Source organism: Schistocerca gregaria, chromosome 4 (genome assembly GCF_023897955.1).
Source record: "Schistocerca gregaria isolate iqSchGreg1 chromosome 4, iqSchGreg1.2, whole genome shotgun sequence".
NCBI classification, from domain to species: domain Eukaryota; kingdom Metazoa; phylum Arthropoda; class Insecta; order Orthoptera; family Acrididae; genus Schistocerca; species Schistocerca gregaria.
In genome coordinates, this window is record NC_064923.1 from 694,414,824 (window position 1) to 694,559,002 (window position 144,179).

Consider the following 144,179-nt stretch of genomic DNA (forward strand, 5'->3'; position numbering starts at 1 on the left):
GAATACCGGGCGTGAGTCGTGCTTCGGTAGCTCAGATGGTAGAACACTTGCCCGTGAAAGGCATAGGTCCTGAGTTCGAGTCTCGGTCGGGCACACAGTTTTAATCTGCCAGGAAGTTTCATGTTCATATTTTTTCGGAACCATTGTGATACTATGAGAGCTTTGAATGATGTATTTGGTAAGGAATCATGATATTTTAAATTACGTTTGAAGTAGATGACTGTATTGTAATGAACAGAGAAATTTTTTTAGGTTTTGAAATTATTGGAGGAAGCTACGACGATTTTGAAATTTGACAGAGGTTTTATGATGTTATTATTACGATGACGATGTGTATTATGCTGTTGAGGTATGTTTATGATCAATAAGCTGATGCTATATGAGGAATGTGATTATGCTATGTATTTATTATGTAGTAATATTGAAGAAGTGTCGACGGATATGTTCATGTGTAATAAGGTAAGGACTAATGAGTAGTTGTTAGGAACTCTGATTTGTGAAAAAGGATGTTGGAAACCAAGAATCGTACTTTAAGAGTTATGAAATGTGTGTAAATGCGTGAATGTATCACAATGCCGGCGAAAATATTTTGGACACTGTCATATTTACAGGATTTTGTTTCTACACATTTGTAACTCAAATTCTCTTCTTGTAAAATTTTTATATGTGGCTGCCACTGTAGTGGAAACTGCTGCCGTAAATGTTAAGGAAGGTATGTGACCTTGACGTAATGCGTAATGGGCGCCCAGCTGAGTGACAGTCACCTGAAAAAAAAGCCATTAGGTGAAAAAAAAGAGGCCCTTATCCTCGCTACTGACATTTCTTTTTAGAAAGCATTGCAAATACGACACGCTCAAACTCGGAAACATATGATTATACTGTGGAGCACGTACTTTGTGCTTCTTACTGAAATGCTTATGAACTGATGGGAAATATTATTACGTCTTCACACCTAATTATGACTAGCGTCTTTCTACGAGAGTTGAGAGAACTTCTACTAACTTATGAAATGCCTCATGACTACTGAATGATATTTTTATGCTTTACTTTGTACATAGTTGCTTATTTTATTTGATATCTGTTTTCCAGGTGTGTTGCATCATTGGTTTTATAAAATAAAATTAAATGCATTTGCTAACGTGAAGACATTCTGTCAACAGATCTGTTAGATAATAATTTTATGATCCACATTCTTCAAAAAAAGGAGCACTTGGAAAGGAAAGAACAATAAGAATGGACTACTAACAGTAACTGTATACATAATTTTCTTTTCAAGTACTTGGTAATTTTTTGTAGAATACGTTCTTGTGGTGCACCACTTTAATTACATAGACATTAAGATGTGAATAAACATTTTCCTTATCTGAATTGTTGTCTTTAGTGTAATATTTTTTCTGCTTGAGCTTTGCCATGTTTAGGTATCAGTTATAGCTTTTGCTGCTGCTGTTTGCCATGCACAGTGCTACTGAATGTCAGTTTGTATTACTCTGTTAAGCCAGTTTTACTACAGATTTATTTTTCTTGTTGCTGCACATTGGCTCATATTAGTTGTAATGTTGCATTTGCTCTGCTAATTTAGATTTGCTGCTGCTTGCTTTGACAATTTCCATTTTTTTCATTGCTGTTTGTATTAATTGTTTTGTGCTGCTGCATTGCCTCGTCCTTTAGTTTACCATCTGAGCTCAGTACATTTAAGTTAGCTTGAGAGGGGGTAGACTATATAAAAAAATGAATTCGATGAATTGGAAGAAATGCACTGAGAAGTTGTACAAAAAAAGTACAGAAAGCAGGTATGGTAGGAATATCTTGGAAATAAGTGATGAGGTAAGATAATGAATAATAAATAATGAGGTAAGAAATATGTGAACATATAAATACAGAAAACATGCTTGGACAGGATTTTTTTGGTGGAAACTAATGTTGAAATAAGACGAATGATCTATGGAATGAAGTTTTGGGTTCGACTGCAGTACCAAATGTTACACTGAAAACAAACCCTGTCCTTTCCTCCTGTGTTATTCTGCTATGTATTTGTGTACTCTTGTGTATTTGTGTTTTTCCTGTCTTTATGTGTTTAGCTACTAAGATTTATGTTGTAGAATTTTTCTAATACTAAGTTACATTCACTATGATGAGTAATACTGTTATCCTCAAATATAGTTTGCATTAATAATATGTTATTTACTTTGTAAAGATGTTTAGACATTATTAATTTTGTTCTGTTTCCATGCTCATATGTTAAATTAATGTTTCGAAAACTGTTTTCATTATTTTATATATTTACTTATGTCATAATTCCTGTAACATTGATGTATATGTTTATTTCTATTCTTTTGTAACGCCTGTATTACTACAAATTTTATCTGTATTATTATGTTTTAAAGATGTTTTCTGTGTCTCTGTAGTTGTATTCTCATGTTATAAAATTGTAATTGACACTAGTTTATAAAAATTAAGTGACTTGTAAGCGTTCATTTCACTGCACACATTTCTGTTGGTCGTAGTATATGCACAATATGTGAAAAAAGAGGACTGTTAGTGTTTGCGCATGTGTTAATAATTCAGCAAGGGACTGGATAAAAGCATTGCTGGTTCTAAGGATATTTCAAAAAATGTTTTGTGAGTGCACAAGTGGTGGTTCATGGACTTGCTGTATTCTCCGCAAGACTCTTCAATGGTGATTGTGCACCTGCACAGTCACAGCAGATGGCTGCTAGCCATCTCTACAAGGACTGCAATGGGTCTGCAACTCTGGTGGCCCACCAATACCATGTTCTGTACCAAGACTATAGTGGATCTGCTCTGTGATGACCTACCTACCAATATTCTTCAAAACTTCGAATTACTCTGCTGTGGGTTTTCTCTGTTGTGGCCCATTACCTGTCTGCATGTCAAGAGTCAACACTGTCTTTCCGTTGGAAGGACAACACAACTTCTTCAAGACTCCATGGAAATCCACTACTTCGGTGTGCATTTTTTTTACTGCTCAGACTTTGAGAAAAACACAGCTACCTTACTGTGATGAACGATCAGGACTGTCTCTATGGACTGTGAGAAAATTTTAGCTTTTGACCAACATTGTATCAATAAGTGTGAGCATTTGATTTCTTTGTTATTGAAATGGTGAAATTTTTTTTAACAAATATGTATTGGCCAGTGCCCAAAACAATTTGTAAAATATTTTGTGGGGAGCATGGGGGCTAAGTAAGTAGGCTGTTTAGGTTTCCTTATTGGTAACGCCACGTAGCGCTCTGTATGAATATCACTGGCTGTGCTGTGTGCAGTCTGTGGCTAGTTTGCATTGTTGTCTGCCATTGTAGTGTTGGGCAGCTGGATGTTAACAGTGCGTAGCGCTGCGCAGTTGGAGGTGAGCCGCCAGCAGTGGTGGATGTGGAGAGAGAGATGGTGGAATTTTGTGAGTGGACGATCTGGTCGTGTCTCATTAAGAAAGAGTAAATTTGTAAGACTGGATGTCATGAACAATATATATATATATATATATATATAACTTTTGAACAGGTAAATACATTGTTTGTTCTCTATCAAAATCTTTCTTTTGCTAACTGTGCCTATCAGTAGTTAGTGCCTTCAGTAGTTTGAATCTTTTATTTAGCTGGCAGTAGTGAAGCTCACTGTATTGCAGTAGTTCGAGTAACGAAGATTTTTCTGTGGTAAGTGATTTGTGAAACGTGTAGGTTAATGTTAGTCAGGGCCATTCTTTTGTAGGGATTTTTGCAGGTCAGATTGCGTTGCGCTAAAAGTATTGTGTGTCACTTTAAGCACAGTCATTTATAATTGTGGAAAGGGGACGTTTAACTGTTAACTCATAAAAAATTCATTTTAGCCGCCTGAAAGTGGCTACAATACTTTCTGTCCTCAACAAACGTTACAGTGTCATGTGGTAGAACAGATACAGCCTTATAGCATTTTATTTCTGTATCTTTTCGTCTAGCTTTTCATGGAAGCCAGGTCATGATATGAAAAGCCACCAAAACGTCACAGAAAAACTCCCAGTGGGAAGTGCCATCTGTAAGCACTGTAGATCAAACTTGTCATTTGGCAGTCGTTGCCCTTGCATATCTTGCACCGTTTGAAAAGAGATAAAGTCTTGTCTCGCTCGGGCCACACAACACACCTACTTACTTGTCTCGCTTCTATACTGCTTGACCCACTGAAGATGCATTATGCAAGATGCCATCGTTTTGTTTTGTACACATGATTTTTCTTAACTAAATCTTTAAACTGCTGTATATTTAGTATGTCCTCCATCCTCAGGAAATGTAGTCGTATAAAAAGAAAAATGGGCAACCAGTTGCATAAAACAAATTTCTTCATCGATTTCGGGCACTTCTGAAGAGGTAATTGCTTCAGAATGTTATACGTATCGAATTTTAGCCGCGCGAGATTAGCCGAGCGGTCTTAGGCGCTGCCGACATGGACTGTGCGGCTGATCCCGGCAGAGGTTCGAGTCCTCTCTCGGACATGGCTGTGTGTGTTTGTCCTTAGAATAATTTAGGTTAAGTAGTGTGTAAGCTTAGAGACTGATGACCTTAGCAGTTAAGTCCCATACGATTTCACACACATTTGAACATTTTTGAACTTATCGAATTTTGTACAGACACTATGAACCACATGACCACGGCATTTTGCTGTATTCACCTTATTATTCACAATCGCAAATAATGCGATAGGTATCATCATCTAAAGAACGGCACCAAGTGCCCGAAACCGATAACGAAATTAAATTTCTTTTTGCAACTAGTTGCTTATTATTTCGTTATACTGGTGAAAATTGTGTACTTTTGGTAAGGGAATTAAGAATTTCCTTAAGAGTAATGAAAAGAGGTTTACCATACTTTCACCCTGTTATCATCTCGTCAACTATCAGAAAAATACGTATCCAGTTAGTATGTGACTAGTGCAAGAGTTTCCCTTTGTAATGAATATAGATGTTGCTTAAAACCTGACGCAGCAATAAAATCAAGCAGTCTAGGTAGGCCGGAAAAAGGAAGAGTGTCAGGGGAATTGAAACTGGGAAGAAGGGGGAGATAATAAAATGGAAATTGCAGATAAAATGTTTTTTTTTCTGTAAGTTCGGAGAAGAGAGAGACAGAAAAAGAGAGAGAGGGAGAGAGAAATAAACGGAGAGCGAAGCTTTTACAATTATGTGTTCTCTTTCTGGGGTAAGCATTTAATTTTACGATATATTCTACAATAGTATCATAACATTTTATAGTATCGGCTGTTAAATACGTTTGAAGGTTAGTGTATGAAGATGTGCTCCAGAGATAAGCGTAACTGCAGTGTTCCGGGAACAACGTGTTGTTCATTTACAGAAAACTGTCCGTAGTGAAACGTTGTTAGTCGCTATTTGCGTGTACTGACGACAGAAACATAGTGAACACCTCCTGTATCCAAGTCCCGTGGTGTGCCTAACGTTCGGTACTCATTTAATTTCCAAGATGGCTCCCTAAACTTCAGTCCATAGAAATCATAACTCTTTGGACAAACGGCAAATCAGTATCAATTAATTTATCCGTCTATGTCATCATGAACAGCAAGAGTACAGACAGCCTGCAGTGCTATGGCAGAAGCGTTCTAATTTTAATTCAGGTGTTTAGTGAAAGCTGACATGTGAAACACAGCAATATATTCATTTATGAGCCCGATGCACCACCTCGTAGTCTGTACGGACCATTTTCTTGAGCTGTTAGCGGAAAATGCGGTCGATGTAACACCAGCCTTATGTTTGGTTTCCCGACGCTGCCACAGTCAAGGAGACAAGAAGATCCGTCAGCTAAGTGTTATTTATTTGGAGGTAACGGGAGGAAGTCACAATTAGAGGAGCATGTCCGAGAGCACCACCAACATTAGTCCACCAGTCTGCCAGGCCGTGAGTAAATATTTTAATTCTTGACTGCGTGTTTAAATGCATGCAAGTTACAATAGCACACGACATAATTACGACCTTTAGTGGGTACCTCTTCAATTAAATATCAACTTCCTGTGTGGACAGATCCGAGCGTTTGCGAAGTGTCGCGGACAAACCGACTAGTGTGACGTCACACGTTCGCTACAGAGCCCATATAGCCCATATACTTCTTGGACTCGATATGAATTCTCTATGATTTTTCGCCAAGTACAGAGTTTTCGCCGCCATTACGTGTTGTTATGTCCGTGTAGAACTCATTGTTTCCTAGCACATTTGTTTGTAATGTGGGACCTGTTGTGAACACCCCCCCCCCCCCCCCCCCACACACACACACACCAAAAACAAAACTCCACAAACGTCAACAATACTTCAAATCCGCGAGGCACACCAAAAACAAACATGCCCCGAAACAATTGAATGCACACAGCAACAACAACGGCGACCAAATCGTAGAAAAGCCATATGTAACGACAAAAAGGAAGGAAATAATCGCGGTAACAAAATAAAAGCACAACAACACGAAAAACTAAGTAACACCCTAAATAACAAGATAAATAGCGATTCTCAGACGGAAATGCATAGTAAACGGAAAAATAGAATAATATTTTTCTCTTTTGCAGATGATAAGCTGTATAATGCGTAGTAGGCCTAAAGGTGCTACCAAAAACATCCACTAGCTTTATGTGAGCTAATTAAATAAAAGCATACACCCACTTCATTTGGCCGGGCAGGGTGGCCGAGCGTTTGTAAGCGCTACAGTCTAGAGTCGCGCGACCGCTACAGTCGCAGGTTCGAATCCTGCCTCGGGCATGGATGTGTGTGATGTCCTAAGGTTAGTTAGGTTTAAGTAGTTCTAAGTTTTAGGAGACTGATGACCTCAGAAGTTAAGTCCCATAGTGCTCAGTGCCATTTTTGAACCACTTCATTTCCAAACGTACTACAAAACTAGAACCTAAGACACATCGTAAGTAAACAACATAGAGTCCCTTAACTTAGTGATACATGTCTCAGCTCCGTACCGAATGTTAACCAGGGTAAAATTTTTTACAAAAATCACTCGTTTTATAAATGAAAATATTCGTTTTGTGAAAAATTAACGGTAAAATGACGATGTGAGTAACAAAATGAATGGCCAAAGACTTGATAAGTGATGTCCCATTCTACAATGTGGCGTACAAGATGCACGAATATTGGGGATAGATGTGGCGTTTTAGATGCATGTGGGCACTTAAATGAGAAGTAAACTACAGACAAGACGTCTTGAATTAGCCGATGTTCAACACTGGACGATAGTCGTCCGATCTATTCGTATTTCTAATGTCCGCGCTGTCCAGAGTGGATCTGTAATAACGCAGAGATTTCATTTACAGTAGCGGAAACCTCATTTAAAGATGATGATAAGTTTGGACGAACATAAGACACATGTACTATAACGGCTGACCGATGGCCTAATGTCAGTGTGACCTGGGCTTCAGAAACCAATTTTCACCGGGACTGTAAGTCTTAGACTGCAGACGAGGGACTCTTTATCTTCTGCCCTCCCATGACTTCAACCCAATGCACTATCTGATCAAAAGTATACAGACACCCCTATGTGATGCGCTAGTTGTCGCGAGAGTCCAACTCGACAATGAAGGCTGGGAGTATTATGTCGTCATAGAAGAAGCAGTAACAGAAGAGTGTGTCTAGCAGGAGAGCTTAATGACTTGGGTCGAGACCAGCCATCGGATGTCATCTGAGCAACAGATTTATCGGAAACATTTCAAATCTTCTGAAGTTGCACAAATAAACTGTTGGTTACGTGACTGAAGTGCCAGCATCCTCTAATGATTTAAAGCAGTACTAGTGTTACGAACCTTGACCGGGCATATCCCATTCACTCTAGGACAACGACCCTGGAGCACTTCGGAGGGTGATAGTAATATATATATATATATATATATATATATATATATATATATATATATATATATATATATATCTGCAGGAAAGCGGTGGAAGGAATCCGGAGTTCTGAAGTGCTACCAGCAGTCTTCCTAGCACAATGACCGGTGCATGGCGTTAAAAATTATGAAACATAATCTTCGAGGAGCTCCTCTGAAACCCGACATTTTGATTAGATTAGATTAATACTTGTTTTATAGATCATGAATACGACACTTCGTAATGATGTGGAACGTGTTATTTGATCGAAAAGTTCTTTTAAATGCAATAAATCAAGGTTTGATTAACTTGAAGATTAGTATTTGTATCTAAAAAATTATCTATTGAGTAGTTGAGTTATTATTCAGAAACGCTTTTAATTATTTTTTTTGGCTGTTGCTTGTCTGTCTGTCCGACTTTTGATGCTATATGGTAAGCGACGAAAGATTTTTGAGGGGTGTGCAATTCACCTCCTCCTGTGCCAAAGTTAGATTTAACCCAAAGCAATGAAGGAGATCAGTCTTTCTCCTGGCATTGTAGCTATGCACATTGCTATTTCATTAGAACTATGATGGTTTATTAATAACAAATTTCATAGGTGAATATATACATATTGCGAAGCTACTGTGGATATCCCTAGATCCTTAAATGTCGGCTAGGTGATTTTGACTGAACTTCAGCTATTGTTCTGATTACACGCTCTCGTGCAATGAATAATTTTTTCCTAAATTATGAATATGATCTCGTACGAAAGCAGCGAATGAAAATATATGTAGTAAGCTAATTCACTTACATGTTTATCGCCGTAATTTACAACAACCCTAATAGCACAAGTACGCCGGCCGCTGTGGCCTTGCGGTTCTAGGCGCTGCAGTCCGGAACCGCGGGACTGCTACGGTCGCAGGTTCGAATCCAGCCTCGGGCATGGATGTGTGTGATGTCCTTAGGTTAGTTAGGTTTAAGTAGTTCTAAGTTCTAGGGGACTGATGACCTAAGATGTTAAGTCCCATAGTGCTCAGAGCCATTTTTTTAGCACAAGTACCCGAAATCAAACGTTTCGCTAGATCATCAATGTGTTCCTTCCAAATAAATCTCTCATGAAGGCACATATCAAAATAGTTTGGATGCTCTGCCTTAGCTACAGGCATCTGTTCAAACTCTATATTTATTAAAATTGTTGTCCGATTTACTGTACAGAACTGTACATACTGTATTTTATCAAAATTTAATGAGAGACCAGTTGTAGAGACACACTAATAATTTTCCGAAAAACATTATTTACTGTTTGCTCGGGTAATTCTTCTTTGTTTGGTGTGATGACTACACTTGTATAGTAGACTTCTGTTGTCATTGCTAAGCGACACTTTAAGTGGTGTAGGAAGTAACGTCATTGAACAGTGGATAACTGGAAGTGGGAGACTAGGAGTGAAGTATCACGGCACACTCTGCGACAATCCGATGGAAGGGATTCTGTTTGGTAATCGCTTGGAAAATATTACCTGCCATCTCGTGTAGTGCCAACAGAGAAATATGAAGAATGCGGAATTACGGTATGGGAGAGAGTTTCATGGTCAGTATATGTTCCTCTTATTACGCTGAAAAAACATTAAGTGAATAAAGACTGGAGTACATTTTATGGGATTGTGTACTGTGTACAAAAGAGATAATGATTATAAGAGGGTTGTCCAGAAAGTAAGTTCCGATCGATTAATAAACGGAAACCACAGTGAAAACCAGAAATGTTTTATTGACAACAGCTAGGTACACCTTCCACCTACTTCTATACATAGTCGCCGCTCCAACTTTGAGTTTCGTAGTAGTGTTGCATCAACTTTTCAATATCCTCGTCACAGAAAACAGCCGCCTGTGCTTTCGGTCAGTTATCTGCACTGGTCTGCAGTTTGTTGTCTGTGGAAAAAGTTTGTCTTCATAGCCAGCGGTTCTCGTGAGCAGAGATGAGATTTAGGGAGTGTCCAGTTACGGACACTGTTGTGGGTGATCAAATACTTCTCATCGGAAACGCTGAAGGAGCGTTTTCATTACCTGTGCAGTGTGCGGCCGAGAATTGGCATGAAGAAGGAACTGTTCGACAGATGTGTTATGTGGGCTGCATGACACAGGCGAAATCTCTAACCAGGCCCTCATACTTGGCGGAAGACGCTATTATCTACGCATCTTTACGTGCTAACGATTCACTCAAAACTGAAAAGATCGACGCGACATCTGTACAAAGCTTTACCGGATTTCCCTAGTGGTTTCCATTTCACGACCGATCGGCACTTACTTTCTGGACGACCCTCGTATTTGCGTGACAGTGTACCCTATTATAAAACAGCTTGTATGAGGCTGTGATCTGTCGGCCATAGCATTCTTGAAATGGACTGGCCTGCCCTTAGTAGTAACCTGAAATGAACCTGAAACTCTTGGGATCTATTTGATCGTCGATTTCGCTCCAGACTGTACTTTTCGACATCACCACCTTCTGTGCTTTTTTCTCTTAAAGAGGAACGGGCTACCACTCTTCCGCAGACATTGAGATGTCTCACTGCCAAACCCCCTAGCACTTTTTTTTACTTGGTATGGTTGGAGGGTGGACACAACGCACATCAGTGTCCACTAATAGGTGTCTGGATACTTTTAAGCAGATAATGTTCATCGAAAATTCATGTTAGAGAACTGAATCTTGGAATGAAGTGGCACATTAGGAGAACAAGGTGGCGATAAAAAGGGCTACAAGAAATGTAGTTTACGTTAAAAAGGTGTGCTCTTTAAAGAAAAGAAATTTGTGATAATTTTCTTTTGCTTTTTCTGAGCGTATTTAAAGGAACAAGTAAGTAATGAGTCAACCTGATCTGTGACTTTAGTTTGCAGTGTATTCTGAAGAAAAGTGTTTTTTGTTTGGTTAAGATTTGAAAGAATTATTAAACATTAGTTAAATTATTCATTGTAGACCATTATTTCATCGGAAAAATCGGAAGATTTTTAGCTTACGTCTTTGAAATGATGAAAATTGCTGTTGTTCGACACTTTCACGGCATACGTGTCGGATATCCACCTAAAATTGGCGTACGTTAGCGTAGGACACATGAGGAATTTATACGTGATTGTAAAACAGGACTAAAACCACTAATCACTCTTGATAGTAGTTTCAGTAGTCTTAAGAGGATTTGTACTTTGTGATAAGTGGTTAAGATGCCTAAATTTCGAGTCCATTTTCTATGAGACGTTTACTGTGTTAGTTAGAGCAACTGATTGACTCAAGATCGAGAAGTGATGAACGGGTTGGTGATTAGTGCGGCTGAATTAAGAATTTACTAGGAGTTTGAGTTTGCTGCAGTGCAGGAATGGGCAACTGGAGCTGATGAAGTATTAATTTAGTTGGAGTTTCAACTTGCTCAGCTACTCATATGGGAGATTCTGGTGGCATGGGAGATTAGGACATGGTGCGTAGCAGATAAGCAGTGTGGTCAGTTCACTGAAAGATACTGCGAAAGCGTTGGGTCTTAAGAATGTCTGAGGTTGATCAGACATAAAGGATAGTGTACAACGTATATCCATGAGTCGCGTGCGGTAGCACATTTAAATACTCGTTTCATTGCTACATACGTAGGGCAGTGATGCAGAATTATGACTAGGCATGGTTAACTGGGACTACGTAGGGGTAGTTTTAAGAGCAGACCTGAACGCCATAAATGAACAAAGTTTTTTTTTAATATCACGGAGAACAATTTTTTTATTTAGCTGCTGGGGAATGACCTACCAGTAATCTATGAAACAGTTAGAACGGAGAAAACATTCAGAGTTGATAATAGGTAGATGTGAGAACGGATGTACGTGTACTCATTGAATGAGGGTAGTCTCAACGACTTTGGTCAAAATTCACCTTAGGGAGATGTGACTGTAGGATGACACAAGAGAGGGCGGTTTATAAGCTTTTAAGAAATAAGGACACGGAAATTTTACTTTGTTCTTGGTTGTGACTTGTGCTGGGGATAGTGTGGTGAACGATGGCAGGGATTTCGTAGTAGCCTGTGGAACAATACTTCAAGGCGACTGTACTTCGCAGACTGAGTGACCCTATGTGATCATTAAATTATTTTAACTTTTACATATTTTGATGCTCTTTGCGGTTATTTTGTGTCTGTCCCTTTGGTTCTCATATGTCTTTGTTAACATGCGTTTATCTTTTGTTCTTAGTTCCCGACTAAGGTCACTTGGTCTGCATAATCAATACGGAAATGTTTCTTCAAATTCTGAGTTGTCCTTCTTTGCAAGTCTCACACTTTACTGGTGGACGCTGACCCTTTCTCCTGGGTTTCACGTCACACCAAACCTGTTAGCACATGCGTCTCATGCATTGTTCTATTTGTGTAGTAGTATGGTTTGTTTGAGGGATTATTTCTAGTAAGCTTGACATCTTTAATCCTTTGAGTACCAGTCCTTTCTGCGTTTGTTTCATTTTTCATCTTTTTAAGTACCAAGGACTTAAGTATGAAACCACCAGCTGTTACAAGACAGAGACTTCCAGTGGTATAACGAGGTACTTGTACGAAAGTAGCAGCCCCTTACAACTTTCAAAACGACAGTCAGCGCGGAAATTCTGCTACGTGCTTGTAGGAGGGTGTGACATGCGTTTTCTTCTTTTTTTGTATTGGCCTTATTGAAGAGATCATTGACAGTGAAAATAAGTATATCTAAAGTTATTGTCATGTAAATTTCAGTTTGTAGTGCTGTTTAACGAGCGGTTTCTAAATGAAGACGTTGCAGCATATGTACTTTTGATAAAATTTATTACATTTCAGGCTCATTTTGCTTGTTACTTATGACTATATTTTTTGTCATTTTGAATTCATGGATGTATGAAGATGTGGGTTTATGTTAGTGAAAATGCGAAATTGTTTTCAATTATTGAAAATCACATGAAATAGTTGGTGATTTGCAACTGTATGCCTCACCTGCTCCAAAGTGAAATCACGCCCATAAATCAATGGATTGTTTACTTTTTGCCTATTTCTCCTTGTATTCATTGCTTACCTTGGTAATAATGGTTGACGGTTTGTGAAAAAACTGAAAATTGCATTCCAAAGTAAAACAACCGCCATGAAGCAATTTATTGTTTACTTCATGCCCATTTCTTTCTTGTAATACTTGCCTATATGGTAATAAAGGTCAATAATGGGAAAAAATTTTAAAATTATATTTTTTAGTATTGTTGAGACTCGAACACTTAAGTCTTTTCTCAGACAGACTTGGCTGCTGAATCTATTTTCCACCGTGAAAACAGTCAACTTTCAAGATTTTTGTTTCTCTCTTAAGTACCTTGAACAGATGTGTTATTTCAACATGCAGTAGTTTTTCATCATAGTGAATGTGCTGTAACGCGTGGTGGGAACGTATTGTTTGTGTAATCATATAAGAGCTGAAGAGTGCCGTCGCTGGTGTGTATAAAAAGTTTATGTTTATGTCAATAAAGAAATTGAATATTCACTACCAACTCCTTATTTCAATATAGTTTACCGTCCTCTAGCATCCGTATATTTTAACCCTATAGTTTCGGGTAAATGTACATATTGTCAGCCTTTATGATGTCAGATTTGTTGGTAAGTTTCTAATTCGAGTCCAGTTATGTATTTATCTTACTGCCTACACAGTAATCACCTTGCGATTGGACATTTTCAGTTACTTCCTCGGTGCCCTTGTACGTTACTTACGTGTGTGCCCGTCATTACCCAGCTAAGTATGCAGTATCACGTCACAGTGTGCATTTTATTTGCTTGTTCGACCTACCTCTGCCGTGTTAGCTCCACTAGCAGTTTCCGCTTTCTCCTCTGGCGAGCAGAATTCCGCCGCGTTCACGAACAGGCGTACGGCGGGACCCTCATCCAGTTATATATGAATTCCGGATCGAGATGAGATGGCTCGATTGAAATTGCCGCTATCGGCGGCTGAAATATTGCTCGGAGACGGGGCGTGATACGCGACGATGCTGCTCGAACGATCTGCGCCGGAGAGAGTCCCTCAAGACGTTTCGCGCCAGCCGCTTTTCACCGCTTCCCACCGAGGAGGCAATTTCCCTGATGGAAGTGACGAAGTCATTGTTATAAACGGGACGGCCGCTGCTCTTCCGCCGGCAAGGGCGCGTGACGAAAAACAAAAATCTGCTGTGGATCTCCACCTCAGTGCTGTCCTTTGTGAAACGGGTTCGTGACCAGCCACGAAGTGAGCGAATTACTGCTGTGCCTGAACGCACTCATCCATGTGATACTATGGCCTTTCATCCGCATGTTGCATCATTCTAAAACAACGTATATTAGCGCACAATAAAATAGCTACGAGAAATGAGTCCGACAAAAACCTGTTGCGTTGTTTTCAGATACAAAAATACTAAGAGATCAACGTTTGTACCAGGATGTTGACTACAGTGAGAAAGTTTGTTGCATCGTTTTCAAATACAGAAATTGTTAAAGAACAATATTTAGACCAGGATGCTTATTATAATGAGCACATTATTGAGCTAGTTACTCCCTATTGTGTGATCAGCAAGTGGACACAAGGATGTTGACACATCACCCTTGTAAATATATAACAAGAATAGCACGACCTTTACAGATACTCTCGGCGTGGTCTTCGATGGACAGTCGTGAACTTGATAACGAGCACTTATTACAAATTAGATAGCAGTTGTGAATAAACATTTTAAACTAACAGTCTGGTGGAAATGGTTTCGCAATTTAAATCTTCGAGCCAATGAGAGCTACTCAAGGTAGTTGAGAGAAAATCAACTAACATAATTAATCGTACCATCAGTTAAAACACAGACATTCGCTGATGCATGATATTTGTTGAAAATAGAGTGAAGTGATTGAATTCAAAGATTTTTTCCCGTTTCGCAATACTCCACTTGACTTTCGCAAGGCTTTTGACACAGTTCCACACAGTCGTTTAATGAACAAAGTAAGAGCATACGGACTATCAGATCAATTGTGTGATTGGATTGAGGAGTTCCTAGATAACAGAACGCAGCATGTCATTCTCAATGGAGAGAAGTCTTCCGAAGTAAGAGTGATTTCAGGTGTGCCGCAGGGGAGTGTCATAGGACCGTTGCTATTCACAATATACATAAATGATTTGGTGGATGACATCGGAAGCTCACTGAGGCTTTTTGCAGATGATGCTGTGGTGTATCGAGAAGTTGCAACACTGGAAAATTGTACTGAAATGCAGGAGGATCTGCAGCGAATTGACGCATGGTGCACGGAATGGCAATTGAATCTCAATGTAGAGAAGTGTAATGTGATGCGAATACATAGAAAGATAGGTCCCTTATCATTTAGCTACAATATAGCAGGTCAGCAACTGGGAGCAGTTAATTCCATAAATTATCTGGGAGTACGCATTAGGAGTGATTTAAAATGGAATGATCATATAAAGTTGATCGTCGGTAAAGCAGATGCCAGACTGAGATTCATTGGAAGAATCCTAAGGAAATGCAATCCGAAAAAAAAGGAAGTAGGTTACAGTACGCTTGTTCGCCCACTGCTTGAATACTGCTCAGCAGTGTGGGATCCGCACCAGATAGGGTTGATAGAAGAGATAGAGAAGATCCAACGGAGAGCAGCGCGCTTCGTTACTGGATCATTTAGTAATCGCGAAAGCGTTACGGAGATGATAGATAAACTCCAGTGGAAGACTCTGCAGGAGAGACGCTCAGTAGCCCGGTACGGGCTTTTGTTAAAGTTTCGAGAACATACCTTCACCGAAGAGTCAAGCAGTATATTGCTCCCTCCTACGTATATCTCGCGAAGAGACCATGAGGATAAAATCAGAGAGATTAGAGCCCACACAGAGGCATACCGACAATCCTTCTTTCCACGTACAATACGAGACTGGAATAGAAGGGAGAACCGATAGAGGTACTCAGGGTACCCTCCGCCACACATCGTCAGGTGGCTTGCGGAGTATGGATGTAGATGTAGATAATGGCTAAAGGGACAACGTCGTAATAATCGATTTCACGAATAAACACTTTTAACAGTTGTAAGTTTAACTGAAAATGGCCTCTCATGAACAGTGTTCAGCCCCATAAATTAACTAGTAGCCCGATCTGAATGCAAAATTTATGGATGATGTCATAGACAGGACGGACCTACTTCGCACAACGATTTACTGAGGACACAACCAAAGAGAACCGGACTTAGGTGGACACGAACAGCCGTAACAAACGTATGACCTCATGTGAAAGGTGTGTGAGCAACGGGCCGTGTAGCACCATGGCGAACAATGAACCACGTGTACGCAACCTCATCTAGGCACACAAATACAAGTCATCAAATAGTCGCACTTCATATCGAATGAAGATACTGCAAGTCTCCCTCCTGCCTCATAGGCCGTCACCTACGTTTCGTGCTCGAAAGAGTGAGGTGTAATGTTATCAGTGCTTGCTTCTAATGTTGACATCTGCCGTCGTAAGGATTCTAGAAAGTTGTCAAATATCGTATTGAAAGCGAATCTGCTCACAAAGAGAATGTCACCCCTTGAAAGGAAATTGTAGTACTGAAAATTTCAGTGAATTTCTCAGACTTTCACTTCTTAATGAACTACACGATCTCTGTAAATGTTTAACATACTTCTGTTGAAAACGTGCGTACATTGACACACAGTGAGGTTTCGCCGTACCACACAGTTGTGCCGCAACCAGTAAACCGCTCCATCACACTGTCAGTACCAGAACTCACACCAGACTCGTCTGAACTATTGTCTCTCACGTAAGATATAAGGGATGTAGCAACAAGAGTGAGAGGTCAAAATGCCACAGACCAAGGATCATATTATTTGCGCGACTCACTCCGTCAGAGGTTCGAGTCCTCCCGCGGGCATGGGTGTGTGTGTCGTCCATAGCGTAAGTTAGATTAAGTAATGTGTTAGCTTAGGGACCGATGACCTGAGCAATTTCGTCTCATAAGATCTTACCACAAATTTACAATTTCCAATAATTATTTATTGACATCAGAAGGCTATAAATGGTTGGTCACAGGTAGCAGATACGTTAAATAATTATTTCCTGACCGGATTAGAAAATATAAGGATAAACAGGATAAGAGAAATATCAGACGAGTATGTTAAACAAGCAACTTATATAAAATCGAATAATACGGATGTCTTACCTACTTCTCCTTCGGAAAATAAGAGAATGATATATTCTCTAAAGAACAGAAGTTCCTCTCGATTTTATGCCAACTGAGTACTTAGGGCTTGTTCCCCTATAGTAACGCACTGTCTTTTCTGAAATATGCAAAGCATGTAACTCTTGGAATTCTCCCGCAGGAAGTGAAATATACCGTTTTCAAACCCCACATAAGAGAAATAATACGACACATATCAATAAGTATCACCTCATTTCACTACTGATATCATTTCCAAAATATTTGGGAAGTCGATTTATTCCAGAACAGGTTCCCATTTGAGCAAGAATATCGTCCTCGGCAAATAACAGTTTAGATTTCAGAATAGTTGCTCAACTAAGACTGCCATTTACAAACTACCTCACCAAATTTACAATCATAAGAACACAGGCTGGTACTTTCTGCGACTTGTCTAAGGCATATGGCAGCGTGAATCACAATATTCTCCCGGATAAACTGAGATTTTATGGAATAAATTACATTGTAAACGAATGGATAATGTAATACTTAAATAAGTAAATACAAAACGTTCTTCATCTTATTTTCCCATCATACATTGGGTGATTTCATCTGTTCGAGTCGTCAACATCTAGTCTTCCCCTCTCTCCTTTTCCTCGTCATATATAGTCAAGAATTAGTTTTGAAAGTCTACTTTCAGCCATACTAGCTATATGTTCTCACCATTTGTTTTTATTTGGATCTGTTTTCTTGTGCACTGAATCAACATGTTATCTATAGCTAATGTCTTCATTTCAGAAGCGACCTTATCTAGAGTACCCTTTAATATTTCAAAGAAATCTCATTTCCGCACCGTCACTCCTTACATTTTTGCATCTGAGATCCCGGGTTTCAGAACCGTAGAGCGTAGCTGGTACTGACTTGACTTAGTAAAACTTCATCTACGTTTCTTTACCATGACTTTTAAGTCGTTTTTATGACTCATCTACTGATTGTCTTAAATTTTGGGCTCTTCCTATCAATTTCATTCCTGAAATTTCGTCCTATGTAACAGACTATGTAACAGTAGGTCATCGGTGTAGACATGGAAATGAATTCGAGGCTCGCCCCATCTTTGTCTAACTCTCTGTGTCGTTGTTAACGGTTCAGATAAGTTATCTTCGTTTTCCATTGTAGTTTTAGTGTCTTTTGTGAAGAGTTTTAAAAGAGCTAACTAGAGGCGTTTGGAAGCCTCTTCCACAGTAGCTGTCTGCTGACATTGTCAAAAGTTTTATCATATGTGCAATTATTTTGGAGTTAAATTCTTTCTTTTCCTCTACACGTCGGCTTATACTACAAGTAATACCACTGCAGTTTTCTAAATGCCTTATGTTACTCTACTAAAATTGTATCACAGACTTACAGCGGTGTAGATTTTATAGCTTGTTTTAACAGTGCTAATTTCTAATTACTTGGGCACTTCTGCCGACTTTCTTGAATATGGAAACTTTAGACCATATTAATACTTAATAAATAGAAAATGTGAGCAGAGTAAATTCTTCGGACTGAGGAGAAATCTCTTATCGGGTTCTACATGGGTCAGTATCAGCCACACTATTGTTTCTGATAATTGTAAATGACCTTCCGTTCAACATAAAACAAGCGGAATTAGTTCTGTTCGCTGACGACTCCAGAATTATATTCGGTACGAACACTTAGCAAGAGCAAAAATGCCAAGTAATGATCTCACTCTCAATATCAAAAAGACCTAACAGATTCACTTCGGCACATCTAGAGCAACATGGCAAAACTTTAGCGAACTCAAATACTTCTTTTGATGATGAGGCGAGATTAAAAATGTTAAATTCCGCCCAGTCAGACAGAATCACCACACAGACATAAATTTTCTTCGGAAAATGCAGGAGCAGCAATGAAAACACAGACAAACAATAACCCCACCACGCAACTATTAGTACGAATTCTTTGTAGAAAACGAACTTGTACTTATGCTTCAACACTTACTGGAAGAAAATAACAAAACACTAGAAAATGTATTATGAAGTAGATTTTAAAGAATATTAGAGGAAGACAACAAAACCTTTAAAAAACACGAAGAGAAAGCAATGATTCCATCGTAAAGACTGTAACGACGGGCATGAAAGCAGAAGTACGCAAAATGTCTGAAAGAATATAAGAAATTGCAAAAACACACGGACATTTACAACGTCATGTCACAGGGAATGGCTGAGGTTGACACAAAATTGAAGTAAATTACAGGTACATAACAAAAAGAGAAATCTTCAGTTATTTAAAGAATTAGCAAAGTAGTTCCTAACGCCGTGGTCGCAAAAATACAGCACAAGTCACAAAAGCAGTCGGAACAGATCCAGAATTGGGAAAAAGAAGCAAATAAATTTGACACCAGCCTAAAAGAACAATTTGAAACACCGAACGCACACATCTATGAAATTTCAAACAAAGTTGAGCAAATCGAAGTAAATACAAACGACCACTCAGCGGATATGCTACCAACACAGTTCAAAGACAAGGAAGATTTCTAATCTTTACAACGTTTTAAGGACGGAAAGATGACGGTACACAAACAGCACAAACAAGAAATCAATATGTTACCCATTCATATAGCTGTCATAGAAAATCATTTGACACAAGAACAAGAAAAATGTGTTTGTAGCGAGAATTATCAACGACGAGAAAAATATTTCGGACAAGAATAACATTCTGGCCAACCTAGATGTGAAATAAACTTTGACAATGATTGAGAATATTCAAATACATATTTCAATCGACACAACTTTAATCACCTAACAAGACATGATGGATTTAAATATAAAATTATTTATTCAGTTAGGAAGTTTCAAGTTTTTGGCAAACGGCGTCATGATTCACGTCCCTTGGACTACATCCAAGAGTTTAGCTTTTCTTTACTGCTAGCTTGGTCAGTGACACACAAGTTAGAATTTATTTGCAGTATTTTGGAACTTGAACCAGCTATGCGGATGCGACCCATAGCAAGACAACGTTTATCTTTGGAGGAATTTCAAATCGTATTTCTTGCAACGTACTGGTCATAGTGGGATTTAAGGACAAACTCAACAATATACCAAATTTTGAAACTTCACAACTAGCAACTTTAATGCAGTTCTGTGGTACAACAGAACCAACATTTAATAGAACCGCCTAGCCAATCTATTTTAATCCAGCTTTGTATTACTAAACTTCCAAGATATTTAAGTGTTCCTTTGTTAACATGACATCAGAAGGAAAACATCAGTGCATTCCGCAACGTTTTACAGTTGCATGAAGTTCAAGAATACGAATATGTATACAAAAATCGACACTTTTGTCTGAATAAACGCAGTTACAGTGATAATACGAATAGAGGAGTTTTCAGACGGTTCTATGACAACATAGACTGAAGATACTGGAATAAACACCAGTACCAAAAACAATATCAGGGACATAACAAGTTCAATGGACCATCTCTGAATGACTCGCAACCACATCCGAACTTTCATCACAACAACGAGCACTTCCGTAACTCTAGGGAAAGTTTGAAAAATCTTCCGCAGTAACTTAGAAACTTTGCACACAATTACCTTGAGCCGCGCTGCGGCTTGCGTTAGTGATGTTTATAGGTTTCTGCCCTCTGTTGGAGGCCAGACGGTATCGTTTAGTTGGCATGGTTGCAGTTGTTTGTCTTCTTCTAGTGCTGACTGGCGCCACTCGATTTCGCAAGCGTTGCCTGTCTGCTAGTGGCAGCAGCGGCGTTTATCCATATGTAGTAACTATTCCCCTATCTTTGGGCCGACGTTGTTGGTTTTCCGGGTCGTGTGAGTGGGCCAGTTCTTTTGGGGACTCAGGAAGAGCCAGGTCCGCGCAGTGCCAGAACATGTCGGGACCGCTGGCGGCACCCATGGGCTGCCGAATGGAAGGGCTGTGGTTACAAGGGTGCACGACCGCGTCGTAAACCGGATCCAGCAAGCCTTAAGATGAGTGCACTTCAATCGAAGTAGAGAAACCTCCACCACTGTGATATGTCGGGATTCGCCAGTGACTTGGGTTCGAGTTGCTGCTTGTAGTGTCGCCGAGGCGAAGAGCAGCGAGTGGAGTGCTTGGGGACGGTGGATCTGATTAGCTTTCCTCGACTTCTTACTACTATTTCCTGCCTTAAACTTGTTGCAATTTGTTCAACCAGCTGTAGTTTTTCTTGCCTGGTGGCCGCTGCCGCCCCAGTTATCTGCCTGGGGCTAGTGTATGTAACAGCAGTATACGTTTCCTCGCCTTGTCACTGCTGCCCGGTAAAGCATCTAGTTTTGACAGCTTTCTTGATTGTAGGCTGCTTGGTGATTCTTCTACTCTGGTGGTAGTGATTCCTTTCTCGTTGCAGGAAAACACAGAATTCTGGTGATATAGTGCAGACCGCCGGTTCCGGCTTAAGCGTATTGTTCCATCGTTGCATTTGGTTTATCGGACGTTAGGTAGCTTCAGCAAGATTATCATTAGTCATTCGTTAGACTTCCACTAGCCTGAGTTACCATCTCGTGAAGTGAATGCAACTCTTGGCTGCCTATCTCATCGCTCGTGGAAGTGTTTGTGGCCGGACCTTCTCAGAGGTGGATTCCTGGAGCACCATCTGTGGCCCCTTGGTTCTTGTAAGACACGTGTGCTTTAAAAGGAGGTCTGATTTCCAGTAGTTCAGGGTAACGGTCCTTCAGTTCACGCCTTCAGCGGATGTAATCTACCTCAGTACCCTTCAAGAAACTTACGTACTGGTCCTTGTGTTTTATTATTGTATTATTTATTACAATACCTTGTAATACCGACATTATAGTTTATATACGTCTAGTTAACAGTTCTGGTCGCCTTCTGGTATAAATCTAGCAGTGTAGTGTTCAGTGGATGTTAAGGGTTGCGTTACAAAGCTTACCATCATCTTATTTCACCCGTTTGGTGATCAGTTGCTTGTTCCTTTCTTTCTATTTTTTTTAATTAACCTTTTCTATTGTATTTGCTGTTTTACAGCAGGTTTCTAAATTTTTTACATCTGTTTCTGGCGTGTAAGGCCATCAGCCGTGACTGTGGCCATTTGCCTTGAAATTCAGTTTTTTATTTTTTTTATTTTAGCAGCAAGCCTTAAAACTTTATTTACTTCCATTCCTGGCGTCTGACGCTGTCTGCTGTGTTTGTGGCTACTTGCCTTTAATATTTCAGTTCCTGTAATTTGTAAGAGGCACCGAGTTTTAAACCATTCTTAATTTACTACCATTCCTGGCGTGTAAGACCTTCTGCCCGGATCACAGTGGCTAGCTTTTAAAACATTATCTGATGTATCTGCATTTATGGATGTTTTGCTAAATTGTAACTCACTGAAAACACTATTATTTACACTTTTGTTTAATGCTGCGTTAGTAACGTGTGGTATTTTTTATTTGTTGTCGAGTCTGGAATAACTGGTGTAAAATAAATTGCTTGTAACTGTAAAAGGCAATCAATAGTAACTGATTACGGACCCGTCCAGAACCGTAACCGAATCCTGCCTTCCCTTGACTACCAGGTTTCATACGTAAGAAGGTATAATAATTTTCATATGCATAGGCTGCTACCATACAGTCACAAATGTCATGACAACAGACAGTAAAACCACGACCCATAAGAAAATGACATATATGGGGATAAGAAAAATGAAAATGGCAGAGAACAGCTTTCACGCACTACAAGCTAATTCTAATAGAAGCAGTACCATCTGTACAAATAGCTGGAGTTTCGCAACCTGTTTCACAGCGACGTGACAGTGGTGGCCAACAATGGCTAGAGGAGAGAACTACAGAATACACACACAGAGAGATAGCACTGTGTATTACCAACCCCTATTGACATTACTAAAAGTATCATTTGTGTAGAAGCCATCAGGGACACGTTGTTACAAGAAAAGAGGAACCTCAAGAACAAATTTACGATCCAGTCATCAGTATACAATACCGAATGCAGTTTTAAATTAACGCTTATTAGTTTCAGTAAATACTGATGCTGCAATCAATAAATGTAATACAAGTGAAACTTGCCCTACTTTACGACTACATAGCAAAACAGTTAGAGAAGCTTTTTGAAGGAAAGATGTCGATGTAACATCGGAAACTCTTTTACGATTCGCTGTACAACGTCAGACATTCTGCTACCTTCCACTGTTAACAGCAGAAATTATGCTTACCATGGATTTCTTAAGCAGACAAAAAGCAGTACTGGATTTTGAGAATTCATGTATTTCACTACAATTCAATGATACGCAGGTTACATTGCATTTTGAAAAAGGTTTTGAACGAGGAGCTGGAAATTTACAGGCTAAAGTTTTCCACGTCAAACAAAAACAAGAACTGGTACACGTCATTATTTACTGATGCAGAGATTCCTATTATTATTGAGTTCAGAAGTTCCTCAAACAAAACAGGCAAAAATAGACAGTGGAGTTTCTGTAGAAACTGATAGGCAACAATTACATGTACTCCTAAAGACTCATTCTCATGTTTGTGACAAACCTCACAACAATTTTGTTTCTAGACATTACAACATTCCACTCATTTGTAGAGACAAAGTAAAACAGGAAATTTAATATATGCTCCAAGAAGGCGTAATTGAAACAGCTGCTAGTCCTTACAACAGCCCGTCACACGTTGTTGCAGAGAAGGATCGTTCACTCAGACTAGTCAATGACATCACAGTTATAGGAACACATACACCGCAAGCATTAGATTAGTTGCTCCACGGTATGTTCCACACTCGATTTAAAAACGGGATTTGGGAAGATCGAATTACACCCCAACTGTCGCTACTATACAGCCATATGTTGTGTTTCGAAATTTGTAATCAGTTTTGCAAGATACATTTCGGTATTAATATTCCATATGCAGCTTTCATCAGAGGCTTGAAGTCCGCTCTTTCAACCTATTTAAAGGACAGGATCACTACTTAAGCCGATAACATACTTGTTGCTGAGGAAACATGTCATGACCATAGCAGCCTCTCAAATTCATTATTTTAAACATATTAAAATCATTGAATTACGCTCAGTTTAAGCAAATCTGAATTTGGAAAATCTTCTATTGATATTTTAGGCCGTATCATTTCAACTTCTGGTATTGAACCCGATCTAGACAGAATTCAGCCCAATCGTACCGTTGCAGTTCCTAATACTAAACGCCAAGTTAGAAGTTTACTAGACCTCGTCAACTTTTTTCACTGTTTCAGCCACTACAAAGGTCTGGACACGAAAATATTATGTCAGTTAGGTGGTAAACATTCAAATTAGCTTATGAACGAATAAGCACAAAAGGAGTTCGATAAATTGAAACAAGCTTGAATAAATGCATCCTTACTTTCTCATCAAGATCGTTCGCAGTTCTCGGCTTTCACGTATTTCAAGAGATACAGAAATATGGTGTTATTGTTACTAAGAGCACTTTTTTTGTCAGCCGTGTTCTTTCCACCTCTAAACGAAAATATTAAACCACCGAACTTGATTCGTTACGTATCGTTTGGGTCTTTTCAAAAATTCTATATTTTTGATTTGGTAAACATACGAAAGTATACACAGACCACTGTGCGTTACAATTTCTTATGACCGCCAACTTTTTCATCAGCGCTTTATATTTAGAGAAATTTTACTTCACTCTTATACACGTTCCAGGAAAAGAGAATATTGTTGTCATTCCTTTTCAGGATCTCTTGGCGACTCACAATTTGCTTCATCAGTTGAATTCTGTCTGTCTCATTTCAGTGTTATGTACATGCAACAGGTTGCTTTCGAAAATTAAGTTTCTTCGGTTTCAAAGCACATTGCGAACGAACAAAATAAAGAACGTATATGGAAGAATGTCAAGCACCTGTGGCGAAACACAAACAACTCGACTGTTAGACATTACCGTTTGGTTAGCGATACGTGTTTTCCTTCCATTCCACATGATTATTTTGGTACATTTACACTGAAGAGCCAAAGAAATTTGTATAGACATACGTATTGAAGTGCAGGCAGAATACGGTGCTGCGGTCGGCAACGCCTATATACGACAACGAGTGTCTAGCCCAGTTGTTAGGTCTTTTACTGCTGTTACAATGGCAGGTTATCAAGATTTAAGTGACTTTGAACGTGTTGTTGTAGTCGGCGCATGGGCGATGGGACACAGCATCGCCGAGGTGCGTTGAAATGGGGATTTTCCAGTATGACCATTTCACGAGTGTACCGTGGATATCAGGAAACCGGTAAAACATCAAATCTCCGACATCGCGGCGGCCGGACAAAGATCCTGCAAGAACGGGACCAACGATGTAAAAAACTGTGACTTCACAGCATTCGTTTCTTAATGATGCTCTGAGCACGCTGATGTTGATGAACTGTTGTTGCACATGTGCACAATAATTTAAAACAAATTATCAAGGATTGAAAGCACACATGCGCATGGCAGATGAAAACAATTTGTAAATTATTAGTCCTATTATTTTTTTAATATTCTTCACCGTTATAATTTCTTTATGTTAACCAATACGTTTGGTTGTTTAACTTTGTTAGACAATTCTCTACTTCAATATTTGTTAATTACAAACTCTGTCCTGTGAAATCCTGGCCGAAGTGGTCGAGGGATCGTGAAAGGCGCGTCGTTAATTTTTTTAGGAATTTTTCTTGTTTTGAATACCTGAAATCTTTCTCATAAATTTTTAATAGCTTAGACGTGTGCACACAGCCTCGGCAGACACGCTGCACAACACAAAAATGATTCAGAGGTGACCTTCGCTCTGTGAAGGTGTCACCAGATTTATGTGTTGATCGCGAGGAGAGGAGAGAAGGTGGTCAGTTGAGCTTTGGTGTTAGAATAGAAAATCTTGTTTTGGTTTCGTTACTGCAAGTGGAATTATATTATGAGTAAGTAAAAGATTTATTCCAGAAAGAAACAGATTTGATTTTTAAATTGGTACGATAATATTTGTGAAGAATGGATTACAGGTAATGAAGTTTGCTTTGTTTTCGGCAGTGGTTTGATAATGCAGCTTTGTTGGTTAGTCAGACATTCTGATCAAGAATATCTCAGCTTCTCATATGTCTGTTAGGATATCGACTTAAGAACTTGATTTTTGATTTTGTTTAACAAGAGATTATACGTCTGAAGTAAAATTTTTGTAAGGTCAGTTCTTGTAATTCTTGAGTTATTGTCACGTGACTTCAGTGAAATCTTAAGTACTTCTGATGTTTCATTAAATGTTATTAAGTTTACGAAAATTAAACTGGAATTGAGTTCTTTAAACTAGAGTCATAGTCCACATCCTAAGAGTCAATTAATTTTCAATTACTTGAAAATAGTTATCAAAAAATTCTGAACCGAGAATAAGAGCAATGTTTTTAGAGTACACATTGCACCCCTGCGTAGCTCTGTTATTAGGATGTCCTGCAGCTATGAGAACAGTTTGAACCCATGTAGGAAAAAAAGTCTGCACAGAACAGATTCTTTCTCCAACCCTTGAACAGAATTATAGGTAGATAGTAAGTAATTAAAGACAACCGGTCTGAGAGATCTGATTTTTCTCCATCTTATTATTTCAGACATATATCAACTATATTAATTTTTGTGTTTCAGGTTAATAGTTTTGTTCATTTTGTATGAAACACCGAATTGAGTATTACTCTTTATTTATTCAAAATTAACTGCAGTTATTTCATCTTCTTCCCATGTTTAGGGATTCTAACTTGACCATCTTCTCCAGCAATAGAGCGAATTTCATAGATGTCTTACAGTATGAGGTCCTTGATATCACGGGGCAGATTAGGATTGCTGAATGATTGTCTGATGTGTGGTTCTATCAGAGAGAGGACCAATGATTTGATGAACCTCATCCTTTTGACAACAGGATTTTGTCGATAGCACAAGAGGTGTATGATACTGTTCACATAACTGGTGTTTCTAAGTGAGTGAAACAGAGCTAATGGCCATCTCTAAATCTCTTAATTCGAGATTAAATAAAAATGAATTACATGTAATATGAAATATCCTGTCTAAAATCCATTTCATGCTTAATACGGAACACCCATTCGGACACAAGTGTACGTTTCATGAGATTCACACATACCTGACAACGACGAATCAGAAACTGAGCGGCAACACTTCTGTTTCGGAAATGATTTGATAGTGAGAAGGTACTGTGGAGAGGGTGGGGGCTAACAGGACAGTGTTGTCACGTGACATTTTAAAATCCCTACAAGTTTCTGAGACAAGTGTTACGGTTTAGAGGTTAATTAAATTTCACAGGGATCAGCTTTATTTTCAAAATAGTTTCCTTTTATTCAAAGTCCATAGTTGGATTTTGTGAGTACAGTAAGTTGCAGATACGACATGATTTTCTTAAGATTCTCGAAGATACGCAGATATATCTATGCATTCTCGCAGTTGTCTTTTGTCATAAGCAACAAGCGTTAAGCTATCTACTTATACAGGCTCACCTTCACCCCCTAAAACAAATCGAACCTGGGAACTTTGACGTTCATTGATGGGGTTGTTTTACATCTACATCTAAATCCATACTCGGCAACTCACCTGACGGTGTGTGGCGGAGAGTACCTTGAGTACCTCTATCGGTTCTCCCTTATATTCCAGTCTCGTATTGTTCGTGGAAAGAAGGATTGTCGGTATGCCTCTGTGTGGGCTCTAATCTCTCTGATTTTATCCTCATGGTCTCTTCGCGAGATATAGGTAGGAGATACCAATATACTGCTTGACTCCTCGGTGAAGGTATGTTCTCTAAACTTCAACAAAAGCCCGTACCGAGCTACTGAGCATCTCTCCTGCAGAGTCCTCCACTGGAGTTTATCTATAATCTCCGTAACGCTTTCGCGATTACTAATCCTGTAACGAAGCACGCTGCTCTCCGTTGGGTCTTCTCTATCTCTCCTATCAACCCTATCTGGTACGGATCCCACACTGCTGAGCAGTATTCAAGCAGTGGGCGAACAAACGTACTATAACCAACTTCCTTTGTTTTCGGATTGCATTTCCTTGGGATTCTTCCAATGAATCTGTCTGGCATCTGCTTTACCGACGATCAACATTTTATGGTCATTCCATTTTAAATCACTCCTAATGCGTACTCCCAGATAATTTATGGAATTAACTGCTTCCAGTTGCTGACCTGCTATATTGTAGCTAAATGATAAGGGATCTTTCTTTCTACGTGTTCGCAGCACATTACACTTGTCTACATTGAGATTCAATTGCCATTCCTTGCACCATGTGTCAATTCGCTGCAGATCCTCCAGCATTTCAGTACAATTCTCATCATAATCGAAACTTAACCATCACCGACAACACATGCCGACGTCTGAAGTTTAAATGAAGAGACAGTGAAAGTATATAAGGGTACTGAAAAGGTACTTCAGTATGTAGAGGAAGATAAGATCTTGTAATCATGAGGGATAGGTAACTGGTTGCTGGGATTGAGTACCAGAAACGATCACGGGAGAATACGAGGATAGTATTAGGAATGAGAGAGGAGAAAGCCTAATTGAGTTCTGCAATAAATTTAGTTTAGTAATTGCGAATACTCAGTTCAAGAACCATATTACTAGGAGGTGCACCAGGAAACGACCGAGACATAAGAGAAGATTTCAGTTCGATTGCATCATGATATGGCAGAGATTCCAAAATCTGATACTGGCTTGTAAAGCGTACTCAGCACCATATATAGACTCAGGTCACAACTTACTAGTCGGGAAAAATGAATACAGAAAGAACTGGGATACGGAACTATTAAGGAAAGAAGAAATACCCTTGAGAATCTCCGACATTAAAGATACTGTGATAAGGATTAGTTCAGTAGGTAGTTTAGTTGAAGACTAAAAGATATCTCTAAACAGGGCTGTCACAAATTGGTAAGAGAAGCGTAGGTGCACGATGCAAATTACCAAGAAACCCCGTGTAACAGAAGAAATGCTGCAGCTGGGTGATTTCGTTTCAAATCACACAGATCATGTCAACTCTTGCACATGAAATTCTCTGGAAAATATATGTATTAGACCTCTATATCACCAGTATTAAGAAATGAAGTATTTTCGTTTTATCTTCATTTTTTGAAAATGGTATGGCCATTTGAAAAATTTGTATTTTCAGAATTACTCACTACGCCTTAGTGTGCAGAAATTTACTAGCACGCTTATCGGCCTCCTTTAACTTGAAATTTAAGACGAAAACAAGAAATTTAAGTTAATTATTTTCTTTAATGTTTTTTTTTTTTTTTTATTTGGCAAGTCACAGTAAGCTGTCCTTTCTGTCATATTAGAAGATACATCTGATGTAATTATAAACAAAATCTTCTATGCTCCAGCTATCTGCATTATGTAAATATTTATTACTAAAAATGAAAATAAAAGCATTTTTATGAGTTTTTCCGAATTATTTACTAGAAAACTTACATCCGAAATTTTTTTAGAATTACCCAAATTATCGTTTGGTTAATATGATAGTAGTCAGTGCAAACATAGTGGACATTATCTCTCTGTGTAAACTGCCACAATTTTATCAACATTCTGCATATTTCGCATCACTGAATTTCTAGTGTAAAATATGCATGATGGCAGTACGGTTTCCAGCGATCTTCTGTTTACGACAAACGAGTGAGAACTTGCACATTAACCGTCCTCCATCGAGTCTTGTGTTTGGTTACAACTTTTTGTTAGATACAATGTCAGTGAGCAAACACACTAGTGAAAGAGTGAGGTGTGTGGACTGTGACGTAAGACACAAAAAGGTGGTATTTAAGAAAAATGAAAAATACACTTCACAGTTGTTAGAAATCTGTCTAAGGTAATGCAGAAATATCTTGGTCCTCAAGTAACGGTATCAGCATCACATCCATTGTGCATGCATGCATCTACAAGAAGAAAGTTAGTTACAAACCACTTGGACGATCACCGTCACCCGAATGTGAAACTTAAGAAGACAGAGCAAATGTTTATATTCCTTTGCGTGAAGTTGTTGATGCGTTGAATGTTGGCATTTCAGCTACAGCCCCTATTATCTCACACCATAAACGTCCAGGAGAGGCAAGGAGCACTAGAATAAAACAGTATGTAAAAAGAAAAGTGGAAGAAATCCAAACAACTTTTACTCAAACAACATCTTCAAAACTTACATGTGTGTACACTTTGTGAAGTCTGTAATGTAGATGAAGTTGGTGCAGACCCTGAAGATACCGATATGTGCACGAAATGTGACGTGCGGTGTCAGAACTTAAATAATGTTATCTCAGCAGTGTGACGTCCCGTCCCTCCTTCTTCACTCGCCGTGTGGAGGCGCGACTCGTAACGACGTTCGTCGCCGCCAGTATGACGTTGAACAGCAGCTGTGACTCTCGTAAGAACACAACTCATCGAGTTGTTTAGAAACGGTCTGTTATCTGTCCTCAACAGTCTTCTCAGCTTGTGCGAACTGGTAAACTGCAATCGTTTATCTTTATTTTTATGCTCGTTTAGTTCAGTGATGAAATAAAATCTTGATTCTTGGTTTCATCATTACTGTCGTTTTTCACATCATACTTAGCGAGGATGAAATTTTGCTGCCTACTATTCCTTTGATATGCCGTTGCTTCGTCAGTTATTAACAACGGTCCGAGGTAACTCCAGAGATAACTTATGTTGGAGTAATTTTTTTAATACGCCATAATACTGGTTTAAACTAATCACCCTTCACTGTCCATTATTCATGTAATTACTTAGTCACTTAAAATGTTTAAAGAGTCAATCAACTTGCCTTAATACACATTGTATTGTCCGTTAGGCGACACGAACGATTTATCTTTTGACTCGGATTTTATTGTTCTTTCTGTAATTAATTGTCTGTCCCTACAACACGCGCACACCGATATGTCATTCAAGATTAATTTCTGTACAGTCCAGTAATCGTGACTCTGACGACAACTTTTGACTAATCGGCGTACTTGTGTTTCTTCGTGTCTTCATTTTATTGTGTCGTATTCATGACTATGCATTGTTTTTCTGCCGTTGATCCATTGCTCTCAACGTTCGTAACTGTTCATCAATACGAAGGCTAAGTCCGATGAACCATTATCACTCTATTGAAGTCTAACACTCTTACTATACCGTCGCTTTGAGAACGGTGATGACTAACTTTCTTCAGTCGAATGACTGAGCAATACTTCAATCTCTATCTCGCGAATTACCAAGCTTCCAAAACTGAAACAATGTAATAGCGTTTGCATCCGGACAACTATCGCAAAAGTACTCTAGAGCGACTCAAGAGCAACTAACTAACTGAACATATCCATATCCGAGTGGCATTGTAGTCACATTGGATTTCGTTTTCGATGCTGCTACAACTCTCTTTAATGCTAAATGTTATCTTTGGCTGAATTATTTTCTTGGATTTAACCTTCGTTAATATAATTTGGAATTTATTCTATAGATGTTTGATAAGGAATCTATGATATTCCTTTCCATTTATCTCCCATTTTGTATGCTATTCTCAGTATTTGAATGATATAGGTGTTAATAAAAATATTACCAGTGTAGATTTTATCGTCAGTAGTTGCCGTCAGTGTCGAGATGACTTACTGCCCTACTTTTAGTTCCACAAAGTTTGTTAAGTGGGGTTTTCTGTCCTTGGGGCGCTACAGCAACCACCTGTACTGGAAATGTACAGTTTACAGATAACTACTCAAGCAACAGTTACAGAGATACACATTTCCTCACATTTCTTTTTTTGATTTCGAAAGCTTGTAAAATAATTACAGAGGCATTTTGGCATGCCCAGATTATTAATGTGGACATCCACTGCACGATGATACGCTTACTGTTGCTCTGGAATATTATCTAAGTGATGAAAAAGATTGCAGCAAGCAAGGTCCTAACAAGGCTGATCGTATCTCTGTTAGTGAAAATAGTGAATGAGTTAAAAATATACGACAAAATTAATAAGCGATGCGTATCTCCTAATGGAAAAGTAGAACCCGAATTTAAAAACTGGTCTCACTAAATCCTACTGCTTACGACCAAAATGGGTAAAATGCGAGCCAGTGAAGTATGTATGCACATTTAGTTACTCCACTAATTTGAAACGTCCAGAATGAGATTTTCACTCTGCAGCGGAGTGTGCGCTGATATGAAACTTCCTGGCAGATTAAAACTGTGTGCCCCATCGAGACACGAAATCGGGACCTTTGCCTTTCGCGGGCAATTGCTCTACCATCTGAGCTACCGAAGCACGACTCACGCCCGGTACTCACAGCTTTACTTCTGCCAGTATCCGTCTCCTACCTTCCAAACTTTACAGAAGCTCTCCTGCGACCCTTGCAGAACTAGCACTCCTGAAAGAAAGGATATTGCGGAGACATGGCTTAGCCACAGCCTGGGGGATGTTTCCAGAATGAGATTTTCACTCTGCAGCGGAGTGTGCGCTGATATGAAACTTCCTGGCAGATTAAAACTGTATGCCCGACCGAGACTCGAACTCGGGACCTTTGCCTTTCGCGGGCAAGTGGTCTACCATCTGAGCTACCGAAGCACGACTCATGCCCGGTACTCACAGGAAACGGATACTGGCAGAAGTAAAGCTGTGAGTACCGGGCGTGAGTCGTGCTTCGGTAGCTCAGATGGTAGAGCACTTGCCCGCGAAAGGCAAAGGTCCCGAGTTCGAGTCTCGGTCGGGCACACAGTTTTAATCTGCCAGGAAGTTTCATATCAGCGCACACTCCGCTGCAGAGTGAAAATCTCATTCTGGAAACATCCCCCAGGCTGTGGCTAAGCCATGTCTCCGCAATATCCTTTCTTTCAGGAGTGCTAGTTCTGCAAGCTTCGCAGGAGATCTTCTGTAAAGTTTGGAAGGTAGGAGACGGATACTGGCAGAAGTAAAGCTGTGAGTACCGGGCCTGAGTCGTGCTTCGGTAGCTCAGATGGTAGAGCACTTGCCCGCGAAAGGCAAAGGTCCCGAGTTCGAGTCTCGGTCGGGCACACAGTTTTAATCTGCCAGGAAGTTTCAATTTGAAACGTGTTTGTTTCACCATGAACAGTGTCACAGGAAGAAAGTGCACCTAGATGGAACTGATGCTTTTGTGTAAATGTAAAGAGCAACTAGGTAAATGTTGACTGCAGGTGTGTGCAATGTACCCTGGTGCTGAAGTGATGACTGTTGAAGCATTACACTTTCAGGATACTGACAATGACGTAGTCTATGTATTATGGGAGAGAGGATAGTTAGTGAAGGAGACAGTAGAGCCAGAGAGGTTTATTCAGACATTGACATGACATTGGGTCATGAAAGGATTATCTCACAATCAAATCCAGTGGATTCAGGAAGTCATAGCAGAAGCAAAATCGCCCACATCTCAGAATACTGACACATTAGTTCTTCATTTCGACTTTGCTGAGAACTGGGTGTTGCTTTGCAGAAAGAAAATCAAAGATACCACTGGCACACATCACACATATTGATGTTCAGATGTGTTTCTCACTTTCTTGGAACACCACTCTGTTTTTTTATTGTCAGTGACGATCTCGTTCATGACAGTGCACATGTATGCTACGCTGTCAGCATGATAATTGATGACATAGCATCTGGAGGACATGCATTTCTTAAACATGTGTACGAGACTGATGATGCAACACCTCCGTTTAAAAACTGCTTTCATGTTTTTGAACTTGGTCAACACCGCAGTACAGGAACTGAAACAAAAATGGATATTTTCAGCAACAAAATTGGCTCTGAGCACTATGCAACTTAACTTCTGAGGTCATCAGTCGTCTAGAACATAGAACTAATTAAACCTAATTTATCTAAGGACATCACACACATACATGCTCGAGGCAGGATTTGAGCCTGCGACCGTAGCGGTTGCTCGGCTCCAGACTGTAGCCACTCCGGCCGGCTTTCAGCAACAGGTCGTCATGGAAAAAGTCCATGTGATGGAGTAGGAGGTCCCTAAAACGGTTGGCTACAAGATTTATCTCCACATCTACATTTACATACATACTCCGCAAGCCACGTTACGGTGTGTGGCGGAGGGTACCTTTGAGTACCTCTATCGGTTCTCCCTTCTATTCCAGTCTCGTACTGTTCGTGGAAAGAAAGATTGTCGGTATGCCTCTGTGTGGGCTCTAGTCTCTCTGATTTTAATTTATCCTCATGGTCTCTTCGCGATATATACGTAGGTGGGAGCGATATACTGCTTGACCCCTCAGTGAATGTATGTTCTCGAAACTTCAACACAAGCCCGTACCGAGCTACTGAGAGCCTCTCCTGCAGAGTCTTCCACTGGAGTTTATCTATCATCTCCGTAACGATTTCGTTATTATTAAATGATCCTGAAACGGAGTGCGCTGCTCTCCGTTGGATCTTCTCTATCACTTCTATCAACCCTATGTGATACGGATCCCATAGTGGTGAGCAATATTCAAGCAGTGGGCGAACAGGGGTAGTGTAACCTACTTCCTTTGTTTACGGATTCCATTTCCTTGGGATTCTACCAATGAATCGCAGTCTGGCTTCTGCTTTACCGACGATCAAAATGTTTCAAATGGCTCTGAGCACTATGGGACTTAACATCTGTGGTCATCAGTCCCCTAGAACTTAGAACTACTCAAACCTTAGTGACCTAAGGACATCACACACATCCATGCCCGAGGCAGGATTCGAACCTGCGACCGTAGCAGTCGCGCGGTTCCGGACTGAGTACTTAGAACCGCTAGACCACCGCGGCCGGCTACCGACGATCAACTTTATATGATCATTCGATTTTAAATCACTCCTAAAGCTTACTCCCCGATAATTTATGGAATTAACTGTTTCCACTTGCTGACCTGCTGTAGTGTAGCAAAATGATAATGGATCTTTCTTTCTATGTATTCGCAGCACATTACACTCGTCTACACTGGGACTCTATTGCCATTCCCTGCACCATGAGTCAATTCTTTGCCGATCCTCCTGTGTTTAAGTTCCATTTTCCATTGTTACAACCTCTCGTTATACTACAGCATCATCCGCAAAAGGCTCAGCGAACTTCTGAAGTTATCCACAAGGTCATTTACGTATATTATGAATAGCAACGGTCCTACGACACTCCCGTACCGCACATCTGAAATCACTCTTACTTCGGAAGACTTCTCTCCATTGAGAGTGACATGCTGCGTTCTCTTATATAGGAACTCTTCTTTCCAATCACATAATTTTTTCTGATAGCCCCTATGTTCTTACTTAGTTCATCAATCGACTGTGGGGAACTGTATCAAACGCCTTGCGGATGTCAAGATACATAACATCCACCTGGGAAACCGTGTCTATGGCCCTCTGAGTCTCGTGGACGAATAGCGCGAGCTGGGTTTCACACGTTCGCCTTTTTCTAAACCCACGCTGATTCCTACAGGGTAGATTTCTAGTCTCCAGAAAAATCATTATACTCGAACATATACGTCTTCCAATGTTCTACAACTGAACAACGTTTGAGATATAGGTCTGTAGTTCTGCACGTCTGTTCGACGTCCCTTCTTGTAAAGGGGGATGACCTGTGCCCTTTTCCATACCTCTGGAACGCTACGTTCTTTTTGAGACCTATGGTAGGCCGCATGAAGTTGTTGATGCTATAAGAGATTCTACTAGATTTTTACACATCACATCAACATGAGCACCAAACATGAAACTATTAATTATAAATGAAAGCACATTAGGAAAATTCGTTTCAAAAAGAGGCCTGTGGTAAGAATTCAATGAAGTCACTAATGGGCTAAACAGAAAGTTGTAAATGCATTGCAAGGACGTTTGGAAGATGACGTTGCCTTCCGGGCACGCCACTGCCGCGATAATACCCGTGAGGCATCTCCCTTTTCATTTTGTTTTGGTGATTATCATACAATTTCATTCACCTTTGGTGTATCGAAATTTTCCCTGATAGATATTTACCTGGTGGAGTATCATGGTTAATGTAAACCACTGATTGATCTCATAGTACTTGCATGACTTGAGTAGCAGTACCAGAATTCAACTTGGGTACGGAGACAGATTTTTTTACTCTGGAGGTGGCCATTGCATTAGGGGCAACTTTAGAACTTTACACGAGTAGCATACAGTTCGTGGATTCTTTTGGAGTCACCGAAATGATACATGGGCCTAGCAGGGCAGTGGTTTATGGGCCATCATTCTGGCGGCTTTAGCATGTGTTATGTAGTGTCGTGTGTAAAGCAATTTTGTGCAACGCAAGGACGCTACCACCCACGTGTTAAACGTATTTAATTTTTGTTGTATGCACAAATGCTCAGTGACACTTAGTTTGTTGTCGTCATCTATTAACTGATGAACATTGCGCACTATAATGTTCTGTTTGCTTCCTTGCCATGGATTTAAGTAGGTCTCGTTTTTGTTTTGGCAACCACTGAACCACAACTGGCCACTGGTGGTCAGTCCCTGCTACAAACATTCCTAACCTTGTGTTTTCATGTAACGTTACTATCATACGTGATTCCTTTCTTTTTGTTGTACCCTGGTTAATTTGCTTTCGTATGTATCTCTATCGGTATTCCTCTTATTGTTAGTCTTGTAATGCAACATATTTTTCATGACAAATTGTGACACGTACACTACTGGCTATTACAATTGCTACACCACGAAGATGATGTGCTACATACGTGAAATTTAACCGACAGGAAGAAGATACTGTGATAAGCAAATGATTAGTTTTTCAGAGCATTCACACAAGATTGGCACCGGTGGTGACACCTACAACGTACTGAGATGAGGAAAGTTTCCAACCGATTTCTCATACACAAACAGCAGTTTACCGGCGTTGCCTGGTGAAATGTTGTTGTGATGCCTCGTGTAAGGAGCAAAAATGCGTACCATCACGTTTCCGACTTTGATAAAGGTCGGATTGTAGCCTATCGCAATTTCGGTTTATCGTATCGCTACATTGCTGCCCGCCTTGGTCGAGATCCAATGACTATTAGCAAAAATGGAATCGGTGTGTTCAGGAGGGTAACACGGAACGCCGTGCTGGATCCCAACGGCGACGTATTACTAACAGTCGAGATGACAGGCATCTTATACGCATGGCTGCAGTGGATCGTGCAGCTACGACTCGATCCCTGAGTCAACAGATGGGGACGTATGCAAGACAAGAACCATCTGCACGAACAGTTCGACGACGTTTGCAGCAGCATGGACTATCAGCTCGGACACCATGGCTGCGGTTACCCTTGACGCTGAATCACAGACAGGAGCGCCTGTGATGTGGCCAACGACGAACCTGTGTGCCCGAATGGGACAACGTCTGTTTTCCGGATGAATCCAGGTTCTGTTTACAGCATCATGATGGTCGCATCCGTGTTTGGCGACATCGCGGTGAACGCACATTGGAAACGTGTATTCGTCATCGCCATACTGGCTTATAACCCAGCGTAATGGTATGGGGTGCCATTGGTTACACGTACCGGTCACCTCTTGTTCGCGCTGATGGCACTTTGAACGGTGAGCGTTGCATTTCAGATGTGTAACGGCCCATGCCTCTACCCTTTATTCAACCCCTGCGAAACCGTACATTTCAGCAGGTTAATTAACGACCGCATGTTTCAGGTCCTGTACGGGCCTTTCTGATTACAGAAAATGTTCGACTGCTGCCTTGGCCAGCACCTTCTCCAGATCTCTCACCAACTGAAAACGTCTGGTCAATGATGACGGTTCAAATGGCTCGACACTATACGCCAGTCACTACTCTTGATGAACTGTGGTATCGTGTTGAAGCTGCATGGGCAGCTGTACCTGTACATGCCATTCAGGCTCTGTTTTACTGAATGCCAGGTGTATCAAGGCCTTATTACGGCCAGAGGTGGTTGTTCTGGGTACTGATTCCTCAGGATCTATGAAAATGTAATCACATGTCAGTTCTAGTATAATATATTTGTCCAATGAATACCCGTTATCATCTGCATTTCTTCTAGGTGTAGCAATTTTAATGGCCAGTAGTGTATTTCGTAAATCCTGCTGCACATGTGTGTCCTCCATGTGTTAATGAAAAGTGAATTCAAGTTGCGTAATAGTCATGAGTCATGAATGAATCAGTGCGAAAGGTCATTAGATCCCGTCACTACGGTTGTCTCTTTTCTTTGCTCGGGGATACTGAATGTATGTGATCAATTTTCACATAGGGAGCAATATCCATTGTAAGGCTTTCCGATTTCCTTCTTCTCGTGAATGTGGGTGTTTGCTCTGGGCACAATAATACTATGCATTGTTAACAAACAAGTCTGGATGCTTGCCACAGAATGTTGTCCATGGAACGGACAATGATAACACCCAGCAGTGCTCAACGTTCTTGCAACAGGAGGAGAGGATTTGTGTGTTTGCACATGGGTATCCCTGTGAATGAATGAGCCTCACATTAGGTATGAGAGTAAAATTGGCTGTAAGGTTGGCCTCAGTGACCTCTGCCCTACTTGCTTCACCCGGACTAGTGGCTGTCATGACTTTTTCATTGAAGACACTTCCTTTGTATTATGTCACGCTATCCCTGGCCTTAAGTGAACCACAAACGACGAAAAAATTTCTGTTGTCATTAGGGGTTAATGAAAGATGACGGTGCCTTCTGGGCATGCCACTGCCATGTTAGTACCAGTCATGCACTTCTCTTTCATTTTCTATTGGTGATTATCATACAATTTGACTCGCCTTTGGTGTATCGAAATTTTAGCTGATTGATGTTAATCTGATGGACTATTAGGGTTAGTGTAAACCACTGATTGATCTCACAGTACTTGCATGACTTGAGTAGTTGAATTAAACTCGGCTATAGAAACAGATTTTAGGATGCTGGAGGTGACCTTTGCAATAGGGGCAGATTTAGAAATTTTCCTGAGCAGCAAGACAGTTCGCAGATTCCTGTAGAGTCACGGAAAAGGGCCATGCACATGGCAGGGCTGTGGTTTATGGGGTGCCATTGTGGTGGCCGCCTTGTTCCACTAGTGACCAAGCAAGAGGGTGGGATCGCTGTGGCTAAGTGTAATATGACACGTCTTTAGAAACTGGCAGTGCAAGGCATTCGGGCGCCGGCCTATTATCGTTATTAGTGGGTGGCTGTTGTGTGGGAGTCTAGTCTCCGTATTTTGTGTGCGGCTGCAGGTAAAGCGGCGTTGGGATGGCGCCCAGCTTATGTGTTTGTTACAAGAACAGCGTACCTTGGGGCGACGAATGTCTCTGGATGTTGCGCTTCTTAGATGCCGGCGCACCCCGCGGGAACGGTGCCCACTACATCGTTTTATGGGTGAGATGAAGCTTACTTTCACTATGAACCTTCCCTCACCTTGTGAAATATACCGGACGTTGGATGCAGGACCTCCTGGCATTGTGTGCTGTTTTGACGGAGAATGGAATGTGTACTGTACTGCGGTGACTGGTTGAGGATGATCAGGTCTCCTTGCTAGAAAATATGATAACCTTATTCAAGAACATTGGGGGGAAACTGCTGTTTTTTGGTAAAGTTTTAAGAAAACAGGAGAGGGGGACTTGCTTCACGACCATTGTAGAGTACATTTATATGGAGAGAGCAGATATTTGTAAAGCCCGGGCAAAAATTTGTGTTTTCACGAACGCGACAAAATCACCGGTGGACGTTGGGTCATCTCCTGCAGTACAACTCTTCAGCAGCACCTTGACGCAGACGACAGAGACTCGTCTTTCACCAGCTGTATTGGTAATGTTGCGCAGCTTCGGCAAATTCAGAAGCCTATCAATCTTTTCACGATCATCTGTTTTCGTAGCAGCCTTGTACTCACAGTAGTCACTCCCAGGGTCCATAGCATACTTAATGGTACCGTGTCAAGAGAGAACAATCAGTGGAACGATACAGCAGAATGTACTTGCCTAGATTGGGATTCTTCCACTCATACTAGCCTGTCTCCTTTACATGTAAGTTCCAATTAGGTTCCTCCAATCTATTGCCAACGAACCTGAGTTCATGCTAACGCTATGGTATACAGTTGAAGCTTCTGTTTGTATGTATGTTCTCTTTTGACCTTGATATTAGTTAATAAATCTCTTTGTGATACCATTGGTCCTTATTAATTTTTCAATGACACCATTCTAGTTCCCTATAATCTCATAGATTTTGTTGTGAGTTTGAAGTAATTAAACTAATTTTATGTCTAGTTACCCAACTCAGGGATGATTCACACGGGGGCAACATTTAACGTCAAGTTTCCTTGGGCTATGGATAAATGTGGCACCTGTTGGGTATGGTGGTTACAATTTTTTAGTCGTTTGGCAGACGGAGAAATGCCACCACCATAGGCTAACTGGCACGGTTATCCACGAAATGCTGCCAGCTATTGTCTGCAAAATGCCGAGGCCACAGTATACATTAGAAGACTTTGTAGTAAGACGTTTCATTTCTCGTGCGTGTGAGAATCAGTGACGCGGGGGGCAGATAATAAGTGTAATTCATGAATTGCCAGATACACCCATCTCCGTTTTCACACCTCATGATCCTGCTAATGCTTTCAAATGGCCGTTATAAGAAGATCAGTGTGCAGTTCCCATTTCCCAAGTACTGCTGCTGTTGGATCATCGTTGTCGGTGTGGTTGTATACCGAGAATCAGACGAAAAAAAACAAATGTATTGTTTTCAATAGTGCAGTGTTGATTGTTACATTGCAGGCAATTCTAATTAATTGAATTGTCATGAAGAAGTAAAATCATGACAGAAGCCAATAAAAGTTTATGGATAATGTCATAAAAATAAAAATGGGTATAAAATTCTGTATCCCACTTTCGTTGTAAAATGCTGTGGGACAAAATTATGAATTGTTTTCTCAATCACATATAATATTGTAAAGTATTTATTTTGATTCAGAAGAGCTAGTTTTCGATGATATTTACTTAAAATCAAGGATGACTTTAAATATTTAAGTGTTTATGATTTTTTGGCCTTGAGAATAGACCTACGTTTACCTAAAAATTTCTCACATTTTGTAGAGACATCTATTGCCCTCTCTGACCGTACATTCCCTAAGTACAATGACCATCTAATGTACAATCAAATGTTTAGAAAATTAAGGATTCGTTTTGGAGAAAATAATTTCTAAGTAACCACAAAGATTCACATTCTTTCATCATTATGTAAAATGTTTTGACAGTTTAAGAATTTCATCCCTTGAAGATACAAATGACGTTAGCAGTCGTTCCACTTTATCATTTCTCTAGACAGTTAAAATCCTGTGACTACTCATATTTTCAGAACGTAATTTAGAAATTTGCCAAAATTTACAGATTCACAAGGTATACTGTTCCAAGAAAAATAATTAAAAAACTCTGAAGTGTGTATGTATTAACCATTGTCTCATAGTATTGGGAACAATATATTTATTGAATATAAATTCAGATGGTTATTTTTTTGTTTGTTTCTTAATTAGAATATTTAAGTTTTCCCTTTCGTTACAACATTTTTACAAACACTCTCAGAGAGGTCGCTAGCGTTTTAACAAATCACCACAAAATCATAATACTGAAGTTTTGGAGAGATATCACGTGGAACTTCAACATCTACTTTTTTTATTCAGCAAACCTTGATATAGTGATTTGAGATGAAATCATCCAGCCGATCGATGAGGGGAAGAAGTACATAAATGTTCAGGGAAATTTGGGGATACGGAAGTGAAAGTGATTTTTAAATGAAGTAAATAGTAAGTAAAGGGGAAACTAAGGTGAAATGGTTGCATGAAGGATGTGAGGAAATCGAAAAAGAAACGATTGTCAGGATGGCAGAACAGCATATAGGAAATTCAAAACAACCTTCGTTGACATTAAGAGCGAGGGTGGTAACGTTAAGAGTACAGCGGGAATTAAACTGTCATATACTGAGGAGAGAGCGGATAGGTCGAAAGAGTATACGGAAAGCCTCTATGCCGGAGACTTGTCTAATCACGTGACAGAAGAACGAACAGGAGTCGAAATAGAAAAAATAGGTGATCCAGTATTAGAATCAGAATTTAAAAGAAGTTTCGGCTACTTAACATAAAATAAGGCGGAGGGGATCGATAACATTCTATCGGAATTTCTGAAATCATTTGATCAGACTTTCCAAAAAACATCACGCGCACAATTCCGAAGTGCAACGGCTAACATGTGCGAGATTTATCGCACAATCAGCTTAAAGGTTCATGCATAGGAGCTACTGACAAGAATAAGATAAAGAAGAATGAAAAAGAAATTTAGGAATCTGTTAGATAACGATCAATTTGGCTTTACAAAAGAAAAAGGTAGTCGTAGCGTTGATGATGGAGGCAAAGTCGCAGAATAATGAAGAGACATTCATGAGATTTTTCGACCTGGATGAAATATTCGACAATGTGAAATGGTGCAAGACTTTCGAAATTCTGAGAAAAACTGGGTAAAATATAGGAAAAGGCGTGTAATATACAATACGTACAAAAACCAAGACGTGAAGGGTAGAGGGCCAAGAACGAAGTGCTCGGATTAAAAAGGGTGTAAAACTGGGATGCACTCTTTAGCCGCTGTTGTACAGTGTATACATCGGATGATCAATGGCAGAAATGAAAGAAAGATTTAGGATTGTATTTAAAATTCACGATGAAAGGATAACAATGGTTAGAGTCTCTGATGACCTTGCCATTCTCAGTTACATTAAAGCAGAATTACATGATTTACTGAATGGAATGAACTGTCTAATGAATACCGAAATAAATCGAGAGTGAATCGGAAATTGACGAAGTTAATGACAAGCAGCAGAACTGTGAAGCGAGAAGCTTGATATCAGGGTTGGTGGTCATGAAGGAGGTGAAGTGAAGTAATTCTGCTACCTTGGCAGCAAAATAGCCCACGATGGGCGGAGTAAGGAGGACATAAAAAGCAGCCTAGCACTGGCAAAAAGGGCGTTCCTGGCCAAGAGAAGTCTACTAGTATCGCAGACAGGCCTTAATTTGCATAAGAAATTTCTGAAAATATGCATTTACAACACTGCATTGTGTGGTAGTGAGACATGGACGGTGGGAAAACCAAAACGAAAGAAATTCCAAACATTTGGCTTGTGATGGTATAGAACAATATCGAAAATTAGGTGAAGTGATAAGGCATTCCACGATATTTGTGAAGCTTCTGTTGGGTTCAATTCAATAGAAATCTGTATTTAACTAGATGAGCGCCATTAAACCAGCAAGAAGAGTGGTGCCATTGACGATACCGTAAATAGGGACCTAGCTCATGTGTGAGTCATACTGAAAATGGTCACATTCCAAGAAGCACTAACAGGATTCCTAGCAGGTGCTCAGATGTATTACGCAAATCACGACGATAATAATCGACGATTATTTAGAATACGGCAGCAGACTACTGTCATGTCAATCCTAATATGATTATTTACTCCCCGTACATATGCAGTTCCCGCAGTTGGTTGACGGGACACAGCTATTAACATTAATTTATTGTGTAACTTTTCATTGTTATTGACTTCCATACAAGTAGTATCAAAATTAAAACATAGAATTCTGAAAAAATGGCCTCATTTTTCTAAGGGTCATTTCATTACAAAACATAACAAGAGGACGAAGGGAGTGATGAAGACGAAGATGAATTACTTGAAAGAAAAAAAATTAGAATAGAAAAGTAACAGATTTCTCCAAAATGAACTTGCAAAGTTTAATGACGTTAAAATATTTGAAATTCTTTCATTTCAGTTCACCACGAAGGATTTCGTAACGACATCATGATAGGATATTGATACACCCACAGGAACGGTATTCGATAGAATATCAATATGCTGGAAGGAGAAAAATCATCGCTTTCATTCCCAACTCAACTATAATTCTGGATTGTTACACGAGATTAAACTAACCAACGCCAAGTTTGTTGATTGATTCGGAATTACCGTGACCCAATGTATTGAAACTTCCTGTTACATTAAAACTGAGTGCCTAATTAGAGCTCAAAAGTGGGACCTTTGCATTCGCGGGAAAATTTTCTACCGTCTGAGCTATGCGAGCACGACTCATGACCCTACCTCACAAATTTACTTCCGCCGGTTTCTTATTTTCCACTTCAGAACTTCCATAAGTTCTTCCTCATACACTGAGGGGTCCACCACTACTGGAAGAATTTTGTGAAAGGAGTAATAATTCATTCTGGAGATAATCCCCTAGGCCATGCATGTGCAAAATACTTTCTTCCAGCAGTGCTAGACTTGCAGGATATGTAGGAGACCTTCTGTAAATTTTGGAAAATAAGGGATAACATATTAAGAGGAAAGACATTTTAACAACCAAGACAGGATTGCTCAATAGGTGCCGGCGTGGTGGCTCTGCGTATTCTCCGGTTCCGGCCATACTCTGTAATCGAAAATTGAGTATAATTCTCATCGTAGTCCTCATCATGGTAAAGTTCTCAGTACGGAAATGCAGAGGACAAACGACGAAGAAACTGATTGCAAGAAAAGAGAAAGAGGAAGAAAACGCAAAAGAATAATATCAGTACGGGGGAATCACAGTGGTCCCAGGTTCGAGTCCCAGGGGGCCGGCACACATATTCAGTCTGCCGGGAAGTATCAAATCTGCGCACAGACCGCTGCAGGGTGGAAGTTAATTCTGGACCGCATGTTACATCTACAAAGGGATATTCCCAGCTTCGATGATCAAGTGTACAACGAACATCATAACAGCGCTATGAAGCAAAAACATTGAGATGAAACGGGCCTTAATACATAAAATGCATTGCTTAGTCTAAAATAAAGTGTGAGGCAAACTAAAGTGGGCCACCCCAAATATATCCAGAGCGAATAAGTATATCGACGTGTGGTTTTCGTCAAAGTATAGCGGACAGTTTGGTGAATTCCGTGATATTCGCAAGTAATTTTTATCGTTTTAAGCAGGCAAATTACGACATAGAATTTGGTTTTTTCTAGAGGCACTATATACTTTCTTTCGTGGAATTTGAGAGAAGCTGCTAAGAAAACTTCAACGACATAACATGTATGCTACTTGATCAAATAGTATCAAGCTAACAGCCCGGAAAACCTCTGTCCCTGCATCAGAAGAAGAAGTCGCACAAATACCGGTCCTGTTGTACTAAATGTAAGCACGTACGTAACTCAAAATTCTTCGCTTGCGTGTTATCACTGCTGCCATAGCACGTGCTCAGAAAGTTGGTCTACAATAATGCTACTGACTACACTGATTCTGTAGAAACAGTACCCACTTTGAATGTCAGCTGGAGTTAAGGGTGTAATATGACATCTTTTGCTTTCGGGAGTCGTCGGTGTTTCCTAACAGACATCTTGTTTTAATTTTCGCAGCAGATAAAAATACAGGCTAGTTATGTTTGGTAAGTGTGCATATTATTTTCCATTTCCGGACGGCCTCTCCAGTAGCCTGCAGATGTTCCCTTAAGAGGTTCTGACATCAAATGTAGGTATGGTAGGGGCACATGCCACATTAGTACCAAAAGTACTAACTTTGTTCAGTGGGGATATTGACAAATAACTGTGACAGCAGCATCTCTTAGGAGCTCGATATATGTGAGTGCAGTTAAATTCCGAATAATAAAACAGGGAATAACGGTACGGGCAGTGAAAAACACGTACCAAACTTTGATAGAAATAGAGCGTTGACTTTGTCCAGTTATTTCAGACAGTGTGGACTTCCAGCTAACGATCAGTGCATACAGCGAAACTCACTTGCCATGGTTTGAAAGTGATATTACCTACTTAAACAAAATTTTGTGTAGATATGTCACATCACTTTCGACTACCTGTAGATAAAATTCGGAGAACTACAACCATTACTAAAGTCGTTGTCATGAAGTGGTAGATGCAGCGAAGTGTGACAAGGATGAAATGTAGTGTTACTAGAATATCGTCTGGTTGATCCCTATCGTACTGCGAGATGCCTCTTGGTGACATTTGAATTGTGTGTTATTCCTGCTAAAGTGTTAATTTTTTTTTCCTCAGTTGCTCTTCGTTTTCTTTGGCGTGTTTAATTCTCCATATTTCCAGTGTGCAGAACTTGTTTTTTAATGTTTGCAAAGGCAGAGTGTGAGTGCTTTACGAGCCAGTTACCTGATTGCTACAACAGGAGAACACACACCCACGTCCTTCAAGCACACAGGGAAACGAAAGAATCGTATATGAGTTGCTTACGTGTGGTATAGCAGGGCATACGTTTATTGGTATGAAGTTCCTATGGGAGCAAACTGCTGAGGAGGTCATCGGACCCTATGCTTACACACACACCTGTACCCGGGGAAGCGAGGGAGGACTCGAACCTCCGACGGAGGGGGAGAGGGGGGGAGGGGGTATGAGCCGCGCGAACCCGGCAAGGCACCCGAAACCACGCGGCTGCCTTCGTTTGTGTAACCTCGGCCTCTAACGACGAGGCACTAGTGTGTTACGTATCTTGGTAATTATTGATGAAGTACTATATATCGTACGTTGTTGAGGTTCTTTTAGAAAAAATCTTTCAAATGCTACACAATGAAGTATATAGCTACGCTGCAAAAAAAGCAAAATCTTTGTCGTAATTCGGCAACTATAAACGGTAAACAATATTTGTGAACGTCAGAAAATTCGCAATGTCGTACTCTGTAACTTGGCGAAAACCCCGTCTCGTTGTATTTCATCACTTTGGATACGGATGTGGTAGACTCTCTTAGCTGCCTCAGCCTGTTTCCTATTAGACGCCACTTCAGTGATAGATGTATAACTAAAATTGTTTGCTCTAAATTGTCACGCAGATGACTACAACAAAACTAGAAACGTTGTAATTCTGCATTTACCAGACGTTGAAAATAGCGCTATAGTTGCAAGGTTCCTTTGTTTAGAACACGACCGGTCTGGGACTGTTATACGCAGATCATCAGTTGCTACGAAGTTATAACACCCGATGATGGGCTTAGCCCAAACGGGTCGAGTTCTAAATAAAAGAACCTTACAACTGTAGTGGTATTTTCAACGTCTGATATAATGCTCAATTGCGGATGTATTAAGTTTTGAAATGCCTTCATGTTGGCCGCTCTTAGCCTTAGGCCGCTTGAGAGGTTAATGTAAAACTGTTGTAGACGATGTGGTTTCTATGACTAAATTAAAAATAAAGTTATAAATATGACTTCCAGATACTGCAGCATTCGAGTACTGTACGAAAAATAGGACTTGAATAAGCATTACTTCTTGCTGTGTTCAATTTCCTTCTTGGAATATAATGAAACACAAAACACGTAAAGAGACAAAGCACGAAATGTATATTAATGTGCTCCCCTCTGTGGTTCTGTTCCCCTGAGAATAGTAAGAAATTTCTATCGGCAACTATTCCCGTTACAATATATGTATCTACTACACAAAAATTACAGGAAGAATAATGATCTGAAACTCATTTGTCGATGCATAACAAACTGTAATAAATTCCTAGAAATGCGTAGGTGTAAAGTTTTCTCACTTCACTGAATAATATTTTCAAATGTTCGTTGGTTGTAGTTTTTTCCAGAATTGTTGAACAAACAAGTAGTCTTCCGCTAGCGAAAGAAAAATCAGGCAAATAAAAAGTAACTTTGCATCCCAGAGTGATATATCGCATCAGTATTTCAGACACTGCTGATTTATCGAAAGGTGCATTGTTTTCAAAGCGCGGAAAAACACAGATTTATTTATCAACAGACGCGCAGTTTATTTATTGTCGTTTGGAAGTCGCACGTGCCCGGAATGACATACCGGCAAACCTGCGGTGCCAATCATTGCTGCACCTGCGTAGGCGATAAATCATTAGGCCAAATAGAAAACGCATTGTTCACAAACGTATGTGCGTAACTCGATCAATATTCTGGGGTAAAGGACTGTATGTTTGCTGGTGCGGGGGAACAATATGGTGATAGCTATAGAACTTTTACATTAATGGAAAAAGACAACATCTGTCATATACGTACACCCTTGAAGTTATTTTTACTAGGGGAACTTGCTATCAGAGGGATGTTATCAATACTGACAAAATGAATGAGATCTGACTGATCGGTTGCGTCAAACGAAAGGAAAACTTGCAGTGTTTTGACGATAGAAGACTACCTAATGTCTTACGGGAACGACAGTGTTTGCGTGAACTTTCAGTAAAAATTATGCTTCATATCAAATCATGTTGAGAAGGAAAAAATAACAAAGGGCAGCGGATACCTGACGCATTAGTACCGTCAAGAGCCTACGATCCCTTGCGCGCAAACGAAATTTAAGGAATATTACATCCTTGTGGAGAGAAACTATTACGAGCATTGGTCAAAATGAATGAACAAGGTACAATATTGACTCTGCGGTACAGCAGTATCACGAATTCCGATACATAAACGAACTCAACAGCCAACATGTAATGGCCAAATATCATAATCTGTCTTGTATTGTAAACAATCAGCAAATGAAAATGTATCTCTCTTTTCTGATTGCTCTAAGCCGGCTGGCCTAGTGGCGGATTCTATATAATACGTACATTTCAACGAGATATCCACGATATTCTACAAATATTCTAAACATTCATGGTGGTGTCTGTTTGTTCTATATCGTGTCTTCTTACCACTTTCGCGCAACGACGCTCTGAGCGTGTTTTTTTAGGGAATTGACTAGTTTGAACCTGGGACCTGTTGCTGGTAAGGAGACGCCAGACCACACATGACATGTAGAATTCAGAAGAGTTCAGTGAGACTAGCGATGATATAACCAAATACTAAATGATCTCAGCGTCAGATCCACTGCACTCCCTGTAAAAGAATTCTTAATACTAACTAAATTTAGTGGAAAGGGTTCAAGGCTTTCCTATTTTTAGTTAGCTGGTAAAATAACGTCGAAAAAGCAGTTAAGTTTACCGTGGGAAATTTTATTCTACTCACAAAACATCATTTATAAGTTGCACTATTGATAAAAGGAAATGTTTTAATAAAGGATGGTAAAAACCAACTGCGTCCAACAAAAATGTGAATGGATATTCCCTGAATGGGTTTCCAAGTTCTACGATCGATCGAAGGATGTCCTATGCCATATCACATCTATAATCTAGGTTTAATTTAAGTATAACAAAAGACAAAACTATTAAAATGGTCTACAGTGACCCTCAATTATCTTTAATTACTTATCTAACTTGTCGTAAATTACAGTGGCTGATGTGGCTTCTCAATAACTATATAAAAGAAAAATCATCGCGTTTCAGATCTGTTCTTCAAGTGGCAAGTGTGAACACCATGAGTTTTAATTAACGATCGACACTAGTATTACGCAAAAAAGGGGTGTAACAGATTATTACGCAAAAAAGGGGTGTAACAGATGAGACTTCTGCAGTTCTGAGTGAAGCCTTATGCGCCCAAAAATGCGGCATCGCGTGCGTTCATTACATCGTCGGTGTTTAAGCAGCGTCAGGGCGGCAGCAGCCGGCGCAGCAGCCATCCAGATCGCCGTATCGGAACCAACTCTCCTAACTTCTCCTTACTACAATTTACCGAAGTTGGTTTAAAAAACTATCTGGCTGTGTTTTCATCTGACCAATCAGGGTCTCAAAATTAACCTTAAGCTCCGCCTACAAGAATTCTGTCTATCCAATGAGAAACGTTATACTTTTCGTGGTGGGGCAATGTTTTTAAAGTTTGCAACGTAACAGAGACGCTAAAAGTGTCACGCTAAAACGTGCAGCTGGTGTGGTTCTTTTAGCGTTATCGTAAGATCTATGAAACGTCCCCTTAGAAAAATTTATACAAGGCTGTGCTTAAACTGATACACAATAGTTTTAGCGCAACGCAATCTGACTTCCAAAAATCCCTACGAAAGAATGGCCCTGACTAGCATTAACCTATACGTTTCACAAATCACTTACCTCACAAAAATCTTCGTTACTCAAGCTACAGCAATACAGCGAGCGCCACTACTGCCAGCTAAATAAAAGATTCAAACTACTGAAGGCACTAACTACTGATAGGCATAGTTAGCAAATGAAAGATTTTAATAGAGAACAAACAATGTATTTACCTCACTAGTCATAATATATATAGTAGTTCATGACACCAATTCTTACAAATTACAAAACTCCATCTGTCTCCCCACGTCCACCACTGCTGGCGGCTCACCTCCAACTGCGCAACGCTACGCGCTGTTAGCATCCAGCTGCCTCTGCTCAACACTACAATGGCAGACAAGAATGCAAACTAAACACACACTGCGCACAGCACAGCCAGTGATTTTTCATACCGAGCGCTAAGCGGCGTTACCAATAAAAAATCCTTAACAGCCTACTTACAAGTATTACGCAAAAAAGGGGTGTAACAGATGAGACTTCTGCAGTTCTGAGTGAAGCCTTATGCGCCCAAAAATGCGGCATCGCGTGCGTTCATTACATCGTCGGTGTTTAAGCAGCGTCAGGGCGGCAGCAGCCGGCGCAGCAGCCATCCAGATCGCCGTTTCGGAACCAACTCTCCTAACTTCTCCTTACTACAATTTACCGAAGTTGGTTTAAAAAACTATCTGGCTGTGTTTTCATCTGACCAATCAGGGTCTCAAAATTAACCTTAAGCTCCGCCTACAAGAATTCTGTCTATCCAATGAGAAACGTTATACTTTTCGTGGTGGGGCAATGTTTTTAAAGTTTGCAACGTAACAGAGACGCTAAAAAGTGTCACGCTAAAACGTGCAGCTGGTGTGGTCCTTTTAGCGTTATCGTAAGATCTATACTGTTCTTCTGGAGGGCTCTATCTTTTAACATGGGCTGGGGAGTGATCCTAATGTAACAGACACGCAAGAAGTCTCACGCTAAAACTTGCGGGTGGTAGTGGCCCTTTTTGTGTTATCGTAAGATCTGTACTGTTTTTCTGGAGGGCTCTAGCTTTTAACATGGGCTGGGGGGTGTTCCTTGACGTAACAGGGACGCGAAAAAGTCTCACGCTAAAACGTGCGGATGGTAGTCTTAGAGGTAGGCCAGCGACGTGGGTGTCCAGTACCTCCCTTATCGTAGGGCCTTCTAGCTTAACACGGTTCTGCTCTCGGCTTCTGTTCTCGTTTCTCCCCTCGGAACTGCGTCGGTCTCTCGGTGGGAAGGTACGACATGCATTTAGGTATTCTTGTGTTAGTCTGTGGTATTCCATTTGCTCACTCGTTACTCGTATTACTTTGGTTAATTTAATGTCACGATTTGTTCGGAGCTATGTGACACACTACTAGATTTGCTTATTATGTCAGGGTTTTCATGGAAGGTGTTGGATTTGCCTGACGCCTTACAATATCGCTTCTACAAATATTGCGGTGAACGAGGTACAGGCAAAATAAAAGGAGTGATACCGATAAACTTCGTAAATAAATATTTTCATCTATGAAAAGGTGACGATAACATGAAATGGAATCGTACTTATCAGTGCGTAAGGTATGAAGAATGTGTAACACATATAGTGTGTGCCAAATGACTGAAAATACTGTTAAAGAGAAATCTACGTACTCTTACGCCACAATAGTTAAACCGAGACACCTTCTGTGGCTTGCGGCTGCTACAAAAGGCTCCGGAAGCGGGTCAGTTTGGAGCGGCCTGGCGAAATTACAGTAGAGGGTATTTGCCGATATGACAAGCACTGTGTCTGAAGAAGTCTACAACATTACCATATGTTACCGCCAGGCACAGGAACCAGACGCAGCAGACAGGCAAGGCCGATGCCTCGATTGTGACCTGATTGCTTCAAGTGCAAGCAACATGCGGTTCTGGCGTTCTTAACAAACTGGTGCTTTATTAAAACAAGAAAGTCCCAAGCCCATTTAAATGTTCTTCATTTCCAGTCAGAGTTACTGTAGTCTGCACCGTGACCCGCCACCCACTTCTGGGTTCAGCAGTTTTGCTGACTTACTGCCATCAAGTCTAAGCCATTCTACGCTGCATGCCACTGGGCCACCTGTTAGGGGCCGCTCCCCTTCACCAGCCTCCTACAGCATACGTAGAGGGGATGTCGACATTTCGAGTGTTATAAATGGTATCAGTAGTTGTCAGTGTCATTTGCAGGTGAAGCCAGGTCTACTCATCGCGCCACGGTTTGTGCTTCAACGCTACGGGTTTGGTGAGTGAGTTTTTTGTGCCTTTTTAGTTCTGCATAGAGTTTAAATGGTTCAAATGGCTCTGAGCGCTATGGGACTCAACATCTATGGTCATCAGTCCACTAGAACTTAGAACTACTTAAACCTAACTAACCTAAGGACATCACACACATCCATGCCCGAGGCAGGATTCGAACCTGCGACCGTAGCGGCCACGCGGTTCTAGACCGAACCGCACGGCCACAACGTCCGGCCTACATACAGTCAAGCTATATATAACTTATGTGCATAGGAACATGAAGGTACAATTTGTAAATCCTGAGGAAAAGATTGGTTTATCACACTTTATAAGAAATCGTAAGGAGAAGGAATTATGACCAGAAAGGTGCTAATATTGCACACTAATGGCCATTAAAATTGCTACACCAAGAAGAAATCCAGATGATAAACGGATTTTCGTTCGACATATACAGGGTGAGTCACCTAACATTAACGCTGGATATATTTCCTAAACCACATCAAATGCTGACGAATTGATTTCACAAACCGAACGTGAGGAGAGGGGCTAGTGTAATTGGTTAATACAAACAATAAAAAATGCACGGAAGTATTTTTTTAACACAAACCTACGTGTTTTTAAATGGAATCCAATTAGTTTTGCTAGCACATCTGAACATATAAACAAATACGTAATCAGTGCCGTTTGTTGCATTGTAAAATGTTAATTACATCCGGAGGTATTGTAACCTAAAGTTCACGCTTGAGTAAATTAACATTTCACAATGCAACAAACGGCACGTATTACGTATTTGTTTATATGTTCAGATGTGTTAACAAAACTAACGTGGTTCCATTTAAAAAATAACCTAGGTTAGTGTTAAAAAACATACTTCCGTACATTTTTGTACGGTTTGTATTAAACAATTACACTAGCCCCTCGCCTCACTTTCGGTCTGTGGAATCGATTCGTCAATATTTGATGTGGTTTACGAAATATATCCAGCGGTAACGTTAGGTGACTCACCCTGTATATCATACTAGAACTGTCATGTGATTACATTTTCAGGCAATTTGTGTGCATAGGTCTTGCGAAATCAGAACCCAGAACAACCACCTCTGGCCGTAATAACGGCCTTGATACGCCTGGGCATTGAGTCAAACAGAGCTTGGATGGTGTGTAGGGGTACAGCTGCCCATAGAGCTTCAACATGATACCACAGTTCATGAACGGTAGTGACTGGCGTATTGCGATGAGCCAGTTGGTCGCCTAGAGTAGTGACTGGCGTATTGCGACGAGCCAGTTGCTCACCTATATATACCTTATAGGACTTAACTGCTAAGGTCATCAGTCCCTAAGCTTACACACTACTTAACCTAAAATGTCTTACGGACATACACACACACCCATGCCTGCGGGAGGACTCGAACCTCCGCCGGGACCAGCCGCACAGTCAATGACTGCAGCATCTTATACCGCTCGGCTAACACCGAGCCGCTCGGCCAGCTTTGACCAGACGTTTTCAGCTGCTGAGAAATCTGGAGAATGTGCTAGCCAGGCAGCAGTCAAACATTTTCTGTATCCAGAAAGGCCCGTGCCGAACCTGCAACGTGCGATCGTGCATTATCCTGCTGAAATGTAGGGTTCCGCAGCGATGAATGTAGAGCCACGGGTCGTAACACATCTGAAATGTAACGTCCACTGTTGAAAGTGCCGTCAATTCGAACAAGATGTGACCGAGACGTGTAAGCAATGGCACCCCGTACCATCACGCCGGGTGATACGCCAGTATGGCGATGACGAATACACGCTTCCAGTGGGCGTTTACAGAGACGTCGCGAAACACGGATGCGACCAACATGATGTTGTAAACAGAACCTGGATTCATCCGAAAAAATGACGTTTTGCTATTCGTGTACCCAGGTTCGTCGTTGAGTACACCATCGCAGGCGCGCTTGTCTGTGATGCAGCGTCAAGGGTAACCGCAGCCATGGTTGCAAACGTCCTCATCTGTTGACTCAGGGATCGAGACGTGGCTGCAGGATCCGTTACAGCCAAGCGGATAAGATGCCTCTCATCTCGACTGCTAGTGATAGGAGGATGTTGGGATCCAGCATGGCGTTCCGTATTACCTTCCTGAACCCATCGATTCCATATTCTGCTAACAGTAATTGGATCTCGACCAACGCGAGTAGCAATGTCTCGATACGATAAACAGCAATCACGATAGGCCACAATCCGACCTTTATCAAAGTCGGAAATGTGATGGTACGCATTTCTCCTCTTTACACGAGGCATCACAACAACGTTTCACCAGGCAACGCCGGCAACTACTGTTTGTGTATGAGAAATCGGTTGTAGGTGTTGCCACCGGCGCCAACCTTTTGTGAATGCTCTTAAAAGCTAATCATTTGCATATCACAGCATCTTCTTCCTTTCGGTTAAATTTCGTGTCTGTAGCACGTCATTTTCGTGGTGTAGCAATTTTAATGGCCACTATTGTAATATGGCTGGTCATAAGTTGTTGAGTACGCAGGTAGTTACAGATATAAGTAGTACTCCCGAAGTTATGGGTATGAGGCACATCAGTTCTTACAGTCTCGATGGGCTATGATCCATCACAAAGACTGATATTTTTTTAAATATTATTATACCCAAGTGTTTGTGACAGACGTCCTTCCTACGTTAACGTGTGGTGTACTTTAGGAATATATTTTGTATTATTGGTTGCTCGAGGCTGTATAAATGTCAGAAACATGAATAACGGTGATGCAGGATGTTGTTACAACATTGGGAAAGCAGATGGCCGAACTATCGCAGAAGAATGCCACACTACAAAAGCAAGTAGGCACACTTCAACAAAGATCTTGTGCATGAACAGGTTTAACCAGCTGGGACCTCATTGGTCGAGATTGCGGTCAGTTTACTTGCTCCTGCTGTGGACCCATTACAGCTAGTCTAGTGATTTTTCTTGGGTAAAGGTGAGGCATGCTGCGGCTCGCATTGGTGCCGTTGGTAGATTCGCATCGATTGATAGGTATAGTGTCGTCTCGTTTTCTTCTTGTGTTTACCGGCGCCACTACGTTTGCTTGCGTTGTCTGTGTGTGAGTGGAAGCAGCAGCAGTTATCGATATCTGATATGGTGGTACTATCTTTGGAGGGACGTCAAGTGTTTTCCGTATCGGAATGTGTCGGGAAGTTCGGTTGGGATGAGCAGCAGTGAGGTCTGGCAGCTGTGAGGACATACTGGGACCAGTGGTAGCACGTAGACACTGACGGACCGAAGGGCTGTAGTTGCGAGGGCCACAACCTCGTTCTCCACCGGAACCAGGACGTTTGAGTTGAGTGAACGTTAACCCAGTAGCGAAACCTCCACTATTTTGAGATCACGCTGTATGTTCACGCGTTGCTGCTAGCAGGATCACTGAGACAAAGAGCAAAGAGTTGAGTGTTTGGAGTTGGCGAATTGATTATCCGTCCTCCACTGCTTATTATTAAACATTGAGTTGTTTGTGTTATTATTGGTGAAATTCAACAAGCGGTATTTTTCTGCCTAGTGGCCCCTAACGCCGCAGTTACCTGTCCCGGAGATCTCTATGTTCTAAACACCAGATTCTGGAGAAGCAGTGCTGTCCGCTGGTTCTGGCTTGCCTGGGTTATTCCATCGTTGTATTGGTTATCAAACTTTAGGTAGATTTTGCAAGAGCGTTGGTCTCCGTTCAAACTGTAGGTAGTTTCAGTTGCCATCCAGTTAAGTGAATACAACTGTTTGCTGCCTATCTCATCGTTTACAAAGTTGAGTGACTTCCCCAGGTCGATTCTTGGAGCGCTGACTGAGGCGCACTACTCTCGTGATATGGTCAGATTGTGTAGACTGTTTTTCTTTTTTTAAAGTTTTATTTTCAATTATTACTATTTGGGCCTTCAGACGAGAAAGAGTTGAATTTCTTGTAAATAAGGCCTTCAGTTGTGGGTGTAAGTTGTCTTAAGAAATTTTAGTTAAAATATCTTAACATTGAAATGTTTATTACTGTTCTTTAAATATTTCTCTAAGAAGTTTAATTGCTTCTCAAAAATTTGCTATCCAGGCCTTCAGCCATCCAAGTGCTTTTTTTAGTTATTACTATTGGGGCCTTCAGCCGACAACTAATTTGAATTTCTTGTCACTAAGGCATTCAGCCTTGAATGCAATTGGTCTTAAGAATTTTTGATTAGTTATTGTTTATTATTAGTGAAATTGTATGATTGTCTTTTCCTTAAAATATTTTAGTATCACTTGGAGAAGTTTAATGGTCCTTCAGAATTTGCTATTCTGGCCTTAAGCCGTCAAATTGTTTTTGCGTTATTACTATTGGGGCCTTCACCCATGAATTAATTTATATTTTTTGTCAATAAGCCTTCAGCTGTGAATGAAAATGGACTTAAGAATTTTAATTAGATTTTTCCTTTTAATATTTAAATTTTGATGATTTTCTTTTCTTAAAATATCTTAGCATCTCTTGGAGAAGTTTAACTGCTTCCTAAGAATTTGTTATCCAGGCCTTCAGCTATCCAACCGTTTTTATGAGTTATTACTATTGTTGCCTTCAGGTGACAAATAATTTGAATTTTTGGTCAGTAAGGCCTTCAGCCATGAGTGCAACTTTCTTAAGAATTATTTTAATTTGTCATTGTGGTTAGGAGTCATATTTGATTTCATCCTCATCTACGCGCAGGGAGCCAAAGTAGCGTCAAATCGAAAGACCTGCACCAGGCGAACGGTCTACCAGACGGGAGGCCCTAGCCACACGACATTTCATTTCATTGTTCCATATTGTGAACTTCATTTGCAATTGTTTCCAAATAAAGTGTATATGATTTTAAAAAAAACTGATCACGGCCCCATCCACAGCGAATCCTGCCTTTCCCTAAGTACCCACTCTCAAAAGGGTCTGAGAATATGTCAATTATTATTGATCATCTGGAAGCTCCTGCTAGTCCGCCAATAGGTTAGATGAAGTACATTTGTGACCAATTTACTACTGATGCCAAAGAAATTTGTCGTGTGTAATGAGGGGCTGAATAATATGCTCGTATCTGAATAGCTCAAGAAGAGGCTCGTTCAGCACCATCACCAGCAGAGCAGTGTCACAGACTTGAGGGAAAAACTGAGTGAAGTGTCCCAAAATCAATACATGTCAGTGCAAACATTCTTAGTCAGAGCGAGGAAATCAATGAACAAGTGTAAGAGTAACAGACAAGGAGAGGGCAGATCAAACTGTTCTGCAACAGGGAAAGAAAGGAAAGCTAGATGTGTTTATAAGAATACTTCCACTTCATATGCTAGGGAGGGTACGGTTTGATATTCCAAATAATTTGGCTGCTATCACAAAGGATGCTATGTAAGTGGAGGAAGTAAACATTGTGACTCAGGTGAAGAGTAAGAGGAGTGTTTTTCCTCAGAAGTGAAATGCTTTAAGTGTCACCTTGTCATCCACATTTATAAAATGTGCCAACAACTGCAGTGTTATAGTGTGGTGTGGTGAGATATAGGGTCCCAGAGTGTCAGAACAAGAAGCAAAGTGGATGACTTCAGCGTAAGGGATCGTTGAATGCCAAAGGAATTCCTCAAGCAGTGCACAGCATTCCTAATAACGTATAATGCTACAAATTTGCATGAAGAGGTGGAGTGTAGCTTGGTACGCATGTTTCGGTGGCATGGGGGATCATGTCAGTTTCTAGTCAGCACATGGTGAATTCAGTTTCTAAAGGAGAGGGGGGATAATGCTGTGGCAGCATTGGGTGACATTGGTCAATTTATGTATTGGATCAAGGAATTTTTCGGAAATATATGGACGTTTTATCCCATGTCAATAAGCAGTAATGCACAGTTACAGGGTAGGGTTTCCTGAGGAAGGGTCACACAAAAATTAATATTTTGCAGCACACTTTAGAGCTTAATGGGTCGTTGTTACGAATGTGAATGATCACAAGATATGATACATTATCACATGGTTTGACACTCATGATGAAGTTGGAGAAGATTAAACTGCAGACACATTCAGCTTGGTTCAGTTCACATGATGAAGTAACAAGTGGCACAGGAAAACTAGTATAGGTGAGTGTGGTTACTGACATGCTCAATAATAACTTATATGTGACAGAGCCATAGAAAAATATATGACAAATTGGACACTTTCCAGGTTATTGTGTGTAGAAGCAAGGCACTCATGCAGGAAGTAAGTTGGGATTTTATGGTTCCAGTTAGTGTTGATAATTCTGACTCAGATGAAATTGAGGTGGCTTAGGGGCTATTGATTGTCAGTTTGGATGTGCTAACGAACGACAGCAAAAAAGAATAAGTGGGGACACTTGCCTCAAGCTACAGGTCCATCTGAATTATGTGAAACAGTATACCACATAGAAGGAAAGGGCCGGAAAGTTACGGAAACTGTTAATACCATTTGTGGATTAGTTCAGTCCCAGTCGACCTCTACTAAAGACTCTTATGATCCAGCATAAAATCGCGATCGAGGAGCCATACAGAATACTTCGTCACTTGCAGCCGATAGTGGAGGAGTTCATCAACCAACAGCTGAAGAATGACATTACATAGAAGCATAATTGTGTATGGTGCACACCCATTGTAATCATGCCAAAGAAATCACAAGATGTGGTGAAGCCATAACGGTGTTTTACTGTTATTACTGACTTCAGAAATCAAGAACATTTATGGATACATATAGTATAACAAGTACAACAGAAATGAGGGACAACCTACGTCAATGTAATGATGGATTTAAAGAATGGTTATCACCAGCTGCAAGTGGTTCCAGACGACTGGCCAGAGACTGGATTCACCATTCCATTGGGGCACTACTGATATCAGTAGATAATGTTTGGGCTTCAGAGTGTGCCATCCACATTCCATGGGGTTATTGGACGCAGTGCTGAGGGGGTTAAACTACCTCAGTCAGTGGTCTATACAGATGATACTATTGTGTTTGCTAAAGATCTGGAGCTACACATGCACTGACTGTTGGAAGTGTTTAAGAAATTGCCTGTGATCTCTACAACATTAAGTGCTGAAAACTGTTATTTCGTTCCACAGAGGTAAATAGTCTAGGCGATGTGATTAGGCAAGACAGAGTGGAGAGTGACCAACGATTGGTGAGTGCTGTCGATGATCTCTTACTGCCTGAAACAATGAAGAAACTTAAATAATTTTTCGTCTTGTCCAATTATTACAGAAAATTTGCCCTGGGTTTGTTGAAAACACTAAACAATTTACTCATATGTAAAAAAAGTGTTAAAGTCTAGTGGACAACTGATAAATGCTACTAGCTAGTTTGTAATATTTTGAAATCTTAAAAAGAAATTCATCCTAAGCTGTGATGTAAGTTACCAGGCAAATACATGTGTTCAGATTCAAAACACAAACGGCAAGCAACATCAAGAAGCATAAGCATAGAGTTAGTTGCACGAAGCTCAACAGAATTACTTGACCACTGAGAAAGCAATGTTCAGTTTCGTATATGGTATTACCTACCTCCTTAGTTACCTTTATGGTAATAAATTGATCGCTGTAACTGGGCATGAGGCATTAAAGTGGTAACAAGAATTTAAGGTCTCTTCAAGCCGATTTACTCCTTGGGTATTATGGTTGAGTTAATTTGTCTAGTAGGCGGTAAATGAACATGACAGGATAGAGTGTAGAAGGATGTGCATGGTCTACGTTTAAACACCTACTCCTTAAGCCACTGCATGGTGGATGGTGGCAGGTATCCTGTACCTATTTTAGTCATTTCCTTCCCTGAAGAAAGGGAAAAATGACTGTCTGTTAGGCTCCACAGGAGCATTAATTCTCAGTACAGAAAATGTAGTTGGTATCAGTAGAATGATGTTTTATATGTTCATGGATGGCCCAGGAAAACACATTGTCAAACAACTGAGCAATATTGGTGGAGGATGAGGAGACAGGACGTTTTGTGTGTCCATCCTTGTGCCAGGTTGCCTGGGGTACTATGGCTTTTCACTATTGTAAGAAAGTAGGACACGTAAAGCCGCCCTTATGATGTCATTTACTGAGTAGCTACTAGTTTCAACGCTTTGATGCAACATCTTCAGGACCATGTACATAAACAGTAATCATATTATTATCAAATTTTGTCATGCAGCTGGCCAGTGTGGCCAAGCGGTTCTAGGCGCTTCAGTCTGGAACCGCGCGACCAATACGGTCGCTGGTTCGAATCCTGCCTCAAGCATGGATAAGTGTGATATCCTTACGTTAGTTAGATTTAAGTAGTTCTAAGTTCCAGGGTACTGCTGACCTCAGATGTTAATTCCCATAGTGGTCAACCCCGAGCCTTCAACCATGCAACACTCTACAAGTGAATATACACTAATCATTTAACAGAACGGACAGATACATCTATTGTGTCATACCTAAAGTACGTCATAATGCGTTTTCACTCAATAGATGATGTAGTATCTGTTCATAACTTCATAAAATAAATATTCCGGATTTTTATTGGCCAGTCAGATTATACGTTACATGTGCACCCTGAAATAATCTACTGAAAGGGAAAATAACTGTAGAAAATGATAAATGTTGAAAAGAGACTGAAACCTCAGAAATAGAAGAACAAAGAAAAATGATGTGAGTATTCTGACAAAGTATAAAATGCTCAAGTGTAATCAGTTGAGGGGCATACTTACATCAACATAAAATAAATGTTCAAGGCATGTCAGACTTCCAGAAACAGAATATCAAATGGTTCAAATGGCTCTGAGCACTATGGGACTTAACATCTGAGGTCATCAGTCCCTTAGAACTTAGAACCACTTAAACCTAACTAACCTAAGAACATCACACATCCATGCCTGAGGCAGGATTCGAACCTGCGACAGAAGCGGTCACGCATTTTTAGACTGAAGAGCCTACAACTACTTGGTCATAACAGCTGGCATACAGAACATCACCTACAATCATAACAAATGTAGAAAATACGAAGAAAACGACAAGAAACCCTTCATGGTGAATAATGTTCGTGTGTGAATGTATCCATATATGATGTACTGCCATGAAACAATAAAACCAAGGGATACAAACTAGCTTGTGGGGATGCCTCCACAGTATCCATGCATCTAGTAACAGGAAAACCTTCAGACTAGCAAACAACGCATGAAGTACTCATATCCATCAAACATAAGTGAACACAAAAAATTAAATAAAATCCAAACTTATGTAGACATATAAATAATTTTACTGTAACCAGTACACACCTTGCTTTCTTCACTACATTAGATCAAAAGCCATTACATCAATGCATCAAATTTCAAAAGAACTGTACTGACCATACATATCGTCTAATAGACAAACTACATTATTAATAGACCAGTAAGGAGGCCAAACAATGTGCCAACTATTAAATCGTAAGTAAATCCAATGCTTCTGGTTAATAAAGGACTATGAACATTTAACAGTAATCTATGAGTTGACAACACATTCACTATTACAGCCAAAACCCTGGAAATACCACAATTCATGTCCAGCGGAACCTGAGTGAGGCTAACCCATGTAAATCTGAAGATGAGTGCATAACCATTAAATGTGCCACATACCACTAATATAATTGCATGTTAAAGAGAAGGAGATATTTGCCGACATCAAATTATAATCCTGGGGCTAACACACAGAATTGTACCAGCAAGCACCAAACTAGAGGCTAACGACAGCAACGTACACGTCAGTATAGACCTTACCCGAAAAATCCTCTAAGGTACACTACAAAATATTTAACATGTACGAAACCAAGCGTGATCAGATAAACCAAACTAAGTGCAGTACCAATTCTGTCATTAATCAACCAACTACCAATGAGATTGGGTAAGGAGCACGTACATATTCAATGGTATAACAATTATAAAAAATAGGAAAGGTGACCTGTAGTAGGTAGTAGGCGGAAGGGGATGGAGAAGGAGGGAAAGACAGAGTTATCGTAATCCCACAGCTACAATACAGACTGTAACAGACAGCTGGATTAAGCAGACGACCTTTAGGACGACATGAAAATAACGAATACCCAAAGGTACAACTCATATAACCGCCATTAAATGAATGCCAGAAGTACCTGTGATGCCGTGTCTCTAAGCATTAACTGTCACTGACTGGAGAACCATTCAGAACTTTTTGATAAGAGGATGAAAGCCAATACTTGGACATGTCCAAACAAATAATAACATGTGGTATCTGTAAATTCGTAATGGTTCACGTAAAAGACATGTGGGTCAATTACAGTGTCTATATAATATTAATAACTTTATCTTCTGATTACAGTGTCAAGGAAATTATAACATTCAGGGCACAACAATGGTCTACGTGCATAAGAAATTACGGAAATAATCTAAGAATAGTTTCTTCTTCGACTCAGATTGTTCATTCAGCAAACAATTAGGTTCTTTATGGGAATGGATACGAATTTCCAGATCTTATATTATGTACCCCCTTTTACGAAGCACCAATATTTTAGATTCTCTTCTAAGCACGTGATAGCACGTTTCATTGTCTTTAAATGTTCTTTGGAAGTCGAATATTTAATAGTGTGCAGGGAAATACAGTCCCCATATCTTTCTATGAAAGTTCTAACATTTTGGCCTGCATAGATTATTTCCTATGTGCCTGACTTCTGTAACGGATCCTGTTGTTCCTCTAAATATTTCAGTGACTATGATAACGTGTAGCTAAATCTGAATCCTACATTAACATCAACATTAAGCTGACGAAAAATATCTGATATATCATGTGACAATGAGCCATTAAAACTCATAATTGTAAAAATTAAAAATGGTCTCTTTCTATATCGCTGTAAAGAATCTCATGTAGTAAATCGGAACCCTTCTTCGTGGTCTTTGAATATATTTGGACCATTAATTCAGGATGAAACCCTTTATTGTACGCTACAATCTTTAAAACATGTTTCTCCCATTATGTTTCATCAACTTCTAAGGGAATCTTTATCAGTCTGCTTATTGAATTGTAAAAGACAGAAATCTTATATGTTTCATGATGAGCAGAATGGTGTGGGATAATAGCATCTGTAGCTCTTAGCCTCCTATAAATTGGCAAATCTGTGACTTCCATTACTATTCATCAACATAATATGCCGGAAATTAATCTTCTTGTTTACTTCACTTTCATACGAATACAGTATTTGGGATGTAGAGTGTTGAAAGCCTCAAAAATTCTCTTTAACCCCATATTCTCTTCATTAAGTAATAACAGTGTATCATCAACATATCGATAATACTACATAATTATACCGCTTAACTCCTGCTGCAGTGTAAAAAAATTTCCTCCAAATGATTGATGAAAATATTAGCTCGTGTTCCCGACAGAGAGCATTGAACACTTGGGCAGTGTATGTATACTCTGTCCTATGTAGCATACATTGTCTACTTTTTTAATTTACACTTCTTCCTTTCGTGACTGCTAACAACAGCTCGCAACTTATTATCTACTATATTACTAATGTAAAACATTGTCCTATCAAGGGGACTTAACATCTTAACAAGATGTATGTGATCTTAATAAACCTATTTTGAAAGGCGATCATACTTGTGACATAAGTTCCTAAGCTGAAGTCCTATCCATAACCTGTCATGACTACGCACTACTTCTGTCCGATTTTGCTACCTCCTCTTATTCTCGCAGTGAGTGACTTCACCAAAGACATATCTCTTGTTCAAGTTGATGGCTGTTGCTATCTTCATTAGCTTGATTCTGTTACTAATAAATTTGCAGGATATCTCGTTATCTGGTAAGGTATATCACGTTGTAGTACGTCCATTCTTGTGATATTCGCTATTGTAAGAAAATGAAGCACCTACAGCCGTCCTTATGATGTCATTTATTGTGTGGCTGCCAGTTTCTGCAGTATGGTGCACCCTCTTCAGGCCTGTATATGTAAACAGTAATGATGTTATTATGAACTTGCAATACAAAGGAAGAATAAAAACAGAATGAGAATCAAGGACAAGACTCTACAAGTGAATGTACTGTAAACATTTGATAGAACGAACAGATATATCTATTGTCACATACCTAAAGTATATGACAACGAATTTCCACTTGGATGATACTTTATCTGCATAGCCTGAAATAACGTACAGACTGATAAAATAGCTATAGAAAATCAAAAATGTAGGAAAGACACTACTAGTTCAGAAACAAATAAAACGAAGAAACATGATCTGTATGTCATCTCAAAGTATAAAATACTCTGGTGTAAATCGTTGAGGGGCACTGGTATGTCATAAACACAAAAAGAATGTCCAAGACCCATTTGACGACGAAATACAGGACACCACCTACGATCATAACATATGTAAAACATAAAAACATATGAAAAACCCCAATAAGAAAATATTAATGTTGAACATCATTCATGTGCAAATGCATCCATAATTCATATACTGCCATGAAACGCTTCTTTATAAGGACACTAACTAGCCAGCGAGGATACAGTGCACTATAATGGATACCTCCACAGTATCTGTTTATGAAGAAACAGAAAACCTTTCTGACAAGCAACCACTCAAAAACTACTTATATCTATTAAACGTAAGCGAACTGAGAAAATAAAATAAAATAAAATCTAAAATTATATACACTTATGAACAAATGTACTGTGCCCAGTAGACACCATGGTCTTTCCCTAGCACTGAAACGAAAAGCTATTACATTCAAGCAATAAAAATTTCAAAAGAAAGAAATTTACAGACCATACACAACGCCTAAAGAACAAACAACGTTTTTAATTTACCAGTGAGGAGGCCACATTACATGTCAGTAATTAAATTATAAGTAAATCTATTATTTCTGTTAAATGTAAGACTACGAACACATGATGGCAACCTACAAGTTGACAACAAATGCACTATTACAACAAAAACACTGGAAACGCCACAAGTCATGTCCAGCAGAACTTAAGTGAGGGTAATGCAAATGAAAGAAAAATGTAAGACAGATTCATAAACATTAAATGTGTCACATATCACTAAAATAACTTAATATTAAAGAGAAGGAGACATACTAAGACATCTAGTTATAATTCCATGGTTAACATACAGAGTTCTACGACCAAGCACCCAACAGGTTGTAGACAAGTATGTGATGAATTGTGTATAATTAACAATGTGTGAATATCAGTCATGACACATCATTGGAAAGTTTACTGGAGGCATCCAAGTGATATGTAATGTTGGCAGTGGACATTTTTTGTCCTTTCAACCTAACACTTGCACATAGCCATTACATGTTAACCGTCATTCACTACCTGTCGTGTTGAACTACAATGACTATAATCTAGAGTAAGAAAGCTATTAGGGTAGCGCTGGTAATGGGAAGAAGTTGGTTATTAAAGTTGAGTGTTCCTGACACATCAATTACAGATCAGGGCATCAATTTCAGGGCCAAGCTGATTAAACAGCTGCGTAATCCATTGATAATCCGAAAGCTAAAAACTAGTTCCTTTACACTCAGTCAGACTGAAGAATGGATCGTGTGCATCACAGTATTGGTATAACACTATACTAAATGTCAAGTTATTTAGTGAACGCAAATCACAACGACTGGGACGTTTACCTGCCCTACATCATAGCTGCATGCAATTCTAAAGTGCATAGCAGTGTTAGCTCACCATAAGAGGTGGTGCGTGGTAGAAAGGTACCGTCGCCATTTGAAGCAATTAAAGGTAAACTAGGTATAAATGGGGTGTTTGCGAAGTGGTCTTTTGGAAATACTGCTAGATGTGTGGAAACAGGTAAGGTAAGGGAACACAAAAGCACTTGTGTGTGAAAAACATATGGGACGACATGTTATTAAGCTATCTGAATATAAAATCGGGCAATACGTTACGCTGGCGGATCCCTACACAACATACGGCAAAACAAAAGTATTCCTTACATGGTTTCAAAGGCCGTGTCAGGTGATAGAACTAATATTACCCATGAACGTTGCAAATACCGACTTCAACTACGGCTTTACCTGCACAGAAAGTTATAACGAAGACGAGGAGGAAGTGAGTTATGATGAGCGGAAAGCGTGTAGAGGGCATGATGCACTTACACCATGACATTAGATATAAAGTTACGTGAGATGTAAAATGGTTTTGTGGTAGCTTACATGACCATTGTCTCATTGTAGCAGGGTAATTTAGGATGTAGGGCTACCGTTTTATTCAGTTTTGTGATAGTTCTTTTATATGTTGATAGGAGAATGGTGCTGAAATTCGGTGGTTGACGTTGTAATTAACAATATGTGACCAGAAGGAAGAGTGATTACAGCTCCTTTCCCCCAAGTATTGTACCAGTGAGAACCTCCTGTACAGATACTACACACATCAAAACAATTTATATTACCCCAGTTCCCAGAACTTCATAACATAGACGATAATTGTGGATATTGTGTCACAGACACAGTCCGTTTGACTGTTCACAGATGTCATTAAATCCGCCCAGAGATGTAAAAATCCATGAATGAGCAGCCCCTGTTAGACGGAGGGGGTCCGACATTGAATCAGTTCCAGTCATTCCACCTGGAAGGAGGTACACGGCTCGTGTGGTCTGTAGTTCAACCATGCCTAGACGGTCAATACCGCGGTTCGATCGCGTCCGCGTTGTTACTTTGTGCCAGGAAGGGATCTCAACAAGGAAAGTGTCCAGGCGTGTCGGAGTGAACCAAAGCGATGTTCTAAGGATATGGAAGAGATACAGAGGGACAGAACTGTCGATTACCTGCCTCGCTCAGGCCGCTACTGCAATGGATGACCGCTACCTATGGATTATGGCTCGGAGGAACCCTGACAGCAACGCCACCATGTTGAATAATGCAGCCACAGGAAGTCGTGTTACGACTCAAATTGTGCGCAATAGGCTGCATGAAGCGCAACTTTACTCCCGACCTCCATGGTGAGGTCCATCTTTGCAACCTCGACACCATGCAGAGCGGTACAGATAGACCCAGGGCCGCTCAGGATTGGCATCACGTTCTCTTCACCGATGAGTGTCGCATATGCCTTCTACCAGACAATCGTCGTGTTTGGAGGCAACCCTGTCAGGGTGAAAGCTTTAGACACACGGTCCAGCGAGTGCAGCAAGGTGGATGGTTCAAATGGCTCTCAACACTATGGGACTTAACATCTGTGGTCATCAGTCCCCTAGAACTCAGAGCTAATTAAACCTAACTAACCTAAGGACATCATACACATCCATGCCCGAGGCAGGGTTCGAATCCGCGACCGTAGCAGTCGCGCGGTTCCGGACTGAGCGCCTAGAACCGCAAGACCACCGCGGCGGACGCAGCAAGGTGGAGATTCCCTGTTGTTTTGGGGTGGCATTATGTGAGGCCAACGTACACCGCTGGTGGTCATGGAAGGCGCCGTAGCGGCTGTACGATACGTCAATGCCATCTCCCGACCGATAGTGCAACCATATCGGCAGTATATTGGCGAGACATTCGTCTTCATGGACGACAATTAGCGCCCACTTCGTGCACATATTGTGAATGACTTCCTTCAAGATAACGACATCGCTCGACTAGAATAGCCAGTATGTTCTCCAGATTTGAACCTTATCTAACGTGCCACAGATAGATTGAAAAGGGCTTTTTATGGACGAAGTGACCCATCAACCAATCTGAGGGATCTACGCCGAATCAGAGTTGAGGAGTGGGACAGTCTGGATCAACAGTCGCCTTGATGAACTTGTGAATAGAATACCACGACGAATACAGGCTTGCATCAATGCAGGAGGACGTGCTACTGGATATCAGAGGTACCGATGTGTACAGAAATCTCGACCACCACCTCAGAATGTATCGCCTTATGGTAGTATAACTTGCATTGTGGGGTTTTCATGAGCAATAAAAAAGGTGGAAATAATGTTTGCGTTGATCTCTATTGCAATTATCTGTACAGGAACCCTCGGAACCGAGGTGGTCCTAAACTTTTTTTAATGTATGTATAATTCCATGATACTGCTCTTCTTCAGGGTAGAAGCAGTGGACAGAATATGGAACCAATGACTCGAAGAAGAAATGTTGTTTTCTAGGTAGGAGGACGCCACGTTAGCTAGCCATCAGTGGTCGTTAAGACTGCCCAACAGCATATATGAAGCAACAAACGAGGTACAGAGATTAGAAGAGACATTCGTTGGGCTGCATCTCGAAGCTGAGAGGGAAGGAATATTAGTTTTTGAATGGTCGGTAGAGATATAGTTTCAAGAATGGGGAGAAATAGTTTCAAGAATGGTCGGCTGGGTCTATGAGACACAATAAATAAAAAATTTATAACAAGTGACAAACAGTACATTAGCATCAAGCGACGAATTTTTATTTTGCACAGGTACTACTGAATGCAATATTGACATTATTTTAACTTTCTAAATATACAGTGATTGTAGAAAATAAACCGAATAACATACTTCTTTGTAGTACTAAATGCAAGTAAACTGGAAATACAAGTAAATTTCATTGAAATAAAAAAATAAAATAGATTAAGTTTGAGAAGTAAGAAGAAAAAATATTCAATTTTCATTATATAAATAGAAATTGTGAATATAATGAATAGTTTGTGAGATATGGTCCTCTAAACTATCATTTTCCCAAACAATCGCCGTAAACCATTTCAGCATGCTCCATGCATAACCACATCTTGAAAACTTTGCTAAAGTATTTAGTTTTGCTGTCCTAGCAGTCTTCTTTTCCTTTTCTCTTGCTGTAGATCTTCAACTTTTGCTCTTTGGTGACGGAGAGGTCAGGGGCAAGCCTGCATATTTCGCGTGGGCTGTTTGCCTGGATTGCACATGTTGTCAAATAGGGCGTTATGAGGGACTTTCCTAGCTTTCTGATATATTGTCTTTTAACTGAAACGTTTTTGTTTGCTTTTAAGACAGTTTACCATTGAGAGTTGCAACGTTCAGAAACTGAAAAAGGAGAGGCCACCGTCTTGTCCCTCTAGCAAACTACGTTCACCCCACTAGCATCAACGACATTTATGGCGCTTATTGTTTTGTTGTAGTACGTTAATATACAGTTTTTTTTCCTTTTCGCCTCTGTCACTGTCAATTTCATCATCACGATGCCTTGAAGAAATAAGCATTAGTGATTTGTTTCGTTTTGGCACATAGGAAAATAATGAGACATCTTCCTGATATCCATATTTAATTGTGTACTCCATGAGACGCTCTGATAAAGCCGCAAGACAAGACCGGTAGTTTAAATTGTGGAAAGGGGCCAAAATAAGCGGCTGTTAGTTACACTCCAACATACGACTTTATTTATTTGACCAAACATTACAAGAGCCTAGAAAAGAAAAGAAAACCACAGCATTAATTTACTGGCTGAATCCGCCATACAATCTTATGCCTTAAGGGCAAGACGACTTTAATTTAAACTCGGCTGAAAGTCAATAACTTAAGACTCAAACCAAAATCAGAAATTTAAAAGGCAGAAGGCCTCATCTTAAATCAGTTCTTTCAATTGGCTGACGGTCCAAACAATCTTATGCCTTAAGTGCAAAACGACCTTAATTTAAAAATCGGCTAGAAGCCATACAAATACAAACAAAAATGCAGTACACCCAATGGCTCTCAGAAGTTTCCAATGGTCGGACTGCAATTCAAACTTTAACGCTCACTTAGGTGAGACAGGTAGTCGGCACTACCATTCTCGATCCTCAGCAACCCAATCGACAGACAGTCAACGCACCCACCGACAAGATAACTTCCGCTCCACCTGACAAGCACACAACAGGGGGTTCAAAGAAACGAAGTAGAAGGTATTGGCGCCCACAACGTATTATACATTGAGCTGTCAAACTACACACCATGCCGGACAGCGACAACATGATCAGGAAAATGCACTGCCTGAATTTAAGTCAACGGCCAGGGCAGGTAACCGGACTGTGAACGGCAACAATGCAGAAGATTCCCCTGGTGCACTTTAATTCAAACTAACCAAGTACAGTTAAACTTCACCGGAAGGTGGCAAACTTTGCCAAATTGTAAACGCACGTTGATGCTCGCGGTAAGGTCCCTACAGCCGACAATGAAATCCAAACGACAGAACGTGAACAGGTGTGACTTGCTGGTAGATTAAGTGAAAACTCAACTTTCGTGTCCAGGATCGGTGAGCCACGGACCTCGTAGCAATGGGAACAGCACAACACAGTCCGATCGCGCGTGGACGCGGCCAGCGACATCGGCCAAACTACGCTCCGCGGGGATTTCCTCGCTGCTCGACGCGAACCGGTCAGCTCCCAGACCCGGGAACGGTGAAATGACCAAATCTACGTCGGCCGATGAGACGACCAACCGAACCACCACACAACGCTCATCCCGCTCCAACCTCCCTCCGTCGCCATCGGTCGGCTAGCACTGGCTGTCCGCACCTCACCGGCACTCCGTCCCCGACTTCACTGCTGCTGCATACCGACTGTACTGCAGGTCCATCTCCAACTGTCAGACACACGACGTCCCGGAAGTACTGTCGGTCGCTCCGGAGATGGTACGGCAGTGCACTTACCGATACGCCATGCTGCTGCCGCTCACGGGCAAGTAAGGCAGGAAGCTAGTGATGCTAGTAAATGTCTTAAGAAAACGAGGCGGCAGTACCGTAATAGAAGATGACAAACAATAAATGGGATAAACGCGAGCCTTGCGCGGCTCACTCCACAATGAAATTTTAACTCTGCAGCCGAGTGTGCGCTGGTATGAAACTTCCTGGCAGATTACATCTGTATGCCGGACCGAGAGTCAAACTCGGGACTTCTAGTTTTCGAGGGCATTTGCTCTACCGACTGAGTACCCAAGCACGACTCACGACCCATCCTCACAGTTGAACTACCGGAATTAAATATATGAAGACGGTTTGTGAGTCATGCTCAGTCGGTCGCCGCCACAGTAGCTCATCGTGTTCGTTTAGAGGGTTAGATACCCTCCGTAATAAAAAGAACTGAGTTAATGTATTAACGATAACTTCGACAAGTGTCATACGACGTCCGTCCCGAACGAATGCTACGATCAATTACGAACAAAATGAGATTAACAGAAAAAAGGAGTTTATAGAACACTTAGTGGCGAAAGGCAAAGGTTCCGAGTTCGAGGCTCGGTCCAGCACATCGTTTTAATCTGCCAGGAAGTTCATGCTTGAGCACTCTTTTTCGAATTTTTTGGGCAAAAACTCGGATGTAATGTTAGGCTTAGTTTTTTAACATACCAATGACAGGAATATTCTTCTCCTGTCGTACTTTTATGACGATTAGGTAAGAGGTAACCGAATTATCTATTTCCAGGTTTCTTCCAAAACCTTTTTATTGAGTCTACAAGAAGTAATGCAGCGTAGTGTGCCTAATTACTTTGTATGATCCTTGAGGTTGTGCACCTGTATAGACTTCCAAATTTTTTACTTAGCGCGTTTTAGAACAAGCTAGGATGACAGCCTTGATCCCATACTTGGCAGGTTTATTTAGGATGTACATCCTAAACCTGCACCTGTCTTTGTATGGAACGAGCATGTCGTCCAAAGTAACGTTTAATGACGGATCAAAATATGCATTGGAGGTGAAGACAATCATATCAATAATGGATCTTATGGGCAGAAAGATTATCTTCTGCTTTTCCTTATTACTCCCGTATGAATGTTGTTAAAACCTGATACACCGAACCTAAAATCTGAACCTTTTCAGTGACATACTTGCTCCAAAGATTACTACTCCGATCCTGTCTGTATGCCAAAAATCTTCAATATTAATTTTATCGCCATGCAATGTTCCAGCTAAGTAAAGTAGGCCAACATATGCCTCCAGTTCATCAAAACTTGTAGGCCATGTGTTTGTTTCGAACTAAATCAACATAGATATTAGCTGAATGAGGAACTAGATCAATCAATAGATTGCTAAAAGATAACTGAAATGATTCGGAAGGTGAATGTCCATCCATCTCAGCTCGAATGCGTCCAGGCAAATGGATGACAACTATACTGTGACGTCTTGTTCGAAGCTTTTGTGGGGAACAAGTATGTCTAAATTTAATTGCTCCCTTCCTTCCATTATAAAAGCGCATATCTGAGTCAGTTAGAGGCGTTGTACTTGCATCATCATTAGTAGATACATCAATGATGGCAGAAGGCTGAGCATCTTCCCCTTTCACCACTTATTTCACTATTATTGTCATGATCATGTTTATTTCGAAGTCTGGATCCGCATCAGACTCCTCTACTTCACTCTCATCATTGTATAAAATTCTGTAGATTTCACACTATGAAAGATATTCTCTTTCCATTTTGTATTTTAACTATTGACAATGATAATTTGGTTTCAGGACATCACAAACAGTTCGCTAAGTTGCGCAGTGATAGACCAACATCACAGTAATAATGGGATGTCACTGACAGAAATTAGCTACATAAACAGTCGGGCTGGGTCTGAAGAACCCACGCGCGTTTTGGAAGACTGCCTAAGCATGACTAAACAAAGCAAAACTTCATTCACTACGTGAATTCTTACACTCTAATGTTGATAACACCCTTGGTCTAGGGGAGCCGGCACGGTTGCTCAGCGTGTTCGGTCAGAGGGTTAGCTGCCCTCTGTAATAAAAAAACTGAGTTAATCGAGCAACAACGAACATAAACGGATGTCTCGCGACGTCCGCAACGAGCAAATACAACGAACGAAAACGATCAAAATTAGATTTAAAAAAAATGGGGTAGCGCCTTGAATTCATAATAAAAACGTCTTCGGTCGCAGGTTCGATCCTCGCCACTGCCTAAATTTTGATAAATAATCAGCATTGGCGGCCGAAGACTTCCGGCATTAGAAGTCAGCCTAATTCTGCCAACGGCCTTGTCAAAGAGGGCGGAGGAGTGGATAGAGGTTCAGGGCACTCTCTTGTCCTAGGGGTGGGAGATTGCCCGTGATCAACGACATGAGGATGCACAAGGCAATGGAAACCATTGCATTAAAGACACGTAACGTGTATCCACAGGACATGTGGCCTGTAGTTGAAGAAGTGTCATGATGATCTATCCATTGACAAAAGATTCCGGAATAGTCCCCCGACCATTCGGATCCCTGGGAGGGGACTGCCAAGGGGGAGGTTACCATGAGAAAAAGATTGAATAATCAACGAAAGGATAACGTTCTACAAGTCGGAGCGTGGAATGTCAAAAGCTTGAACGTGGTAGGGAAACTAGAAAAGCTGAAAAGGGAAATGCAAAGGCTCAATCTAGATATAGTACGGGTCAGTGAAGTGAAGGGGAAGGAAGACAAGGATTTCTGGTCAGATGAATATCAGGTAATATCAACAGCAGCAGAAAATGGTATAACAGGTGTAGGATTAGTTATGAATAGGAAGGTAGGGCAGAGGGTGTGTTACTGTGAACAGTTCAGTGACCGGGTTGTTCTAATTAGAATCGACAGCGGACCAACACCGACAATGATAGTTCAGGTCGCAAGCTGAAGATGAATAGATAGAGAAAGTGTATGACGATATTGAAAGGGTAACGCAGTATGTAAAGGGGGACGAAAATGTAATAGTCCTGGGCGACTGGAATGCAGTTGCAGGGGAAGGAGTAGAAGAAAAGGTTACAGGAGAATATGGGCTTGGGACAAGGAATGAAAGAGGAGAAAGACTAATTGAGTTCTGTAGGAAGTTTCAGCTAGTAATAGCGAATACCCTGTTCAAGAGTCACAAGAGGAGGAGGTATACTGGGAAAAGGCCGGGAGATACGGGAAGATTTCATTTATATTACATCATGGTCAGACAGAGATTCCGAAATCAGATACGGGATTGTAAGGCGTACCCAGGAGCAGATATAGACTCAGATCACAATACAGTAGGCTGAAGTTCAAGCCATTAGTCAGGAAGAATCAATACGCTAAGAAGTGGGATACGGAAGTTCTAAGGAATGACGAGATACGTTTGAAGTTCTCTAATGCTATAGATACAGCAATAAGGAATAGCGCAGTAGGCAACACAGTTGAAGAGGAATGGACGTCTCTAAAAAGGGCCATCACAGAAGTTGGGAAGGAAAACGTAAGTACAAAAAAGGTAGCTGCGAAGAAACCATGGGTAACAGAAGAAATACTTCAGTTGATTGATGAAAGGGGTAAGTACAAACATGTTCCGGGAAAATCAGGAATACAGAAATACAGGTCGCTGAGGAATGAAATAAATAGGACGTGCAGGGAAGCTAAGACGAAATGGCTGCAGGAAAAATGTGAAGACATCGAAAAAGATATGATTGTGGGAAGGACAGACTCATCATACAGGAAAGTCAAAACAACCTTTGGTGACATTAAAAGCAACGGTGGTAACATTAAGAGTGCAACGGGAATTCCACTGTTAAATGCAGAGGAGAGAGCAGATAGGTGGAAAGAATACATTGAAAGCCTCTACGAGGGATAAGATTTGTCTGATGTGATAGAAGAAGAAACAGGGGTCGATTTAGAAGAGATAGGGGATCCAGTATTAGAATCGGAATTGAAAAGAGCTTTGGAGGACTTACGGTCAAATAAGGCAGAAGCGATAGATAACATTCCATCAGAATTTCTAAAATCATTAGGGGAAGTGGCAACAAAACGACTATTCACGTTGGTGTGTAGAATAAATGAGTGTGGCGACATACCATGTGACTTTCGGAAAAGCATCATCCACACAATTCCGAAGACGGCAAGAGCTGACAAGTGCGATAATTATCGCACAATCAGCTTAACAGCGCATTAATCGAAGCTGCTTACAAGAATAATATACAGAAGAATTGAAAAGAAAATTGAGAATGCGCTAGGTGTCGACCTGGAAAAAGCGTTCGACAATATAAAATGGTGCAAGCTGTTCGAGATACTGAAAAAGTAGGGGTAAGCTATAGGGAGAGATGGGTCATATACAATATGTACAACAACCAAGAGGGAATAATAAGAGTAGACGATCAAGAAAGAAGTGCTCGTATTAAGAAGGGTGTAAGACAAGGCTGTAGCCTTTCGCCCCTACTCTTCAATCTGTACATCGAGGAAGCAATTGTGGAAATAAAAGAAAGGTTCAGGAGTGGAATTAAAATACAAGGTGAAAGGATATCAATGATACGATTCGCTGATGACATTGCTATCCTGAGTGAAAGTGAAGAAGAATTAAATTATCTGCCGAACGGAATGAACAGTCTAATGAGTACACAGTATGGTTAAAGGAGTAAGGTAAAGAAGTAGTAGAAATGAGTACAGCGAGAAACTTAACATCAGGATTGATGGTCACGAAGTCAATGAAGTTAAGGAATTCTGCTGCCTAGGCAGTAAAATAACCAATGACGGACGGAGCAAAGAAGACATCAAAAGCAGACTCGCTATGGCAAAAAAGGCATTTCTGGCCAATAGAAGTCTACTAATATCAAATACCGGTCTTAATTTGAGGAAGAAATTTCTGAGGATGTGCGTATGGAGTACAGCATTCTATGGTAGTGAAACATGGACTGTGGGAAAACCGGAACAGATGAGAATCGAAGCATTTGAGATGTGGTGCTATAGACGAAGGTAAGGAATGAGGAGGTTCTACGCAGAATCGGAGAAGAAAGGAATATGTGGAAAACACTGATAAGGAGAAGGGGCAGGATGAAATGACATCTGCTAAGACATGAGGGAATGACTTCCATGGTACTAGAGGGAACTGTAGAGGGCAAAAACTGTAGAGGTAGGCAGAGACTGGAATACGTCAAGCAATTAATTGAGGACGTAGGTTGCAAGTGCTACTCTGAGATGAAGAGGTTAGCACAGGAAAGGAATTCGTGGCGGGCCGTATCAAACCAGTCAGTAGACTGTGAATTCAGTGAAACAAAAACTACTGAACCTCACAGAACCAGCCCACACCGTTCTAAGATTAAGTGAAATACAGGGAGAGAGATTCTCGATTCGCAGTTAAGAGATCAACGGCACCAGCTGATGGATTTAGCGACATGTACGGTGTTACTATAGGAAACAGTTTTGTTCGATGCAGGTACAAAATTATTAAAACAATGCTTGGTACAGCAGATAGTGACGAGATCTGTGGATAAATGAAATGTTGAAACGAGTTAAAGAAATAGCTGATGGCAACAGGGAAACTGTGGAGGTTCAAATGGCTCTGAGCACTATGGGACTTAACATCTGTTGTCATCAGTCCCCTAGAACTTAGAACTACTTAAACCTAACTAACCTAAGGACATCACACACATCCATGCCCGAGGCAGGATTCGAACCTGCTACCGTTGCAGTCGCGCGGCTCCGGACTGAACGCCTTAATAGCGAGACCACAGCGGCCGGCAAAAACTGAGGAGTGTTAGAAAATCTGGAGAAGGATGCATTTAATAACATCAAGTTGATACAAAAATTAACTGCAGAGTTACAAAGATACGCGAAGGGTAACACTGAAAAAATTAATCATTACTTGGACTTCTTACAGCTCGATTTAAATTATTGAATTGGAGAGCAGCTATAGCAAGGGTGCTTCGATACCAGGCAGGCAGCCCCGGGTGATGCAAAAGTGGAGCTAATAGCATTGCCGGAAGAGCTACATCGTACAGTTATGTCTTAAGTTACTACATCCATGACAATTCCTGGTTGGCATACGGATGGTGCAGCAACAATTAATGGCAGATCTGTAGCATACAGTTGAATCGGTGGAACAGTGTTTGCCTTTATTTTATCATACGGCAACAGACGAGATATGTACCAACAGTGTTAGGCTGTATATGTGTCAAATGTGCTGGCGCATTACCAGTGTTTATCGATCCACGCCAACTCGTTCAATGGGAAACAATGGGCAAGTTTGTACAGGTTAGAAGTGCGTCCGAGGAGACGGGAACTATACACATAAGTCTAGGATGGACTTAGTTTGCACCAAAAAGAGATGACTACGATCTGTACAACCAGGATAGTTCAGACATACGAGCGTGCCAAATGCAATTATCCTGGATAAAGAGGAACCGATAGGATGCCAGAGGGATGCTACGACGCTGTACACATACTTTCAGAAGGTAGGTCTGCAATGGGTTTACTCTGCATTCCCTCCTGATATAGTGACAATGAAACTTTACGAACAAGAACTGACCAAGGAAATGACGAGATTGGAATGTTAGTCAATGGTACGACCTGTGGTATTTGTCTCCCAAAGACCACAATTGGAATAATCGAAATAAATCTAACAACTTTCGCTGTATTAGCCGGCAGAAGAGATGTGTTTCACAATTATAAAGACGAACAAGTGGTCACAGCTTTTAAGGTATGCAACTGAGAGCACATGTTTACTTCCAAATTTGTTCTTTTCTTACCTTGGTCCAAACTACCTCTCCCCAAAACATGGAAAACAAAAAGCTTGACAGAAAAGGAATTCATTGTCAGAGGTATCAGAACAATTTTCGCAGGGTCCCTTCCATCAGACTGAAACCATTACCTTTCACAATCATCCTTGAAAGTTCGTAACATCCTCACACCGTCTAAAAAGTTTCATAGAAGTGAAGAATATATTGCTAAATCAGGGAACACACAGTAGAACAAACTGATCCACATATTACCCTCATATTGGTGTCATCACAAATATTGGCACGTTCAGTGTATTCTCTGTCTCTGAAGAAAGTTAATCGAAATTAATTTTACCCAACGAGTTTTAAAAAGTCAAGTCAGAACAAAAAAACATAGAAAAAAGCGTCATATGAAACCTATTTTCAGAACTACAAGCGAAAACCTAGATTTTAAAATGTGCTTTTACAAAAGTTACTCCCAAATAAGTAACCAGATTCTTAACATTGGCACCGTAACGCACATCGCTTAACCTTTCCAAATCAAGCAGTAAATGGTAGAGCAATGGGTTACCGCAAAAGTTTCAGAATACTTACGTGGCCACTGACAGCTCAATGATGTTGGTTCAAATGGCTCTGAGCGCTAAGGGACTTTACTTCTGAGGTCATCAGTCCCTTAGAACTTAGAACTACTTAAATCTAACCAAACTAAGGACATTACACACATCCATGCCTGAGGCAGGATTCGAACCTGCGACAGAAGCGGTCACGCAGTTCCAGACAGTAGCGCCTAGAACAGCTCAGCCACCCCGGCCGGCCTCCTGGTGTTGCTTTGAAATAACACACCGACGGGTTCTCCCATGTGATATATGGAGATAACACCACTAGGGGGACCAAACCAATTGGAGGATGTTAGCCTACTGCAGAGTAGGAATAGAAATCTTCTGTTGAATTAAATTAAGAGGAGTGAAATAAAAATTTCAAGGAGTGTGAAATGACCGAAAATGCAGTTATATGATTTGGAATCAGAGAAATCCATTCACAGCTGCTAAACCATGAGTGAAGTAGTACCCAGTGACAGATGGTAATGTGAGCCAAATTTGGATCCACACCTTGGAAGCCTCGTTGTTCCATTAACCATTTCTTCAATCACAGTACCTTTCCAGAGCTGAGTAAAGCCACAAATACTTTTCTCTTATGTGACTGGAAAACTTTTCTTCGAACCGAAGAAAGCCTCGCATAAGACGATCTTCTCGATTGTTGTAAAAATATCTTACTACCCACTTTGGTGGATTACATATTTATATCAAACACTGGATTTCAGCTCTTACTTTCTGCCACCCATAACAATAGGGTTGGCCCTGTGTGAGTTATTTTCGATTGTTTTTGCACAGCATTTCTTTTCCACAGCTACTCGAAAAGTGCTAGTGTAATTTGTCAACACGCTATTTTTCCCTGCACAGTAAGTCATTTGTGCACTAAGTTCGGTTTCTTTAGTCGTTCCCGAGTTTCACGTCGCGCTAGAGCCAATGCCAACACATTAGGTTGAATACAATGAAGGCTGTCACCAGTCAGTATTAAGATCCCAACAAGTATGGTTTGATACGCTTTGGAGACGAATATCATTCGTTTTTTGCCAGGAGTTGTTGTTGTTGTCGTCTTCAGTCCTGAGACTGGTTTGATGCAGCTCTCCATGCTACTCTATCCTGTGCAAACTGCTTCATCTCCCAGTACCTACTGCAACCTACATCCTTCTGAATCTGCTTAGTGTACTCATCTCTCGGTCTCCCTCTACGATTTTTACCCTCCACGCTGCCCTCCAATGCTAAATTTGTGATCCCTTGATGCCTCAAAACATGTCCTACCAACCGATCCCTTCTTCAAGTCAAATTGTGCCACGAACTTCTCTTCTCCCCAATCCTATTCAATACCTCCTCATTAGTTACGTGATCCATCCACCTTATCTTCAATATTTTCTGTAGCACCACATTTCGAAAGCTTCTACTCTCTTCTTGTCCAAACTAGTTATCGTCCATGTTTCACTTCCATACATGGCTACACTCCAAACAAATACTTTCAGAAACGACTTCCTGATACATAAATCTATATTCGATGTTAACAAATTTCTCTTCTTCAGAAACGCTTTCCTTGCCATTGCCAGTCTACATTTTATATCCTCTCTACATCGACCATCATCAGTTATTTTACTTCCTAAATAGCAAAACTCCTTTACTACTTTAAGTGTCTCATTTCCTAATCTAATTCCCTCAGCATCACCCGATTTCATTTGACTACAATCCATTATCCTCGTTTTGCTTTTGTTGATGTTCATCTTATATCCTCCTTTCAAGACACTGTCCATTCCATTCAACGGCTCTTCCAAGTCCTTTGCCGTTTCTGACAGAATTACAATGTCATCGGCGAACCTCAAAGTTTTTATTTCTTCTTCATGGATTTTAATACCTACTCCGAATTTTTCTTTTGTTTACTGCTTGTTCAATATACAGATTGAATAACATCGGGGAGAGGCTACAACCCTGTCTTACTCCCTTCCCAACCACTGCTTCCCTTTCATGTCCGTCGACACTTATAACTGCCATCTGGTTTCTGTAAAAATTGTAAATAGCCTTTCGCTCCCTGTATTTTATGATCAGTCAATCATCCAGACTGTTACCCTTGTAACTACTGAAAAGGCTGCTGCCCCTCTTCAGGAACCATACGTTTGTCTGGCCTCTCAACAGATACCCCTCCGTTGTGGTTGCACCTACGGTACCGCTATCTGTATCGCTGAGGCACGGAAGCCTCCCCACCAACGGCAAGGTCCATGGTTCATGGGGGGGGGGGGGGGGGGGGGGGAGGATAACAACACATATTTAAACTAGTAATTTCTGTCCAAGATTTTACTCTCAAAAGTATCTCAGTGTGTAATCAACACTGTTAACTTACGAACTGAATTCACTTAAAATGTATCAGCATTGTGTATTTGTAGGGAGAATTAGCAATATATATCTGCGCATTTTCTCAAAAGTAAAAATTTAATAGGTCCGATTTCTTTCAGTTACGTTACTAAGATTTGCAGTACCAGTTTCTACAGTAATGAAGTGTCAAAACAACAAAATTTAGCCGGCCGTTATGGCCGTGCGGTTCTAGGCGCTTCAGTCTTCAACCGCGTGACCGCTACGGTCGCAGGTTCGAATCCTCCCTCGGGCGTGGATGTGTGATGTCCTTAGGTTACTTATGTTTAAGTAGTTCTACGTTCTAGGCGACTGATGATCACAGATATTAAGTCCCATAGTGCTCAAAGCTATTAGAACCATTTGAATCAAAATTAACCCATGAGTCAGCACAATATAATATTATTTTTATCGTTTCCTTACAACAGCACGTACATAACTTTAATGATGGTCATTAACGCTATAACCATCACTCCATCACGTAAATTTGTCTGAACTATTGTGAGCGACATAGGGTAACATCGTTTCCTTGCTTTAGTAGTTATTCCCAGTTACCTGGTCACCGACAATTTTTGAAGCTCATTTACATTCAGGATGATACTCAGGATCTTTATCAGGGACGTGATAGTCCACATAATCCTCGTATTTTCACAGTTCGTCCATGAAAAGCATTTTCCTGACACGTACACCGCACGCGTTATTACAATGGCAGCCACGTTTTTGGCATTTGATCACAGTTAACAAACACAAATACAGACGAAGCTGATATTACTGAGAATACCAAATCAGAGACAAGCTGCTGGTAAACCTTGCGGCATGTGAGATTGTGGTCCAAGAAACTCTTCTGTTCCTGACGTTTCGTTCAGGACTGAATTGGACATCCTCAGAGGAGCTCCTCCGCTGTGTCTTGCCGACTGACCGGTCAGACGTCCAAGAGCGACATAAATGCTGTCGGAAAGGGAGTGTGGTCAAAGGAATGCCTGATGGGTAGAGATAATCCTTGTCAGCGATAAAACTTAACTATCGATTGTCGTCTTGAGAAAGATGAAACTGTCTGGCGACTCTACAGGGCTACTGTCCATATGTCGCTAAGTTTCATTGCCTCATCTATCCTATTAAAATTATCCTGATGCCTATAATTTTGAATGGCTTGTCTACATGGACTTGGTAATAATTTGCCGTTGTACATAAAATTTCTGTTTCAGAAAACTTCACTTCGTGGTTTCCTGACTGAAGAGCATACTCTGCTGCAGTTGATTTCTCTATTTTCCCTAGTCGGCGAAGACTTCTGTGCTCTTTTTAGGCGTGCGTTTGCGCTCCTCTTGGTAGTTCCAATATAAACTTCATAAGAGCACAGATTAGGAAAATATAGAAATCAGCTGTAGCTCTTCAGTCAGGAAACCACGAAGTGAAGTTTTATGAAACCGAAATTGTATTTAGAACGTCAAATTATTACGCACGGCCATGTAGATAAGGCATTCAAATTTATAGGCCTCATGATAATTTTAATAGAAAAGAGGGGGCAATGAAACATAGCGACATATGGACTTGCTCTAAAGAATCGCTAGACAGCTTTATCTTTGACAAGACGAAAATCTATAGTTTAGTTTTACCGCTGACAAGAATTATCTCTGCCGGTCACGTGTTCCTTTGAGCACGACACCTTCCCTACACTGTTTATGTCGCTCTCGGAAGTCCGATCGGTCAGTCGGCAACACTCAGCGGAGGAGCGCATCTGAGGATGTCCAGCGCACTCCAGGACGAAACGTCAAGAACAGAAGAGTTTCTTTGACCGCGAGTTCACATCCTGAAAGACTTAACAACAGCTATGTCATCTGTTCGTGAAAGTCTTCATTGTGAGAGACACAGCTGCTATCCTTAGGTTTCTCGGGGAACTATTAACTAATCTGAATAAAGCACGTCACGTACCACGTTCTGCACGCATTTGGTTCCTGTAATTGAAAGAATATGCAGCTGGTCCATGAATGTTGACTCTCGTAACAAAACATATAACTCTTCATTGGTGACAATAAATGAAATATGCGTTAAACTACATATGGCTCTGCTCATTAACTTTTGAACTTTACGTAAACAATCACTACAAGTAATCCACTTCAACATTTATATCGCATCAACACAAGTAACGTTTGTTACACGCAAAATATCAAGCCACACATCAATCGTTTGCCCACATTTTGCATCAAGCCTGGTGTTATTGTGTCAATGGTGTTCTGGTGCGTTGTTGTAATATTTCAATCACAGGAACTTACGTTTTGTACACAACATCTTCGTCATACACCAAAAGAAATAAATTTAATGTCGTATTGTCAGGTGATCTCAGGCGTCATTAAATTTGGCCGTTCATCTCGTTCTAACGCCTGAACAATTTTGAACTCCCATGAACTCAGTTGAAGACGTCTGCGAACGACTTTATGCACTGTATTCTTTGGCACTTGAAGCTCCCGCGAACCGTGTCCAATCGATTTCTGTGGCAATCTCTTCAATGTGGTCGAACTGCCTGCGCAGCCACATCGGAGCCAGACCGTATGCCGCTGCTTGTACGTTCCTGAAACGACCCGTTGCTTAAAAAAAAAAAAAAAAAAAAAAAAAAAAAAAAAAAAAAAAAAAAAACTTTGCATTTAGGCTCTGAATAACTTGAAATCAGGTGCTTTATCTACGTAACCGGACACAAACTTTCGCTGCGCAGTAATCAGTGATTTGATTTCTGCTAGCCACACAAAACATTCAGCTTCCTCCTAGGGGGGAAGCCATTTTATACACTCCTGGAAATTGAAATACGAACACCGTGAATTCATTGTCCCAGAAAGGGGAAACTTTATTGACACATTCCTGGGGTCAGATACATCACATGATCACACTGACAGAACCACAGGCACATAGACACAGGCAACAGAGCATGCACAATGTCGGCACTAGTACAGTGTATATCCACCTTTCGCAGCAATGCAGGCTGCTATTCTCCCATGGAGACGATCGTAGAGATGCTGGATGTAGTCCTGTGGAACGGCTTGCCATGCCATTTCCACCTGGCGTCTCAGATGGACCAGCGTTCGTGCTGGACGTGCAGACCGCGTGAGACGACGCTTCATCCAGTCCCAAACATGCTCAATGGAGGACAGATCCGGAGATCTTGCTGGCCAGGGTAGTTGACTTACACGTTCTAGAGCACGTTGGGTGGCACGGGATACATGAGGACGTGCATTGTCCTGTTGGAACAGCAAGTTCCCTTGCCGGTCTAGGAATGGTAGAACGATGGGTTCGATGACGGTTTGGATGTACCGTGCACTATTCAATGTCCCCTCGACGATCACCAGAGGTGTACGGCCAGTGTAGGAGATCGCTCTCCACACCATGATGCCGGGTGTTGGCCCTGTGTGCCTCGGACGTATGCAGTCCTGATTGTGGCGCTCACTTGCACGGCGCCAAACACGCATACGACCATCATTGGCACCAAGGCAGAAGCGACTCTCATCGCTGAAGACGACACGTCTCCATTCGTCCCTCCATTCACGCCTGTCGCGACACCACTGGAGGCGGGCTGCACGATGTTGGGGCGTGAGCGGAAAACGGCCTAACGGAGTGCGGGACCGTAGCCCAGCTTCATGGAGACGGTTGCGAATGGTCCTTGCCGATACCCCAGGAGCAACAGTGTCCCTAATTTGCTGGGAAGTGGCAGTGCGGTCCCCTACGGCACTGCGTAGGATCCTACGGTCTTGGCGTGCATCCGTGCGTCGCTGCGGTCCGGTTCCAGGTCGACGGGCACGTGCACCTTCCGCCGACCACTGGCGACAACATCGATGTACTGTGGAGACCTCACGCCCCACGTGTTGAGCAATTCGGCGGTACGTCCACCTGGCCTTCTGCATGCCCACTATACGCCCTCGCTCAAAGTCCGTCAACTGCACATACGGTTCACGTCCACGCTGTCGCGGCATGCTGCCAGTGTTAAAGACTGCGATGGAGCTCCGTATGCCACGGCAAAATGGCTGACACTGACGGCGGCGGTGCACAAATGCTGCGCAGCTAGCACCATTCGACGGCCAACACCGCGGTTCCTGGTGTGTCCGCTGTGCCATGCATGTGATCATTGCTTGTACAGCCCTCTCGCAGTGTCCGGAGCAAGTATGGTGGGTCTGACACACCGGTGTCAATGTGTTCTTTTTTCCATTTCCAGGAGTGTATTATAGCGCAAACAGCGCTCCTTGTGGCAAAACTGTTGAAAAAGACAAAGCTGTACAGCCACTTCGTTAGTTCCCTAGTAGATCTGTAACCAAAAACTGTCATACAGGGTGACAGTTATTGAACTAAATGAAAAAAAGAACGTAAATTAGTTACAAATTAATGCATGCAAACACGTTATTCAACATGTAAACGTCACTACAGGTATTAGGCTCTAGGTTATGACATGCTCCATATGCCTGCCATCATTGCGATGACGTGGCGCAGACAAATAGGGAAATTCTGCAGACCCCGCTGAAGTGTCGGAGCATCGATGGCGTCGATAACCTCCTGAATAGCTGTTTTCAGCTCATCAACATTTTGGGGTTATTGCTTTACACCTTGCCTTTAATATGGCTCCACAAAAAGGGTGAGTTCAGAACCGGAGAACTGGCGGCCAATCGAGGGCCATGCCAGTGGCCTCTGGGTACTCCAGAGCCAAAGTGCTGTCCCCAAAGTGCTTCTCCAGAACATCAAACACTCTACTGCCTCGGTGGGGTCGAGCTCCGTCTTGCATTAACCACATCTTGTCGAAATCAGGGTCACTTTGCATAAGGGGGATAAAATCCCAAAACCTTCACGTTTCGTTCGGTGCTCACCACATCATACAGGAATATCGCACCGATTGTTCCGTGACTGGACACTGCACACCACACAGTCACCAGTTGAGGATGAAGAGTCTTCTCGATCTCGAAATGCTGTTTCTCAGTCCATCAAATGAGCGAATTGTGCGTATTGACGAACCCATCGAAATTAAAGTGGTACAATCCTGGAAATGGAAAAAAGAACACATTGACACCGGTGTGTCAGACCCACCATACTTGCTCCGGACACTGCGAGAGGGCTGTACAAGCAATGGTCACACGCACGGCACAGCGGACATACCAGGAACCGCGGTGTTGGCCGTCGAATGGCGCTAGCTGTGCAGTATTTGTGCACCGCCGCCGTCAGTGTCAGCCAGTTTGCCGTGGCATAGGGAGCTCCATCGCAGTCTTTAACACTGGTAGCATGCCGCGACAGCGTGGACGTGAACCGTATGTGCAGTTGACGGACTTTGAGCGAGGGCGTATAGTGGGCATGCGGAAGGCCGGGTGGACGTAACGCCGAATTGCTCAACACGTGGATCGTGAGGTCTCCACAGTACATCGATGTTGTCGCCAGTGGTCGGCGGAAGGTGCACGTGCCCGTCGACCTGGAACCGGACCGCAGCGACGCACGGATGCACGCAAAGACCGTAGGATCCTACACAGTGCCGTAGGGGACCGCACCGCCACTTCCCAGCAAATTAGGGACACTGTTGCTCCTGGGGTATCGGCGAGGACCATTCGCAACCGTCTCCATGAAGCTGGGCTACGGTCCCGCACACCGTTAGGCCGTCTTCCGCTCACCCCCCAACATCGTGCAGCCCGCCTCCAGTGGGGTCGCGACAGGCGTGAATGGAGGGACGAATGGAGACGTGTCGTCTTCAGTGATGACAGTTGCTTCTGCCTTGGTGCCAATGATGGTCGTATGCGTGTTTGGCGCCGTGCAGCTGAGCGCCACAATCAGGACTGCATACGACCGAGGCACACAGGCCCAACACCTGTCATCATGGTGTGGGGAGCGATCTCCTACACTGGCCGTACACCTCTGGTGATCGTCGAGGGGACACTGAATAGTGCACGGTACATCCAAACCGTCATCGAACCCATCGTTCTACCATTCCTGGACCGGCAAGGGAACTTGCTGTTCCAACAGGACAATGCACGTCCGCATGTCTCCCGTGCCACCCAACGTGCTCTAGAAGGTGTAAGTCAACTACCCTGGCCAGCAAGGTCTCCGGATCTGTCCTCCATTGAGCATGTTTGCGACTGGATGAAGCGTCGTCTCACGCGGTCTGCACGTCCAGCACCAACGCTGGTCCAACTGAGGCGCCAGGTGGAAATTGCATGGCAAACCGTTCCACAGGACTACATCCAGCATCTCTATGATCGTCTGCATGGGAGAATAGCAGCCTGCATTGCTGCGAAAGGTGGATATACACTGTACTAGTGCCGACATTGTGCATGCTCTGTTGCCTGTGTCTATGTGCCTGTGGTTCTGTCAGTGTGATCATGTGATGTATCTGACCCCAGGAATGTGTCAATAAAGTTTCCCCTTCCTGGGACAATGAATTCACGGTGTTCTTATTTCAATTTCCAGGAGTGTATTTGCAACGAAACCAAACCACACTAATTACCATCATGTTGCGCGGCAAACCGTACCCTTTAACGTCCTAACGCAAACCGTTCAGAAGTTATGACGAATTTACCTCATGCTGTTAAATAATTTTCACCTTGTGTGTAGAATTGGTATTTAACCTGGATATCAGGTTAAGCATTTATGGACACACGGAGCTTACACTATTGGCCATTAAAATTGCTACACCAACTAGAAATGCAGATGATAAACGGGTATTCATTGCACAGATCTATTATACTAGAACTGACATGTTCACGCAATTTGGTTGCATAGATCCTGAGAAATCAGTACCCGGAACAAACACCTCTGGCCGTAATGACGGGCTTGATACGCTTGAGCATTGAGTCACACAGAGCTTGGATGGCGTATAGAGGTACAGCTGCCTATGCAGCTTCAACACGATATCACAGTTCATCAAGAGTATTGACTGGCGTATTGGGACAAGCCAGTTGCTCGGCCACCATTGACCAGACGTTTACAATTGGCTAGAGATCTGGAGAATGTGCTGGCCAGGGCAGCAGTCCTACATTTTCTGTATCCAGAAAGGCCGGTACAGGACCTGCAATATACGGTCGCGCGGTAACCTGCTGAAGTGTAGGGTTTCGTAAGGATCGAATGAAGGGTAGAGCCACGGGTCGTAACATATTTGAAATGTAAATGCTGTTTAAAGTGCCGTCAGTGCGAACAATAGGTGATCAAGACGTGTAACCAAGTCACCCCATACCATCATGCTGGGTGATACGCCAGTATGGCGATGAAGAATACACGCTTCCAATGTGTGTTCATGATGTCGCAAACAAGGATTGGACCATCATAATGGTGTAAACAGAACCAGGATTCATCCAAAAAGTGACGTTTTTCCATTCGTGCATACAGGTTCGTCGTTGAGTTCACCATCGCAGGCTCTCCTGTTTGTGATGCAGCGTCAAGGGTAACCGCCGCCATGGTCTCCGAGCTGACAGTCCATGCTGCTGCAAACGTCGTCGAACTGTTCGTGCAGATGGTTGCTGTATTGCAAACGTCCCCGTCCGTGCGTGGCTGCACGATCCGTTACATCCATGCAAATATGATGCCTTTCCTCTCGAGTGCTAGTGATACGAGGCCTTTGGGATCCAGCATTATTGTATCTCGACCAGAGGGAGCAGCAGTGTCGCGATACGATAAACCGAAATCACGATAGGTTACAATCCGACCTTTATCAAAATGGGAAACGTCATGGTATGCATTTCTCCTCTTTACACGAGGCATCACAACAACCGTTTCACCAGGCAACGCCGATCAACTGCTGTTTGTGTATGAGAAATCGGTTGGAAACTTTCCTCACGTCTGACGTTGTAGGTATCTCCAAACTTGTGTGAATGCTCTGGAAAGCTAATAATTTGTATATCACAGCATATTCTTCTTGTCGGTTACATTTCGCGTCTATAGCACGTCATCCTCGTGGTGTATGCTATTTGATTGGCCTGTAGTGGATTTTTAATCTGTGACACCACCCTTGACGGCACGAGTACAGTATATAAAGGTTGTTAATGCAGGAGATGAGACTTTACATATATGTGAGCGAGACATGTGCTAAAATTGAAGTGCGGAGGTAATCGTATTAGACACCGCCGTTGTGTCACGCCATTCAGCCGTTCATATGTTTCAAAAAAATATGTTCCCTTTAACCTGAGGGGTTACACCCAGTGCAGTTGTAAGGTATTACAGTAGTACTAAGTAGCTCTAAAGGCATAATCCATTTTATTGTTAGCAGCATGGTCCAATCTACTTGCTGCGAGAGCCGCGCTTGTTGGTGTTTGCACAGCAGTAGTCGATACCGGCAGCGTTTCCTATCGGTGTTCCCACATTTCTCGAGTGCGGTATTAAATTTCTTCAATGCCGTCATTAACGAGCGTTAACAAGGATTATATCATTCTACTCATACGTTCAAAACCTTCCAAATACTGCTAAATACAGTACATTTTTTAATTAGTAAAAAGATATTTTCTTTCTTATTTCGATTGATACAACAGCTGAGAATATTAACTGGGTACAACATTACATCCTCTCTGTGCACTATCATATGCTGGAAGCATTGGTCTTACAACCTGAATCGATTTAAAAAAAAAGTGTAACGTTTTACACGCTCACCGTAGATGTGCATGTAGATTAAGGAACGTAATTAAAAAATCGTTAAAGGCAACAGTAAAAGAATGGTTACTCGTTAGGGACTCTGAGATCTCAAATTACCACCTGCAGTTAGTAGCACCCTTGCCATGATAAATGTAGCAGATCGTAATAGAAGTATTACTTTACGCCACGCAAAGCCCAAGTCTCTTTTGTAGCCCTTCGCTAGGCCTAGGTCTAGCAAGGCCTTTCTGTAAAGTGTACAGCAGCTGTCTTCTGTCTAGATTTGCGATAACTCGTTGTTGTCGGGAGGCGTAGAACATCGTAAGGCATGCGGCATTTCATTAACGTAATTGCTACTACTGCATGAATCATGAACGCTGGCCTACACTCGTACATCGTAATTAATGGGGCTTCTTCGTTAACGAGAAGCGAGTAGTTAGCAGAGAAACGCAGAGCGCTCGAGTAATTATTGAAATGTGCTTACATGAATAAAATTAATGACTCCCGTTACTCGTAATTCCACAACAGGGCCCAAGCTGTTCACGCCTTCTCGTGTACTTCCAAGTCCGTGTAGGCTCTTAGAAACATGGTTCTTCACGCATTCATGAAATGAAATGTGAATGTCGTATCATTGACCGGGTTATTTTTACAACGGTTATTTTTATAAATGTTGAATTTCCTACTCAGTTACTTGATACACACAAAAATATGTACGTGTAGTAATATAAGGTCACTTCGAGTACACCTTCCTGCTTGCTAACTTCATTGAATAATAGCTTTGTTTGGTGGAAACGCACTAATTCTTCGAGTTAGTGTCTGTTCTATTCGCATAATTCGCTTACAAATATTTACGATTCGTTATTTAAGCTTAGCAATTGCTGAGAATATAACGTAATTCCATGTGCTGTTCAACTTGTCCTCACTGAGGAATAAAAAATTGAACGAAACTATTTCTTGGTGTCCGTGTACGCACCTGCGTAAAATAGTTATGTCTTTGCTAATGACCGTCGTAACGTGTCTGAGAAGCTTGAAGATAGATTTCGTAAAGTGTTACGAATTCCATACTGTCTGGTGAAATTAGCTTTCAGAATAATTTACAACTGTTATTCTCTTTCAAAAAACCGAGCCTGCACTTAGGTGAAAGAGTCTATTTCAAAGGTTAACTTCAGTAGCTACAATGGAATAAATCATTATTTATTCAGTGGATTATCACCAGACAGTCAGGGGAGCGTGGTCCATTATAAGTGGGGCACCACCTCAAGAACGAGATGAAAAAAAAGGGAGAGGGGCTGATTTGCAACCCATATAATGTACGGATACTAACATTTCTGGGACATTTTTGTTCATGTACTGATATAACTGTGGCTGGAGGGAAAAATCTATACGAGGGAAACTTAATTTGTAGTGCGCTTAGTAAACAAGACCGCAATCGCGGGAGCACCAGCAAGGGCAAGTTAACATTTATACTAAATATCACTATCTGTGTTATTAACAGGAATGATGCAATGTTCCTTCGGGCGTGCATGCAGCGTCTTCAGCCATCAAGTAATACAGGAAATTTATTCGCAATTGCGAATATGAACCACCATTGGCTGTTGGGTGTATATTGGAATGATGACAAAGAGAATTTGCGCCAGACCGGGACTCGAACCCGAATTTCCCGCTTTACGCCAGTGTTCCAATTTACAACATCATTCATCCGTTCACTAATCGCGGCCAGACGCGAACTTCCATATGTGGTCATCTATGAGTGTCGCAACCTGCACTCGTAGTAGACGGGGGCCTGATAAAGGCGAATAAATAAGAAGTAGCAACTTCTGTGCTATTAAGATCACGTCTGCTCGGCCCTCGGCTATTCATAAATATGTCCTTCCTGAATGGAAATTTATGTAAATTTGTGTAATGTATGAGTGGAGGTTGTGACACACGGGCGACGACATGTGGAAGTTTGGGTGCGGCGACGATTCGTGCACAGATAGCCGAAGCAGTTAAGGCTCGCATAAGGCGGGAATTCCGGGTCTGAGTCCCTGTCTGGGAAAAGTTTTCATTGGTATCGTTACATTGCAGAGGCGATGGTGATTCATGTTCGCAGTTGCGAATACATTTCGTTAAAATCTACACATTTCTTAGACTAGACTCCGAGTTCAAATCAGAATTCCGATCAACTGCAATAGTTTAAATGAGGTATGAAGCAAATTTTGACCAGAGTGAATATTTTTTCTTAAATTTTTGATTCAGATTAGACTACATGAAATGTTATCAACCACCACAGACATTGCGAGACTCTTTCTTGTTGAACATAAGTTTCTAGCTTAATCAGTGTTTTTAGACATTACTACTTAAAGTTACAAGGGGTAGTATTAACTTTAAAGAGTGACGGAAACAAATCAATTCCAGAGAATTTTTATTTTTTTCTAATGATACGGACATGTCCTCACAAGAACAATCTGGACATAAGCGCAGATATGAATGAATTCATTAGTGAAGGGACAGGTAGTGTGCTGCAAAGAGTGTAGCGTATTTAAGCATTATTTAAGAAACTGGAATGGAAACCATTTACCACGTTCATAGTGTTAGAAGACGTACTTGACTTTACAGCTAAACAGGATCCCATGGGCCACTAAAAGGATGTAATGGCACCCTAATCAACGAGAAAAACAGGTGGCAATGGCATCCGAAATATCGAAAAAACAGAATGAAATGCAAGCTAACAGTTCAGAATTGTCAACAAAACATAGTCTAACGCATTTTATAAAGAGCTAGCTGATCAAACAGCTGCGTTGATGATAGCACTTACAGGCACACCTGAAAGGGTACAGAAGTTATCAGATGGCGTAGGCCAAGTACTACAAACTCAGAATTACCAATAGGACACTTTATGGATCACTTGGTGAGTGGGGGAGCCACAGCTGTAGAAATCCATTTGAATAAATAAATAACCACAACAACTGCCGTTATTCATTTATTCAAATTATTGAAATCCGCATTCAGAAGCTATCGAAAGAGTAGAGAAACATAGGGTACAGAATGAGCAGATACAACTCAGTAAAAAATGGTTCAAATGGCTCTGAGCACTATGGGACTTAACATCTATGGTCATCAGTGCCCTAGAACTTAGAAATACTTAAACCTACCTAACCTAAGGACACCACACAACACCCAGCCATCACGAGGCAGAGAAAATCCATGACCCCGCCGGGAATCGAACCCGGGAACCCGGGCGTGGGAAGCGAGAACGCTACCGTACGACCACGAGATGCGGGCACAACTCAGTAGGACATAATTATATGAGGGATGTATTTCTTCGGTTCCACGTAAAGAGGAACAGCATTCTCATTTGGTAAACATGAAGATCCAAGAAATAATGAAACACATTTCTGCAGTGGTAGAAAGTCACTGTCAAGAGACAAAAAAGTGAAAACGTCATTTGTTGCCCTGGTATAATGCTGTAGATGTGCTATTATCTGAAACAAAATAGGAATTAAATACCAATGAATTGAATATACCTAGCTGCATACAGGCGTTGATGTAAGTCAACGGGCAGAGTTGAAAATGTGTGCCCGGACTCGGACTTGAACCCGGGGTCTCCCGCTTTTATGGCAGACGATGTATCCACCTGAGACAGGACCCAGAGGATAGTGCAATGCACGGACGTATCTCTGACAGGCCTCCTGAGAGACCCACTTATTGTCCCGCGCTATATTCACAGAGCCCCTGCCCATTTTACTCATTACTCGCGGCTTTACTCCAGATTCCGTAAGAGTTCGGACTCTGTTTGTACATCCGCACAGAAGAAGATGGTCACTGGCCCGTGAGCCTTAACTATATATGAAGATGGTATCTGTTCTTTCGGACACGTCGGAAAGAACATATGGGTGATGAGGGATGCATGGAGAGAGTTGTATTGGCGCACGACGGCAAGGTCTTCAGCGCCCGCTCAGTAACATATTGAGATGGCTGTCAAGAAAGACTCGAACAGTAAGATAAAATAGAACGTAAAACACAGGTAAAAAGCTTGGAAAAATATGGGCCTACCCACACCGAAGCGTGCGACGAAGCGAGTCGCCAGCAGGAAAACATGGACAACACTGGAAGAAAGTGGAACAGGGAGCTAAAACAATATAGCAGATGGAAGTGGCTGGATGACCTAAAAGTTTAGGCCAGAGTCCAGACACATCACAAAACCTTATATCCCTTGACACACACGTCTCATCATTAACTAAAACACAGGGCAGATAGCCATCAACTTGTGCTTCTGCCCTTGCATCACGGTATAAAATGAGGTCTGTTAAAATGTGGCGGACAGAGTTGTGCACACCACAAGCATCACAGAACTGGGGATCCTCCCGCCGTAACAGAAAGCTATGTGTGAGAGGATAGTGCCCAATCCGAAGACGCGTGAGTGTCACTTCTTCCTGCCTGAGAAACTGGCAGGAAGAAAGCCACGGCCGAGTTGTTGTCTTAACCAACAGCAGGTTAATTGGCCGTCACCGCCAGCCATTCTTCCGCCCACAACTCCACGCACTTCTTGTGGAGTGCAGAAATGACAGACTGCAAGGTAATAGGACACTGGACCACAACCTGCTCTCTGCAGGCTTCCTTGGCAACCCGATCGGCCTGTTCATTGCCCCATATTCCTACATGACCAGGCATACACCAGAAGGACACCTCCTTACCCCGCCGTTGTAGCAAGTACAGTTGGTAATACATCAGCTGGACCATCTCCTTAGTTGGGTACAGATTCTAAAATGATTGTAAGGCACTAAGAGAATCGGAGCAGAGGAGAAATCGATTGCCCGGCACACGACTCATCTGCTCCAGTGTCCTCAGGATCGCGTGGAGCCCCGCTGCGAAAACGGTATATTTATCAGGGTGAAGAATCCGAGAAACACAATCAGGGAACACTACAGAACAGCCAAGGGAATACTCCTGTTTGGAGCCATCAGTGTAAACGACGGTAAAAACGTGATGGGCATCTAAAATGTTAAAAATCTGCGATTGGGATGTAAAAGCTGGTGTACTAACTTTCTTAAAATTAGTCAAACCTAAAACAAGTCTTGATCTCCGGAGGAGCCAAGGTGAAAATCTGCTACAACCGCGACGGAAAACATGAAAACCAGCCGTATCCATCCCAGAGATGCAATCCTGTGCGCGAATCCCATACGGCTGCGTCGCTTGTTGCCCGTTATGAAATAGCCGTGCCAGAGGAGGCTGAGCAACGGTATGGCATGCAGGTGTGTATGGTGTGGACAAAGGTTTATACGCCTGCCGCACCGTAAGTGGCCGCCATCGCACATGAAGTGGCGGTTCACCAGCCTCTGCACAGAGGCTTGGTATGGGGCTAGTTCTGTATGCCCCAGTGGCCAGCCGAAGCCCTTCATGGTGCACAAAATCCAACATCTTTAAGTATGAAGGCCTCGCAGACCCATACACCGTGCACCCATAATCGAGCCGAGATCAAACAAACGCTATGTAAAACTGGAGCAGACAAGTCCTGTCGGCTCCCCATGTACAGTGGCTACGACTTTTCAAAATTCTTCAAGCCTTAACTGACCATGGTTTCAGGTCTTTAAGATGAGGTAACCACGTAAGCTTCGCATCGAAAATTATCCCTAGAAATCTCACCGTGTCTTTAAAAGTAAGGACTGTGTCCCTCATCCTCAAGTCAGGAAAAGTTAAAATCGAACGAGAACGGTGAAAAAGAACACATATGGACTTCTCAGAGTATAACTTAAAACCACGTCCAATCATCCAACAGTCTAAGAGTAAGTTGCAACTGTCGCGTTGTCGTACCAAGGCTTGAAGACGAGCAAAACGAAGAGAAACCATCCACAAACAAGAGACACTGGGCAAGACTCTTCACTATGGAGGTAATGCTATTAATAGTGATAGCAAAGACAGTCACACTTTAAACGCTACCATGAGGGACACGGTCCTCCAGGTCAAAGTGGTCAGACACGACGTCACCAATTCGGTATAATATCGTGGCGAGAGGAATGACTGAATAAAATGAAGAAGACAACCACGAAAACCCCATCCGTGAAGCTGCTCCAGGATGAGACGCCTCTAAATAGTATTGTAGGCCTTCTCGATGTCGAAAAATACACCTAGACGGTGATGACAGCGTAGGAAAGCCTCCAGGAGGGCAGGGTTATCGAAGGTGGAAGGAAACCTCCTGAACATACATTGAAAGTGACGAAGGGGTTGCCGGGATTCTAACATCCAGACAAGGAAGTGGATGACCATCCGCTCCAAGGTCTTTCGCATGCAACTAGTGAGGGCAACACTACGGTAGCTACTTGGGCTCGTGCGGTCTTTCTCAGGTTTTAGAAAAGGAATTGAAATTGCCTCACGCCACGAGTCAGGAAAGTGACCTGACGCCCAAATGGCATTAAAAAGTGAGAGGAGGATTTCTTTGTTGCGCCTTGTGAGGTGGGCAGTTGTAAACTTCATGAGAGGCAGACTGGAGGTCCAGACTACACCTCTCAGCAATCGCTCTATGGCACTGGAAACCCAGATTCTGACTAGTTGTAGCAGTAACCATGGCAAAATACGCTGCCAATATTCTGGCCAATGTCTCGCGGATCCTTGTGGAGAGTGCCATTATTCAATACAGAAGCCATGGGGCACCTCCTTCCTCTCCAAGAAATTCTCCTGATGATCTCCCACACAATGGAACTTTTGGTGGAACGAGTAATGGTTTTTAGGAACTATTGCCAAGATGTCTTCTTGCTCTCTCGTATAATGTGGCGACATTTTGCCCTCGCTACCCGAAAGGCTGCTACATTCTCAGCAGTCGGCCGACACTGGAACAGACATAGAGCCGCACGGCTGTACCATCTTTATATTAACTGATTCGAAGGTTGCAGTGACAGACAGTTAATCAGTGACAAGGAAGTCTCAATGGGAGTTTCTTCAGGATCCAATATGAAGCAAAATAGTGTGCAACATGAAGCGCCGGCTTCTGAACAGCATAATATGCTTTGCGATCTGAAGGCTGTGTCACGTTTGATGACTTTAATGATGGAAGAAAACCTTATTACCCAAAGATAATTTCAAATAGTTACACTCGAGATAAAAAGCTGTTCACCTAGTTGTCTTTGTAAAGAAAGTTCAGGGTATTACGCCTACGTCATGTTCTGAGGCTCAAAACATACCACTTACTACTGGCATTACACCGCGTGATGCAGCTTTATGGACAAATGAAACAGATGAGCGCTGTCGGCCTTACGATGATTTCAAAAATATATTTGTAGCAAAATTTTTTTCGATTGGTATGCAAGAAATACAAAGAAAGGATTTGTTCAATCCAGAATTATTCTAGTCACATGAAGGAAATCGAAGGAAATTCTTTTGCAACGTATCTGAACAAACCCCTCTATATCATAGGGTAATGTGCTAAAGTTGAAGGCTGAATTGTGTATATCAATTAGGAAAAATTTAATAAATGTGTCAGAATCCTACATCAAAGCACTTCCATCGGTTTTAGATTCAAGAGTCTTGATACAAGATGCCAAGGGGTGAGAAGTACCGAAAGGAAAAACGGGAACAACCATAATGTGGATGAAGGTCAATCTAGTTGCAATACTCTACTGGACGAGTGACTAAATGTGGGCACTAACAGTAATGTTAACTATAAAAATAGGAATAACAACAAAAATCCGTTTTTCATGAGAAAGTAAAGAAAACAATGCATTGGGTCAAGGGTATACAAACCATGACAACAATAAACAAGTGGAAACATGCATCAGGGGTTTACAATGCGAATAAAAATTGGACTTCAACAAATGTTGAGAGAATGGGGGCACACAATGTTAACCGACCATCAACATCACAGCAGGAAAACTAATCCTCGCTGTGGTGAGCCCTGGCCATGAATGGAATGGGATTGAGTCAAAATACAAGAAATCCTGCTTGCCTGGTATGATAAAGACTTAAACAGAAGAACTAGACGCTAACACCAGTCATGTAAGAATGTACATAAGACATTGTGGAAATCAGCATTCATTGCTTATGCAGGGAATAATCTTGTTATAATTACAGTACTTATAATTGGAGCAACATTAGGCACAATGAATTTTTTGGTGGTGGACTGCAAATGGAAACTGATTTTATATATCAGATGTACATTGTGATATACCATTCTACAGGTGTTCCTGCAAAATTAACCGATGGCAAGGTGGTGGTTGTAGAACTGATCAAAACTCGAGTTGGCCATAGCTAATTTTGACAGCATGGAGATACTAAAAGGTATCAGATGGATTATGTAATGGTAACACAGAGGTTTAGGAACCAGGTTTTAAATTGTAAGACATTTCCAGGGTCAGATGTAGACTCTGACCACAAACTTTTGGTTATGACCTGTAGATTAAAACTGAAGAAACTGCAAAAAGGTGGAAATTTAAGGAGATGGGACATGGAGAAACTGACTAAACCAGAGGTTGTACAGAGTTTCAGGAAGAGCATAAGGGAACAATTGACATGAATGGGGGAAAGAAATACAGTAGAAGAAGAATGGGTAGCTTTGAGGGATGAAGTAGTGAAGGCCGCAGAGGAACAAGTAGGTAAAAAGACGAGGGCTAGTAGAAATCCTTGGGTAAAAGAAGAAATATTGAACTTAACTGACGAAAGGAGAAAATATAAAAATGCAGTAAATGAAGCAGGCAAAAAAGAATACAAACGTCTCAAAAATCAGATCGACAGGAAATGCAAAATGGCTAAGCAGGTTTGGCTAGAGGACAAATGTAAGGATGTAGAGGCTTATCTCACTAGGGGTAAGATAGATACTGCCTACAGGAAAATTAAAGAGACCTTTAGAGAAAAGAGAACCACTAGTATGAATATCAAGAGCTCAAATGGAAACCTAGTTCTAAGCAAAGAAGGGAATGCAGAAAGGTGGTAGGAGTATATACTGGGTCTATACAAGGGCGATGTACTTGAGGACAATATTATGGAAATGGAAGAGGATGTAGATGATGATATATTGGGAGATACGATACTGCGTGAAGAATTTGACAGAGCACTGAAAGACCTGAGTCGAAAGAAGGCCCCAGGAGTAGACACCTTTCCATTCGAACTACTGACGGCCTTGGGAGAGCCAGTCTTGACAAAACTCTACCATCTGGTGAGCAAAATGTATGAAACAGGTGAAATACCCTCAGACTTCAAGAAGAATATAATAATTCCAATCCCAAAGAAAGCAGGTGCTGACAAATGTGAAAATTACGGAACTATCAGTTTAATAAGCCTCAGCTGCAAAATACTAACATGAATTCTTTACAGACGAATGGAAAAACCAGTAGAAGCCGACCTCGGGGTAGATCAGTTTGGATTCCTTAGAAATACTGGAACACGCGAGGCAACACTGACCTTACGCCTTATCTTAGAAGAAAGATTAAGAAAAGGCAAACCTACGTTTGTAGCATTTGTAGACTTAGACAAAGCTTTTGACAATGTTGACTGGAATACTCTGTTTCAAATTCTAAAGGTGGCGGGGGTAAAATACAGGGAGCGAAAGGCTATTTACAATTTGTGCAGAAACCAGATGGTAGTTATAAGAGTCGAGGAGCATGAAAGGGAGGCAGTGGTTGGGAAGGGAGTGAGACAGGGTTGTAGCCTATCCGCGATCTTATTCAATCTGTATATTGAGCAAGCAGTGAAGGAAACAAAACAAAATTTCAGAGTAGGTATTAAAGTCCATGGAGGAGAAATAAAAACTTTTAGGTTCGCTGATGACATTTTAATTCTGTCAGAGACGGCAAAGGACTTGGAAGAGTATTTGAATGGAATGGACAGTGTCTTGAAAGGGGGATATAAGATGAACATCAACAAAACGAGGATAATGGAATGTAGTCGAATCAAGTAGGGTGATGCTGAGGGAATTAGATTAGGAAATGAGACACTTAAAGTAGTAAAGGAGTTTTGCTATTTGGGGAGCAAAATAACTGATAATGGTCGAAGTAGAGAGGATATAAAATGTAGACTGGCAATGGCAAGGAAAGCGTTTCTGAAGAAGAGAAATTTGTTAACATCGAGTATTGATTTAAGTGCCAGGAAGTCATTTCTGGAAGTATTTGTGTGGAGTGTAGCCATGTATGGAAGTGGAACATGGACGATAAATAGTTTGGACAAGAAGAGTATAGAAGCTTTCGATATGTCGTGCTTCAGAGGGATGCTGAAGATTAGATGGGTAGATCACATAATTAATGAGGAAGTATTGGATTGGGGAGAAGAGAAATTTGTGGCACAACTTGACCAAAAGAAAGGATCGGTTGGTAGAACATGTTCTGAGGCATCAAGGGATCACCAATTTAATATTGGAGGGCAGCGTGGAGGGTAAAAATCGTAGAGGGAGACCAAGAGATGAATACACTAAGGAGATTGAGAAGGATGTAGTTTGCAGTAGGTACTGTGAGGTGAAGAAGCTTGCACAAGATATAGTAGCATGAAGAGCTACATCAAACCAGTCGCAGGACTGAAGACAACAACAACAACAACAACAACAGTCAGGGGTGCGTGGTCCATTATAAGTGGGGCACCACCTCAAGAACGAGATGAAAAAAAGAGAGACCACAACAACAACAACGGAGAAACAGAATACAAAGCTAGAGAGACTTGTGAACTATGAGCGCTGCGACCAGAGGTCGACAGTATCACTAAGAGCAAATACTACCAAAGATGTTGGATAACACGTATTTAAGTCAAGTGCAGCTACCAGACGTGATAATTATTTTGTTAGACTATATCTGAAACTGTGGGTAAGACATGGATATAAATGTCATCTATATGTAAATTAGCTTGAACTGTTGATTCTCATTTCTTTGAATAAAAGCCAAAGGTAACTAATGATGTGTTAGGAGATATTCTTTAGTTCTCAGACTTGATATAGTAGTAGCTAAATTGGTGTTTGTTATTTTCTGTAACTATGTAAGGTAAGATTCTTTAAAGAGACTTTACATTTTCGGAATGATTAGAGAAAAATTGTATGTTTATCCCAATAACGGAAGAGGTGATATGAATGCGTAATTCTTAGATATGCTTCCATTGTAACGGAGGAGTGGATTTTATAGAAAAATACCCATATTGATAATGTCAGGACAGTAGAAAAAAGCGATATTGTAACTAACTCACAGTATCTTACAAACGGTGGGAATCTAACAAGGAATTGTGTGAAAACAACAAACTGTGTGAAAACAATCATACCAAGGATCTTCGCCAAAGGATAATTTCAGTTGAATGTATAGGCGAAGATTACTGATGATTACGTACATTACTATTAGTGGTACGCTATGTTTTTGTACACGGAAGTTATTCCAGGTTTTTTTTTTTTTTTTTTTTTTTTTTTTTTTTTTTTTTTTTTTTTTTTTGGATGAACTAATAATGAACTCCGGCTCCTATCTAGAAGGTGTGGTAAGACACCGAGAAGTTCGTGCTCAGTGCTAAACAGAAGCAACGATGTATACAAATGGTTAGAAGAATAAACAATTTATTACCACACATTAAACGTAAAACGAAACACAAAATTGCTGAGGACTTCTAAGTATAAAAAAAATTGCTTAGATCAGACCTTAAAACGAAGTGTACTTTCTCCAGTTTAAATTTTACGTAATTGTTTGGGAGCTTTCATGATCAGTAAATGAACCTTAGTATAATGGGGCCTGCTGTGGGAAAAAAAATGTTAATGATAGTAAATACCCTCTAAATTATGAAACGTCTACATAAACTGTTTATCAGACATTGATGTTAATTCTGATCATATGACGCGAGGTACACCGTAGGTTTAAGGAAATTTGCAACTGATGTCTTGAATTTGTATAGAAGAGATTTTTGTCACAAATTTACACTGATCAGCGATCACGATAGTGACAAGAATGTGGTCTAAGAAGATCATATTACGTTCTGGTGATAGAAACCAATTAGACTAATACAAGATGAACGTTAACGCGGATATTTAATTACTGTTGTATAAAAGAATGGGACATAAATTAAGCACTGAGCAAATGATTAAATATTCTCGTATTTTTGGTAGAGGAAATGGATTGTTTTTCAGTGTTACTGATTGTTGTTTGCTTGATTATTTTATCTGATGAGTGAGGGTGACATATGTAGTACAAGTAGTAGTAGTAGTAGTATTAGTATTAGTAGTAGTAGCTTCCTTTTTTCTGAGTATGGCTGATGTACCATCCAGAGACTACAGGCAATTCTAATTCATCTGTCGACCCAAATGTCTATTGATCAAGATTATTTGTGGATCACAAAACTCACATGTGAATGAATTCAAAATTTCATAACTACAAACTAATTGCTCAAACTTCGGTAATGTAAGCCCATATGAAGATAATACCAACTTAACTGTGAATATCAGTCTCCACTCAACCTATAACGTATAACAGAGAAATATTAAATATTTTCCAGTTCCGTGCAGAGATTATGTTATCTTATATTTACTTACGACTAGTCTCGTTTCGGATGTTGGCCATCTTCAAGAAATTCATTACTGTTTTTCCCTATAAAATTTTAAAATATATCTTAGGTAGCTGACTCCTAGTTTTGTAAATAGTCACATTGTTAAATGACACAAAAATTGGCTTGAAGTGCCCGCTGAGCTACCTTCCCACTTTCTGTGCTGCTGAAACTTGTCCACAATTATGTATTGTGTATTTATTTGCATCTAAGATACTTATGGGTTAGGATGTCTTTCCTGAAGTTATGGGACTGGAGTGTAACAGTGTGCCGAAATGAAACGTGGAAGATAAACAGTTCAGACACGAAGAGAATAGAGGCTTCTGAAATTAGGTGCTACAGATGAGTGCTGAAAATTAGGTGGGCTGATCGCATAAATAATGAGGATGCACTGTATAGAAGAAATGAAATCTGTGGCCAACTTGACGATATTAAGGTATTGGTTGATAGGAGAAATTCTGAGGCTTTAAGGGACCATCAGTTTCTAGTTACAGAGATGTGCTGGGTGAAAAATGTTTTTTAGAGGGCGACTAAGAGACGAATACAGTAAGCAGATTCAGAAAGATGTGGGTTGCAGTAGTCATTCGGAGATAAGGACGCTTGCACAGAATAGAGTAAAATTGACAGCTTTATCAAATAGATCTTCTGACTGAAGACAACTACAAAATGTAGCTATGAAAGCATAATTCACACCATTCGGCTGACATGTGTATCTTCCTAATGAGTTAGAAAGTAGTATTGGCGTTATTGCAGTATATACAAAGATCGTATTCATCTATGCTTTGATGTACTGCGCCAAGATATAATTTGTCTTTAGACCACTACAGTTTTTTATTTATTTCGTTGAATTAAGAAGCGCTGAAATGTAATGCTAGTCTTTTAGGGAGACGATAAAGCTTTCTAAATATTTGTTGTGCTTTATTTCTGTTTCTTCATGTAGAATCTTTACTTAAAGTGTGTCTGTAAATAAATTTCGTTTTTTTTTTTTCGAAACATTCATTGTAGGTTTTTATGTAGACGACGTGGAATTTACATTGAATTTATTATCTATTTCGCTTGTATTTACGGTCGTATAAGCAGAACAAATTGAAAATGAAATGAGATTTCTACATCGTGTATCTAGAGGACTGATTATGAATTTTTGGAAAAACGCTTAATTCATATCCACACAGACGCATTTCCAGACAAAATTGTTAATGAACAGAGAGAACAAAAACACAACCACTATGTAGAAGTAGTAGCTTCCTAAAAAGAAAGAGTAATTGTCGGACCTCACGATACCACGAAATAAAGAAAAAATCGTAGAACTAGCATCAAATATAACTTAGTACAGTACATATAATCGACATGAATGCATTAAATAATACGACAAAAGTCGTATGTGGATACTGTTGTTGTTGTTGTGGTCTTCAGTCCTGAGACTGGTTTGATGCAACACTCCATGCTATTCAATCCTGTGCAAGCTTCTTCATCTCCCAGTAACTACTGCAAACTACATCCTTCTGAATCTGCTTAGTGTATTCATCTCTTGGCCTCCCTCTATGATTTTTACCCTCCACACTGCCCTCCAATACTAAATTGGTGATCCCTTGGTGCCTCAGAACATGTCCTACCAAGCGACCCCTTCTTCTGGTCCAGTTGTGCCACAAACTTCTCTTCTCCCCAATCCTATTCAATAATTCATCATTACTTATGTGATCTACCCATCTAATCTTCAACGTTCTTCTGTAGCACCACATTTCGAAAGCTTCTGTTCTCTTCATGTCCAAACTATTTATCGTCCATGTTTCACTTCCATACATGGCTACACTCCATACAAATACTTTCAGAAATGACTTCCTGACACTTAAATCTACACTCGATGTTAACAAACTTCTCTTCTTCAGAAACGCTTTCCTTGCTCTTGCCAGTCTACATTTTATATCCTCTCTACTTCGACCATCATCAGTTATTTTTCTCCCCAAATAGCAAAGGTCCTTTACTATTTTAAGTGTTTAATACCTACTCCGAATGTTTCTTTTGTTTCCTTTAGTGCTTGCTCAATGTACAGATTGAATAACATCGGGGACAGGCTACAACCCTGTCTCACTCCCTTCCCAACAACTGCTTCCCTTTCATATCCCTCGACTCTTATAACTGCCATCTGGTTTCTGTACAAATTGTAAATAGCCTTTCGCTCCCTGTATTTTACCCCTGCTATTTGAAAGAAAGTATTCCAGTCAACATTGTCAAAAGCTTTCTCTAAGTCTACAAATGCTAGAAACGTAGGTCTGCCTTTCCTTATTCTTTATTCTAAGGTAAGACAGTATTGCCTCACGCGTTCCAGTATTTCTACGGAATCCAAACTGATCTCCCCCGAGGTCGGCTTTTACTAGTTTTTCCATTCGTCTGTAAAGAATTGGCGATAGTATTTTGCAGCTGTGGCTTATGAAGCTGATTGGTCGGTAATTTTCACATCTGGCAACACCTGCTTTCTTTGGGATGGGAATTATTATATTCTTTTTGAAGTATGAGGGTATTTCACCTGTTTCATACATCTTTCTCACCAGATGGTAGAGTTTTGTCAGGACTAGCTCTCCCAAGGCCGTCAGTAGTTCCAATGGAATGTTGTCTACTCCTGGGGCCTTGTTTCGACTCAGGTCTTTCAGTGCCCTGTCAAACTCTTCACGCAGTATCGTATGTCCCATTTCATGTGGATACTATAAATGAGTTTTTCATAGTATGATTTTTAAGTTTATTTGGAACATGTATGTGTGAATGGAGTTGAGTGTTCTGTCAAACGAACATAAGTGAATATAGGAAAGTGTACAAAATAAATAAAGTTCCAACAAGCCTCAACAGCACAGTGCTCCAAGATACAGCATTGTGACACATGAAAACGTAAATGGTTATTGGAACAGACCTAATCCCTCGAAATTATTATGAAGAAACTGTATACGAATCCCATACTTGTGAAAGGAAAAATATCGTAAAAGTTATGTTTTGGGAAATGAAACAAATCATTCAAGTTCTTAGTGAGCCAGACTTCATATTCATTAATTTATTTATTCATATATGTGGGATTGTTTAGGGGGAAGGTTTCGTATATGAGCATCGCAGCATAATTAGAAAAACGTATGTATATTTTCTTGACCTACACCTTTACATAAATACACGCAAATGTTTTTAAAGAAGATTTGTTGAATAATATTGGATAACAATTAATGACGCCTAATTATTACTTCATTTAGAATAAATGTATGGCATAAGGTAAACATAACATCATTAAAGGAATTCTAGTAAACTAAAACACATAATTTTTGAGAAGATTTGTTTGTGGTTGGCTGGAAGAGATACCTACAACATTCTTCATATTCGTCTGGTACGTATTTCATCCTTTTAGGTAAGTCTTTCTTTTTATCATGATTGATACGCAGGTTTTCGTCATTACATTCTTTTTCAGTTGACATTACGCATGCGACATTTATATGAAACTTGTATCTTAGAACAAAAGTGAGCTCTATTAAACCCCTTGTGTGCTCTGAAGCAATAACCTAGCCCTTAGTGGCTTAACTGTACCCAAACGGCACGAAACTAGCAATTGTGAAATCTGTTTTTTGGCGTGTTGCAACTGCATTAGATGTAGATTCTTCTAATAAGGACGTTTCCAGAGTTTTTCACTCTGCGGCGGAGTGTTGGCTGATATGAAACTTCCTGGCAGATAAAAACTGTGTGCCCGATCGAGACTCGAACTCGGGACCTTTGCCTTTCGCGGGCAAGTGATTGTAAATATATGGCCACCATATTTTCAAATTTAGTACATCCTCCGATGTAGCCACGTCAAAATCGAATTTACCAGGAATTGTGGCAGAGTAGATAATTTCGCAATCTTCTAAATGTTTGTAGTATCTGTCTCTCTTTATGAAAACTCGGTTTACAAAACCAAAATCACTGTCACTCGCTAAGAGTTACCGCGCATTGGGAAGCAATAAACAAGTTCGTCAAATTTTACACTGGCTGTGAGGGTTAGTAAGAATCTTATCATACCATGGTTCTTGTTTCTCCAATCACATGTATCTCTAAAAGAATGAAGTTCTCTGATTTTGCTCATTCAGCTACCTAAACAGGAACAAACATATTTCATTAGGGCCTTGGTCTCCATGGTGCAAAACAGAAATAAGTCCTTCCAGTGTTGAGACTGTATACTGCAAATGGGTGAACAGAAAGCTACCTGTAATACTACAGCTCTTGAACAGGAATACATGGCTGGGGTATCTCTTTACACAATCAGACCTGAGACTCATAACGCTGTTCTTGGTTTTGCGTAGTTCTCAAATTCCTCGTACCCTACTGTGAAACACTTTAGCTTTTCTTTCCAGTACAGCTAATTCGGCAACTATCATATGTTCTGCAGTGCTGTTTAAAGCAGGATTTTTAATTTAACTTCGAGCTTTTCACAAATAGAACAAGTAACAACTTATGTTTTGCTAAAACGTAAATGAAAGTAATCTTTGTACGTCTTGTAATAGAACGAAAACTTCACTTGTGAATCAGCAAAATTTTCGTGGAAAAGACAATACGTCTTTGTATTATCCTCCTGTTTTCTTGCTGCCCCCGTCAGTCCGTTGGCAATTTTTCTGCTAATAATGTCTGTAGTCTCTTCACCCTTTTTGTTTTAGTTACAGCGCACAAGCGAAGAAACGCATTTCTGCACTGTTTAAGCCCGAAGCCTTCATTCATTACATTGCACCTCAAAGGTGAACTGTTTTGTTTATTTATGAAGGAACGTAAGTCGGCAGACTTCAGATATTACATAAATAAATGAGAAAAGACCCGGCCATAAGAAGCTGAAAGAAAAACAGATAATGCCAAATATCACTGCCAAGCAGATAACATTTCAAGATATCAAATGATTAGAAAAATACTGTCAAGAAAATGTAATCAGAGAATTTATCAACCAACTTATAGATACGCGGAAAATTATCTATCTCTAAAGAAAGTAATACGGCGTTTCGACATATTTATCTGTAGAGTAAAGAAGTTTGTCAGCTTAGGGGGCCTATTTAATGCGCCAGCCAAAGCAGCAGCAGGTGTTTCTTTCATTTTACACATTATCTTTTCGGGAGCGGGGTCGTCAGTCTTCTGGCTTGTTTGATGTAGCCCGACACAAATTCCTCTCCTGTGCCAACCTCTTCATCTTAAGGTAGCACTTGCAACCTCCCTCCTCTATTATTTGCTGGATGTGTTCCTGGCTATGTCTTACCGTACAGCTTTTGCCCTATACTGCTCCCTCTAGTACCGTGGAAGTCATTTGCTCATCTAGTCCCTTCTCCTTATCTGTGTTTTCCACATATTACTTCCCTCTCCGATTCGCTGCAGTACCTCATCATTACTGATCTCATCAGTCCACCTAATTTTTAACAGTCGTCTGTAGCACCACACCAAAAATATTTCGATTCCATTTGGTTCCGGTTTTCCAACATTGAGTGTTTCACTGCCACATAATCCTATAGTCCAGATGTACAGTCTCCGAAATTTCTTCCTCAAATTAATATCAATGTTTGATATTAGCACATTCTCTTGGCCACATATGCCCTTTTTGCCATTGCTGGAATGCTTTTGATTTGCTCATTGCTGCGTCCGACATAGGTTATTTTACTGGCTAAGTAGCAGAATTACCGAACTTCAGCCACTGTGTGACCTTCAATCCCGATGATAAGTTTTTCCCTGTCCTCATTTCTACTACTTCACATCACTTTCGTCTTTTTTACTCTCAGTACATGCCCTACACATTACATTGTTCATTCCATTCATCAGATCATGAATTCATCTTTACTTTCACTCAGGATAGCAGCGTTCTTTGCGAATCATGTCACATATATCCTTTCACGATGAATTTTAATTCAACTCCCGAGCCTTTCTTTTATTTCCACACTACATCTCTGTCTTACACACTCTTCGTTCTTGGTCGTCAACTAGCATTGTTCCATTTTGGCCCTTGCACATATTGTACTTGTAGAATACTTGTTTCTCAGTATAGCTTATCACATTTTCTTCAGAATTTCTAACATCTTGCCCAATTTTACATTATGGAACGCTTTTTCCAGGTCGACAAATCCTATGAACATGTCTTGATTTTTCTTTAATCTTGCTTCCATTATCAACCGCATTGTCTGTCTAGTGCCTTTCCTTTTCTAAATCCAAACTAATCACCATCAAGCATATCCTCAATTTCCTTTTCCACTCTTCTGTGTCTTATTTTTGTCAGCAACTTGAATGCATGAGCTCTTAAGCTAATTGTATGATAATTCGGAACTGTGTGGATAATTTTTTTTTCCGAATGTCAAATGGTATGTCGCCAGACTCAAGCATTCTACATACCAACGTGAAAAGTTTTTCTGTTGCCACTTCCGCCAATGATTTTACAAATTCTGAAGGAATGCTATTTATCCATTCTGCCTCTTTTAAATTCTGATTGTAATACTGGATCCCCTATCTCTTTTAAATCTTCTATCACATCAGACAAATTTTCCCCCTTATAGAAACTTTCTATGTATTCTTTTCACCTATCCACTCTCTCCTCTAAATTTAACAGTGGAATTCCCATTGCACTCTTAATGTTACCACCGTTGCTTTTAATTTCACCGAAGGTGGTTCTCATTTTCTTGTATGCTGAGTCATTTCTTTTTGTATACCTTCACATTTTTCATCCAGCCATATCGTCTTAGCTTCCCTGCATTTTCATTCCTCAGCGACTTGTATTTCTGTATTGCCGAATTTCCCTGAACATTGTTTAACTTAGTTCTTTCATCGATCAACATAAGTATACTTTCTTCTCTTACCCATGATTTCTTCGCAGTTACATTCTTTGTAAAGATGTTTTTCTTGCAAACTTCTGTGATGACCCGTTTTACAGATATCCATTCCCCTTCCATTGTACTGCCTACTGAGCTATTCCTTATTGCTGTATCTATAGCCTTGGAGAATTCCGATTACATCTCGTCATTCCTTAGTAATCCTGCATCCCACTTCTCTTGCGTATTCTTCCTGACTAATGACTTAAGCTTAAGCTTACTCTTCATCGCTACAATATTGTGATTTGAGCCTGTATCTGTTCCTGGGCGTGACTTTCAGTCCAATACCTGATTTCGGAATCTCTGTCTGATGATGATGCAATTTAACTCTAATCTTCCCGTACGACCCGGCCTTTTCCAAATATACCTCCTCCGCTTGTGATTCTTGAACAAAGTATTCGCTATTACTAACTAAGATTTATTAGAGAACTCTATTATTTTCATTTTTTATCCCAAGCCCATATTCTCCTGTAACATTTCCTTCTACTCCTTCCCCTACCACAGCATTCCAGTCCGCAATGGCTATTAGATTTTCATCTCGCTTTACGTACCCTTTCACTATCCTCATATTATATTTTCGCTATCTCTTCATCTTCAGCTTGAGATGTCGGCATGTATACCTGAACTATCGTAGGCCGTGTTGTTGTTCTGGTAACAACAAACCTATCAATAAACTGGTCAGATTCACAATCTCACTTACCTACTCCTGTTATGCCATTTCCTTCTGCTGCTGACAGAAGTCTATATTCACCTGACCAGAAATCCTTATCTTCTTTCCTTTTCTCTTCACTGACCCCTAGTAGAATGACCCTTTGCATTTTCCTTTTAGCTTCTGTTGTTTCCCTACCACGTTCAACTTGTATATGCTAGAGATGCCATTACAGTAAAGCAGACGGCTGAATGTCTACATACTACTTTGAGTGAGTGAAGGAAGGCATGAGACGAAAAACTATGTTTTCTTTTAATGTTGCGAGAAATGAAATAGAAGAGAGGGAGGGAGGGACGGAGGGAGGGAGGGAGGGAGGGAGGGAGGGAGGGAGGGAAAGGGAATGAGAGAAGAGACACAAATGATTACTACTGATCGGAGATTTGAGAAATCATAGAATGTGATGTGTGTAATGAATACCTTTTACATTGGAGTCGTTTCAGTATCAAGCCAGATATACGTATGTCTAGGTAAATAATGCATAACTTGATTTCGACACGTCTTCAGTATTATAGGAGAGGTATGTAAGCAGTGTAACATGACATATTTAGGCTGGAAATAATGCTTATGTTTGACTTCAAAGTCGATGTTACTGAGTTCCAGTACGGTACTCCTGGCTACCGCATCGCGGTCGCGAGGTGGGGCCGAGGCAGTGCCACATAAGTTTTACATTCTGACGATAATTTATGGAATCGTAGATTTATCTTGACGATGTAAACTATGAACAACCGTTAAATACTGTCATTTTGAAGAAGGTTGCCGCTTGGAATTAGCCGAGCGGTCTAAGGGGTTGCAGTCGTGGACTGTGCGGCTGGTCCCAACGGAGGTTCGAGTACTCCCTCGGGCATGGGCGTGTGTGTTTGTCCTTAGGTCAATTTAGGTTATGTAGTGTGTAAGCTTAGGGACTGATGACCTTACCACTTAAGTGCCATAAGATTTCACACACATTGGAACATTTTGAAAAAGGTTGGGTTATCCAGGCTGAAACCTAGGTAAATTTCTAAGTAAACGGTGCAACTTAGACTGTTCATTATTAAAGTTAAAATTAAAAATGTAAATGAGCGAACTGACTACATGGTCCCTACTGCGTCAGTGCGTTTTGCATTATTACTTACAATTCTGGTAAGGCTGTAATAACCACCTCCGAGGGAAGTCATTAGCGCAAACTACACTCCTGGAAATTGAAATAAGAACACCGTGAATTCATTGTGCCAGGAAGGGGAAACTTTGACACATTCCTGGGGTCAGATACATCACATGATCACACTGACAGAACCACAGGCACATAGACACAGGCACAGAGCATGCACAATGTCGGCACTAGTACAGTGTATATCCACCTTTCGCAGCAATGCAGGCTGCTATTCTCCCATGGAGACGATCGTAGAGATGCTGGATGTGGTCCTGTGGAACGGCTTGCCATGCCATTTCCACCTGGCGCCTCAGTTGGACCAGCGTTCGTGCTGGACGTGCAGACCGCGTGAGACGACGCTTCATCCAGTCCCAAACATGCTCAATGGGGGACAGATCCGGAGATCTTGCTTGCCAGAGTAGTTGACTTACACCTTCTAGAGCACGTTGGGTGGCACGGGATACATGCGGACGTGCATTGTCCTGTTGGAACAGCAAGTTCCCTTGCCGGTCTAGGAATGGTAGAACGATGTGTTCGATGACGGTTTGGATGTACCGTGCACTATTCAGTGTCCCCTCGACGATCACCAGAGGTGTACGGCCAGTGTAGGAGATCGCTCCCCACACCATGATGCCGGGTGTTGGCCCTGTGTGCCTCGGTCGTATGCAGTTCTGATTGTGGCGCTCACCTGCACGGCGCAAAACACGCATACGACCGTCATTGGCACCGAGGCAGAAGCGACTCTCATCGCTGAAGACGACACGTCTCCATTCGTCCCTCCATTCACGCCTGTCGCGACACCACTGGAGGCGACTCTCATCGCTGATGACGACACGTCTCCATTCGTCCCTCCATTCACGCCTGTCGCGACACCACTGGAGGCAAGCTGCACGATGTTGGGGCGTGAGCGGAAGACGGCCTAACGGTGTGCCGGACCGTAGCCCAGCTTCATGGAGACGGTTGCGAATGGTCCTCGCCGATACCCCAGGAGCAACAGTGTCCCTAATTTTCTGGGAAGTGGCGGTGCGGTCCCCTACGGCACTGTGTAGGATCCTACGGTCTTGGCGTGCATCCGTGCGTTGCTGCGGTCCGGTCCCAGGTGGACGGGCACGTGCACCTTCCGCCGACCACTGGCAACATCGATGTACTGTGGAGACCTCACTCCCCACGTGTTGAGCAATTCGGCGGTATGTCCAACCGGCCTCCCGTATGCCCACTATACGCCCTCGCTCAAAGTCCTTCAACTGCACATACGGTTCACGTCTACGCTGTCGCGGCATGCTACCAGTGTTAAAGACTGCGATGGAGCTCCGTATGCCACGGCAAACTGGCTGACACTGACGGCGGCGGTGCACAAATGCTGCGCAGCTAGCGCCATTCGACGGCCAACACCGCGGTTCCTGGTGTGTCCACTGTGCCGTGCGTGTGATCATTGCTTGTACAGCCCTCTCGCAGTGTCCGGAGCAAGTATGGTGGGTCTGACACACCGGTGTCAATGTGTTCTTTTTTTCCATTTCCAGGAGTGTATTACCCGTTGACTGATGATAGGGTAATTTTAAATGTACGTTGTAGTATTCTTCCAAGAATCTGTAGTTAAGACAGTTATATGTTAAACTGCAACTTCATTTCCATCCACAATTTTGGTTTTCATTAAGTCGTCACACAGTCTTTAAAGTAACCAGCGAAGACATCCTGTAAACAGTATCGGTTAGTTGCGCAAACTCTTTGGGTTCTGTCTTGGTGGAGTTGCTGCTGCATACCTCCACCTCTGGAGAACCACTGTGTACTGAACTAGTCAAGGGCGCACGCAGTCGCCTGGTCCATGCGCCGGTGTGGATTTGAACATCGTACTGTGGTCTGGGAGCTGAAGAGAGGCAGTTCTGAGGTAGATGCTGTAGTGGTGGCGGTTTTAGTGACACCACTTCTCTTATTCGGCTGTGATTGTTAATAGGTAATGCTTTGGTCAATTCAGACTTAAAACATGCGTATTCGCACAGCTATTTTGCAATCACTCCGCCAGAAAAACGTTTACTGAATTGTAACGTGATTAGTTATCTAGGCGCGTACCACTACAATGGTTCTGAGATCGACAGTTTCTCGCCAGATGGAAGGTGATTACGGGATTGCGTTGTAGGCATTGAAACTTATGATTTATGCACACAGTTTTACCGCACTCTTCTGAACTTCAGATAACTCATTGCTTTACTGTGAAACTTGTACTAACAGGTTATTATTATTATTAGGTTTACTACACTTCTGGCCATTAAAATTGCTATACCAGATTACAAACGGGTATTCATTGGATAAAGGTATTATACTAGAACTGAAACATGATTACATTTTCACGCAATTTGGGTGCATAAATCCAGAGAAATCAGTACCCAGAAAAACCACCTCTGGCGGTAACAACGGCCTTGATACGCCTGGGCATTGAGTCAAGCAGCTTGGATGGCGTGTACAGGTACAGCTGCCCACGATACCACAGTTTATCAAGAGTAGTGACTGGCGTATTGCGACAAGCCAGTTGCTCGGACAATATATTATATATATATATATATATATATATATATATATATATATATATATATATATATATATTCCTGGAAATGGAAAAAAGAACACATTGAGACCGGTGTGTCAGACCCACCATACTTGCGCCGGACACTGCGAGAGGGCTGTACAAGCAATGATCACACGCACGGCACAGCGGACACACCAGGAACCGCGGTGTTGGCCGCCGAATGGCGCTAGCTGCGCAGCGTTTGTGCACCGCCGCCGTCAGTGTCAGCCAGTTTGCCGTGGCATACGGAGCTCCATCGCAGTCTTTAACACTGGTAGCATGCCGCGACAGCGTGGACGTGAACCGTATGTGCAGTAGACGGACTTTGAGCGAGGGCGTATAGCGGGCATGCGGGAGGCCGGGTGGACATACCGCCGAATTGCTCAACACGTGGGGCGTGAAGTCTCCACAGTACATCGATGTTGTCGCCAGTGGTCGGCGGAAGGTGCACGTGCCCGTCGACCTGGGACCGGACCCCAGCGACTCACGGGTGCACTCCAAGACCGTAGGAACCTACGCAGTGCCGTAGGGGACCGCACCGCCACTTCCCAGCAAATTAGGGACACTGTTGCTCCTGGGGTATCGGCGAGGACCATTCGCAACCGTCTCCGTGAAGCTGGGCTACGGTCCCGCACACCGTTAGGCCGTCTTCCACTCACGCCCCAACATCGTGCAGCCCGCCTCCAGTGGTGTCGCGACAGGCGTGAATGAAGGCACGAATGGAGACGTGTCGTCTTCAGCGATGAGAGTCGCTTCTACCTTGGTGCCAATGATGGTCGTATGCGTGTTTGGCGCCGTGCAGGTGAGCGCCACAATCAGGACTGCATACGACCAAGGCACACAGGGCCAACACCCGGCATCATGGTGTGGGGAGCGATCTCCAACACTGGCCGTACACCTCTGGTGACCGTCGAGGGGACACTGAATAGTGCACGGTACATCTAAACCGTCATCGAGCCCATCGTTCTACCATTCCTAGACCGGCAAGGGAACTTGCTGTTCCAACAGGACAATGCACGTCCGCATGTATCCCGTGCCACCCAACGTGCTCTAGAAGGTGTAAGTCACTACCCTGGCCAGCAAGATCTCCGGATATGTCCCCCATTGAGAATGTTTGGGACTGGATGAAGCGTCGTCTCACGCGGTCTGCAGGTCCAGCACGAACGCTGGTCCAACTGAGGCGCCAGGTGGAAATGGCATGGCAAGCCGTTCCACAGGACTGCATCCAACATCTCTACGATCGTCTCCATGGGAGAATAGCAGCCCGCATTGCTGCGAAAAGTAGATATACACTGTACTAGTGCCGACATTTGTGCATGCTCTGTTGCCTGTGTCTATGTGCCTGTGGTCCTGTCAGTGTGATCATGTGATGTATCTGACCCCAGGAATGTGTCAATAAAGTTTCCCCTTCCTGGGACAATGAATTCACGGTGTTCTTATTTCAATTACGACTGACATTTTTGTGCAATTTAGGTGCATAGAGCCTGGGAAATCAGTACCCAGAACAACCACCTCTGGGCGTAATAACGGCCTTGGTACGCCAAGTCATTTAGTGAAACGGAGCTTCGATGGCGTGTAGAGGTACAGCTGCCCATGCAGCTTCAACACGATACCACAGTTCATCAAGAGTTGTGACTGGCGTATTGCCGGCCGGAGTGGCCAAGCGGTTCAAGGCGCTTCAGTCTGGAACCGCGCGACTGCTACGGTCGCAGGTTCGAATCCTTCCCCACGCATGGACGTGTGTGATGTCCTTAGGTTAGATAGGTTTAAGTAGTTTGAAGTTCTAGGGGACAGATGACCGCAGGTGTCAAGTCCCATAGTGCTCAGAGCCATTTGAACCATTTCACTGGCGTATTGGGACGAGCCAGTTGCTCGGCCACCATTGAATAGACGTTTCAGTTGGTAAGAGATCTAGAGAATATGCTGGCAGGGGCAGCAATCGAACATTTTCTGTATGCAGGAAGGTCCGTACAGGACCTGCAAAATGCAGTCGTGCATTATGCTGCTGAAATGGGGGGATTCGCAGGGATCGAATGAAGGGTAGGGCCACAGGTCGTAACACATCTGAAATTTAACGTCCACTGTTCAAAGTGCCGTCAATGCGAACAAGAGGTGACCCATGGCACCCCATACCATCACGCCGGGTGATACGCCAGTATGGCGATGACGAATACACGCTTCCAGTGTCCGTTCACCGCGACGCCGCCAAACAAGGATGCGACCAACATGATGTTGTAAAGCGAACCTGGATTCATCCAAAAAAATGACGTATTTCCACTCGTGCACCCAGGTTCGTCGTTGAGTACACCAACGTTGGCGCTCCTGTCTGTGATGCAGCGTCAAGGGTAACCACAGCCATTGTCTCCGAGCTGATAGTCCACGCAAACGTCGTCGAACTGTTCGTGCAGATGGTTGTTGTCTTGCAAACGTCCCCATCTGTTGACTCAGGGATCGAGACGTGGCTGCACGTTACATCCATGCGGATAAGAAGCCTGTCATCTCAACTGCTAGTGATACGAGGCCGTTGGGATCCAGCACGGCGTTCCGTATTACCCTCCTGAACCCACTGATTCCATATTATGCTAACAATCATTGGATCCCGACCAATGCGGGCAGCAATGTCACGATACGATAAACCGAAATCGCGATAGGCTACAATCTGACTTTTATCAAAGTCGTAAACATGATGGAACGCATTTCTCCTTCTTACACGAGCCATCACAACAACGTTTCATCAAGCAACGCCGGTCAACTTCTGCTTGCGTATGAGAAATCGGTTGGAAACTTTTCTAATGTCAGCACGTTGTAGGTTTCGCCACCGGCGCCAACGTTGTGTGAATGCTCTGGAAAGCTAATCATTTGCATATTACAGCATCTTCTTCCGGTCGGTTGAATTTCGCGTCTGTAGCACGTCATCTTCGTGGTGTAACAATTTTGATGGCCAATAGTGTAGTAGAACTATTCACTTCATTTCTTTCGGTAATGTCATATAGCTTATATTATTAGAGCAATTTTAAGTCAATATAGTATATGAATTCTGTATTATTGCTATCTACACTTGGTCTTCTATGTCACTTGAACTATTCAGGTCCGTAAAATTTTATGCTCGCTTTGTGAGACACCACAGTGTCTGACTGTAAGCTGATCGTATCAGCACCATATGAATTTGGTAGGACTTTATGAGTGACTATCTAATGTAAGATCTTCAGTTACATCAGCTATGTATATCCATTCTCCGTCGCACAGATTGCTGTCAGAATGTGTCATTGTGGTAAATTTTTTTATGTTAGTCTTACAGCTTTCACAGATTGAATATTTTGCACACCTGTGTGGATCAGGGCTTGGTCTAAATCCTTAGGATGGTAGATCAGTTTCTTAACACAGAAACACTCGTTACAAACTCTGCAGCTAAGGGTTGTCTAATTGCTGATCTATCTCATGCTGTAATTAGGAAAACTCTACGTCAGTATTATTAAATTGATATTAGAGCCACAGCGGTATAGTAATACACGACCCACAGCGGTAAGCTTAGACACGGCATGTGCGTGGTTTTTTTACAGACGGTATGATACTGTTTATTCAATAAGGCTTTTTCTAGAGGTAACAGAAAAGCTGCACAGTTAGAAATACGTACTTGTTCCCCCCCCCCCCCCCCCCCCCAGGCTCAACTGTAACATGCTCTAACTGTAGCTCTACACACAAATAACACTGTGTATGTGAACTGTGTAGCACAGTTACGGTGCTGCTCCACTGGAATGTGCCAGATAACTGTAATTACGAGTATATCACTCTATGCATTCGAGAGTCCTTACTCGTGATTTCAATGAATTTCGGCATTCTGCTGCGTTATTGTGCACTTACGATACGTCCACTACTAAATATTCGACGAAAGTGGATGGAGAATGGAAACGCCCTGCTGAAGTCCGCAGGATAGAAAAGGTATTTAGAATTGTGGAAAGGGGCCAAAAGGGGGCTGGCATTTACACTCAAACACATACAACTTTATGTAGTTGTACAAACAATACAGCAAAAAGTTTTGAACTTAGTTATCGGCTGAATAGGCCACACTACCTTAAGCCATAAGGGCACAACCACTTAACTTTAAAAACGGCAGAAAGCCATTAACTTAAAATTCAGACCCAAACAGAATATTTAGAAGCCAGAAGGCCTCACGTAAGTAACTTCTATAACTTGGCTGAAGGCTCAACAAATCTTACACTAGAAAGCAAACAAGTTTAATTTAAAGACGGCTGAAGGCTCATGATTTAAGACTGCAGGTAAAATTAATTAAAAAAAAAGAAAACAAGGCAGGAGGCTTTATCTTCTATTAGGCTGAAGGCCCCAGACTGTCTGATACTTGAAAGACAAGAACTTAATTTAAAAACAGCTGAAGGCCGATTACTTAAAACAACTAGAATAATTTTTAGTAGGCAGAAGGCTTTAAACAATACTTTACACAGGATGAAGGCTCAAACAAAGATTTAACAAGTAAAGAATTTAAATTTTAAAGAGGCTGAATGCCCATTAATGAAAAACACAACTATACTAAATTTTCAAAAGGCAGAATGCCCGAAGCATCATCCAGAAAAAAAATTATTTTAAATGAGGCTGAAGGTCCAAACAACGCAAGACTGGACAAGTAAGGAATTTTCAAATTAAAGAGGCTGAATGCCCATTATTTAAGACCCAGCTAAAAGCATACACAGTCAAACCGTCGGCTTAAAGCCATTAAAACACAAGATCGAACACCAATAAGAAAAGGCAGTACAGCCAGCTTTGCTCAGAAGTTTCGGGAGGTCGGTCTGCATTTGAAATAGTAACGTTCGCTTAGGGGAGACAGGTAGTCGGCCCAACTACATCCGATCCGCCGGAAACCAACTCAAGATGCAGTTAACAAACCCACCGACAAGACGACTTGCTTTCCACCGGACCAGTGCCGAAGGAACTCCAATGCCTAAACATAAAACGCGTAGCTTCCCACAGCCAAGTATGCATAAGCTGTCAAAACTTGACACACGTGTTGGACAACAAAAGCATGGTGAGAAAAGGACACTGCCTGAATTTTACGTCAGCGGCTAGGGCTAGTAACCGGAACGCTAACGGCCACAAGGCAGAAAATACCGCTGGTGCACTTGGACTTCAAATAACCAAAATAGAGTTAAACTCTACCGGATGGTGGCCAAACTTTCGCCAACTCGAACACACCCTGTTGCTCACGGAAATACCCCCAACAGCCAACCATGAAAACGATCGGCAAAATGTGAACAGTCTGACTTCGGTAATTAAATTACCACTCAACTTTGATGTCCTCGGTCGTTGAGATACAAACACCGCAGCAATCGGAACAGGTCTCCTGCACTCCGAGACCGCCAGTGGGCACAGCTCACTGCGCCGCGCGGAGATTTCCTGGCTGATCCACACCAACCGACCGACTGCCAGACACCAGCACGGAGACAGCACTAAAATAACTGAGCAGTCGACATCATAAGCTGAACACAGTTTCACGAACACTTCCACGAAGGACTACACTAACAGCAGTGGCTGTGCAATAACAAGGACTAATCACGAGTCGGCACACGCAGACAACCCATAAGCGATCGCCGACCAACATACACGTCGTCCGACAAGATCAGCGACCAACGACCAACTAAGGTGGCCTGCACGCAAGTGATACGTATCTTCAACCATCGTGCGAGTCATGGCTGTTCGGACCTCACTGCAGCCGCACCCCGAGTGAACTTCTGCTGCATCCCAAGTCAGACACTACCAGGTCCGAACTGCACTGCTAGCGCCTCCCAACGCACTGGTGGCACGATCCAACTCACTTCATTGCCCAGTCCGAACTAACTTCTGGCACGTTCTAACTGACTGGTCAACCCACCGATGACCGGGAGGTAATAGTAGTCCAGGAAAGATAATACGGTAGGACTTATACCCTCAAGGATATTGGGCAGAAATATTTGCTCCATTTCCACGATTCGTGTTTGACATCCATCGCCAATAACTGCATGGTGTAATTTGAATAGCAGGAATGTAACTGTGTCATCCGGTCCTACCGAAGGGAGAAATAGAATGTACTTATTCTAGCAGCCAAATTATCTTGTTTTATGAAATTGGATTTCCGACTTCTTGTAAAAACGATGTTTCGGCAAGGATCTCTTAGACCCAAATTTCATTTGTGGGCCATCTAATTTTAAGTATTGAAATAAGCTTACAAAAATTTACTGCTCCTTACGATTATACATTTTTAGTTGAAGCCCGACATCTTTCATCAGTGCACTGTGATTAGAAGGGCAGTTATCCGACTCTCTGGCACCAGTTGCTCATTTACTGTCTTTTATAGACCCAAACGCTATTACAGCTGTTATAAATAGTTCTTGGTTTCACGCGGCTTCCTGTTTTGTATCCATTTTCCCTTCACCCCCCCCCCCCCCCTCTCTCTCTCTCTCAACCAAACTGAAATTTTACCCGGAAAATGGTTAATAGTATTGACTTATCACCATACAGTTTTCTTCTTTCAAGCCATTAATTACTCAATTAACACATGAAGACATGTAAAACGTCATATATCATTAACATCTTGAAATCAGATGTTTACTCATTAACTAATGTAACGAGAATAGTTAAAGAATGAAAACATAAGTAGCTTGTGGTCATAAATTTAACTAAATCCTGACTTTCTGCTGCTAACAGTACTCTGACTTTACAAGAACGGCGCCTCTATCACAAGTTGATGACAAACCAAAGAATTTGTATCTCAAATATGGTGCTGAGAGGTACATTGAAAATTGTGCTCACTAAGTGTAAAACGAAGAGATGTTAAGAGTCAAGAAGTTGTAATAGTTAACAAACATTATGTTTGTAATTTGCAATGTAGGAGATATTGAAAGGGATGGGCATAAATTCAGGAGAGATAAAGTTTATTTTAAACAGGATAAAAGGTGGACTTCTATATTGTTATATAGCTACAACATAAAAGAGGAAACACAACTAGCTCTTTATACTCATGAAGCAATGGGTGCTGTCGACAGGAGATGTGAAATTGATTCCATATTTTTAGATTTCCAGAAGGCTTTCGACACCGTTCCTCCACAAGCGTCTTCTAACCAAACTGCCTGACTATGGAGTAGCGCCTAAGTTGTGGGACTGAATTCATGATGTACTGCCAGAAAGGTTACAGTTCGTTGTAATAGACGGAAAGTCATCGTGTCAAACAGAAATAGTATCTGGAGTTCCCGAAGAAAGTATTATAGGCCATTTATTGTTCTTGATCCAAATTAACGACATAGGAGACAATATTTGTAGCCGTCATAAATTGTTTGCAGATGATGTTGTCATTTAATGTCTTGTAGAGTCGTCAGATGACCAAAACGAATTCCAAAATGATTTAGATAATATATATGTGTGGTGCGATAAGAAGCAATTGACCCTGAATAAAGAAAAGTGTTACGTTATTCACATAAGTACTAAAAGAAAGTCGCTAATTTTGATTAAGCTATAAGTCACACCAATCTGAAGGCTTTAAATTCCACTAAATACTAACGGATGACAGTTACAAATAACCTAAATTGGAACGCTCACATAGATAATGTTGTGGATAGAGCAAACTAAAGACTGCAGTTCATTGGCAGAACACTTAGAAGGTGCAACTGGCCTGCTAAAGAGACTGGTTACACCACGCTTTTCCGCCCGGTTCTGGAGTACTGCTGTGCGTTGTGGGATCCGCTATAGGTGGGACTGAATGATGACATCGAAAAAGTTCAAAGAAGGGCATCTCGTTTTGTATTATAGCGAAATAGGGGTGATGGTGCCACAGGCATGATGCGTGAATGGAGTGGCAAACACTGAAACAAAGTTGTTTTTCGTTGCGACTGGATCTCCTCATGAAATTTCAATCACCAGTTTTCTCATCAGATTGCCAAAACGTTCTGTTGGCACCTACCTTCATATAGAGAAATTATCACGATAGAATAAAAGAAAAAAGAGCTCGCAGAGAAAAATGTAAGTGCTCGTTTTTCCCTCGCGGCGTTCAAAAGTGGGACGGTAGAGAGACAACTTGAAGGTGTTTTACTGAACCATCGGCCAGGCACTTTATTGTGAACAGCAGAGTAATCACGTAGATGTAGATGTAGATGCAGGGCAATATATGGTGATGTGCGTATTAAAACTTCACTTGGTGGAGAGTTCTTCCTCACAGATAAACGTTTCCCCAGGGCGGCAGTGCCTGGAAGTTCCTGTGGCAGTGCCTGTAAGAATCCTCGCCGTACTGGCAAACTGAGATTCATAGTAATGAGATATGGATGACCTGTAAAATACAATGAAGCCGGTAAGTCGAATCAACATACAAGTTTTCAACATACAAGTTTTCTAACAGATTTGTTTCGTAGCTGTAGCGGAAGTAAAAGCTTGATGTTATGTAAGTATCTTTTGCTGGAGAACACAAGTATAATTTGGAAACTGTTTAAGACGTAAATTTAGAAAGCGACCTTGAAGAAATCCATTTTGGAGTTCAGTCACATTCTCTGAAGAAGATGTGATCTTTGAGGAAGTACTGCAATATGTAAATGTAAGAGTGGGTGAGAACTGGACCTGATGGTACTTCTTTGACTAACATTTCTCCCAGATCTTATACAAGTGAAACATGAGACATTACGTTTGTCCTTGTGTTCTTTGTGTATATTCGCAGATACGCACTTTTCAGTGGCTAGTGAGTACTACCGTTAACATTCCTTCAGCTGACCGTGAGGCTTCTGCGCGACGTTCCACTAGTCTATGGACTCTGAAAAAGGTACCAGGTGACTACCGTAGAAACCTACAGGTGTGATGTTACTTGAATGTGCTAAACCAAGAATGAGCACACATTTTTTTCAGCGAGCCGTTTAAGATTTCTTCAGCGTATTACAGGTAGCTCTATATACAAGGTGTTAGCGGCTTTAGTAAGATATTTCTGTTGACGTATGAGGACAGTGTACTGAGAAACGTTAATTCAATACTTATTTCATTTGCATACAGCTAACTTTACCGAACTATCAGTTTAATAAGCCACAGCTGCAAAATACTAACGCGAATTCTTTACAGACGAATGGAAAAACTGGTAGATGCGGAGCTCGGGGAGGATCAGTTTGGATTCCGTAGAAATGTTGGAACACGTGAGGAAATACTGACCTTACAACTTATCTTAGAAGAAAGATTAAGGAAAGGCAAACCAACGTTTCCAGCATTTGTAGACTTAGAGAAAGCTTTTGACAATGTTGACTGGAATACTCGTTTTCAAATTCTAAAGGTGGCAGGGGTAAAATGCAGGGAGCGAAAGGCTATTTACAATTTGTACAGAAACCAGATGGCAGTCATAAGAGTCGAGGGGCATGAAAGGGAAGCAGTGGTTGGGAAGGGAGTGAGACAGGGTTGTAGCCTCTCCCCGATGATATTCAATCTGTATATTGAGCAAGCAGTAAAGGAAACAAAAGAAAAATTCGGAGTAGGTATTAAAATTCATGGAGAAGAAGTAAAAACTTTGAGATTCACCGATGACATTGTAATTCTGTCAGAGACGGCAAAGGATTTGGAAGAGCAGTTGAAGGGAATGGACAGTGTCTTGAAAGGAGGATATCAGATGAACATCAACAAAAGCAAAACGAGGATAATGGAATGTAGTCAAATTAAATCGGGTGATGCTGAGGGAATTAGATTAGGAAATGAGACACTTAAAGTAGTAAAGGAGTTTTGCTATTTAGGAAGTAAAATAACTGATGATGGTCGAAGTAGAGAGGATATAAAATGTAGACTGGCAATGGCAAGGAAAGCGTTCCTGAAGAAGAGAAATTTGTTAACATCGAATATAGATTTATGTATCAGGAAGTCGTTTCTGAAAGTATTTGTTAGGAGTGTAGCCATGTATGGAAGTGAAACATGGACCATAACTAGTTTGAACAAGAAGAGAATAGAAGCTTTCGAAATGTAGTGCTACAGAAGAATACTGAAGATAAGGTGGATAGATCACATAACTAATGAGGAGGTATTGAATAGGATTGAGGAGAAGAGAAGTTTCTGGCACAACTTGACTAGAAGAAGGGATCGGTTGGTAGGACATATTTTGAGGCATCAAGGGATCACAAATTTAGCATTGGAGGGCAGCGTGGAGGGTAAAAATCGTAGAGGGAGACCAAGAGATGAGTACACTAAGCAGATTCAGAAGGATGTAGGATGCAGTAGGTACTGGGAGATGAAGAACCTTGCACAGGATAGAGTAGCATGGAGAGCTTCATCAAACCAGTCTCAGGACCGAAGACAACAACAACAACAGCTAACTTCAGTTATTATGAGTGGTATGTTCTCAGATTGGTTAGTACCTGCAAGTAGCAGCGGAACAAGCTATTAATGTTCATTCTCCCCTAGGAAGCAATTCAGGTATTGAGATACGGACACGTTACTGCTAAACGATGAGTTTATACTGACAGGTATAGTTATACCGTGTAGAAAACATCAGGTTGTAATAATGCAATGCATCTGTGGGAAGACTACTAGACACAGACAAAAGCAATTAACACGCTGAACTGGATACATATTAAGGTACCAATATCAAGATACCTGTGGCTATGCCGCAGACACCCAGTATGCAAGACTCTGGCCTAATGGAATGGGGACAGAGTGACTGCACTTCACAACATGTTTTATACTAAGGAACCATGAAGCGTTCAATACTATTAGAGGAAGTGAGTGTGTGGAGACTCCCACTTCCTTCTACCTTCAGTGTACGTCCAAATCGATAGATTACAAAAATGGGGTGCAGACCTGATGAACAAACCCGAAACAAAAGTTAAAGCAAATGCGCATTTGTATATACATATTGAAACGTCCCCTTTGAACAATTATACAAGATTGTGCTTAAGCTGACACATCATATTTTTAGCGCAACGCAATCTGACTTCCAAAAATCCCTACGAAAGAATGCCCCTGACTAACATTAACCTATACGTTTCACAAATCTCTTACCTCACAAAAATCTTCGTTACTCAAGCTACTGCAATACAGCGAGCGCCACTACTGCCAGCTAAATAAAAGATTCAAACTACTGAAGGCACTAACTACTGATAGCCATAGTTAGCAAATGAAAGATTTTAATACAGAACAAGCACTGTATTTACCTTAATAGTAATGAGCGTGTCGTTTTTGCGATTCTTTCTACGAAGGAATGTCAATAGCGAGGATAATGGCCTCCCTTTTTTTTTTCTTGTGCCTCTGAAAGGCACACACTAATGGCTTGTTTCCAGGTGGCTGTCGCCCAGCTGGATGCCCACGACGCATTACGTGCAGGTGGTCACTTAACTGTCTTACCGAAATATTTACGACACCAGTTTCCGCTACAATGGCAGTCTCATATAAAAAATATCACAGGTCAAGAATTTGCGTTACACATCTGTAGAAACAAAATTCTATTAATATAACAGTGTCCGAAAAGTTTTCGTCGGCATTGTAATACGTTCAAGCATTTACATAAATTTCATAACTCTTAAAGTACGATTCTTGATTTTCAACAACCTTTTTCACAAACCAAAGTCCCTAACCACTACTCATTATTCCTTACCGTACTCGTCGACACTTCTTCAATATTTCATCAAAACAAATATGTAGCATAAGCAAATAACTCATATAGCATCAGCTTGTTGATCATAAAAATACCGCAACAGCATAATACACATAGTCATTGTAATAACAACATCATAACACCTCAGTCAAATTCTCAAAATCGTCGTAGCTTCCTCCACTAATTTCAAAACCTAAAAAAATTCTCTGCTCATGTCAAAAGTGTCATCTACCTCAAACGTACTTTAAAAATCATGATCCCATACCAAATACATCATTCAAAACTCTCATAATATCACAATGGTTCCGCAAAAATATTAACTGTTCACAAAGTACAGACAAATACAATTTCATAAGTGTGAAGTTATCCAAGGGTGCAATTAGGTAAACATCTGTCACTGATGTAGTAAAATAAATATTTGTCTCTCTCAGTTAAATAACCAGATAGCTGTGTAATTTATGTTAGAGAAATATGGTACCGATGTGTAAAGTTGTATAAGCAAATACCATATTAGCTAGGGCTCCTTGTGCTTGCCAAACACATGGTACACAAAGTAGGCGTGTACTCCCCTGAGGATTAATGTAATTATATTCTCAGGTGTTACAGATTACAGCAATGGAATGAAATGTATCATGGAAAACCTTTGTATCATAGAACTTCAAATACCTTTAAAAATAAATGTTTTAAGTACAAAATTAGTCACTCAAACACACGTACTGTAGCACTTAACTTTGCGTCTTGTTGTAAGATAAACTCTGTGGAAGTGTCGTAATTATCGTCCTCCGAAAGCTAAGATCTGCAGAAGTCATTGTACTGACCTCATGATAAACGAAAGTGAAATGCTTTGAGTATAGATATCGTAGTTACTACGCATATTGCCGTGATGAAGTAAGTACTGTACTGTAACGTATTGTTGTGCTACAGAAAAGGCTGTCTCATTGTAGCAATACCACAAAGTTACTACTAAAACATGTTTTCCTTTCCAGAAGAACTCAGAAAAACTGTGCAGATTTAAGACAGATACACCGCAAAAGCACAATGTAAATTGTGTCACACATTAGTAGCGTCGTGATATAATCGTGTAGCTATCAAAGAAACCAAATGCTATGTCATCTTTAATCTCACAGAGAGTACTTCAAATAAAGAATGTCTTTTCAACTAAACCAAAAAGTTGCATTAAAATCTCATTAACAGTATATGTTCTAAGTATGTAAGCCTTATAGTTGTTACGTAATTGTGCAACTAACAAGCAAGAATGTACAAATAACAACAATGTGTCGTCTGTCCACTATAACCATGCATTCGTAAATTCTGTTTAAATATGTTCTGTAGGTTCTAGACTGGATAGTGAACTTCAAAACATTGTTGCATGTTAACAGTTTCTCAGTGTGACAAAGCATACTAGAAATGTGAAGTGAAATGTTTTATGGCAAAGACAAAGTTAAAAAGCAGATTATTTTTCAATAAACGGTTTTACATGTGAAATGTGGTGTAAACCTTTACTCTTCCTAGTACGCAGAGTTTCAACTTCAACGCAATTATCATGTGGTATACGTCGGATTCTGTAAGGTCCATTGTAAACTACAAAGTATTTGTGACTCAAGTGTTTCTTCTTATGTGACAATGAATGAGCTTTAATGAGAACTTTCTGACCAATATATAATTTCTTTGCATGTGCTATACCGTATAATTTTCTCCTTTTGTCTGCAGTCTAATTTATATTTTTAATAGCCAAGTCAATAATGTCTTTGTGTCGAAGTTTACGCGTATTCGGAAAAGGTACAAGCTCTCTGATTCTGTTCGGTGGTTCTTTATTCTTCAGTACAAGAAAAGGTGGTAAAGCAGTGGAGTCATGAGGCACTTCATTCAGCCCTTTTTGAAATAAGTGTAAATATCTGTCCCAATGCTGATGCTTTGTGTGACAATGAAGTCTGCAAAGCTTATTGATTTCTTTCATAATCCGTTCATACGGGTTACAATGTGGTGAGTACAATGAAATAAAAACAGATTTGATTTTATGGTTACGAAGCATGCGTGACCAAACAGCAGATCTGAATTGCGGTCCGTTATCTGAAATGACTTTACTAACTTGTCCAACTTCACGTAAGAAGTTTTTAACAAAGGCATTGGATACAGACCGTCCAGTGGCTTTACGTAACGGAGTGAAAAAAAAAAATTTTGAAGTAAGTTCAACAGCGACTAGAACTTACGAAAATCCATTAGATGTTCTAACAAGCGGTCCCAAGAGATCAACAGCAGCAAATTCTTTTAATTTAGTAGGAATGATAGGAAACAATGGAGCACGATGCGAGACAGTAGATGGTTTCGCCTTTTGACAAAGTTTACAAATAGACAAGGCTCTTCGAATTCTCTTTTCCATATTGTTAAAATAACAAGTCGTTCGAAGAATATGATAACATTTTCGTGGACCAAAATGTGCATAGCTGAAATTAATGTACCAAGTGAGCTTATTAACAAAATCGTCAGGAATGCAAAGTACCCATAGCTTGTCATCAACAGAGCATCGTTTGAACAGTATGTTGTTTCTAACCAGATGATAATGCCGAATCTGTATGTGTGTCTTTTCATGCCATTTACATTTAATGTCTTTCCATATCGGATCTTTATCTTGTTCATGAGCAATGTCCTTTAAAGATGTGGTGATGAAGTTTTCAAAGGCGACTTTCCGAATGTGAAGAATACTGAAATTTTTCTTGAGGTTGCTTTCTGTGTTACTTTTCTCAAGCCCAGCCGGTGAGCGTGACAGTGCGTCCGCAAAAATGATCTCCTTGCCGGGAATGTAGACTATTGTGAAGTGGAATTCTTGCAGAAACAACGCCCAACGTGTTAACCTGTCATGATTTAATTTTGAAGACATAAGAAATTGTAATGAACGATGGTCACTGTATACTTTTACGTGCTTACCATAAAGAAAGAAACGGAATTTGTTAAAAGCCCAAACGATAGCTAAAGCTTCTAATTCAGTAAGGGAATATTTTTTTTCAGATTTTGTTAGCAATCGGCTAGCAAAAGCAATGGTTTTCTGAACAGTAATGTCATTTTCTGTGGCTTCTTGAAATAAATGGGCATCAAGACCGACTTTAGAAGAATCTGTGCTAAGGCAGAAATCTTGTTACAGATCTGGATGAGCTAGTATTGGCGTGTTAAGTAGCGATTCTTTCAAAGAATTGAATTCCAAGTGTGTTTGTTCGTCCCAGTTCCAAATAGTATTTTTTCCAGTGACAGAACAAAGTTTTGGTGTAACTAGAATTTGCATATTCAGAAAACGACGGTAAAAATTTACGAGGCCTAGAAAACTGCGGATGGAACTGGAATGGCTCTAATTGCTTCTAACTTTTCAGGATCCGGCTGAATGCCTTCAGAAGAAATAATATGTCTTAAAAACTTCACTTTTGTCCTACCGAATTCAGACTTTTCCAAGTTAACTGTAATTGCAGATTCTGCAAAAATATGTAACACGCTGTTGAGGATGCGATTATTTTGTTCCAATGAGGCTTCTGCTATCAGAATATCGTCCACATATAAGGTGATGTGACATTTTAAGAACTCAAGTAATATGGAATGTAGCCCGCAAATGAATACTGCGGAGGAAATGTTCAAACTAAAAGGAAGTTTCCGAAACTGATAACAAACGCCGAAACAAAGGAAAGCTGTGTATTTTCTACATTCTGGATGAAGTTCGATCTGATAAAAGCTGGATCTGAGATCAATGGATGACAACACTTTTACACCATTAAAATTTTGAAGATGTTCTTCCAACGTTTGCGGCCTGTCTGTTTCAGGAATAATGATAGAATTGATTTGTCTCGAATCTAAGACAAGCCTGATCGATCCATTTTTCTTCTCAACAACATGTAATGGATTGTTGTATGAGCTTACTGCAGGCTCAATAATGCCCTAGCCAAGCATAGATTATATTTCTGTTCTAACACGGTCCTTATAATGTGCTGGAATTACGTATGGTCTAACACAAAATTTAGTACTGAAATCCCTCGATTGTTCCTGTTTGTGAGTAAAAACTGTGGAATGTGCTTGTAAAATCTCAAAAAGATCCTGCCTATTTAGTACTGAAATCCCTCGATTGTTCCTGTTTTGTGAGTAAAAACTGTGGAATGTGCTTGTAAAATCTCAAAAAGGTCCTGCCTATCAGTGTCATTACAATTCTCAATTGCTTGAATTTTATTCTGAATTAACTCATTAGTTTCAAATATGCCGTCGATATCATCCCTGTCAGTACTTTCAGAGTGACTGTTAGTGTCTAGTTCCATAAAAAATTCCTAAGTGTTGTCTAACAGAAGGTAAAGCCGATTAATTTCCTCGTCATGGTTTGAGAGCCAATCTTCAAATTTCAAAGCTATTGACTTACCATCTTTCTCTAAACTTATTTCAGCATCGTGAAAGTTTAAGATTGCTTTCTATTCATTCAAAAAGTCTACTCCCAGTATAACTTCCGTCGACAATAATGGAACAATAAGAAAGTTCATAGAGAAGCTGTGGCTTTGACAAAAGAATTCTAAGTTGGTTTGTTGGCGTACATCTACACTTTTTCCAATGACTGCACCTTGTAATTTAATCTTGCGTAACGGAAGTGTGGGGCAATCCTTCGATTTGCTGCATTTGCTAAAAGCTGTTTCACTAATTACTTAAATGGGACTGCTTGAGTCAAGTACTGCCGTAAATTTTACGTCATTTACAGTAATGTGAATCACAGGATATGCAATGTTGTTATGTTTTACGTCCTGTTCCTGGAATAAGATGTCCCTAATGTCTTCCATTTTTACGTAATTACTAGCTACGGCAGCTGCGCCGTCAGTTTCATGCGTACGTTTTGTGGCTGCCAGCGGTATGAGTCATTTCATATTGTGTCTTTGTTGGCGCGCTTCGTTATTTGGATTTGGAGACCTAACTTCTACAAATTCACCTTGTCGAGAGGGCCCTGCACTGTTTGAATCCCGCCAGTTCTGCTGCAATTCAGGTCTGTCGTTACGATCATATCGTCTGTCGTCATGTCGGTAGATTCCATAGTTTCTTTCTTGTCGGTCACGTGGTGGAGAATTTCTCTCTGAATCGTAACTGCGCGCTGGACCGTTGCGTCTATAGTTATTCTGTCTCCCTTGATAGTAATTATTTTGGTTCCCATATTGTCTGTTTCTCTGATTGTCTCTGTGATAGTCACTACCGCGGAGCGGTGACCTTTCCCTGTAATTATTACTACTCTGCCAACGGTTGTCATACGGGTGGTGTCTGTTTTGGTCACGATTTGTGTTGTGAGAATAGCCTTGTCGTGTCCAGTTATTATTTCTTTCATCGATGAATTGCGACGGATGTGACCTGTAATTGTTGTGTGCCTGATTTTGTGTTCCGCGTTTGTCAGTGTCAATTTCTAGTTCTTGTAAGAGTCCCTGAAAAGCTTCAATGTCGTCTTTACAACGTCCTGCCAACATCATATGTCGCAAATGTTTAGGTAATTTGATTAAGCAAATGCGGATGAGTTCTAAGGGACTGTATGGGTTTCACAGGTACTGATCCTTGTGCAACATGTCTTCAAAATATTTCACAAGACTTGAAAATTCAGATTGTTCGAAATGTTTCATCATAATGATGCCATGTTTTACTCGGTGTTGTGTGGCTTCAGTTCAATATGCTGAGAGGAAGGCATGGTAAAATTCTCCTTCACTGTGGCAATCGTGAATGACCGATCGCATTCTTACAGCTGGTTCATTCTCCAAGTAGCCACACATATATTCTAACCTTTGTTCTAATGACCAGTTGGGATGAAAACAATGAGAGAATTGATGAAGCCACGCTTGTGTATGAATGTCGTTACCAGAATTCTTAAATGTTTTTAATTTACGTGTAGTAAGGAACAGCTTATAGTCAAAATCATCATGTCGGAGAGTCGCATGTCGGCCATTGTTACGTCGTTTCGGCGGTTCCGTCTCAAAATTCGGTGAACCTTGACTATTCCTTTCATAGTTTCCGAAGTGCCCTGTGTTATTATTTTGTGGTTGTTCTGTATTTCTATGTCACTCATCCCGTATTGGAGCGCGAGTGTCTTCTGAAATACGTAATTCTTGTATTACCTGTGTCAGCTGATCTTGTACTTCCCGGATTTGTCTTTAGTGTTGCGTATTAATTTGATTCTGATATTGTTTGAATTTCCTAATTTGTTCGCACTCTTCTGCGTCATTAAAGACTACCGGTTTTGTGTCATTCAGATTATCATCTACCTTCGTAGATAAATTATTTAGCTGATCCGAAAGTTCAACTACTTTTTCTGATAATGGACTAATTTCCTCCATGTGTCTTTCTGAACCAATTTTCAGAGTATCTACTGTGTCCTTTAAGTTTTCATGAGTTTTCGCAAGCTGCGTAACCGAATCGGTAGATGCAACTAAGTCAATTTTAGCTTGCAAGGTTTCATGGTTTTCATGAACAATTGTTTGCAGTTCTTTTATGGCTGCTTTGTGTTTCTGTAATGCATTTTCATGCCGCGAAAAAATAGGTTGGAAATGGTCACCAATTTGTGTTTTTACAGCATCACAGACTTCTTGACATTTCGATTCGATTTTATGCAATTCAGTAGTTAAATCTTCACGTGTTTCTTCAAGCGTATGTCCACTGAGTCTAACTTTTGAAGCTTTTGCTCCATTGCGTCAAACTTTTGCTGTATTTGTCTATGATTTTGTTCCATTGTGTCTAACGTTTGAAGCTTTTGCTGTGTTTGTCTCAGATTTTGTTCCATTGTGTCTAACTTTTGAAGCTTTTGCTGTGTTTGTCTCTGATTTTGTTCCATTGTGTCTAACTTTTGAAGATTTTGCCCCATTTGTTTCTGATTTTGTTCCATTTGTTGCATTAATTGCAATAATAACGTATTAGTGTCTGGAATCTGTTTTTCTATGCTTTTTAGCAGTGCATTTTCACCGGCAACATTTACATTTTGACAGGCAGAAAAGGTGTCTTGACTCACTTGAGAAAACGGTGAGGACCCATAACCTAAGTCTACAGTATTTGCAATATTGTGTTCTGTCATTTCGGATTCCTGAGGCGAGCTGTTCCCGACTGATCGATCGATAATTGTTCGCTGTTCACTACTTGTTTCATTGTCTACACCATTATTTGCCGCCCGCTCCATTTCCCTATGCACAATTACCAAATTACTACTTCGAATGTCTGTTAATTCACTACACAGTGGTGCTGATAAGCGACGCTCGTCGTCTCAGTTTACTTTGGAGCCTAGTGTTACGTTTTTCACACGCCATTATTGTCACAATATTTCACACGATAACACATAAAAGCACAATTTGAAGAGGAAAAATAAGAGAACACATTAACATAGCACTGAAAATAATGTCTAGTTAATTGCAAGCGAAGCTGCGACGAACTTGGTGCAAATCTACATGCATGCCACAACTGTTTTACTGTACAACAATGAAAGACTGCAACTACAAAGGTAGTTCCCTCTATGATTACGCGCTAGCAATAAACAAAATCTACACCAATTACACAAACTACAAGAAAAGATCAGAGGATTCCAGTGAGGTATCCTTGGCTAAGGGTCGACATATGAAACGTCCCCTTTGAAAAATTATACAAGGCTGTGCTTAAGCTGAGACACAATATTTTTAGCGCAACGCAATCTGACTTCCAAAAATCCCTACGAAAGAATGGCCCTGACTAACATTAACCTATACGTTTCACAAATCACTTACCTCACAAAAATCTTCGTTACTCAAGCTACTCCAATACAGCGAGCGCCACTACTGTCAGCTAAATAAAAGATTCAAACTACTGAAGGCACTAGCTACTGATAGGCATAGTTAGCAAATGAAAGATTTTAATAGAGAACAAACAATGTATTTACCTCACTAGTCATAATATATATAGCAGTTCATGACACCAATTCTTACAAATTTCAAAACTCCGCCATCTCTCTCCCCACGTCCACCACTGCTGGCGGCTCACCTCCAACTGCGGATCGCTACGCGCTGTTAGCATCCAGTTGCCTCTGCCCGACACTACAATGGCATACAACAATGCAAACTAGCCACAGACTGCGCACAGCACAGCCAGTGATTTTTCATACAGCGAGCTATGTGGCGTTACCAATAAGAAAACCTAAACAGCCTACTTACAATATGTTTACTCACGGCATTGAATGTGTGGGGTCCGGACGCTGTGGTCGAGGGGTTCCAGATGCTTCGGTCCGGAACCACGAAGCTGCGACGGTCGCAGGTTCGAATCCTGCCTCGGGCATGGATGTGCGTGATGTCCTTAGTAATTATAAGTCTAGGCAGACAACAATGCAATTATAAGTCTAGGGGACTGATGACCTCAGATGTTAAGTCCCATAGTGCTTAGAGCCATTTGAACCATTTTTTTGATTCGGTGGATGATGTCTTTCCACTTTCCCTGTGGGCAGTATAAATCTTTCATACAGTATTTCTTGAAGCACCAAATACTTCGGCTAACTTGGCTACAGAAGCACCCACCATACAAGCCCAATGTTCACACGTGCTAATTCACTCATAACTACGCAGAGCAGTGTTCTGACCAAGACTGACACCTGCGGCGTATTGAGGACATTGCGCAAGCGCCGTTCGTGGTGAAATAGACTGCGCAAACTGCAGGCTTGCCTACCACTGGCGTTTATGTTGCAGCATGCTGCTGCGCCTTGAATACGCACAGGCCTGGATATGGGAATTCTTGTAAATTTCGCGCACCTATGGCTGGAAACCTGAACTTAAGGGACCGATTGGCACATCGAATGGTAGGTGCGGGCGATTTGATATTTTGTAAATAAAACCATTTTTTTAATGTGTGATGTGAAGCAGATTGAGTTCTTGACAAGCTCGTCAAAATCTGACGGCATTGCTGACTTGGAAATTTCAAGTGTTGTGACTCATTTTCCATAGGCTCTCAGTCACAAAGGAAAAGTCACAGTAGCTGTCATCCACGATCGGAAAATTCTGTTCGCACATAGATTGATAGTAAAAACATTATTATTATTCCTCTGGAAAGATTTTTTTATGCTGTAAACATACCGTTCCCTAATGAAATGAAGCACTTTTAGATATTTTTGAATGTGACTAGTATTCGATACAAATATTTGCTCCATAAATCGGTCATTTCAAGTAGTCTCATGTCCGACACATTTTCCAAGTAGAACAGTATAGGAGCGAAAAAATTTCGTAGAGAATGGAAACACTACGATCTTGTCACGGAAACATGCTTTTAGAGAAACGAGGGTTAAAAAAATTCTATACGTTGCACCGTTTCCGAGTTAATTAACATTGACTTAACCCAATCAGTCCGTTGCGTGCAGAGAAATTCAGGCGGCTGACATCAATGCTAATTAACTCGAAAACGGCTCAATGTACCGAATTTGTTTATTATTTCTCAGCACAAACTCTCCTGCAACGCCGTTACAAGCTTTTATAATAGTGTATCTGGAGTCGGCCCAGAGAAATACTGCTCATCACGGCTTTGATACGGCGCACAATGTGGATGGTGGAAAACATCTCATTTCCGTTAGAAACAGAAATATCTATAAAGCGCGTGAGAGGTGCAGGCATTGCGGTACCGTCGCTGCTGAAATACTGGTTATTGTTCGTGTTTTCCTGTTCTCGTTACAGGCAAAACTACTATCGCACATGACTAATTTCCGATCGCTGTATGAAATGCTCTGTAAAATCCCGCATTAAACATACATTTGTTTGTAACGGGAAAGAAACCGACACGTTCCGTCGGTACTGGGCGTCACATAGGAATAGTGATGACGAATATCTGTGTAGACTGAATCTCGCTACACAATGTGTAACACCTATTTTCGACCTATTTTGAACCTGTATTGATGTCAATTTGTAGTATTGCTTATGTAAGATGTTGTATCTCTCATGGAAATTCTTGACTACATATAGAAGTTTCAGTTATGTGATTTTTTTTACGGTGCTTTTTTTAAAATTATGCTTGTGGATTTAAGTAATTAACGCAATGATTGTTGTAAAATGTACTATAAATTACTTGGTCCATAATTAGGAAACATAGGGTTAAACCTAAAACATGCAGGGATACCCCGCAGCTACTTAAGTAGGCTGGCGGAGTGCAAAAGGTGTGGTTGGCTCGTAAAGCCGTTGGCACACGGACCGTACTGTCGACCATCAACGTTGAGCGTGCCAAGTCTAACGTGCTGACGAACGCGACGTGTGCATACGGTACGTCCGCCCCAGCGTGATACACGTGATCAAAACGCACGCTAGCGGCAGTTGCGGCATGTTTCTAGTTCGTAAATCACACTGTTTACTAAACGGGCGCGAGTAAAATTCCCCCGTCAGTTCTATTAAAACGCACATATCCTCCATCGTCCACAAAGAGGAAAGTACTATATCCAATCAATAAGCACACAAGATTTATTACAAATTTGCAATGCTACTTCCACATAAGATAAACATTATTTCATCATTCCCACATTTTAATAAAACCCAAGGTCAGTCTTACTTGATCTAATGTTATACACTGGAAATGGAAAAAAGAACACATTGACACCGGTGTGTCAGACCCACCATACTTGCTCCGGACACTGCGAGAGGGCTGTACAAGAAATGATCACACGCACGGCACAGCGGACACACCAGGAACCGCGGTGTTGGCCGTCGAATGGCGCTAGCTGCGCAGTGTTTTTCCACCGCCGCCGTCAGTGTCAGCCATTTTGCCGTGGCATACGGAGCTTCATCGCAGTCTTTAACACTGGTAGTATGCCGCGACAGCGTGGACGTGAACCATATGTGCAGTTGACGGTCTTTGAGCGAGGGCGTATAGTGGGCATGCGGGAGGCCTGGTGGACGTACCGCCGAATTGCTCAACACGTGGGACGTGAGGTCTCCACAGTACATCGATGTTGTCGCCAGTAGTCGGCGGAAGGTGCACGTGCCCGTCGACCTGGGAACGGACCGCAGTGACGCACGGATGCACCGTAGGATCCTATGCAGTGCCATAGGAGACCGCACCGCCACTTCCCAGCAAATTAGGGACACTGTTGCTCCTGGGGTATCGGCGAGGACCATTCGCAAACGTCTCCATGAAGCAGGGCTACGGTCCCGCACACCGTTAGGCCGTCTTCCGCTCACGCCCCAACATCGTGCAGCCCGCCTCTTGTGGTGTCGCGACAGGCGTGAATGGAGAGACTAATGGAGACGTGGCGTCTTCAGCGATGAGAGTCGCTTCTGCCTTGGTGCCAATGATGGTCGTATGCGTGTTTGGCGCCGTGCAGGTAAGCGCCACAATCAGGACTGCATACGACCGAGGCACACAGGGCCAACACCCGGCATCTTGGTGTGGGGAGCGATCTGGCCGTACACCTCTGGTGATCGTCCATGGCACACTGAATAGTGCACGGTACATCCAAACCCACATCGAACCCATCGTTCTACCATTCCTAGACCGGCAAGGGAACTTACTGTTCCAACAGGACAATGCACGTCCGCATGTATCCCGTGCCACCCAACGTGCTCTAGAAGGTGTAAGTCAACTACCCTGGGCAGCAAGATCTCCGGATCTGTCCCCCATTGAGCATGTTTGTGACTGGATGAAGCGTCGTCTCACGCGGTCTGCACGTCCAGCACGAACGCTGGTCCAACTGAGGCGCCAGGTGGAAATGGCATGGTAAGCCGTTCCACAGGACTACATCCAGCATCTCTACGATCGTCTCCATGGGAGAATAGCAGCCTGCATTGCTGCGAAAGGTGGATATACACTGTACTAGTGCCGACATTTTGCATGCTCTGTTGCCTGTGTCTATGTGCCTGTGGTTCTGTCAGTATGATCATGTGATGTATCTGGCCCCAGGAATGTGTCAATAAAGTTTCCCCTTCCTGGGACAATGAATTCACGGTGTTGTTATTTCAATTTCCAGGAGTTTAGTTAAACGTAAATGTTGGGAAAGCAAATTTGGAAGTGTCAAGACGCGAACCCCACACCCATTTTTCTTTTTTAGTAGATCTCATTTTGTTCTATATCGTGCGTTGAATTTGTTTCTATTCAGACGTCCGACGGCACCCTGAAAGGTTATTCGTTGATCCGTTCACTCAGTTTTTTTAATTACAGATGGTAGCTAAGCCTCTGACCGAACACGCTGAGCTACCGTGCCGGCATCCCACATTAAATGCAACTTGATAAGAATCACTAACGCTACTCACTACGCTAAACCAACAACTTGCCACTTACATCTAATAATAGCATGTTACCACTTGCTGAATACCTTAGTCATCGATATGTTACTAACGGAAATTTAATCATAACAAATTCTACCAAGAACAATGCGTTTAGGGTGGATCTTCACTGTGTCGTTGCCTTCAAACGGCATACTCTCATAATACGCAAGTTACGACAATTTTTCTGCTACGAATATGAAGTTTCTCATTATTTTATTGGAACGAATCACACAGATAACAACGGGTTTTCCAGTGATTCTCAATTTGCTGGTGCTCAGAAACGGCATATACACTTGTAGGGTTGAAATGAATACCAATATGGCGCCTCACAATTCTGCAGTGAAGGGAGATAGCGTGCGTCTGACGTAGGTGGCGCTGTGCCACCTCATTGGTCAACGCTCAGACGCACGCTCAGAATATCTGACGTGCTAGATATTGCTCTGCACGTTCGGAAAGACTCGCGAACATGCTATTCCACGCTGTGACGTCAGAAACTCGGCACGCTCAATGCTCAACTTTCGGATACACTGTCCGTGTGTCGACGGTTTATGTGGCAACTCGTCCATTGTGACTGGTAAGGAGTCTGGGTTGAGCAGTGCTGTCGTTAACATCTCGCTAGCATCAGCGGATCACTGTGGCCCATGTTCCTGGCGTTTTGAGACCAGAGGAGCTTAAGAGTAGTATTTATGGGTGTCGGATGCTGTATTTAGCGACACCATTATCATGACATGGGTTTTGGCCCTATTATTATTTCGACGCCAAGTGCGGTCGGTGGTACCGTTGCAAATGCAAAAACATTAATGCTTGGCGTCACATGCCAGAGGTGGTGAGTAGTATTTCTTTAGACTGAATCCAGCTACATCGAAATTTGAAATATCTGTGGAAATACCAGAAAATGCACGCCTTACTACTCATAGGAGGTATATGCGTATAGTGTGTCTCTCCTAAGAGAGGAGCATTTTCTCCAGTATTTCGGCAGATATTTTCAATTTTGTTTTGGTAGCGTTGAGTAGTTAGGATCAACCAAAAAAATTATGCTCGACACATATTTCATGTGAGACACAGTTTCAATAGGAACCATCGGTTAGTTTCCCATTACAAATAAAATAATTTTTAAAGCGGAATTTTACACCCACCTTCGATAGAGCGGTTCCATTTTAGTCTGCCGCAGCGTATGTTTTTCCTATATGTATTAACAGGAACAGAAAAACTCGAAGAATAACCAGGACTCCGGCAGCGACAATTTTGTCCGGTCCAGTGCCAAGTACTACCGACAAGCAGCAGCGCTACGGAATCGCTACTGGATTGCTCTTTATCAAAAAAGTGGTTCAAATGGCTCTGAGCACTATGGGACTTAACATCTATGGTCATCAGTCCCCTAGAACTTAGAACTACTTAAACCTAACTAACCTAAGGAAATCATAAAAACACTTTCATTCGGAGGCAGACAAAATTCCTGACCCCGGCGGGAATCGAACCCGCGAACCCGGGCGTAGGAAGCAAGAACGCTACCGCAAGACCACTGGCTGTGGACTGCTGTTTATTCTACATGTTTTACTGTCCCTGTGAACACACATGGATGAAACTAATATTGGAATAGAGCAATTTGTGAGCGTTGTATTAATAGATAAAGTTAAATTCTGATATTGTTATACACTCATCAAAAAAAAAAAAAAAAAAAAAAAAAAACATCATATCCGCCCTTTTCATAGCTCATCAGATTCACACAATGCATGTAGCACCACCATACAGCGAGACCTTCAGAGGTGGTGTTCCAGATCTCTGTACACAACGGTACCTCTAGTACCCAGTAGCACGTTCTCTTTCATTGATGCATGCCTGTATTCGTCGTGGCACACTATCCACAACTCCATCAAGGCGCTGCTGGTCCAGATTGTCCCACTCCTGAACCCTGATTTGGCGTAGATCCCTCAGAGTGCTTGGTGCGTCACGTCGTCCATAAAAGCCTTTTTAAGTCTACCCTAGGCAAGTTCATTCAATAGGGGTTCATGTCTGGAGAACATGCTGGCCACTCTAGTCGAGCGATGTCGTTATACTGAAGGAAGTCATTCACAAGATGTGCACCATGAGGGCGCGATTTGTCGTCCATGAAGACGAATGCCTCGCCAATATGCTGCCGATATGGTTGTACTAGCGGTCGGAGGATGGCATTAACGTATCGTACAGCCGTTACGGCGCCTTCCACGAAAACCAGAGGCGTACATTGGCCCACCATAATGCCACCCTAAAACAGCAGGGAACCTCCACCTTGCTGAACTCGCTGCACAGTGTGTCTTAGGCGATCAGCCGGACAGGGTTGCCTCCAAACAGGTCTCCGACGATTGTCTGGTTGAAGGTATATGCAACACTCATCGGTGAAGAGAATGTGATGCCAACCCTGTGCGGTCCATTCGGCATGTGGTTGGGCCCCTCTGTACCGCGTTGCTTGGTGTCGTGGTTGCAAAGATGGACCTCGCCGTGTACGTCGGGAGTGAAATTGCGTGTCATGGAACCTATTGCCGCAGTTTGAGTCGTAGCACAACGTCCTGTGGCTGCACTACAAGCATTATTCAACATGGTGACGTTACTGGCAGCTTTCCTCGGAGCCATAGTCCATAGGTAGCGGTTATCCAACGCAGTAGTAGACCTTGGGCGGCCTCAGATAGGTATGTCATCGATTGTTCCTGTCACTCTGTATCTCCTCCAAGTCCGAACAATATCGCTTTGGTTCACTCCGAGACCACTGGACACTTCCCTTGTTGAGAGCCCTTCCTGGCCCAATGTAACAATGCGTACGGGATCGAACCGCGCTATTGACCGTCTAGTCATGGTTGAAATACAGGCAACACGAGCCGTGTACCTCCTTCCTGGCTGTCGTACCCCCTCTGGTTGTTTACACCTTTGGACGGGTTTAGTGACAGCTCTCAACAGTCAAAGGGACTGTGTCTGTGATACATTATGCACAGTCAACGTCTACCTTCAGGAATTCTCGGAACGGCGGTGACGTAAATCTGTCTTCTTTTTTTCTATGTGTGTATTTTCTTGCAGTGTGCTTTTGTGTTCCTTGAGTGCACTGCCACTTGATGCTCTGATAGTATGTAACAGTGCAAACAGCAAATCGTGAGTGGCTGATGGCACTGATCAAAGGAAAATCCCGATAAGTAGAATGTAGGAATAATGCAGTTCTTAATTGTACGGTGATCAAGGGAAGCTATCCAAAGAACATCAATCATCTCAGCAGTTATTTATCAACCTCTTCAACCAGTCACGTGAAAGTGGCCGTCTAACACCTAGGCAACATAACAGAAGGAAATAAGTGGCGTCAACACACTGGGAAATTAATGTTCTTGCTCCTACTGCAGTTGGCCCGCACGTTGTCTCCCGCAGTCACACTGGGAGGTGATACGAGCCAGGCCAGTGTCCTACACATTCTCCAGTGATATAGGTTCCATCTCTATTTATCTTCCTCCATCAAGAACTCCACATAAACATGTGTTGCTTGAGGCTCTCCAGGCGGAGATGTTGTATATATGGCTCTCGTGCGAGACGTCGGATGTCATAGTGAAAACTCTGCAATATTTCATTAGCGCAACTGGCCGACAACTTCAGGTGCGACGAACACACTGCTAAGGCATGACTAGAGCCCCATATTTATGTCAGTCTTAGGCAGGAAGTGCGCATGCGTGGAGGTGTCAAATTCGATGGCCACTAGCGACAATATCAACTGATAGCTAGAAGGACAGCAACGCCACCTGCAAGATGAAGAAGCTAAGACTTTGGCACACGCGCGGAGGCTGCCGTTGCTGCTCTGCGCTGCCAACGGCCGCCTCAGCGACCTCTATCGGAAGCCGCAAGCAAATGCGCGTCCGCGTAGGCGCGTGACAATGTAACAGCTACAGAGAGGTCGGTGGTTCGATCCCTACGAGAAGATCTTGATATTGTGATTTTACAGGCGGATAAGGAAATGCGACTGTTATCCTCTCCACGTCATAGTTTCTGTGCAAGATGCACCAGCTTTTGGAGGACTCTGCATATCGCATACCAAATAAGGACCCCAAAGCCTAAATTCAGCGAAAAACTTAGGAGCTACTCAAGAACAGCCCGATCTCCTATGTGGTTGCTAAGGGGCTACGTATACAGGCGCCCGTACTTCCCAGGCTATATGGATTACCCAAAATTCAATGGATAATGTGCCACTGCGGCATATTGTGAGTAATATTGGGGCACCAAGGTATAATCTCGCGAAACATCTGGCAGCGCAACTGAGCCCTTTAGTAGGATAGTGTGAGCATCATATCCGCAACTCAAAAGACTATATTCGTCGGCTGAAGAACTTACGACTCGCACCATCAGATATACTCGTAAATTTTCACATAGTCTCACTTTTTACTCGAGTACCATTGCAGGTATCGTTGTTCTTCATTAGCGAGAGGCTAGATGGGGAACTTTTAGACTATTTCCAACATGTGCTCACCTCGACGTACTTCTTATTCAATGGACAATATTTTCAACAGGCTGACGGCGTCGCAATGGGTAGTCCCTCGTCACACGTTGTGGCTAATCTTTTTATGGAATACTTCGAGGAGAGAGCACTCCAGTCGTCAGATTTGAAACCTACGAGTTTTTTTGGCGATATGTGGACGACACCTTTGTTGTCTCGACTTACGGCACTGCATCGCTGAGTGTATTTCTTGAGCATCTCAACTCGCTTCATCCCAATATCAAGTTCACAATGGCGAAGGAAAAAAACGGCGAAATTCCATTCATGGATTTGCTGGTACGGAGAAAAGAAGATGGCACATTAGGTCACGCAGTGTACCGTAAACTAACACACACGGACGGCCACCAGCTGTCACCATCCTTCGCAACGAAGTGGCGTACTTAGGACGTTGGTTCACAGAGCACGAGACATATCAGACTCAGACAGCTTATCCAATGAGCTACTCCATCTGCGCACCTCTTTCCAACAAAATGGATATTTCGAACGAGAACTTAGCCGTCCGTTACATCCGACGTGAGGAACTGGAAGAAGACGGAGAACAAAGGGGAATGGTCATCTTGCCATACATCGGCGGTTTCTCTTCAAAAATAGGAAGAATATTGAAGAATCATAAAGTTAAATATGTCTTTCGTCCGCCGGCAAAACTCAGAGCTCTCTTGGGCTCATCTAAGGATAGCCTTGGCGTAAGAGGACCCGGTGTTTACGATATTCCTTGTAGCTGCGTCATGTCGTACATCGGACAAACTTGTCGCACTGTAGAGGAGAGATGTAGTGAACACCGACGCTACACTCGTCTGGGGCAACCAGAGAAGTCTGTAGTGGCCGAGCATTGTCTCAGTATAGGACTTTCTATGATTTATCAACACACCAAAACTCTCGCGTCGACGAGTGCGTACTGGGACAGTGTTATTAAGGAAGCAGTGGAAATACGTAGCTCGACGAATCTTGTAAACAGACACACGGGCTGACAGCTCAGTGCAGTTTGGGATCCAGCAGTGGCCATATTGAAATCGCATCAAGCAGAGAGGAATACTATTGGTCATACGACGGGTGACGATGCGGCAGCAACATAAATATTCTGTTGACAGCGGGAGGACGGTCACGCATCTACGCGGATGCGCATTTGCTTGCGGCTTCCGACAGAGGTCGCTGAGGCAGCCGTTGGGAGGGCAGAGCAGTACCGGCAGCCTCCGTGCGTGCGCCGAAGTCTTTGGTTCTTCACCTTGTAGGTGGCGTTGCTGTCCTTCCAGCTATCTGTTGATATCGTCGCTATTGGCCATCGAATCTGACGCCTCCACTCATGCACACTTCCTGCCTAAGACTGGCATAAATAGGGTGTTCTAGTCAAGACTTAGTACCCTCCTGCCTTGTCTTCCCTCTTCATCTCCTGCCCCACTTGTCTCCTGCCTCTAGTGTACTCGCTGACGCCCCTACTCTCTTCACCCCGCCGCTTCCCCTGTTGCCCCTTGCTCTCCCCTCCTTTTCCATCCTCTCTGACCTTTCCCTCAGCAGATCCCACCTGGCAGTTCTATTCTTTGTCATGTGTGCTCCCAGTGGGTTTTAAGAGTGTTCTTCTGGAGTGTTTTTAATGCTGTGGCTGACTTTTAACCTGTGGATGTGCATTCAGTGTCTTCTCTGTGTTTTAAGAATCGCCAACTGTTTTCTTATCTTTCTGGTGACTTTTTTAACCGTCCCCCATGGTGGTCTCCATGTCAGTGTATTTTTACCTCCATTTCCTCCCCTTACTCTGTTTTATGTTCCCCTTTTTTATCGTAATATGTATGTAACATTTTATTCTGGTTTTAGGTGTAGTGTCACTCGGCTGAAGAGCGGCGGATTGTGTCGCTGACAGCCCTCCCCTGCCATGTGGGACAGAGGAATGAAATCACAGTAAAGAAAAAGAAAAAACATTCCTTAGCAGAGTGTTAGTCGCACCTCAAGATGTCCGCCAGTTGGGCTGATGAAATTTGTGGAGTTCTCACTATGACATCCGACGTCTTGCCCGAGAACAATATATATACAGCAAAGCAACAGTTATGGAAATTGTGTTAAATTCTGTACAGGAGCATCAACACAGGATATTTCAGATGTATTCTGTAACTTGATTAGTGATAAAGCTACTTTTACTAATCATGGCCAGGTAAACCGCAGAAATACGCAGTATTGTTCTGTTGACAATCCCCGCTGGTTTCGTCAGGTGGAGCGCCAGAGTCCGTTTTTCATAGAAGGACCGCAGCATCCTAACAGACCATCTACCACGTATGGTAGAAGACATTCCTCTCTATACTAGGCGTAACCTGTGATACCAACATGATGTCTGTCCAGCACACAGAGCAAGAAACACTACGGCATGTCTTCACGAATTATTTCCCAATCGTTGTGTTGCACGCAGCTGAGCTGTACCTCAGCCGGTCTCTTCCCGTATTTCAATCCTCTAGAGTTTTTCTGTGGGGAATGCTGAAAGACGCTGTGTAGGACAACATACCAACTACATCCTATGGAATGGGATGACAATTACTGAACCATATGAAAAAAAAGTAAATTAGTCACAAACAACGATGTGCACACATATTATTCAACATGTAAACTTCAGTTCTGATATTCGGATTTAGGTTATGACGTGTTCGATACGCCTCCCATCATTGGCGATGATTTGGCACAGACGGACAGCGAAATTCTGCATGACGCGCTTAAGTGTAGATGACCTCCAGAATGGCTGTTTACAGCTCAGTAATGGTTTTGGTGTCGTTGCCGTGTACCTTGCCTTTAACACTGGCCCACAAAAACGGGGCTCATGTGCACAGATCTGGAAACTATGGCAGTCAATCGAGGTCCATGCCAGTGGCCTCTGGGTACTGCAGGTCCAGAACACGGTTCCCATAGTGCTCCTCCAGGACATCAAACGCTCTCCTGCTTCGATGGGGCTGAATCCGTTTTGCAAGAACCACATCTTGTCGAAATCAGTGTCATTTTGGATAATGGGGATGAAATCATCTTCCAAAAACCTCATGTACCGTTCGGTAGTCACCGAATATCATACCTATTATTACCTGACTGGACATTGAACAACACACATTCACCCATTGAGGGTGAAGAGGCTTCTCAATGGCGTAATGCGGATTCTCATTCCCCCCTAATGCGTAAGTGCTGCTTCTTGACGAACGCATCCAATTGAAAGTGGGCTTCGTCGTTAAACCACACCATACTAATTCCCATCACACCCAACGGCCAACCGTGTAATTTGAACGTCCTAAATTGAACCGTTCAGAAGTTATGACGATTTAACTTCATATAGATCAATAATTGT